The 141,937-nt window shown below is 50.1% G+C and overlaps 2 protein-coding genes across 5 annotated transcripts; one reads left to right on the forward strand and one right to left on the reverse strand.

Moving 5' to 3' along the window:
- The first annotated feature begins 284 nt into the window (after nucleotides 1–284).
- Nucleotides 285–35,445, forward strand: ASXL1 (ASXL transcriptional regulator 1). Of its 3 annotated transcripts, XM_054981868.1 has the most exons (13): nucleotides 285–803; nucleotides 12,779–12,861; nucleotides 20,361–20,469; nucleotides 20,916–21,036; nucleotides 21,113–21,210; nucleotides 23,627–23,720; nucleotides 24,619–24,759; nucleotides 26,104–26,267; nucleotides 26,363–26,459; nucleotides 28,306–28,411; nucleotides 29,221–29,806; nucleotides 30,781–33,616; nucleotides 34,509–35,445. In XM_054981868.1, the coding sequence occupies exons 1-13, from the start codon at nucleotides 744–746 to the stop codon at nucleotides 34,571–34,573; spliced, it is 4,560 nt and encodes a 1,519-aa protein (XP_054837843.1). In that variant the 5' UTR covers nucleotides 285–743; the 3' UTR covers nucleotides 34,574–35,445. The 3 variants fall into 3 exon arrangements, with proteins under 3 accessions (XP_054837843.1, XP_054837842.1, XP_054837844.1); XM_054981867.1 differs by lacking the exon at nucleotides 34,509–35,445 and having other exon boundaries at nucleotides 30,781–34,206; XM_054981869.1 differs by lacking the exons at nucleotides 285–803; nucleotides 12,779–12,861; nucleotides 34,509–35,445 and adding an exon at nucleotides 15,187–15,946 and having other exon boundaries at nucleotides 30,781–34,206.
- Nucleotides 35,446–37,055: 1,610 nt separating this feature from the next.
- On the reverse strand, nucleotides 37,056–102,470 carry NOL4L (nucleolar protein 4 like). 2 transcript variants are annotated; one of them, XM_054980009.1, is made up of 8 exons: nucleotides 102,417–102,470; nucleotides 83,801–83,945; nucleotides 52,916–53,187; nucleotides 49,930–50,115; nucleotides 49,644–49,835; nucleotides 47,979–48,101; nucleotides 46,235–46,433; nucleotides 37,056–41,273 (listed from the first exon to the last, which is right to left on the reverse strand). In XM_054980009.1, exons 2-8 carry the CDS (start codon nucleotides 83,910–83,912, stop codon nucleotides 41,071–41,073), a joined length of 1,287 nt encoding a protein of 428 aa, XP_054835984.1. In that variant the 5' UTR covers nucleotides 83,913–83,945; nucleotides 102,417–102,470; the 3' UTR covers nucleotides 37,056–41,070. The 2 variants fall into 2 exon arrangements, with proteins under 2 accessions (XP_054835984.1, XP_054835983.1); XM_054980008.1 differs by lacking the exon at nucleotides 102,417–102,470 and adding an exon at nucleotides 96,619–96,670.
- Between the last annotated feature and the right edge of the window lie 39,467 nt (nucleotides 102,471–141,937).

Here is a 141,937-nt window from a genome sequence, read left to right on the forward strand (position 1 = left end):
AAGCGTTGAAAGGCTGCGGCGCGGCCCGTCATGCACCGCGGCACTCTCTCCTCGGCCCATCGCCAGCGCTGGGTCACCTGGGGCGGCGCCACTCATTCGCCCCCCCCTCCCCGGCGCATTCTGGGAGTTGTGGATCCGACCTTCGACTCCAGAGTCGTCCTCCCCGGCCGCGCTTTCCGCCTCTTCCTTGGGAGACTACACTTCCCATCGCCCCCCGCGGTTTGTTTTCCTTCAAACCACGCAAGGCAGACGCTTCCCTCCTCCCCCTCCTTTCCTTCCTTCCTTCCTTGTTGTGTTGTCCGGGATTGTCCCTCCGCAGCCGCCGTCGGGGACACACATACACACACGCGCGCCCGCGCCTCCGTCACGGCCTGCGGCTCGCTCGCGCTCTCAACGCCTCCCTCTTCCGTCTTCTCCCCCCTTTCCCGCCCGCCCCTTCGCGGACCTTTGGCCCCCCCGGTTATGCCAGCCCTCGCCCGCCGCTGCGTCCCTTAGCGCGCACCGCCGCCCTCCTCTCCTCGCCGCCCTCCGGCGCCGCTCCCCGCTTTTCTCCTCCGCCACCGCCGCCGGCCCCCTCCCCCCTCCGGGCAGGCCCAGCCTCGCCTCAGGCGCCCGCCCCTCCCCCGCCCGCCGCGCCGGAGTCAAGTAACGGTCGGCCGCGCGCGCCCCCGCCGCCGCCCTCCTCCTCCTCCGCGCGCCCCCGCGCCAGCGCCCCTCCCCTCCCGCCGAGAGCCGCCGCCCCGATGAAGGAGATGAAGCAGCGGAGGAAGAAGGAGCGCACGTGGGCTGAGGCCGCCCGCCTGGTGAGGCCCGCTCGGGGGCGAGGGCGGCGCTCCTCCTGGGCCCGCGGCCTGCCGCACGGTCGGGGAGGGGGGGGCTGCGAGCCCAGGAGGAGCCGCGCGGTGTAGCCAGAGTAATGGTAGTGAGAAGCGTGCTTTAGTGCCCCGCTCAGAGCGGTGAGCAAGGCCCGTGTTGCTACTGTCCCCGCAATATAGCTGGGGAGCTGAAGGGACTCGAGGCCAGCTGCAGAGCTCATGGCAGCAGTGGGATTCAAACCAGCAGAGTGCTGGCTCACAGCCCCGCCACTTAACTGCTATGCTACTGCAGCTCTTCTAGACCAATTAGTGCCCACTCAGAGTGGTGAACAAAGTCAGTGTCATTATTATCCCCACAATACAGCTGGGGAGCTGGGCTGAGAGGAGGGGCTGACCCAAGGCCACCTGCAGTGCTCATAGCAGCAGTGGGATTCAGACCAGCAGAGTGCTCTCTCACAGCCCTGCCACTTAGCCACAGCAGCGCTTCTAGACAAATTAGTGCCCACTCAGAATGGTGAACAAAGTCAGTGTCTTATTATCCCCACAATACAGCTGGGGCTGAGAGGAGGGGCTGACCCAAGGCCACCAACTGAGCTCATGGCAGGAGTGGGAGCTGAGCTAGCAGAGTGCTGATTCGCAACCTAACCACTATGCTGTAGTAATAACCGTTTATATACAGCTCTTCTAGACAGATTAGCATCCCACTCAGAGCAGTGAACAAGGTCAGTACAGATGGGAAGCTGGGGCTGAGAGGAGGGACTGACCCAAGGCCATTTGCTGTGCTCAGGGCAGGAGTGGGAGTTGAACTAGGGTGTGCTGATTTGCAGCCCAGCCAGTTAACCTCTGTGCTACAGCTACTCCTTTATAATAATAGCTGCACTTACATACTGCTTTTCTGGACAGATCAGTGCCCCCATTCAGAGCAGTGAACAAGGTCAGGGTTTTTATTATCTCCGCAATACAGCTGAGAAGCTGGGGCTGACCCAAGGCCACCTGCTGAGCTCATGGCAGGAGTGGGAGTCAAACTTGCAGAGTGCTGATTCACAGTCCAACCACTTGACCAGTCTGCTCTTCTAGACAGATTAGTGCCCTGCTCAGAGTGGTGAACAAGGTCAATGTTATTATTATCCCCACAATACAGCTGAGGAGAGGCTTTCCCAAGGCCACCAACTGAACTCATGGCAGGATTTGAACCAGCAGTGTGCTAATCGCAACCCAACCACTTAACTACTATATTATAGCAGCTTCCTTATAGTAATAACTGTGCTTATATAGTGCTTTTCTAGACAGATGAGTGTCGCACTCAGAGCAATGAACAAAGAACAAAGTAGGTGCTATTATTATCCACCCAGTACAGCTGGGGCTGAGAGGAGCAGCTTCCCTAAGGCCACCTACCGAGCTCATGGCAGTGGCAGGATTTGAACCAGCAGAGTGCTGATGTGCAACCCAACCACTTAATGTACAGGGCTGCAAAAGTCCAGATCTCCAGCCTTTGGGAAACCAGACAGTATTTCTCTGCCTAGTGTCTTTAAATCCTGTCCTTACTCCAAAGAAAGGATGTGGTAACTCTCCTTCCCCTGTTTTATCTGCACAACAGCCCTGTGAGGTAGGCTAGGCTGGGAGGTGGTGACGTGGCATAAGGCCACTCCCTGAGGTGTGGCAGTGCGGGGTTTTCAACAGTGTGCCCCCCCCCCCCACTTCTTGGTCTAACACTTTATGCCACCATGCTGGGTCTTACTTTTACCCTTTAGGTCTATTCTGTTGCTAGGAGGAATTTATCTACTGCTGATAGTGAGGGAGGGAATTAACAAGCAAATCATTTTTCTTTTTCTTTTTTTTGCAAAACTCAGCTGGGGGAACTAAAAAAATAAAGTGTGAAAGTGCATTTATTTAACAAAGAAACTGTAAAGGAGTTTTTTTATAATCCGTTTTCCTCCTCTTAGGCCCCTAGGTGGCGGGAATTCAGAGCTTTTGCCTGAGTTACCCTAAATATTGTAGGATTTGAGTGCAGGGGCAACTTGGTGTCTGAAGGAGGGAGCTGTGACTCTCGAAAGCTGGCACCCTGAAAATCTTGTTGGTCTCTAAGGCGTCGCTGCAGTTCCACTGTAGAACAACACAGTTACATCCCTAAAACACGCAAAAAAAATGTCTCTGGCAAAGGACAGGGCTGTGTTCTTCACTCTAAAGGTACCATTTACCTTGTGTGAAAAGTGAGTTCTCTGAAGTGATACTGGAGAAACTTCTGTAACAGGCCAATCGCCAGACCCCAAGCTGGCTTAGGGATTGTTACACACATTTTTGTCTCATATGGTCACCCCTTCCCCCAGTAAATTCTTATTAGGAAAAGTATGCAAAGGACCTGAGTGTTGTGCACAGCGTTTGATCTTTTCATGTGCTTTTGTAGGACTAGGGAAGAAGCAGAGAAAAATTCATGTTGCCTTTCAGATGAGTACAGAGAGTTTTGAGCTCTTTCTGTTGACAACTAAATGCTCTGTCAGCTGTATCCACATGGTGAGGAGAGCAGAATCATAAGAGAATGGTCTCAGATTTCCACTTTTTCCTTTGTGAAAAGAAGTGCCTTCTAAACGTTCCAATACTTTCTCCCCAAAATGTGGGTAGGGTGAGTAGTTCTGCAAAAACTGAAGAATGGATTTCTCTTGGTGGTAAGAGCGAGAATTTTTTTTCCTACTGGTTCATGTGGCCTTTTTAACTGGAAGAGGCCCTGAGAGTGAATGCCCATAGTTTCTCTATTAGTTGCCATATTTTAAAACTCTTTGGGGGGAGAACTTTCCTTTCTGCAGTCATTCCCGTGTAGACTCTTTATTCTTACCACAGCCTCATTTTTCAATCTTCAGTTGTTTTCTCATTATTGCTACCACAAAACCTAATCCTAACCTCTTCATAGCAGGTGCCAGCCTGTACATGGGCGAAATCAACAGCAGGCCATACATGGGCTTTCTCTGTGGTGGCCCCTACCCTATGAAACGTCCTGCCTGAGGAGGTCAGGAGAGCCCCCACACTCCTGGCTTTCCGCAAACAATGCAAAACTGAATTATTCAAAAAGGCCTTTTTCTTAGCTAAGAGGGTGGTATTGTAGGAACGGGGTCCCAGATGTTTCGCTAATGAGTTAGGGACCGTAGATTTCACTATTATGTTGCCTTACATATTATCTGTTGCTTTAAATATGTCCTCCTATATACTACCTGTGCTTTATGTTGTTTAATGTAAGTCCTAGAATTGATTATGTTCTTTTCTAGCAATTCCTCAACCTCATACTGGATCCTTGCTAATACTATGTCTTTTAAAACTTACATTCATTTACCCTGTACATTGTTTATGGAAACGTTCTTGACACTGTATGGAAATGCCTGCCGTTATCCTTGCCACTGATTGTACTAATCTCACACTGTGTAATCCGCCTTGAGTCTCAGTGAGAAAGGCGGAATATAAATGACATAAATAAAATAGTTTCTTATAATTTTATTAAAACTATGTCAAAAGTGTTGTATATAAACAAACATAAGAATACCACTAGTTCTCATAGCTACAACAAAAAGCTAGCCCTTAACTCTAACTTAACCGTCCCCCTATTTATGGTAATCCCATTATTGCTTTAAAAGCTCTCTTTAATTGCATATTGGAGCCAGTATAGAAAGCAACTGGTTAAGAAATGAATTAATCCACCACCGTTAGATGGTGTGAAGTTAATGTATAAACAAGCAATGACAAGAACTTCACGCCCATGTATTTTTTTATGCCATATGATGCAGGATGATAAATGAACTTTGTTCTCATTGAGACACTACAATAAAATAATTGCTAAAATTCTGGGAACCACAGTGACATTTCTATGCACCGTTGTGACCTGGAATTTGTTACACCCTCTGTTATATTCAGTTCATACGTGAGAGCTAGAGTGCTGTAGCAATTAGAGTTTCGGACTAGAGAATGGGAGACCGAGGTTCGAATCCCCATTCTGCCATGGATGTTTGCTGGCTGACCTTGGGCCTGTCGCAATCGCAACCTAACCTACCTCCCAGGGTTGCTGTGAGGATAAAATGGAGTAGAGGAGAATTATGGAAGCCTCTTTTGGAGAAAAGTGAGGTGTAAAGGAAGTAAATAAATATTAGGCCTTCCAATTGTTGCCAGCTTATTCAGAGTGGCTTATACATTCTGGCTTTTATAAGGAAGAGACTTGTTTTTCTGGGCGGAAGGAATAGTTTCAGGAGAAAGCAGAGATTTAGATCTGTATCCTTTTCCATAGTACCAGGCAGGTGTGACGAGAAGATACAAAGATCATCATGTAACATCTGAGAGAAGAGACGTGTACTCTCTTAACAAAGGTGCATGTGTACAAACGTGCGTTTCCGTTTGCAGTGGTGAGAGAGAAGGCATTCACTCTGAATAAGCTGCCAACAGTTGGTAGGCGTTGATTGGATTTCTCAATATATGTTCTTAAAATATCTCCCCTAAAGGTACTGACATAATTTGTCTGCTTTGTCAGGATCTCGGGGATTGATTTTATGGGGAGTGCAGAGTGGCAGAATTAGGGGTGGACAGCTTAGTAATCTTTCACCCCCAAAGTAGAGCCATCGATTTAAATTTCGTAAGAATCTGAAGATTCTCTGCTTTTATTCGGTGCTACGGTGCTTCCTGAAATATTGACTTGTATTCTGAAAAATGTTTACCGCAGGAGTTTACTTAGTGATTACACAAGCAAAAGAGTTCAGCCTGTTATGTGAATTGTGTAAGCAGTTGGAGGCCTGCTTTTTTTGGTCTGTGTGGTTATTTAAAACAACAGCAACAGACCACGCTCCTCCACGAACACCATATCTTTATCTATATACCTATCAAGTGTGTGTGTGTGTGGGGGGGGGGGCGGTAGATATGAGGAGGAATATGGAGAGATGACAAGTGGTTAGGTTCGTTTGGAGGGTAAGTTCCCCATCTGAGTGTGCTAATACTTTTTCTCTGAACTCTTAACAACATTTCCAAGTTTATGCAAAGTAGAAATGAACACTGATGTAACAAATGACACACTCAGCTTCTTGCAGGCTTTGGATAGTTCACCTCTCTGCTTTTACTGCTTCTTCCAGAGACTGGGCTCTAGAAGTAATATTTCTTTTCCGTTTAAAAAAGATTCTCTGGGGCTATGCAAATTGCATAAACTGGATGATTTTTTTCTCTGTATGCTTGTCTGGGAACGGAAATTTTGTTTCATTTTAGCAGATGTCTTCCTTTCTGAACTGTGCATGCGTGGATTAACCAGCTAGTAAACACAGGGGTGTTTACTTGTTTGGTATGTTCATACAGCAATTTTTTTTCCTGTTTGTGGTGGCCGATGCTCAAGATTACCAGTTTGCCAGTCATAACCGTACACTCAATTCATGCAGCTACCACCTCTTCCTCCCACAGATGTCTAGAGCAAAGTGAGGGACCTCCCCCAAGTTTTCTGTTCACTGCAAGATATCAAAGGGGTCTCTCATTTTATGTCATGTGAGGGAGATTTCCTCTGCCTCCCCCCCCCCCCGCCCAACCATGTCCTCTGATATACACAAACAATGGAGGGGAGGGACGGCACTTCATATTTGGTTTTGCAGAAGGGTGGAAATGGCTCGGCTCAGGCGTGTTGCTTCCAGTCTTTCCCCTTGCTGGATCAAAGTGATTCTGTCTTTGTGCCAAGAGTTGGGGAAGTCAAAAGCAAGAAGAGATTCTCATGTTGCTTTTCTAAAGCAAGTGGAAATGAGAGATGAGCTTCCACCCTGCCCCAAGCTTTCTCTCTGAGGTGGAGAATGGTAGGGTGGCAACTACAAATAATTTATTTGCTCCCAGGCTCTAACTGAAATTGGACATTTGTTATCAGGCAACAGTATGCATTTCAGTTTGCTTTTAGAAGAAGGACCACATAGAATTGTGTATTGGACCTTTGAAATGTGCTTTACTTTCTTAGTGCCAGATACGATGATGATAGTGCAATAATATGTACTGGACCTTGTGTTGGCCCTGGATGGATGGAGACCTGGGTTCAAATCACCACTCAGCAGCGAAGCATACTTGCTTCTTCCCTTTCTCGCCCAATTGTGCCTCCTTGGGTTCTTCTGAGGATTAAGTGGGACAATCCCGTTGGTGCTGCTTTGTGCTCTTTGGAGGAAGGTCGGCAGACGGATCCTGACCATGCGCTCCTCCCCTGTCTCCAGTGCTCACCACGACTACATATAAGCCAGATCTGTCGCACTGTCACATTTTTATTCCACCTTCCTCCTGAGAAGCTCAGTGCAGCGTACGTCGTTCTCCCTGCCTCAGTTTTATTCTTTGCAACAGTCCTATAAGGTAGGTTAGACTGGCCCACAAATCTCCCAGCAAACCTCATGGCTGAGCGCAGATTTGAACCTCTCTCCCCGGTTCCAGTCTGACACCATAATTGCTACACAACGCAAGATCATACTCCTGTACCTTGTTTCAATTACTCAGTTAGCTCAGTAGGGTTCTCTAGGAAACTGTGGAATAAATAAAATTTTTGAAATAATACAAACAGTTCCAGCTATCTCTTGAAATTTCACATTTATGAACATTATATAAGGCGACTTAAATAGCAGCTCTTTACGATTAAATTTTCTTGACAGCAAGTTAGCAGTAATTGAAGCACTTCCTCCACCAATATTTTTTCTGGCCTGTAAATGTTTTCACAGATGCATGGACAAAAAGGTACAGAGTTAACCTATCGTAAGCAGAGCCCTGATGGATCAGACTAGTGGTTCCCCTTGGGGTGAATTCCCCATCTGGCATCCTGTTTCATGCAGTGGCCCAGCCACTCTTGAGGGCCCACGAAAGGGTGTAGGGGCTGAGGCCTTCCCCTGATGTTGACTGCCTCTGAATAGGGAGGTTCCCTTTAGCCACTATGGCCTGGAGCTGTGGATGGGTCTCTTCCCTATGACTGTAATTCCTTCGTAAAGCTATCTATGGTTGCGGCCACCACTCCCATCTAGCAGCAGTGATTTCCACAGTTCAATCACTCGTCGTGTAAAGAAGTATTTTCTTTTTGTCTGTTCAGAATCTACTGTACGTTAACTTCATTGGGAGCTTCCATTACAGTTAGCTGTACGCTTCATTGCATGATGGACCGGTGGTCTAATTCATTATAAGGAAATTTATTTATTTCATTTGTTGGATTTATATCTCGCCCTCCCCGCAAGTGGGCTCAGGGCAGGTTACAACATCATGTTTCACGTGTGTCCCAGAATTTGGACAGGAAAAGAGGAGAGGAAAAGTTATCTCTGTCTACTCTTTCTACCTTTTGCATAATTTTATAAACCTCGGTTGTCCCCCCTCCCCCAGTTGTCTCTTTTCTAAACTGAAATGTCCAAGACTCCACCCTTTCCTCATAACTGTGGCTGTCCTTCATTCCAGGGAGCAGCAGCGCATAAAGGTGATGCTCTGGCTGTTTTGGATCGATGGAGGCTGCCTCCCAGTCATGGAGCCTCTTCTCTCTCGAGTTTGTGTTGGAACTGAGCCCCATTCCAGGAGCAGTGGGCAAACTGCTTTTGTATCCAGAGGAGTTAGCTGTGTTAGTCTGTAGTTGCAAAATAGTTAAAAGAGTCTGGTAGCACTTTTAAGGTTAACCAGCTTTATTGTAGCATAAGCTTTTGAGAACCACAGCTCTCTTTGTTGGATGCATCTGTAGAAGAGAGCTGTGGTTCTCGAAACCTTATGCTACAATAATAATAACATAACAATAACATTCGATTTATATACCGCCCTTCAGGACAACTTAATGCCCACTCAGAGCGGTTTACAAAGTGTTATTATTACCCCACAACAATCACCCTGTGAGGTGGGTGGGGCTGAGAGAGCTCTGAGAGAGCTGTGACTGACCCAAGGTCACCCAGCTGGCTTTGTGAAGGAGTGGGGAATCAAACCCAGCTCTCCAGATTAGAGTCCCGTGCTCTTAACCACTACACCAAACTGGCTAAAGTTGGTTAGTCTTACAAAGGTGCAACTGGACTCTTTACTATTTTGCTTTTGTATCGAACCTTTTGCTTAGAACAAATCATTTGATCGGTGACATTCCAAAATTTGGAACACACATGAAGCTGCCTTATACTGAGCCAGACCCTCTGTCCATCAAAGTCTAGTCTTGTCGACTCCGACTGGCTGCAGCTCTCTGGGGTCTCAGGTAGAGGTCTTGCAGGTAGCTTGCTGCCTGGTCCTTTTGAACTGGGGATACTGGAGACTGAACCTGGGACCTTCTGTGTGCAAAGCGGAGGCTCTTCCACTGAGCCACAGCCTTCCCCCATCCAGAGCTCTGTGGACACAGTGTCTTCGAAATTCAAATAAATGTTTCTTCAAAGTTTTGTCTTGACTGGGAGGTACTGATATGACTGAACAGGGGAATTCAGTAAAGCTAGGTTATCAGCCCTCTGACAGCTTCTGTCTATACATGCAGGAAAAGTTTTGTGTGTGTGAAGAACCAGGCAGGCTTTCACATGGAGATAATTGTGTCTGCCCTGGATGCAGGCGTGCTAATTTCTGTGGCCCAGACATTTCACAGAGGCACCTGACATACTTTGCTCTGAACCTTTAGTGTTAGAAACGGCGTGCAAAGAGTTGTCAGATGATATCCAAGGGACAGGAGAAGGTTGCAGACGGTGGGTCATTGAAAGTGCTGAGCCTTAACGAATGATGCTTTGGTCACGGTGTGCCTCTCAGAATCCTTGAGCACATTCTGCCTTGTCTTGTGTGGCCCTCTTACAGTGCAATCCTAAGAAGAGTTACTCCAGTCTAAGCTCACTGAGGTCAGTGGGCTTAAACGCGAGTAACTCTCCTTAGGATATCACTGCGCATCTCAGCTGTTAGAATAGGCTTGGTGTTCCCTTTTCCGAGTAAAATAGTAAAAGAGTCCAGTAGAACCTTTAAAACTAATCAACTTTATTGTAGCATAAGCTTTCGAGAACCACAGCTCTCTTCGTCAGATGCAACTACAGACTTAACACGGCTAACTCTTCTGGACCTCTTCCAAGTGTGAGTGTTCTTGGGCATGCAGTTTTGCCTTGAATTCCTCCAGTCTCCAGGCTGCTTTGTGCTCTTGAAGCGTCTACATGCCAGGCTCGCTACTCTTTTAATTCTGCCTCAGACTTATACTACATTATTGTCTTAAACTCGGTTTGTGAGTTGTTTTTCTGTCTGCCGGTAAATCCATTGAAAAGAATTTTTTGCCTTTTTGTGCATTCTGTAATAATGGACTTCGAAGCATTGCTTTCTGAGTGCAGCTTCTGGATCCTCCGCTTGTCTGGCCGTTTGTAGCCCTGTAGGTTCTGCAGAGAGAATTTTAAACACTGTTGGGGTGATACTCAACACTTGTCAAGGACAAAGAGCGAATGTTGGTGAAGGGCTAACTGAAGGAGCAGCCCAGAATTCTGAGGCGTCAGGCCTGCATATAGAGCAGAAGTATGTTTAGTAAATTCATCCGGCTTGTTACTCTATTCTGGTTATTTCCCTTGGGCGCTGTTCAAAGAAATCTTGCAGAAGTTCCTAGTGGAGATAAAAACCTACAGAAGAGCTGGTGTGTACAGCATTCCTTGATATGGCCGTCTGGTATGAGGGGAAGAAGTCCCATGAAATACTTACTTTTGCTTCCTTTGTTAAAGTTGCTTCTAAGGAGAGTTTGGTGGAGCTGTTTCAGTTTTTTTTTCTCTTTTCAATAGGAAACGTGTGTTCACTTTTTGAGCTGGAGCAAAATACTATAATCTCTGCAGCTGAGCATTTGTTTTCGGTTTAATGTCTGCCAGAGCTCTGCAAATTGCTTCCTATGGTTTCTATACCCAGGAGTCTTGTTCACATATTATTAGGTATGGTATGCACATGCTCTTGAAAGTAGCAGTTGTAGTTTGTGGTTAGGTACGAACAAGCTGCTTGTCTGCAAAAAGAGTGCTCCTTAAGAACATGCATCCGTGACATTTTTGCAGTTTCATTTATCCTGGTGCATGCAGTGCTGTTAAGATTGTCTTTCAGCAGAAGTTTGAGTTTCATTTAATCTAGCGTGCAACTTTCTGACCCATGCAGTCCTGGGCATGTGTCTACCTGCTAAGTGCTATTTGGGTTCAGATTTTATTGTGACAAAACTGTGCCTTGTTATTTCTCAGGCACAAACTGCAGCTTTCAGGGCTGCTTATCAGGATCTGGTTTCTTTTGCGGCAGGGAAGGCTGGTTCTTGCATGTTCTTCTAGGAAACTGGATCACTCAAGTTGTCTTGCATGGAATTGGAATGAGTTACTCCGGCACCATTTGGTTAACACCTTTTTAAAGTCTCTTATATAGATTCCCTGGGAGCTTCCATCACAGTTAGCTGCGTGCTTCGTGATTTCTTGTTCTTGGTCCTTGCCGAAACTAAATTCACAACTCTTGGTATATCATTTTCTGAGGCTTGTAGCTCACTGTGAATATAAATTGCTTATGCATTTTTTTCCCCTAGGAAGTGTAGGCAGATTCTCAGCTGCAGCGTGACAGTGAGATTTGTCGTTCAGTTGGAGATTTTCCTTGTGTTGCCAAGGTGGTAGTGAAGGAGAGAATAGTGACTGGTATTCATTTGTAGCCAAGAATCTCCATTGATCCTGCGGTGCTTCTGACAAGGAGTCTGCAGTCTGTACTCCCTGACCCTTCTGTATGGCAGCTGTGTTGTCCGTTGTATCGGTGCTCCTGACACGCTATGCGCACACAACATTTTGACTGTTCCTTCTCAGGAGCAGGACTGAAAGTGACAGAAAGTTTTGTCGGTACTCAAATAAGGATTTTAGATCCAGTGTATGGAATATGGTAGGACAATATTTGTGTGTTTACTCGTTCAAAAATGTATTGTTTCCCACACTACTTTATTCAGGTAAATTCACAAGATATTTTCATGGGAACAGAAGTAGTCGTGTAATGCACCATCCACTGGAATTGCAGATCTACGTAGGTGTTGAAGTCACAGGTCTGAGGTCTCAACTGTGGGCTGGAACTGGCAACAGGCTCTTCTAGCCCTTCTGTGACAAAGAGAAGGATAAGGAATTTATACACATTTACTAGCAGTGTGCTGTGATGGCCAAAGAAACCGTGTTGCTCTTCTTCTTCTTCTTCTTCTCTCCCCCATGTTCCTGTCTGCTGAGCTAGGCTGCAGGGGGTCTCCGTGCCAGCAAGCTTAGCAGATCAGTCATATTCTGTAGCTTTTTTTCGTCCTCTTAACAAGAGCTTGAGCTTTCAGCGGAGGAGTCTCATTCTTCCTTGGACTTCCATGGATGCAAGAGGAACATCTGGCTTTACTTACTCTATGCCTTCAAGCCCTGGATTTGAAGTAGGGCAGTAAAAGTAGAAAATAGTTGTTCTCAATGAAAGCTTAGCAAGGGCGTTGTGAAGATGAAGATAAACAAATATTCCATTTTAAGTGGGGCGGGGGGGGGGGGGTTGGAATAAAAGCCCTGTTCTTTTTTTTTGTCCCGATGGCCTTGCCTGCTCTCCCCTTATACAAACAGACTAGAACTGGGAACGTCTTGCCTGGTGATTGTTCACCCCTCCTTATCAAGACCTCACTCATGTCACGAGGAGAAAGGATTCGTACCTGTTGCGCTAATGGCCTTTGGTGCTTTGAAAGTAAGGTGAAGAAGGAATCTCTTCTCCAGAGAGAGGCTGGTTTTGAATGATGATGATTTCTTGCTGCAGGGGAAGATACTGGCAGTTATATCTTGAAAGATTATAGCTGGTTTTCAGGTGCACTTCTTTACCCAACATACAATCAGCCACAATTTCAGTTAAGCAATGGATAAAAAAGCAGGTCAGCCCAATCCAATAATTTAAAATAGGAACAGGCACATTGCTGGCCTGCCTGGTAGGAAAGTTCAGGTTCTGGAGCCAGATCCTTACCTTGCAGTTCCTTGTTGTATTTAGTGGGCTTAGGTTTATAGACTAAATCCGGGGTATTGTTCTCTCCTCAGGTGCTGGAAAACTACTCTGATGGACCTATGACCCCAAAGCAGATCCTGCAGGTCATCGAATCTGAGGGCCTAAAGGAAATGAGGTCGGTGTTGATCTTCCTGTCCGTATTAATGGGGGGCGGGGGGTGGAAGGCGGCTTGAAGTTGATCTCTGAGTTTTCCCCTTTTTGCTGTTCAGTTTAATTTGAAAATGTAGCATATATGGTCCTTCATCGTCAGATGGGAGGTTTGCCTCCTCTTGGATAGAATGGTCCCCTCAGTTGAAGTTGGGCTTTAAAAAAATATATGCTGATTACCAGCTGCAGGCATGCTTGTGAGTGCGCGTGCGCGCGTGCATATTTAGGGAGGAGTTGCTGTGGCGGCTGCATCTAATGTGCCTGCAGAATTTGATGGAGCATTATGTCTTGCGGCTTCTGTTACAAGTACCTCATCATGAGAATCAGTGGCACTTGGCAGCAGTAAATACCACGCTTGAAACTGTGTGACTGTTTGCCCTTCTGCAGAAAAATATTTACTACGTTGAATGAACATTTCTCAACCCCTTCGGTATGTTAAGGTCAGTGTTGCACAGCCGCCACTGCCCCAGTTCCCACGATGGTGTTCTTAAAGGAAAAGGCAGGCAGAGAGCAGATCAGAGCACCTGCATGCCACAGTGTGAATGATACAGCGGTGTTTGAGCTGTATATATTATAGATGTGAATTTGGAGTTACCCTTGCTGAGCATCAGAACCAGGCATGAAGTGAAAACTGTCCTCTCCTCTTGTCAGTTCTCCTTGCAATACGGAGAACTTGAAGGGCTCTTCAAATTGATATGAGGTGCAAAGAGTCCAGGCCTCTCCTTCTGTGGCTCATGCAGAGAACTAAGGGAAGGAGCAGGTGCTCACACTGAATTTCATCCCATACTTTGCAAGAAGCAGACTACGTGTCCCGCTGTGTCCATCATTCCCACACCTCATAGTAGGTGATAGTTGCTTCCTGCTAAATGGGTTGTGTGTGGGGGGCGGGGGGAGAGGGTTCAGATTCACCCAGAGAGACCCAGAGTGCTGCTTTCTCCAAAGCCTTGCATGAGATGGCAACACCCCCCCCCCCTGGTTTTTATGCTTACTAGAGAGCCACAGGGAGTGGTGGAATTGATGTTGACTGAAAATAATGCTAAGCCATGCCAAAACGTGGTGGGTCCTTGTAGTGACATGGAGTCTTTGTTTGGAATCTTTGAGAGGGTTACAGATAAACCAGCTTTGTCAGATGTTCCCAATGGATAGCAATGTCTGTCTGCTGTAGCAAGATTACACCAAGAGTCTAGTATCACCTTAAAGACAAACGTTTGTTTCAGTATGAGATTTTGTGAGTCAGAGCTCAGTTTCTCAGATGCATAGAGGTGTACATCCATCAAGCTTGGTCAAAAGAATGGGGGCTGGAGAAATATTACAAAGAAATGCTGATGTAAAACAAGATCCAGTCAAAAGAGAGATCTGTTCATCTGAAATGGGTGAGCTGTCCTGCACCTTCTCTAGGCAAACTGATCTCTCTCTGGATTGCGTCTTGTTTTACACAAACCTTTCTTTGTAATCTCTCCCCCCCCCCCAAAAAAACCACATTTCTTTCGAGTGTTTAACCAAGCTTGATGGTTGTACACTTCTCTGAGTCTGAGGAAACAGGTTTGACTCATGAAAGTTCATGCTGAAATAAATTTTGCTTGTCTCTAAGGCGCTTCTGGAATCCTGTCTAACTCTGGCAAAGCTAGAGTTGAACCAGATAGAATAAACATGCTACTTAAAGTACAGCTGCAGACAAAATTAACAGTTTACATGGTGCATTCTGATGCTTGCTTGTGTCTTTTAAATTTTACATTTTAATCCTGCTTTTCCTTCACACAAGGGACTCAAAGCACTGTACAAAATAAAATGCACCAACAATGCAGATTGAAATGGGAATAAACAGCTCAGCAGGCCTCAATCGAACTTAGGGCATGTGAAGAGCGCAAAGGCGTTCCGGGCTGGCGCTGGCTCCACAGGCACAGCTTCTCACGCAGGACCGAGGCTGCCAGGCTCCCTTCCTCTCTTTCCTGGGGCCACAGCTCAGGCTTTCACTTCCCTGCAAAGGGAAACAATGACATGCTCACGCCAGGCTTTATTCAGCTGGCCCAGGTGTTCTCACGTCCCTCCATTCCTTGCACCTCTTTCGTCGAGGGCTGGAGAAAATTGATTTAAAATTCTTTAAATATTTATTTTTATTTATTTATTTCCCAAAGTTGCAGTTCACAAAGGCCACCAAGGCAAGTAACAAATTAAAATACCAATCATAAAACCACATTCTGAAACCATTAAAGAGAGCCAGTTTGGTGTAGTGGTTAAGAACAGCAGGGCTCTAATCTGGAGAGCCAGGTTTGAGTCCCCACTCCTCCGCTTGAAGCCAGCTGGGTGACCTTGGGTCAGTCACAGCTCTCTCAGAGCTCTCTGAGCCCCACCCACCTCACACGGTGATTATTGTTGTGGGGATAATAATAACATACTTTGTAAACTGCTCTGAGTAGGTGTTAAGTCATCCTGAAGGGTGGTATATAAATCAAACGTTACTATTATTTATTAATGTTATTGAAACCGAACAAAAAGAACAGCAGCGCATCATTAAAACCAAACTGAACTAAAAATGCAAAGACATTAAAACCTTGGACAGGAAGCGAGGATAACTGAGGGGACACCAGACCAAAAAGTATTCGTCTGCTGGGGATAGATGGCCACAGAAGGGGACGGATGAATTTCCCTGGGAAGAGAGTTCTAGAGTCTGGGTGCCATGACCAAGAAGGCCCTCTCCTGGGTTGCAACCCATCTGATCTCATTGGCAGCACCCAAAGCAGGGCCTCCAAAGTTGACTGTCGAGCCCATTGCAGTAATCCAGGCTAGGTGTACCCAAGGCAATGTACCAGAGTGACCAGATCTTTCATGCTGTTGAATTTGTACTTAGAAGGCAACGTGCCCATGTCTGGCTGTCTCCCCATTGCCCTCCTTCATCATGTCTTTGTCTGGAACAGCTTCTCTGCCATCTGAGGTTTAAACGCTTTTGTGTTAACGCTTTGTGTTAATTCCACTCTGTTTTCCCCATTTTTTTCCATGGACTCCTCTCCCCATGTCACCGGCATCACTGTGGGATCACTGCATACCTGCAGAAGGTAAATGACTTCTGAACAGGGACGGAGGCTCCGCAGTAAAGTCTCCTTCAGAGACATTTAAAAAAAAGGGTCTCCTTTGCCTGTCTGTGTGAGGTTTTCTTTCAAATGTGGAATATTATTTTTGCTTCATTTCAGAGCTTTGCGTGTACTCCCTGTCCTACCAAGTCTTTAGAAATAGTAGTAAGCCTTAGATCCAGAGGAGTTAGCCGTGTTAGTCTGTAGTAGCAAAATCAAAAAGAGTCCAGTAGCACCTTTAAGACTAACCAATTTTATTTTATTGTAGCATAAGCTTTCGAGAATCAAGTTCTCTTCATCAGTCATGGGGATATTTTGGAAGGCGGGACATCTCTGCAAACATGGCTCTTCAAACGGAATTGTTTCAGAAGGAAGAAGCCTCCCTTTGCCATGCTATGCAGTTTCACTTCTATTGTGTAATCCGCCTTGGATCTCAGTGAGAAAGACGGACTATAGATTAATTATAATTATAATTATAATAATAATTATTATTATTATTATTATTTCTCAGTGCTTTCTCTGGAAAAGGGTGCTCAAAAGAGTACATTCTGTGCCCTAATACCAAATTAATGAAGACAAAGCAGTATGGTGGCTGAGATTTAGTGTTACAGAATCTCATTTTGTTCTGGCCCCCATACAGCCTGGTCTAGGCTCCACCCCACTCCTTTCCCTCATCATTGTGAATTGAGTATCATTATAATGTTTCCATCACTTTGTCTCACTTGTAAAAAGCTGATTCCTTGGTTGTCGGGAGGACGACCAGGTGATCTTTTTTTCATCCACTGCTGCAGAAAAACTGACCACAGCCTGCCTTAGAAGGTGTATAAGATGACTCACTAGCGGTCTGCTTAAGGTAGCTCACAAAGTAAACGCAATGCAATAAAATCATTTTTTAAAAGATGATTTAATTTTAAAACACGCCAGGGGCTTAAAAACATCATAAAGCAACATCCACCAGACTAAAAAAAATATCCATAAAACACTCTTCAAGCTAGAAACAAATCATGAACACAGCGAAAAGAGGTGGAAGCCCTCCATCTCGGTCAACGGCAATGTTTTTGCTTGGTGTCTAAAAGACAGTCAGGGAGGAGCCAGGCACAAGTCTCAAGTGGGAGAACGTTCCAGAGACGAGGTGCCACCACTGAAGAGCTCTGCCTCTGGTTGCCACCCTCCTCATCTCTGCAGTTAGAGTGTAGAGAGTAGGACTAGGGAAGAGGATCTTGACGGGTGGGCTGGGCAGTACTGGCAGGGTCCTTCAAGTACCCTGGCCCCAAGCCATTTAGGGCCTTAAAGGCAAATGTCACTCCTCAAATTATGCCCTTGATGTGTTCATCTCTCAGAACAAATACGGTTGGGCTGACTTGTTGCTTTCCCTTTTTGTCTCTGTCTCTAGCAGCCCTCTAGTTCTAAGGCCCAGCTCTCATGATTAGAGATAAATGTGTGTCTGGCTGCAGGTCTGGAGCTTGTTGCTGTGCATGTAGTTCTGCCATCATGGCATTGCTTCATTGCCAGTTTGCTTCTGTTCAAAGTGCTGGTCATTGAAGCCCTTCACAATCTGGGACTTGCATTAGAGATAGGCATGAACCGGGGGGAAAATGAACAAAACGAACCAGCCTAAAGTTCGTGGTGGTTTGTCAGAAATGGGCTCTGACGAACCACTGGTTTGCTCTCCGTGAACTGGCCCAGTTCGTGCCAAACTCTGGTTCTTATTTCAGTTTGTGCTCATCTCTAATGGTAATGTGTAGTCTAGTTTTACCTTTTGCATATTGTGATTCTGTTTTAAGAGTTTCTGATTCTAGTTTTATTATACCCCATTTTGAGTCCTGTTTTATTCAGGAGAAAAGCAGAATAAAATATTAAAATAAATAAAATAAATGTTCCTTCATACCCCCCAAGCGCTATGCATAGAAAACTGTTTTTTTCCGGGAGAGGACCACGCTAGAACCTTTCTTCCTGGCATGCTAGTGTCCCGCGGAGGGGATGGTATTTTACATGGAGAATTCCATTGTGCAGGTTCATGCTTGCAGTCTGCAGCAGGGAACTCCAGGTACAGGTTTCCCTGTTCCACTGAAAACTCTGCCCAGGTCCAGGAGGGTGCAAGAGAGCAGCTAACGGCAGCCTTTCCCTCCCTCCTGCCTAGGAGCAGCAGAAGGAGGAAGAATGGGGCATGAATTGCGCTAGTGGGATCTTCCACTCAGTTTTTCCCTGTCGTCTGTGGGAGGCACGTGATGGTAGAGCACAGAAGGGCTAGGTTACGTTTCTGAAAGTACATTGCGTTGAAAGCAAAAACCAGCTTGTCATTTTTTGACGTAAGGTAAATTGGTTTGCGGCTGATCTTCTAATTTTGCTCCGCGAAAGCTCTGACCGGTCGTTTGTTCTAGAAGTTCAGCCCTGCAAATTGATCTTGCTACATATTATTGCGTGGTCACCTATGACTCCATTCTGCTGGCCTACGAAGCTGCTGCTGCCGCCGCCGCCGATGCAGAATTGTAGGATACTCACGGATAGTTGTTTGCAGAGCTCCAGTTACAGAAATAAGAAAATGGTGGGATGACATACTCTTCTGATTGTCGGTTAAGCATTTAACAGTTGTGTGCCTTATTTCTTCTGGGCTTAATTGTATCCCAACTGAAAAGCTTTAAGGGAACCGATCACCATGGATATTGATGTTGTACCTCCTGAAACACAAGGGCGTATGTGTGGGTCACTTCTGCACCAGGCCTCTCCTGGGGAAGCTGTGGCTTGTAATCTCCCTTCTGCATTCCCATTTAGACTTGGCGTGGGGGTGGGGAGTGTCCCATGACTAGTAAAAGAGGCAACTCTATTTCTAAAGAGTGTCTTGGGTCACCCAAAGGATTTTACAAAACTCATCTTGCGCACACAGAGATTGTATTGGAGGAGCCAACAGGAGTTGTTCCAGGCCTGCTTCCTTTTTGGACAAGTTGAAACTCAAAAACATCTTGATGGTTTTATTTCTGAGAATGAAAATCTGGCCTTAGAACAGCTTTCAGTTCTGTTTTTATTAACTGTGTCCTCTTGTAATGACATCTGCAATTGTGTAAAAAGACCCAAAAAGGGAAGAAAGGCAGAAGAAAGTGTGTCTGTAAAGCACAGCTAACTTGCAGTTTATGAATCAGTACACTTTGCAGATACAAAATGCATAGCCTATTGATTTTTGAAATAAATTCCCATTTGATACTCCTTTGGCTATCAGTCAATATCACCTTTAAAAGTCCTTCCAGAAGAATTACATTGCAATGCCTCATTTAGCAGACACAGCCATAGTATTATGGTTGTTGGGGGTTTTCCGGGCTGTATTGCCGTGGTCTTGGCATTGTAGTTCCTGACGTTTCGCCAGCAGCTGTGGCTGGCATCTTCAGAGGTGTAGCACCAAAAGACAGAGATCTCTCAGTGTCACAGTGTGGAAAAGATGTAGGTCATTTGTATCTACTCAGGAGGGGTGGGGTTGAGCTGAGTCATTCTGTAAGAGTTTCCCAGGGTGTGGAATGCTAATGGCGGGAGGCTTCACTGAATCCTGAGGAGGTTCTTTTGCATATGGATTGGTGCTTGATGTGCTAATCTTCTCTGCAGGGCTATTGTCGGGTGTGGAGTGTTTTGTTGTCCACACCCGACAATAGCCCTGCAGAGAAGATTAGCACATCAAGCACCAATCCATATGCAAAAGAACCTCCTCAGGATTCAGTGAAGCCTCCCGCCATTAGCATTCCACACCCTGGGAAACTCTTACAGAATGACTCAGCTCAACCCCACCCCTCCTGAGTAGATACAAATGACCTACATCTTTTCCACACTGTGACACTGAGAGATCTCTGTCTTTTGGTGCTACACCTCTGAAGATGCCAGCCACAGCTGCTGGCGAAACGTCAGGAACTACAATGCCAAGACCACGGCAATACAGCCCGGAAAACCCCCAACAACCATCGTTCTCCGGCCGTGAAAGCCTTCGACAATACAGCCATAGTATTGTTTGTGAAAACTTTTAGGATGACAGTATCATATTACTGCCTGAGAAAATAGTTCTAAAAGAGGCCTCCAGGCAAGTAAAAACTACTCGGTAGAATTCAGTAATAGATAAAAGGAATCTACATACCAAGCTGCAGCACTCCCAGAAAAAATCATCTTTGGCACCCGCTGCTGCCTATAGGAGCTGAGCCCAGAGTCTCCTCTTTGGGTGTTTGGTTTGGTTTGATAGTAATTATTTTCACTTGGGGATTTGATGAAGAGGATGTGGTGCTTGTCATCTAAATAGGACTGAAATCGCCTTGGCGATACTGTGCTCACATGTGCCAGGGCAGCATTAGGTTGGCATAGCTGGAATACCGAAACTTGGCATAATTCAAAGCTTTCTGTGTCTGAGCTCTGTTTCCTTTCTCTTCAGTGGCACCTCCCCCCTGGCCTGCTTGAACGCCATGCTCCACTCAAATTCAAGGAGCTGCGATGGACTTTTCTACAAGCTCCCTGGGCGCATTAGCCTGTTCAGCCTGAAGGTAAGACCAGATTTCCCTTCCTCCAGTCCAGGGGCTGCATGAAGGTTTAGCTGGCTGGTGAATATTGTATGAGCTCAGCATCCAGCTCATGATAGGGGTCGTATACAGCATGGCTCTAGGATTTCATTTGCACTGGACTTTGGGTGCATGGGCTTAGTGCAGTGAATTTGCCTAACTCTCTGATCATCCAGATAGGTTTTCCTTTCTCGCAGAGTATCATTAAGTGTTCCAAGTATCAGAGCAGTAAGACCTGCCAATCTGGCACGCGTACTGCTTTGCGAGGGTGCTTGTTGGTTTTATTTTCCTGTTCACCAGAGTGGCTAATGCGCTCACTTACCATAATTGCTAAAAACTGGCCCTTCTGGGTTCCTTTTGGTTCTTCAGTCGAACCGCATTAATCCCTGCTTTGCTAGTCCCTGAGAAAAGGGTGTGCTTGGCCCCTCTAGAAAGATGCTGTGCAGTGGTCTCGGAGCCTGTCTGCTCCGGAAGGAGAGGAGCTGGACGACGCCGTCGATGCTGAGAGCAGCGGCTCCAACGAAGCCAGCACTGTGAGCGGCGACAATGATGGTAAGTGTACGTCTGCCCACATTTTGAGTGGCTTGTGCGTTGCACGGATGTTAATTGGGTGGTTTTTCCTTTCCAGTATCCTTAGATGAAACCTCCTCAAATGCCTCTTGTTCCACTGAGCCCCAGAGCAAGAGCACACCTGCTTTACGGGAGAGCCACAGAGCAGTTTCACAGGTAGGAGCCTCGGGCGCTGTATGGGAAGAACTGCGTTAGGAACTTCATAGCGTGCGCACTCAAACAAAAGGAGAGCTGAGTACTAAATGTCTGACAAAGGAAAAGTGTGCCTTTTAATGTGGGTCCTAGGTAGTCTTTAGCAGTAGAAAAGAGCAAGAGTCCAGTAGCACCTGCAAGACTAACAAAATTTGTGGTAGGGTGTGAGCTTTCATGAGCTGTAGCTCACTTCTTCAGATACAGTTAGAATGTCAATTTCTCATGGACATCCAGGTAAGTCCTCAGGATACAGTGAAGCATTAGCATTCCACACCCTGGGAAACTCTTACAGGATGACTCAGCCCAAACCCACCTTCCTGAGTAGATATAAATTACCTGCCAGCATCTTCTCCACACTGTGACACTGAGAGATCTCCGTCTTTTGGTGCTACACCGCTGAAGATGCCAGTCACAGCTGCTGGCGAAACCTCAGGAACTACAATGCCAAGACCACGGCTGTACAGCCCGGAAAATCCACAACAACCATCGTTCTCTGGCCGTGAAAGCCTTCGTCAATATATAGCGTCTATTGTTCATTCTCACTTTTTCTAACATCCTTATAAAGATCTAACAGCTGTCAATACGTTGATCTTCTATCCCACCCCCACCCTACTCCAGTCCTGTAAGAATTGATTAGCCTAAATGTGCCCAGAATCTTTTCCTTACATGGTTTGCCTCTTGCATAACTTCAGTAATCTGTGTACCGCGTGTGCCATTGCATACCACTCCTGCCATTCACTTGGCCGTGCAGTGGTCCCTGTAAAACCTGCTTTCGATGGACAAGATGGAAATATGGCATGATAGGTCAGGGACTGGCAAATGAGGACTGGAGCTGCAGACAAATCAAGTCCTTGGGGGAAGTTGTACATAAGAGAGTGGCCTGAATCCTAAACTCAGGATTCTGGACAAGGTCTGGTGACTTCTGAGAAGAGTGCTTGCTGAATTTGTGTGTGGGAGGGAGGGGAGAGGATTGGTTGATTCTGGAAATGAAAAATAAATTACGTTGGCTTCTACTGCCATGACTAGATTTGATGTAGATTATCTATATTCTGTGCACAGCACTGTAACATTCAGAATGTAGTTTCTTGAGAAATGTAAAAGTGAAAAGGGGGATCTGCCTCCATTCTTGCGGTACCCAGTTCAACAAGACAGCTAGAGATTTTTTTAAAAACCTTGACTTCTTATAATGCAGATAGATAGTGGAATCTTGACACAGGAAGCCCCTCTTCCAGTCCTTAGCCAGAAGGCCTTCTGTTTAGGAGTGTGTGCATCGGGGTTCCGATTCGGAAAAAATGCCTGAATTGGACCCGATCTGTAAAGATTTGGGTTTTCCGAACTGGGGCCAGCATGGTCTGCGTGAACGGCGCATGGAGCCTTCTACCCATTAAGCTCCCCCCCCCCCAGCCATCAGCGAACAAAGTGGAGGAGGCCCTTCCTGCCCATCAAATGGCTGCTGTGACGGCCATTTGAGGGGCAGGAAGGGCCTTTTTGGCCTCCTCCGCCTCTGCACAGGCCTGCAGGGCGGTGGAGAAGGCCGGAGCCACTGCTGCTGGGTTGTGGCCTTCACCACCGCAGCAGCAGAGCCATGGGGGGCTGGGGGTTGTGGGGTTTGGGGTGTTTAAAGGGCACTGCCGCTTGCAAGTGGCAGGAAAGGGCCCTTTAAACTATCAGGTGGCAGGGGGGGGATCCTTTAAAGGGCCGTGTAAGAGGGTTCGAGGGAACTTGGGGGCTAAGTGGGAGGGTGAGGGGGTGGGTGGGGGTTCTGGGAGAAAACCCAGCCCCCTGAATTACGTTGGAATGCTCCGAATCTTTATGGAGCATTCCGAAGCGATTCAAATACCTGAATCCGAAGCGGCTTGCTGCTTTGAGTTTTGGGTATTTCCGAATGTTTTTCCTGCTTCGGCTAAACCCGAAGCAGGAAACCCAAATATTTTCGGAGTGCACACCCCTACTTCTAATACATATCTTAATGGTTTGTGACTTGATTGCTTTTAATGTTGTGGACATTTGATAAAAGTATATTTGTGTCCATTTGCTTGTTCACTGTTTGAAAAGTAACACAAAGGACTTAAGTAGTAGTAATGTGACCTCTGCAGCATCTGTAGTAGTCCTGCTGCTTGGTCAGCCGTTTTTCTGGTCCTTCTTATGTCCTTTCATGTAGCCACCAAGCTCAGATGTGATGCTTTCCAGAATTCACAAATGTTGGCTGTTCTGCAGTAACAAAGAATTATAGTAGCCCAAGGAGTTCAGGTGTCCCTTTCCCTGAGACTAGATGGCTGGGGGTGGGGTGGCTGAGTTTGGAGCTGTGCTCTGGAGCTGCTTGGCAGTGTCAATACTTAACCTGCCACCCCTGTGTCTCTGGGTCTTCTCTGCGCCACAGACAAGCAAACAGAAGAAGAAGACTGGCATGATGCTTCCTCGTGTAGTCTTGACTCCCCTGAAAGTAAATGGAGCTCACATGGAAACTTCATCAGGTAAGCAAGCCCCCCCCCCCCTCCCACCCCTGGGCTGATGAACCGGCATGGCTCCCCAGAGCCTGTCCTACAGGGTTGTGAAACCTACCCAGAATGTGTACTTCAAAGTTAAAGGGGGCATCTCCTGGCTTGGCAGCAGTAAAGGGGGGAAAAATCCTATTTTGCCTCAACTTAAGGATGCTTAATGGTGGGGGCGGGGAGAGGGGGATTAGGCCGATGTTAGAAGTCAGTTTTATCATCCAGGGAAAGGTGAGCAAAAAGGATGATCTTGTTGCACCTGCACTAACTTTAGAAAAGAGCACGAATCCAGTAGCACCTATAAGACTAAAAAAATTAGTGGTACGGTATGAGCTTTTCGTGAGCCACAGGTCACTACTTCTTGTGTCTGAAAAAGTGAGCTGTGGCTCATGAAAGCTCATGTCCTATCACTAATTTTATTAGTCTTATAGGTACAACTGGACTCTTGCTTTGTTCCACTGCTACAGACAGACTAACACAGCTACTCATCTTGATCTAACTTTAGAAAGTGATTCTTGTCCCCAGGTGCTGAAATCCCACTAGCTCCAGTTCTTCTCTTCGTGGGGAGGGGGAGGGGGTCTTCACACAGGAGGCTTATGTTAAAATCTCTTGTTCTGAGCAGCTTAAAATCTGGACAGCCTTTGTTTGACCTGTCCATTGGACCTGCCCTTCTTGGGCCTCTTCTGGCCCACCTCAGATCCTCCATCCCCTCCTTCTCCTCCTCAATATTCCTGGGATTGCAGCAGGACAGATGAGGAGCCTGAGGGAGCTGTGGTGCTCTGTATATATGCTCAGGAGCACTTGTCTCTCTTTTGGTTCCCTGGTGCAGCTCGTGCCCAGAAGAGCTTCTGCTTCTCACCCTGTTGTGCATTTCTTTTAGGGTTGACAGGAAGACAAGCAGGTGGCGAGAGCAGCAGCAGCAGCAGCTTGTCAGCCCCATGCAGCGCTGCTGTGCGCAGCAGGACAGAGATTGCCAGGGACCCTCCCCAGCTGCTCAGAGGATTCCGAAAACCCGCTGGCGGTAGGTGCACCCAGTGTCCTTAGCGGCATTGGTCCCAGAGCTAGAAAGCTGTCCAAGTTCCTCAAGTCATACCCCCATAATCCCACTCCTCCATGGTGCTGTAAGCAGATGCTGCTGCTGCCCTTAGATCGGGGTGGGGGAGAGGAGGACGGGCTTGTTGCCAGAAGCGAGGTCTCTCTTCCCTGCTGCTTGCATGAGACGGGGGGAGGCTCCACTGTCAGCACTCGTGAGTGGCTCTATTTGCACATTCTGGGGCAGGCAACATGAGCCCTGATGGATCAGGCAAAAACGCTCCATCTCATCTAGCATTCTGTTTCTCACGGCGGCAACCAGGTGTTTCCAGAAGACAAGAGCCTCCCCTGCTGCTTCCCCATAGCAGCTGGTCTTCAGAGAGAGGCTACTTAGGGTGACGGAGGTCTCATTTAGCCATCAGGGCTGTGATGTAGTAAAGAGTCCAGATGCACCTTTAAGACTAACCAACTTTATTGTAGCATCAGCTTTCAAGAACCACAGCTCTCTTTGTCAGATGCATTGCCCACTTTCGAGAACCACAGCTCTCCATCAGATGCATCTGACCAAAGTGGACGATGCATCTGATAAAGAGAGGTGTGGTTCTTGAAAGCTGACGATGCGTCTGACAATGAGAGGTGTGGTTATCAAAAGCGGGCGATGCATCTGACGAAGAGAGCTGTGGTTCTTGAAAGCTGATGCTACAATAAAGTTGGTTAGTCTTAAAGGTGCTACTGGACTCTTTACTATTTTGCGACTGCAGACTAACACGGCTAACTCCTCTGGATCTAAGGTTGTGATAGCCACTGATGAGCCCATCCTTCACGAATGTGCCTAAACCCCTTTTGAAGCCAGCCTGGTTAATGGCTGCCACTGCATGCTGTGATTGTCGGCTTCTGAAATTGTGGGTTTGTTGTGTGGGCAGGTGGATTGGATGTTTTGCAGTGAGGACCGTGCGCTTTCCAGCTATTCGGAAGCTATTCTGGCGCACCCTCTGTCTGCTTCTCAGGCTGGTGCGGATTGGCCGTTCTTTTTAGAGAAATCCTTCAACAGGCTGCATCTGTGTATGGCTATTTCCTCACCGCTCACCTTTATCTGGAACGAGGTGCACTGTCGCGAAAAAAAACGCGGAAGATAGTGTCTTCTCGTGCGAGTTTTGCATGACGTCGCACAAAACTTGCGCGAGAAGATGCTATCTTCCGTGGTTTTTTCGCGACGTTGCACCCCGTTCCGGATGAAGGTGAGTGGTGTGGAAAGGGCCTGTGTGCATATGTGGGGGGGGGGGCGTTTCTAGAGTGTTGGCTTGTAAATATTTCTGGTCTTTGGAAACTGCAGGACAAATGAAGAGGAACAGGGGAGATGATGTAGACTTTGAGACGCCGGGCTCCATTCTCGTCAACACAAACCTGCGGGCACTGATCAATTCCCGGACCTTCAACGCGTTGCCCCTGCCCTTCCAGCAGCAGCTCCTGCTCCTCCTCCCTGAAGTGGACAGGCAGGTATGGATCCCCACCTGCCACGCCTTCGGAGCGGCAGGCCTCTTCTCCAGAAGGGCCACGCCCACTGCCCGTTCCCTGTGCTCTGTTCATTGCAGGCTGGGACGGATGGGCTGATGCGGCTGAGCGGAAGCGCTCTGAACAACGAGTTCTTCACCCATGCTGCCCAGAGCTGGCGCGAGCGACTGGCGGACGGTGAGCGTGCGGGTTCTCCTTTTGTGGCGCCTGGGCTTCTGGAGCAGAGCGGGCTGCTTGGACTTGCCTTTGTGTTCTGCTTTGGTTGCTACGTGGAAATGTAATACGCCTGTCAGGAAATCCACTTGGGGTGGAACCACGTGAGCCCCGCTGGTGCTGGGGGGAGCCAGGTTCGAAAGCCACTGGACTTCAGGTCTTGCCTCAACGAGGTCTTCGGGCTGTCCTTTTATGCCACCGCCTGCGCCTGTGTTGTATTTCTGGTGCCTGCATCCTACTGCTTTTCCAAACTTCCTTTCCACAGCTGGAAGGAGACATCTGAAAGAGCGTATCTCAGTTTCTGGGAGTTTGGAGCCGGACTGCAGCTCCTCTGGTTTTCAGCAGCAATGTTTTTGGGTGCTGGAAACCAGAAGAGCTGCCACCAACTCAGAGCCTACCAAAGCAGGCAGGAGGCCAGAAAATCACAGAATCATAGGGGTTGCAGGGGACATCCAGGGTCATCTAGTCCAACCCCCTTCACATTGCAGGAAATTAACACCAAGGGGTGTGCAGCAAAACAAGATTTACAAATTGGGACAAAAGAGTCAGAAATAAGCGATTCCCGAAGCGACAAGCCACTTTAGAAATTGCTTATCGGCTCACTTCAATAAGCTCCGTAAAGATTTGGAGCACATGGAAGCTTCCCCGCCCCGCACAGATTCCTCTTCACATGATGCCGGGAAGAAGGGGGAATTCCCAAATCTCCCCTGGCAGCGGGTCAGTGAGCGGCGGTGTGGCAAGTTCAAACTTGCCCTGCCGCCGCTGCCTCCTCTTCACCCGATGCCAGGGAGACGGGGGAGATCCCCCTGTCTAGCCGGCAGCGGGCCAGTGAGCAGCGGCGCGGCAAGTTCAAACTTCCTGGGCCGCCGCCGCTTCCCTCACCCGACGGAGGGGGGACAGGGGAATTCCTCCCTCTCCCCTCCATTGGGTGAAGGACTAAGCCCCTCATCCACCCGATGCTGGGGAGAGGGAGGTATTTCCCCGTCTCCCCTCCGTCGGGTGGATGAGGCAGCGGCGGCCACAGCGTGTTTAAGCTTGCCGGGCCGCCACTTCCTCCTTGGCAGGCGTGGTGCTTGTTGCTGATGGTGGGCGCCTCTGCTTCTGGCTGCCTTTCCTTTCTTGGCCCTATAAAGCCAGACTTGAGCAAAGGCTCCTGGGAGAGGTTCTGGCTGTGACTTCTTTGGGGAGGGGGGGTGGGGAGGCACCCTTGAGCTACCAGCAGGCCATTCTTGGGTTGTGGACTGAGGAACCTGTGAACACTTGCCAAGCGGGGGGGGTTGGGGGGTACGGTATTATGTAACCTCTTGTAGGCTGCGACCTTGTTTGGCCTCTGCCTTATTCTGTGCAAACTGAGAGCATTCCTAAGAGGAGCCCCTGGGTTAAGGTGGCAAATACAATCAATAGAGCTTATGTTTGTGTGGAAATTTCTGACTCTTGGGGGGGCGGGGGGCTATATCTCATTGAAAGTCAGTCCAGCTTACTCAGGTCGGTATTAAAGCTTTGTTCTGTGTTGGTTCTCCTTCACTGATTGTATTAAGCAAATCTCCTCCGTTCTGTTGTTTGTACATATTTGGTGGTTTCCGTTTTTTCTGCAACTCTCCGAATGCAGTGTGGCCATTTTTGGACAGAGAGTGTCACAGTTGATACTGATCCTCTGCCAGCGTTGCCAAGGCTAAGGGGGAGGGTGAATCCACTTTTCCAGCCCACCGGATGGAGTGCAGAGGGTGGGTCGCTTTTGCCCTGGATTCCTCTGGTGAGGCCGCCTGCCTCCTTGTCTAGCAGCACGTTCAAGCCTGTTGGTTTTTTGTAGGTGAATTCACTCATGAAATGCAAGTTCGCCTAAGACAGGAAATGGAGAAGGAGAAGAAAATGGAACAGTGGAAGGAGAAGTTCTTTGAGGACTACTATGGGCAAAAGTAAGTGTGTGTTGAGGTCTTTCGTGCCCCGCTCGCTTCCACATCCAGGCAACGTTCCAGGATCCCTCTGTTTTCAGCTTGCATTTCAGCCACGCTCTCCTTTGCTTCGGAAGAGAAGGGGGGCGACACGCAGGCTAAGTTCCACCCAGTTGCTTAGTGAGGAGGGGACCTCCTGTCCCCCTGTGCTCCGGCCTGTGAGTGCAAAGGCACTGGGGTGCTTAAACGAGAGCGGGCAAGCGCTTTCGGGTTATATTTCATGTTGAAATGATCACATCTCTTCAACTGTGTCTGTGGCCGCAGCTGGTTGGGGGCATCTTGTTACCTAAGCAAGGTGCAGCCCTCGCTTCCTGGGCCAGGTCCAAGCAGAGAGCTCTTGTGGTGCTTGATTTGGACTTGCCAGTGACGATGGTGGCAGCCTCGGAAGGGGGTGCCAGTCTCCCCCCAGGCCACAGGTGGCTCGGTGTCAGCTAAGCCCTTGTGGCGCGTTGGCATCGCCTTCCTTGCCGTCCATATTGTGCCTTGAAAGATTAAGTTGACTGACTCTGTGGAGCACCCCCATGGCTGGTCTACACCCTGTTTGTTCTCTTATTTCTAATATATTCGTAGACCCAGAGGAATTATCTGTGTTAGTCTATAGCTACAAAATAGATGCATCAGACAAAGAGAGCTGTGGTTCTCGAAAGCTTATGCTACAGTAAAGTTGGTTAGTCTTAAAGGTGCTCCTGGGCTCTTTACTGTAAAGCATTCATGTTACTCACGTTCCTTCCTATGAAAACAGTCGCCTAACTCATTCTGTCACTGCTGCACAGGTTGGGCTTGACCAGAGAGGAACCTCTGGAGCAGAACTCGGCGCAACTCGAGGATACGAAGAATGGGAGTACCTCATCTGCCCCAGGTGGCCCCGTGAGGACTCAGCGTGGCCCCGTCACCCGGCAGCGGGACGGGCATTTCAAGAAGCGCTCGCTCCGAAGCAGAACCCGAAGGAGCCTGTATAAGCCGCGTGAGCAGGAGCAAGCGGAGAGTGCCAAAGAGGCGTCATCTGTGGAGCCTGAGCCCCCCAGTCCTAGAGAGGTGGAACCAGAGGTGGCTTTACGCGAAGGGGGCCAAGCCAGTCCGAAGCCGGAGAGTCCACCTGAGGCTGCTCGGCTTCCAAGTGAAGGAGATGATGTGGCGACAGCAACGGCAGCAAGCAGAATTCCCAGCTTGCCCCAGGAGTCGCAGGATCTGGAGTCCAAGGAGCAGAAGAGAAAGTGCTTTGAGCAGGCTGCCTCTGCCTCCTTCCCCGAGAAGAAGCCCCGGCTTGAAGATCGTCAGTCCTTTCGTAACACAATTGAAAGTGTTCACCCAGAAAAGCCACAGCCCACCAAAGAGGAGCCCAAAGTCCCACCCATCCGGGTAGGGAAGAGTCTTGTCTGTGATAGTTGGCGTTGGCGGGTGGGACCAGAGCCCTCCAGAGCAGCGTGTGGGGACCTCTGGCCCCCGGGTCCCAGAAGGGAGTGGGTGGCTTGCTCCTGCTAGTGGCCCTCAAAGGTTGCCCGTGCTTAGGTCACCGCTGAGGAGTGAGGTGCACGGAGGCAGCAGGGAGCAGCTTTGGCCATTGATTGTCTCAGGGGAGGCAAGTCAGGTTTCCCCCCAGTGAGCAGGCCTCAAGAATCCCCCTGGGCTTTCCCTGTAGTGCTGCAGCAATTTCCTTTGCTCTGCTGTAGCAGGAGCTCCCTTAATTGGTTAAAGTATTTGTACCCACCATTCATCTGGGCTCGGCTCAAGGCCAGCTGTGTTTGGGGCATAGATGGCACAGTCTCACTTCGCTGTTGTTGCTCCGTAAAATCTTCATGCCTGCTGCCTTCCTGCTCCTCTTCTCACCCTTTCTTGATGGGTATCTTTTGAGTTTCCTGTTAGCCCTGGCCACTGTGTCCCACACTTGGCAAGGTGTGAAAGGAGATGGCTTGAAAATCTTGTCCCTTGGCAATTACGTCATACACATTCACTTTCTCGAAGCATTGTAGACTTTCTCTCCAAAGTCTGAGGTAGTTCTCAAGAATAATTAAATCCATTAAAGCATAATAAAGTACAAAACTGGTTTAGCAGTTCTTTCCAGTGCTCTGGGGAACTGAAGGTCCGGGGTGAGGAATCAAAGGATCTCTAAAAGTGTGCAATTCTCAGAATTCTTTGTAGGAGGGCCACTGTAGGTAAGCTCAGTGGCATACAACAAAGGACGCAGATTCCCATCAAATGCCAGGGTGCCAAGATGGCCGTGAGCTGCCATAGCGTTAAAAGCGTGCGGCAGTTCTGAAACAAGGGTCCGGAGGGGCTTTCTGCGTGTGAGCACGCAGACGTTGAGTGAGACTTCTTGTCTGCTTGTCTTTCAGATTCAACTTTCCCGCATCAAACCCCCCTGGGTGGTTAAAGGTCAGCCAGCCTACCAGATATGTCCTCGGATTATCCCCAATCCAGAGCCCTCCAGCCAGGACGGGGCCGGGGCCACGGCCTCTGCTGACTGTAAGGCCTGTGCTCTGCAAGGCAGGATCCAGCGAGAGGCTGCTGCTCCTGCCTCCGCCATTGGAGGTGGGGGTGGGCCAGGAGGAGGTGGAGGCAGCAGCCCGGACAAAGGCGGCGGCGGCGGCAGCAGCGGTGGTGGTGGTGGCGGCAGCACCGGTGGCAGAGGCCGGCAATCCAGTAACCGCCCAAAGCACTGGAGGGTCAAGAGAGCTCGCGGGAAGTGTCTGTCAAATTTACAGCGAACACAGCTATTGCCGCCTTCCCACCTAGAGCTGCCTGTCTCTGAGCTGGTGAGCACAAACTCTCCCACCTACGGGAAAGAGGCCTCCCCTCCCAGAGCGGAGGGTGCCACACCATTGAGACAGACGGCTGACCTGCCCTCGCTTGCAGCTGAAGGCGCTGTTTGCCTTGCCGAGGCTTCTGGAAGCAGCTGCTCGGATGGCACTCTGGCCAAGCTGCCCCTCGATTGTATAGCCATGGTGGCACTAGACAGCCACTTTAGACATCTCCCGAGTGACACGAGCGGTGGGCAGTGTCCAGGTGCTGCTTCTCAGGGGGCTCCTCATCAGCAGGAAGGAACAGAACTTCGTCCAGGGATCCATCGCAGTGGCCCTTGGCTAGAGGACTTGCCAGTCAATGCCTTTGGAGATAACCTGAGAGCAGAAGGGTGTGGAAATGCTCATCCCGTCGTCCTGACCTGCAAGGAAAACTCCTCTGGTGGTTTCAGCCCTGTGGCAGCTTCAGCACCTGAGAGCCAAGAGCCGGGGGCAGCCGATGTGGAGGAGAGACCCGCAACTGGACTTCCAGCGGGGCAGCATCGCCCTGACCCAGGGCATTCGGGCGCTATTGGGATGGAGGACGCAGCACCACAGTTTCACGTGGCCCCGCTTCAGGTGACACGGCAGTGGCATGGGGAAGAGAGACCGAGTGGTGGTGATGAGGACGAAGCTTCTCAGACAAAACCCGTTCCACCGCCGGGTGGCTTAACTGCTTCTTCTGGTGCAGGGCCCCCCCGCAGCAGCCCTCCTCAGTGGGGGACTCTGGCAGCCGGAAGGGAGATGGGTGTGCGAGAGCTGGAAGTGATGCAAAACACCAGCCCCGCCAGCGACGAGGAAACCAGGAGCATGCTGAGTGAGACGACGGAGACAGCGTCCGACTTGGAAGCTGAGCTGACTGATGAGAATGCAGAGCTGGACCAGGCTAAAGGAGACGGGGCTGCTCCCAGCAAGAGCGGCCTGGAGGATTATGCCAGGATCAAAGCTGATGGTTCTGCAAGATCGGACTTCTGCACGCCCATGGGAGACTTGCCTTCAGCAGCGGGGCCTGTTGATCCCTGTCGGCCAGAAAAGTGGGGGCCACAGCGGTCTCTTCCCCAGCAGTCTGCAGGATCTTCTTCCTGTGTTGACGTGGAAAGCCAAGAGCCGCAGCCACCCTTGAGGACTTCCAGGCCTCTGTCTGTAGAAGCGAACAGCCCCCTTGTGGTGCAGTTGCTCAAGGCGAGTCTGCCTCTGCAGGCTGTTCTCCCAGGGGCTCTAAACAACTCAAAGGTGGGCCCGGCAGAACACTGCAGCCCCCAGTCGGGGAGCAGGAGGGCCAGCTCCTGTGCCCAGGGGCCCCCTCAGGCTGAGCCGCTGGGCACGACGGAGGCAACCCGAAATGGACACCCTGCTCCCCTGAGGGACTCCCCCAAAAGGCATTGCGCTCCTGGCCTAGCAGCCTTACCCAGAGAGAGCCAGGAAAAACAACCCGACAGCCTAGAGACGTGCCCCGACTTCAGTCCCAGCTCAGGCGCCGCAGGCCGAATGGCGCGTGTCACCCAGAAGCCGGAGAAGCTGGGCTTGAGGGGTGGGCTGTTCTCTCCCTGCATTTGTGAAGGTCAAAAAGAGCCTGCAGCTGCCCCTGACTTGCTGCAAAAGACATCTGCAGCATCTACCCTGGGTGGGAATCCCCAAGAGAAGCTAAAGCCAACTAGATTTTTTCCTCCCAGCAGCGCCGCTCTGGGTCCAGATCAGTTCAGTGGAGATTCCGTTCCTAAGAACCACGGCGTTCACGGGAAGAAGGTCTTTGGTTCCAGCTTCCCCTGCAGCATCACTTCTAGGGCGCAGCCCCCCAAAGGGCTGGAGCCCTGTCCCGTTACGGGCACACGGCCCAGCAAGCCATTGCCTCTTCCAAAGAGTGTCGCGCCAGGAGTTGACGTGCAAGCCGTCAGGGAGGACTGGCCTCCTAAGCAGCGCACGCATGTTGGCAGCGGCGGGGTTGAGAACAAGCATATTCTGGCATGTTCTGGTCCTGCCAAGAGGAATGTGGAGAAAAGGAAGGAGGCGCCGCCCAGCCCTGCGGATCTGATGGAGCATCTCCAGAGTTCCCCCTCGGTGAAGGACCTTCCTTTCTTTAAGTTGCCGAAAGAGCTGGGAAAGGGAGTCCCCCAGCCCCTGGAACCTTCTTCCATCCCTTCGCAGCTGAACATCAAGCAGGCGTTCTATGGGAAGCTTTCCAAGCTGCAGCTGAATTCTCCTGGCTTTAATTGTGCCTCCAACACGCCAGTCTTTCCCAGAAGCCTTGCAGAGAGCATGATGCAGCTAAGCCACAAGGCAAACTTTGTAGCCTCCCATGGTGTCTCTCTCTCCGCGCAGATGTTCGCCGACAGCAGCGGCATGGAAGAAATTTCACTCAAGTGTTCGTGCCGCCTTAAAGCCATGATCATGTGTAAGGGCTGTGGGGCATTCTGCCATGACGACTGTATCGGCCCCTCCAAGCTGTGTGTGTTGTGCCTTGTGGTGAGATGATGAATTAAGGCCCTGGGAGGAGGAGGTGTATATTCAGTGTGTTTTGCTAATGAGGATCCTGGAACCTGTACACACCGTATCATTCTGGTCATATTACAGGCAATGTTAACGCTGTGTGTTTTGGTTTGCCTGCTAGAATTGGCAGTGGGTCACGGGGACCATCCAGTGTTGGAGGATTTGTTTCCATGTTAATGCCCTCATGTCCCATGAGCCCCTTGGGAGGTGGGAGGGAGGATTTCTATCCCTAGGAAAGTGGAGCCGGCATAATCCATTTTTTTTTTTAGAAGGGACTTAAAGCAGTTCCAGCTTTGCTCGAGTGGAGCAAAAACAGTGTCTTCCATTCTTCCCTTCTGCCATTTCTTCCCCCTGGTTTGGGGGGTGGGGGTGGGGAACCACATTTTTGAGAGCTCTTTTCATCCAAGGAGCAAGGAAAGGGTTGCAGCCATCGTAGCTGGAAGGCAGAGGAGGAGCAGTTTCTGCTGGAATGGTGGGCTGTGGTGTGTGGGGGGGAGGGGGCGGAGTTCTGGGTCTCGGCTGTCGCAGGCAGACTGTGTACAACTTTTTATATATATATATATATTTATATATATTTATATATATATATATATATATATATATATATATATATATATATATATATATATATATATAAAAATTTTGTTCTTCAGTGTAAAAAGTGAAACGTTTAGCTCCTCTGTACCCTCTATGCATCGGTTGGATCATGTATTTATATGTTGTACACAGTACTGGCCAGTTTCTGTAAATGAGTGTTCTGTACATAAAGCATTTTTAAAGATTCCTTTATTTTTCAGGCTGTGGCCGTGTTGCATCCAAGTGCTGTCAGTTCCTCGTTGCTATTCGGAGTCCAAGCGGCTGAGCTCTGCCTTGCCTGGCCTGAGGCTGGTCCTGCCTCATGCCAGTGTGCCAGGTGGGGGATGGCGGTGGGCCGTGTTCGTCGTGCCCACCCAATGCCTCCTGCTCAGAAGTATGGGCCTGGATCTGTTCTGCTAGCGCTGGTGCTTAAGTCCGGTGCCGGGAGCCTTCCCGATGCAAGAGGCTGAAAAAAAAGGCTTCTTGTGCTGCTGCTGCCGGCAGAATTGATCCAAGGGGTTCCCCAACCCTTTGCTTTGTGGAAGCCGAAGAGTGTTGTAGAGGCAAATGCCCTGGGGGGGTGTCTCTGGCTAGTGAGTGTGAGCAGGCAGCTCATCCTGCCCTGGGAAGCTCCTAGAAAATGACGGGTTTTCGGAGGGGGGGGGGGAGGCGTTGAGGGAGGAAGCCAATTTTCTGTTCTTAATAATGCGAATGGATAGCGAGGGTTCGTCCTCTTCCTCCTCCTGTCTTGAGTTCCTACCTACCTCTTCCTTGACCGGGCTCCTCTTTTTCTTTAACTGTAGACCTCCTTGCTTAAGAGCTGTAGAAGTGTTAAAAATTGGGGCTTCGTCATCTCCAAAACGTTTACTCTCTTAACCAACGTGGCAGCTTTTTTAGTAGGATATGTGGGGGGGGGGGCGGGGGCGGGGGAGAGATTACAGTGAAACAAATTGTGGTATTAAGGGCAACTAAGCTGATGGCCTGAAACCTGCTTACCAAAGATGGGGGCAGAATGGGGCCTCCTTGCTCTGCATCCTCCAGGGCCGCTGTTGTGTACAGACTCATGCCGGTCTGGTGGGGGGGGGGGAGGGTGTCCTCTCTGACAACCCCTCGTGTTGTATGTCCCTTGTGGTATTGGAAAAATAAACATTTTGAAAACCTGAACTTGTCTTTTGGATCTTCCTTGCCTTCGCTTCCCCCCTGGTGGGGAGGAGAGAAGAAAAAGGTCCCAAAAGGCTGTTACCAAAACGTGTTGCTTATTCGAAGCCATCGAAACCAGGGCTGAGCATCAGTGAAGGTGGCTTGCAACGGGCGGGGAGGTGGCTGCCCCCTTTTGCTGAAGTGTTTCACTTGCAGCCGGGTGTGACTCTTTCACCCTGGCCGCCTCCTGTGGCAGTGCCGTCTTCTGCGGGGTGCGATCTGGGAAGGGGTGGTGGTGGTGCCTGATGGCAAGAGCAGTAGAGGCCTGGCTCATCACCTTGCCCCAGTGACGCCACCGGGTCCCTGGTTCCCAGTCCTAATCCAAGGGTCCCTGGCTGCTCTGCTTGCCCCGTGTTTCTTGCAGAAGCTTCTGTGGCACTGCCTGTTGCATCTCCGGTTCTGCAGTCACTGGACGGATGCTGGGCAGCTGCTTCACTTGGTACCCCTCAAGCTCATTGCTTGCACAGCTGGACTAGCAGCATGTAAGTCAGGGTGAGCGTGGCCCACCACGCATTACCTCCATGGGTTGCTTTCCCAGGGGCTTTAGTATGAGGCATCCACTCTGTCTTTGGAAAGAAATCAGGCGGTTTCTACTTTGGCCACAGAAAGCCACTGGAGCAATGAAAAATATTTGTAGGTTGCTGCACGGGCAGGTGGGGTATGGCTCTGATTACACCCAAGAGCAAATCATTTCCAGTTAAGGTTTTCTTATTTCAGCCAGTTTGCTGTGGCTGAGGTGAGGTTGATCCCGTCAGGCAAGGAGAAGGGTGTGGGGAAGAAGGTAGTAAGATTTCAAATTGGTCATTGGGTAGGAGACCTGGTTTAGATGACACGCTTGGGAGTTGCTGTCATCTCTGACTTGTCAGGCAGGGAAATTTAAAGGCACAGTACCAAAGTCTAACCTTAAATATACAGCCTTTATATAAGTAGTGGCAGTAACACAACACAGTCCTCAGTACTCAAGTCAGTTCAAATTAAATGGGAAGGTCTTCCAGAAGTCTCAAGTTGGACTCCCATAAACAGGTAAGCGACCTCTTTGCTTACCTGTTTATGGGAGTCCAACTTGAGACTTCTGGAACACCTTCCTATTTAATTTGAACTGACTTGAGTACTGAGGACTGTGTTGTGTTATTGCCACCTACTTTAAGTGTTGTGTGTCACTACTCCTTATATAAAGGTTGTATATTTAAGGTTAGACTTCGGTACCGCAGGAGGTTGATTTTCAGTTCTGGTTTACTACGCAGTGCCCTTGTGCTTATTCCTCAGGCAGGGAATGAGCCCAGTAGCAGCTATAAGACAAATAAAATTTGTGGTAGGAGCTTTTGTGAGTCACAGCTCCCTTCTCCAGATACACCTACTGGATTCTTGCTCTTTGCTGCTGCTACAGACTCTTATGGCTACCCATCTTGATCTGTCTCCATGGAGGGTTGTATGTGGTACCTTTTATATGCAAAGCAGGTATACAACCATTGAGCCCTGCACCCACCCCTCCACCCCCACTTATGGTTGGGGGCTGGAGGCAGAGCAGCCCTGCAGTGATGGAAGACACGTGCTTTGTTATACAGTGTTTATTAAGTAGATTCAGTCTTATAATATGATATACAGACTCAAAAATTTTTTCACGTACTTATGAAATCAGTGCATTTAGCAAGTAATACCATGGATGGAAAGAGCGGCTGGGTTGAAACAGCTCGTTGGTCTTTTAAGTAAGTGAAGGGGGGCGAGGAGGTTGGCCTGTGCTACTCATTCCACAAACAGAACAGAATTAAGTTGCATCACATAGAACAAACACACGTTCTAAGAATTAAAATATTAAGCCACATTTACTGGGGAAAGATCCACTGTATAGAACACAAGAATTTCTGTAGCGCATGGAGGAGGAAGCGCCATCTGCTTAAGAGAGCCACATCGAGTTGCATAGGTGCCTGACAGGAAGGCCTTTTCCAGCAATAAAGTGTCGCCTTCTCAAGCTGGTTTTTAAGTGCCATTTGCTTCTTCTATAGGGTCTTGTGGAAAGAATATGGGCCTCTTGGGACTCGGAACGCGCTGAGCTGGCGTCGCTTGTCTTAGCTGAGCTGGTTGGTGGCCTTACTTCCTTGGTCTCCCCCCGCCCCCCAGAACTGCTTCCCTGTCTTGGGCCGTGGCCACTGGGGACCAAATAGTAGTGCCACTGTACGGCTTGAGTTGGGGGTCCTGGCTGATCGCTTTCACGTTATCCCGTCCTGGCCACTTGAAGGAAACGTGGGGTGGCTTTTGTGCAAACCACAATTTCTTGCAGCGCCTCCCAGGCGGCGCATGGAAGGAAGGAATTTGGAGAAGAGTCTGTGGCTGTGCTAAGCAGATGAGCGAGGTGAGGTGGCGCATCTTCCTCACCCAGAGCAGGTCTGGCAGGGGGTGGGGGTGGGGGAAGGGGTGGCGGCACTGGGAGTTCTGTACATGTAAACAGTACACTTTCACTGAGTCCAAAGTCGGGAGCAAAAAAGTACAAAGGTTCACATTGGTCTTAGGTAGATACAGGCGAAGAACTGAGCGGCTCGCGCAGCTCCGAAACCACCACCAAACCAAACGTTCTAAAAGCACCACTAAATGATATAAAAATCAGACCAGGGACAGATTGCAAGTTGGTATTGTGGTGAAATTGCTAGGCTATCTTGTAAAAAGTTTTACAAAAAGTTACAAATCAAAAATTATATTTAACCCTCTGAGTTCAAAGCAGCATTTCTTTGTAAATGAACTGGTACTAAATGGTACAGCCCCCCAGGGAGGAAAATGGCCCTTAGGCGGAGGAAGGGATAGGCAGCTCTGCTCGGAGGCCCGGGAACTCCTTCCCCTGGGCGTAGGGTGCTGCTGGGGGCAGGAGAGGAGGAGCAAGCCAGGGCGCAGATTTCTTCCTCTGTGCTCATTTTCCAAGGAGATCTGCCAACCCGCCACTCTCCTTCCTTTCCAAATGCGGGAGGCTGGTGGGCTCCATCTTCCCGTGGCAGAAAGGCAGGCCCCTACCTACCAGCAGAGAGGGTCTCTGCACATCAGAGCGCCTAGAGGGTACAAAAATGGCTTCCATCACCTAACAAGGGAGTTAGCAAGAAGAGGCGACACTGCCAAACTCCACCCAGCCTGGTGGCCGGCCAGGAGCTCCGCGTGGCTTCCTGCTGGTCTCTCTGCAGCTGCTTGCCAGCCTCGAAAGGTTTTCCCAGCGGCTTAAGCAACAAGAGCAGCAACTGGTCCACGTGAAGCCAAGTTCCAAACTGGTCGAGCCTCAAAAAGGCTCTACCCACAGAGCTTTGCCGCCGCCGCCGCCTCCGTCCCAAGCCTCTGGGTAAGCAGCCCCCTCTCTCATGGCTATGCGCTCCTGGGGGTGGGAGATCCTCGGGTAAGCCGAAGGCAGCCCTCAAGGAGTCGGACACTGGGGGGATCCGGACAGCGATTGTCTCTGCCACGCTTAATGCTAAGGGGGTTGGGTGTGGGTGTGTGGCTAAGGGTTTGCACTAGGTCTGTTGCGCACACAACAACAAATATTTACACAAAATCGAAGCTGGGAGGAGGAAGAGCAGGCCCAGCACAGACTGGTTTTGCACTGCTGGGGAGAAACTGGGAAGCCGGGGTGGGGGAGGACCCCTAGTTAAAAAAGACGGACCCACCCCCAGCTGGCACCGAGCCCTCCGCTTGTCGCTCCCAATGGAGAAACGCTGCAAACGTGGGCTTGCAACGGGCCGGGTTCTTGCAGGGGAGAGGAGAGCAGCAACGATCAACACGTCAGAGGCTTGGCAGGAGTTTGTTCCTGAGAACTTCTTGGGGGCATAGGAAGGGTTTAAACAGCCTGATCTAGAGCTCTCTTCCAGGGAAGGAGACCCCGCACGTGGCCACAAGCACACGAAACTGGCCTCCAAATCAGTGAGGTTTAGGAATGTGCTGCTTCCTTGCCTCGCATTAAGGTGGCAAAACATCAGTGCTCCTAAGAAAAGGCACTCGAGCCAGAGGAGGTCTGGCAAACGGGCCTGCTGAGGCCACCAGCCCTGTGGCTCCCTACTTCTTGGGTGGGGTGGGTGGTGGGTGAGGCTGTGCAAGCGGCCCAGGAGCCAAGGGACAACGGTGAGCCTTTGCCTGCCAGCAGCCCCGGCAGCGCTTGCTCCTGCCCCCGGTGCCCCCCCCCTCCCAGGGCAGTGGCTCAGCAGCGACTTTCTCAGTAAGTTGGAAAGGGAGGCGGAGGAGGGCAGGGAAGTCGCCTGGCTCTGCTTCTGGGCTCTGGAGGAGCTCCGCGTGGCTTCCTGCTGTCCTCAGTCCTGTTTTAGCAGCACAGGTAAGTATTGCACCAAGTGAGGCAAGAGCATCCTGTGGGAGGGGGGGAGGAAGAGGCTCAGTCTCTTTCCACACATCAGGCACCCCTGGGGGAGGGTGTGCGCGTGCGCGCGCTTCTCAGGGGACTACTTTGCCCGTTTCTTCTTCACAATGTTCTGTGAAACAAGATTGGAATGGCCTGAAGATTGGTTTTGCTTTCTTTTTGCCTTCTGCTTTGTTCTTCCCATTGATAATGGGGCTCTGCCTTGCGCAAGCCCCACACAAGGAGCACTGAGACATGGCTGGTGTCTGCGGCAAGGAACAAACCGGAGTGGTTGACCTGCTAAGCCCCTGGAGGGTTATGGATTGGACTCTCCCCTGCGGCTGCACCAGTGAGAGCCAGTTCTGGAAAAAACCCACAATGCAAGGTGAGGTAGTGTGTGGAAGAGGAAGGCAGGCAGGGCCCCCCCCCCGCCTTTGGAGGGGTCTTCCCCAGAGGCTTTTCCTTTTCCATGAAAGTGGCCACAGCAAGTCCTCCTACCTCAAAGCAGCTGAGGTCCAGACGGGGGCTCATCTCTGACCCAGGAGGGAGCCCAGGGCAGGTGTCAGCTGGGTAGAGGAAAGAAAGAGCGTGCCAAGGCCTGGGGTTGGTTTCGTTTGGTGGCAGCCATCCATTCGCTGCCAGCTGAACTGCCAGGAGAGCAACATCTGCCCTGGCTGAGCCCGCTGGGGGCGGACCAGTGGGCTGGACGGAATGTGCGACTTTCTGAGCTCCAGCCTCCTCCTCCTCCTCCAACAGACACACAAATAGTAAATCTGTACAAACTCAAGAATTCGTTCTCAGAAAAATAAATTATGGGAGGGGACAGGGGAAAGAGAGATTAGGGAACGGGGAAGGGTCCATTTCTCAATAAATATGCAATTCCTAAGACTTGAAAGAAACCTGGGGGGTGGGGGTGGGGGTGGGGAGTGTTGAAAAGGTTCCTATCATTGCTGGACTCCACAAAGGAAATTCCAAATATGCCTGTAGCTCCATCCCCCCCCACCCCCCAACAGTCCAATATCCCTGCAGGGTTGGCTCCTTCTCGACGGTGGAGTTGCTGTGGTGCAGAAGGGTTCCAAAGGCCCCCGGTTGGAGGAGAGACCTGGCTCTTTTTGGATTCCACCCTGGGACAAGCAACAACCTGTGCCGGGTTGGTGGTGGTCAGCGGGCAGGGGCATGGCCAGTCCTGAGCAGATTATCAAAGGGAGCCTCATACAAGAGGTGGACAGCGTCCTCTGGCACAGGAGCCGCAGGGAGGCGAGCAGTCAGTTCTGCTGCAAAATGAGGTTCTCCAGTTCGTCTGCAGAGCGGAGGAGGAAGGCCGCGGATTCCCGGTAGCCAGCGATCAGCTGCCGCACCGCGCTGATCTCAGTTGGGCTGAGCTGGGCGGCTGGCACCCCCCTGTTCGTGCTGTTCGCTGGGGCGGTGGTGCTGGAGGCACCGCTCTTCATGCTGAGGTCAGTTGGGCCTGCGTGCAAAGAGCAAGAGGTGGGTCAGAAGACGCCCTGCACACTGGTGGGCGCCCGCTGCGAGCGGCAGCTCTCAGGAGCCAAGTCAAAGGCAAGGTTTTCTCGGCGATACCAAGGGAGGGCTCGCTCCTCGGCCCCTGTGCTGCGCAGAGTGTATGGCCCGGATCTACCGTGCTTGCAAAATGGGGCCTTCCCTTTCTGTTGCATCCCTTTGGGCACACCCCGAAGCCACTCCAGGATGTCGGGAGGGGGTGGGGGGTGGGATTGGCAGAAACCGCCTCCTCGTTTGAGTGGAAGGGCATCTTGGCTTTGATGTCAGGTTGTTCATGGTTTTTAATATAAATACCCGAAGCCACTTTGAACCGAGGTAGCCAAAAGGACACACATTTCTACACACACTCAGGCAGCTGCAGGGGAGATGTTGGCCGGGATAGCTAAACAGACCCTCGGGGTTCAGGGGCAAGTACGCCTCTGAAGGCTGGCGGCTGAGGGGAGGAAAAAGCAGGAGAGGGCTAGTGGCTTCACGACCTGCTTGTGGACTGACTGCTGTTGGAACGAGGCTGCTCCGGGGCCGAGCAAGCAAGCTGCACGTTCTGAAGGATGCAAGTCAAGCCCCCCCCCACCCCCGCGTGAAACCCCAGGGGTCCCTCTGAGCCTCCCTTGAGCGCCTTTGTGGCGCCTTCTGGCTCTGGAATGCTGAAGGGGCTGTGCAGAGCTCTGATTGGCGGGGGGCCTGTGACATCACAAAGTAAGCTCCGATTTCGCCATTTCATGTTGGTTTACAGACGAAGGCAAATGCTTGGTTTAAAGGGAGGGGGGCACATTAAAACGTCATGACTGCAGAAGTATATTATCATGCAAACCAGGACTCTGAAACAGGCACCCAGCCAGAAAGGGCGAGGGAGTGGGGGAAAGGGGCAAGATCAATGAAGGAATCATGAGGTTCACTGCAGGGGCAAGAGCAGGTGGCTGTGGTGGAAGAATCCCCAGCTGCTCGAGTGATCGAAGGGGCACGGTGGTGGTCAAGACCCCCTCCCCAGGTGAGACGAAGATCAAGCAGCCCTGGCTGATGGGGAGGGGTGGGCTCAAAGAGGCCAGCGGTTAGGGAGGAGATGGCAGGCTCTTTCAGAGAGGGTGTGGGGCTGGCTCCTCAGCAGGGCCTATAATAATAATAATAAATAATAATAATAAATAATAATAGCAACAACAACATTAGATTTAGATACTGCCCTTCAGGACAACTTAACACCAGCTCAGAACGGTTTACAAAGTGTGTTGTTATTATCCTCACAACAATCACCCTGTGAGGTGGGTGGATTTGACAGAGCTGTGACTGACCCAAGGTCACCCAGCTGGCTTCAAGCAGAGGAGTGGGGAATCAAACCTGGCTCTCCAGATTAGACTCCTGCCGCTCTTAAGTGACTGACCCAAGGTCACCCAGCTGGCTTCAAGCGGAGGAGTGGGGAATCAAACCTGGCTCTCCAGATTAGAGTCCTGCCGCTCTTAAGTGACTGACCCAAGGTCACCCAGCTGGCTTCAAGCGGAGGAGTGGGGAATCAAACCTGGCTCTCCAGATTAGACTCCTGCCGCTCTCAGCCACTATTCCAAACTGGCTTTCTTGTTTCAGGTGTAGAAGATGAGAGGAAAAGCTAAGCTCAGGCAGCAAAAGTGGGAAGAGTTCCTTCCCCGTACCTCTAGACTGAGTTTATTAAGTGCCCTTCTGTGCAGGGAGGTTGAATAAACAGGGGCATATGAGGGCCTGTCATGTTCAGAAAGGACACGGCACACACACCCCTCCCAGGGATTAAGCTCCAATCCTCAAACAGCTGGAGCTAAGGGTGGGCTCTTCCTCCAGGTCTAAGAGGTATTAGGAAGGGATGAGAAGGGTTAATCCCAGAGCGGCATCTTTCAGGGCTCCAGAAATTACACCGGTCCAAATGAGGGCAAAGCAGGAGGCAGAGGGAGGGGAACCTGGGCTGACCAGATGAGTGCCGCTTTCTGAGAGAGCCTCAAGTACAAGCAAAGTGGGAAATGAAAGAGGAGACAGCCCCCTCCCCCTAGTCCCTGTGAGCCCAATCCTCCCATTCTTGAGGACAGCAGGGCAAGAAGCTGTGGCACACAAGCTCAGGTATTGCCGGCTGCACCATGTGGATCTGGGGCAGGGCAGCTGGGAGATCCACTTCAGTTCTTTTCCACAAAGACCCTGCAGCCCACTGCAGTGTTGAAAATAAGGAGAGCATTAGGACCGAGCTGCAGCCTTCCACGGACAGTTCTAGCAGTCTCCATAGCTGGACACTGAAATCTTGGATTTAAACTCCAGACCTTTCCTCAGCTCATCCACACAAGCACCCCCCCCCCAACTGCAAGGCACAGAGTGTTGGCCATGGATACTTAAGAACCCCAGCTCTCAACGTCCTTTTCTTTTCAAAAAGATCAGGTTTCTAGTCCTCTCGGCTACAGAAGTGACGTGCTTATAAACATGCTGGATAGGGTTTGCAGAGAGGACCCCGTGCCTTTGGGAAAAGGCTGTTCTCCTTCCCACGGCTCCTCAGAGTCATCCTTCACCCTCTGCCGAACCACCAGGGAGGGCCCTTTGGCTGTAGAGGGATGTGCGGGGCTTTCTTCCACTCCCAGGATACAAAATGGACTTTGGGCCACACAAAAGCAAAGCTGAGCATCGCTCTGGTCCCACAAGCCTCGTCCAATGCCCCGGCCCGACCACCTTGCAAGGCCAGCGCCTCTTTCCCTCCTGCTCTTTCCCTAACCACTGCCCAGTCGTGGCCTCTTGCTCACTGTGGCGGCTGCATCTAGTTTTCTTGGGAGTCTGAAAAGCAACAGGTGAAGTGCAAGGGGCGACAGCTCACTTAGGGCACTACATCGTGTAGCAGATTAAGAATCAAAACACATAGCTAAATAGTTATAATCAGGGCTCATCTGAAGGGGGAACGTGCCGGAACAGCGTTCCAGTATAGTGGGTTTTGGCCCCGCCCACGTGATTCCTTTTCCTCCCCTCTGCCTCCCCTCCAAAGGAGGGTGAGCTGCTTCAGTTCATTCTGCTGCTTTATTTTCATCCGTGAGAGAGTGAGTGTGAGTGAGTGAGTGCAAGCTGGGCTGCTGGGCTGGGATCTCCAAAGGAGGGTAAGCTGCTTCAGTTCATTCTGCTGCTTTATTTTCATCCGTGAGAGAGTGAGTGTGAGTGAGTGAGTGCAAGCTGGGCTGCTGGGCCGGGATCTCCAAAGGAGGGTGAGCTGCTTCAGTTCATTCTGCTGCTTTATTTTCATCCGTGAGAGAGTGAGTGTGAGTGAGTGAGTGCAAGCTGGGCTGCTGGGCCGGGATCTCCAAAGGAGGGTGAGCTGCTTCAGTTCATTCTGCTGCTTTATTTTCATCCGTGAGAGAGTGAGTGTGAGTGAGTGAGTGCAAGCTGGGCTGCTGGGCTGGGATCTCCAAAGGAGGGTGAGCTGCTTCAGTTCATTCTGCTGCTTTATTTTCATTCGTGAGAGAGTGAGTGTGAGTGAGTGAGTGAGTGCAAGCTGGGCTGCTGGGCTGGGATCTCCAAAGGAGGGTGAGCTGCTTCAGTTCATTCTGCTGCTTTATTTTCATCCGTGAGAGAGTGAGTGTGAGTGAGTGAGTGCAAGCTGGGCTGCTGGGCCGGGATCTCCAAAGGAGGGTGAGCTGCTTCAGTTCATTCTGCTGCTTTATTTTCATCCGTGAGAGAGTGAGTGTGAGTGAGTGAGTGCAAGCTGGGCTGCTGGGCTGGGATCTCCAAAGGAGGGTGAGCTGCTTCAGTTCATTCTGCTGCTTTATTTTCATTCGTGAGAGAGTGAGTGTGAGTGAGTGAGTGAGTGCAAGCTGGGCTGCTGGGCTGGGATCTCCAAAGGAGGGTGAACTGCTTCAGTTCATTCTGCTGCTTTATTTTCATCCGTGAGAGAGTGAGTGTGAGTGAGTGAGTGCAAGCTGGGCTGCTGGGCCGGGATCTCCAAAGGAGGGTGAGCTGCTTCAGTTCATTCTGCTGCTTTATTTTCATTCGTGAGAGAGTGAGTGTGAGTGAGTGAGTGCAAGCTGGGCTGCTGGGCCGGGATCTCCAAAGGAGGGTGAGCTGCTTCAGTTCATTCTGCTGCTTTATTTTCATCCGTGAGAGAGTGAGTGTGAGTGAGTGAGTGCAAGCTGGGCTGCTGGGCCGGGATCTCCAAAGGAGGGTGAGCTGCTTCAGTTCATTCTGCTGCTTTATTTTCAGGAAATACCTGGAGATTTTTGGGGAAAGGGGCCTGAGGGGTGGGTGTTGCCTTCTGACACACTTACATTTATTGTTCGAAGCACTTTAAACATTATCTCAGTAATCCGTACAACAGCCCTGTAAGGAAGATCAATGCCACCAACCCCCATATTCAGATCAAAGCTGTTCAGGGGACAGCTGAGGATGGAACCAGCAAGGCTCCTGACTGCTGCTGCTCCTCGCTGGGCTGCCAAGAGAAAAGGCCCAGTAGGGGAAGAAGCAATGCTGGAAGTCCACAGCTGTCCTCGAGCTCAGGGTGTCTGGTGGGCTTCTGGCCCTTTGCTTCAGCTCCTTCCAAGACTGGGGCTCTTTCTGACTCTGAACCCTCACTGGTGGAATTCTCTTTCAAGTGCGTTTTGGATCAGGCGCTTCCTTGACTCCATTGTTGTCTTTTTTTAGACTTCTGGGATAAGGCCCCTTCCTGTGTTTGCTTCTGCCCAGCACTACACATGGGCACCCACAAATGCTTGCAGAATCCAAAGGGGTGGCAGTGCCCAAAATGGCCATGGTACAAGCCAGCAGGAGGGACACGTGCTCGGGACCACAAAGACCCAGGTGGGGGGGAATAGTTCATTACCGTTGATCTCTTAGACCCGAGGAGATCGATGGAGCAAGCTTTGGTGGTCAGGGACTGGCTAGATTTGGCTAGGCGAAGCTAGGCTAAGCAAGCGTCTGCCCTCTTCTTACCGTTACTGTGATTCCCTGTCTGGAGCGAAGAGGCGGGTTGCAGGCTGCCCCCGAGGTTCCCGTAGCTGCGGTAACTGTAGTTCAGGCTCCCGTTGATATAGACCGGGTCTTGAGAGAAGGAGGCTGGCAGTGAGTAGGACGAGTGCGTGACGGTGGCCGAGTCCCGGGAGTGTTGCTTGTCCAGGGCAACTGGCTCGTCCTGCAGCGAATGAGAAGACTGAACGGTTACACCCGCCAGGACAAGAAAGACGGTGAAAGGAGAACCTCTTGGCAGGCCGGGAAGCAAATCCTTTTAGCCCATCAGGACCAAGGAAGTGGCCGGGCTGTCTACGACACAGTGCCACGGCCCTCGTCTTTTCCTACAGATTAGTCCCCCCCACACACACACACACCAAATTACGCCAATGCCCGCTGTAATATCGAGTCCACACACTGGCCTTGGAAACAGGCGACCCACTAGCTAAAGAATTCTTTGGTGACTAATCACCGGGTCCTTAGGGATTTAAATCTACCCAGTTGAAATTAATTATGTATTACTAAAACTGAGCTCTTTTCTTTTCTTTAAGATGAGGCAGAAAGCCAGAGAGAAATGTCATGTGCAACGCCCCCCCCCCCCCCCCCCGGCCCAAAAAAAGCCTTGTGCCGTGAGCAGAAAAGCTCGTGACTCCTGACTTTTCTTTTCTTGAACCGTGACACCAGAACAGCTTCCCCAAGTGCACCAGCAAGCCCAGCCAGGCTGCTTTAAATGTGCCCTCGGTAATGAACTCGAGTTGGGACCACGCGGCCGATTAAGCCCACGGAAATGTAAAACCCTGCTTGGAAATGGATCTGTGGGAGGGGGGAGCGGGGCTGCTACTCAATTAACCACTTGGGTCAACACAGGTAAGGAAAGGTTTGGCTCATGCCTAGCGGTTGGAAACCGGAGGAAGAGACCGTGCTTCACTTGGCCTGGCCCTGCAGCTGGGCAGGGCCAGGAGGGGAGGGGGATACTTTGCTTGGGACAATAAAACACCTTCAGCCAGCCCCATGAGGGTGTGGGCGGGGCGGGGGGAGAGAAGGAAGGAGAGAATCCACCTCTTTGTTCGAAGAAAAGAGTTTTTACAACTGGAATATAGATTTCCATAACTTTGTTTGTCTTTGCTTCTGGCAGACATGTGACTGGGCCCTGAACACCAGGAGTCACAGTTAACCCTGCCCGCAAGATTTCCCACAAGCTTCTGAGCAAATTTTCAAGCTGTTTTCTATCCATGGCTAGAAAACGAAGGGAACATAACCACCAATTCCTCCAACACCTACAAACATTCATAGGGCTGGAAGGGATCTCCAGGGTCATCTAGTCCAACCCCCTGCACCATGCAGGAAATTCACAACTACCTCCCCTTCCCCCCCCCACACACCACCAGTGACCCCCTGCTCCATGCCCAGAAGAGGGCAAAACACCTCCAGGATCCCTGGTCAAACTGGCCTGGGAATCAAATTAGAAATGCGATTTGGCGGCAGACAGGTGTTCAGAGAGCTGAAAGTGGCATGACAACAAGGGGGGGCACGCCTGCCTGTTTGCAGGTTCCAGCTGTTTTTCAGGCTCCACAAACAGCTGCACAGGCCACAGCAGCAGTGCTGGAGGGACAAATGTGCAAAGGAGCGGCCAACAACCTCTCCCAAGGTGCATCCACTCTGCCTGCAGCTGCAGGACCCCCCGATTCTGCACCCCTCTCCAAAGCTCTGCTGGCTCCGGGGCCTGTACCTGGGATGTCTGGTAGATCTCCAGCCGCATTCTCTTGGCTGCTTTCCGCGTCTCACTTTCGCAGGCGGCTGCCAGGATGTTCTCGGCCATGGCTGAGGTCAGATGGGGTGGGGTGGGTCTGGTCTGGGGAGACGCACCACCAGGAATGTCAGTTTAGAAAACAGGGGTGGGGGGGAGAGACAGAACAAAGAGGATCTGCGTGTGTGCCAGCCCACAAGGAGAACAGGCAGAGAGAGTGCTTGGAAGAGGCGGGTAATGTTCAAACGGCATTAAGCAAACTATTCCCAGTCCATGCACATGGAGGAGCAAGAGAGCCCGTGGGAAGAGTTCTGGGGGGGTGGGGTGGGGTATCATTGCTGGGGAACAGAATAGGACTTGGAGACCTTTTCCGTTACATGTGACAGCAGCAAGAGTATTATTTGCAATAAAATGGAAAACAGGTATTTGTCTTAATGTGTTAGAGTGGAGAGATAAGATTCACGAATATGCAACAATGGCAAAACTGACTACCTATCTACATAACAGCCGAATTTTGGGGGAAATGGAAGGACCTTTTTCATTACTTAGGCAGAAATTAACTTTAATTAAGGCAACTTAGACAAGAATTAAAGGGGGGGAAGCTGATACTGTAGTCTGTATAGGTAAAACTAACCAAGGAGAGGGAATAATACTAATAATGTTCGATTTATATACCTCCCTTCAGGACAACTTAATGCCCACTCAGAGTGGTTTACAAAGTATGTTATCATTATCCCCACAACAAAACACCCTGTGAGGTGGGCAGGGCTGAGAGAGCTCCAGAGAACTGTGACTGGGCCAAGGTCCCCCAGCTGGCTTCAAGCGGAGGAGTGGGGAATCAAACCTGGCTCTCCAGATTAGAATCCTGCCGCTCTTAAGTGACTGATTCAAGGTCACCCAGCTGGCTTCAAGCGGAGGAGTGGGGAATCAAACCTGGCTCTCCAGATTAGAATCCTGCCGCTCTTAAGTGACTGATTCAAGGTCACCCAGCTGGCTTCAAGCGGAGGAGTGGGGAATCAAACCTGGCTCTCCAGATTAGAATCCTGCCGCTCTTAAGTGACTGAGCCAAGGTCACCCAGCTGGCTTCAAGCGGAGGAGTGGGGAATCAAACCCGGCTCTCCAGATTAGAGTCCCGCGCTCATAACCACTGTACCAAACTGGCTCTCGGAGAAGGAGAACTATGGTGCATCTATGCTTAGGTACGGCAAATGTTGAATGTATTTTTTTACTAGCTCAATGTAAGTTTAAATGTTGTGCTGTACAATTCTCAAAACTATTCTATATGTACTGTATATGCAGGACTGTATAAGTCTCAACTTAATTTCTAATTTAGTATTTGTATAATCTTTTATTAAGCACTTTCTATTTTCACATCTTTTTTCTTTTAAATAAAATCTTGAATTAAAAAAAAGAAATTGGACTTGGGATTCTTGGCAGATCAAATTCCACCTTTGCCCTGGAGTCACTGAATGGGCCAGGCACTCTTACCCATCAGAGGGAATACCGAAATTGCCCCCCTTACAGAGCCACTACAGCAATGAAATACAGGGAGGATGGTACTTCGACACATGAGAAATGGTGCTGGGAGCTGGCTGCGAAAAGACATTGGGGCCTGAAGGCCTCTGCGGCAAGGGCGGGGATATTCACCATTTCCATGCCGTTCTTCTTCATTCGGCGACAGGATTTGAGGTAAGTGCGGATGCGTTTGCGAGCTCGTTCCTGGAACTCGGGGAACTGCCTGCTGCACGATTCGATGATGGCCTGGATTTTCTCTTTGGGCTGCTTGGAGATGGGAACCATCCGGTCCAAGTTCTCATCCACAAAGAGGCGGACGAACATCTGCCAAAAGAGGAGGAGAAGGGGGAAGAGATGAGGCGGTGCTGCCGAGCCACCCCCTCCTCCCCCATAAACATGGAAAGGTTTCCCTCCGTACATTGAAGGCTTTCAGCCGTTCCGGGTCCATCCCTTCTGAGTCGTTCATCTTATCGTTGTCCTCGTGGTCCTCGTGGTCGTCGTCGTCATCGTCTGCGGCGGGGGCTCTGCCGACGGTCAGGTCTTCGGGACAGCCGCTGACCTCGGTCTTGACGGAGTCGTAACTGCCAGAGCTGTACGGAGGGGACTGCGGGAGGAAACAGCAGAGCCCTCACTTTGTAGGATAGGCTGAGAAATTGTGATGGGCCCAGGGTCACCCAGCAAGATTCCATGGCAGAGCGGGGACTCGAACTTAGTCCTGGTCCAACGCTAAACACTATATCACAAAACAGTAAAGAGTCCAGTAGCACCTTTAAGACTAATCAACTTTATAGTAGCATAAGCTTTCGAGAGCCACAGCTCTCTTCATCAGATGCATCTGTAGCATAAGTTTTTGAGAACCACAGCTCTCTTCGTCAGATGCATCTGTAGCATAAGCTTTCGAGAGCCACAGCTCTCTTCATCAGATGCATCTGTAGCCTAAGTTTTTGAGAACCACAGCTCTCTTCGTCAGATGCATCTGTAGCATAAGCTTTCGAGAGCCACAGCTCTCTTCATCAGATGCATCTGTAGCCTAAGTTTTTGAGAACCACAGCTCTCTTCGTCAGATGCATCTGTAGCATAAGCTTTCGAGAGCCACAGCTCTCTTCGTCAGATGCATCTGTAGCATAAGCTTTTGAGAGCCACAGCTCTCTTCATCAGATGCATCTGTAGCATACGTTTTTGAGAACCACAGCTCTCTTCGTCAGATGCATCTGTAGCATAAGCTTTCGAGAGCCACAGCTCTCTTCGTCAGATGCATCTGTAGCATAAACTTTCGAGAGCCACAGCTCTCTTCATCAGATGCATCTGTAGCCCAAGTTTTTGAGAACCACAGCTCTCTTCGTCAGATGCATCTGTAGCATAAGTTTTTGAGAACCACAGCTCTCTTCATCAGATGCATCTGACGAAGAGAGCTGTGGCTCTCGAAAGCTTCTGCTACAATAAAGTTGGTGAGTCTTAAAGGTGCTACTGGACTCTTTGCTGTTTTGCAGCTACAGACCAACACAGCTAACTCCTCTGATGCTGTATCACAATGGCGCTCGCGAATACTTTTCGTCTCTGCAGACCCATTAGATCTACGGAGGAACTGAGCTCATCCAATTGTGCATGTGCCATAAATGGGCGCTCCTGATGCCAAAACAGCTTCAGGGACCTCCTGGGAGAGGCAGAGCTGGATATCCTTTGGTGCTGTGCAACCCTTCCTCAAGGTACCCTACCGTCCTCCATCACCCTGAAAATGCAACCAGCATCTCTTCCTCACCCCCCCCCCCTGGAATTCTAAGCCACAAGACCAGACCAGCTTCTCTCTGTTACCTTTGCACAGAGTAGCCAAGATCTTGACTCACTTAATTGTCAGACAACTTTTTAAAAAACTGTGTATGTTCATCAGGGTACTTTTGGATCCACAGGCATTTCCCCGTTCCTTCTTATTTTCCCACCCATATTAAGCCACCCAAGACATGCGGTTGGCTCAGGCCGCCTGCCCCTGGGAACCAGCCCTGGCAGAGGTTTGGCTGGTGGGAATCCAGGAAAGGGGCGTTCTGATTGCTGCTCCCGGACTCGGGAACTCCTTCCCACAGGAGCTGAGGACGGCCACTTCCGTAAAGGTGTTTTGGGTGGGCTTTGAAGAACTGCCTTTTCTGGAGGGCCTTTGAGGTAGATAGCTAAGAGCCTTGCTACAAGTGACATTTTACATGTGAAGGATAAAGGATCATTTTCGCAAGTCATTCTGGGAACTGAAGTTCCTCTCCCCCACCCCTTTTCCTTCTGTTCCTTCCCCTCGCTGCCTGAAGAGACAGAGAGAGCCTACGGCAACATCAGCTTTTGCAAATCGTCTTGCTGGGGCGGGCGGGGGGGATGCTCCAGAGAAAGCTGAGACAGTTGCAGCTGCCTGCCCCAAAGATCATTGAGAGCAGGCTTGTGACTGGAGGAACCATTTGCAAAAGTTGCTGTTGCCGCCGGCTTTCTCTGTCTCTTCAGGCAGCGAGGGGAAGGAACAAAAGGAAACTTCAGTTCCCAGAAAGCCTTGCGAAAATGATCCTTTATCCTTCACGTGTAAAATGTCACTTGTAGCAAGGCTCTAAGAAGTGGGCTGGACTGGGGAATGGCGCTACTGGGAAAGTGACTTTTATTGGTATTTACTATACTGGATTGATTTTTCCTTTTAACAGAATTTTTATTGTATCTTACTGCTTTTTTAAAATGATTTTTATTGTATTGTAAATCACCTCAGGGACTTCTTAATTGAAGGGCAAATCTATAAATAAACTAAGCTAACATCAACCGCTGTGTTTTATGATGTGTTAAAATAAGTCAAACGCATTGTTCAGCTTACTTTTAAAAAGTTGTGCCTTTGCTTTGGGATTGGGAATTGTAGCCCAACAACGCATCTCCGGCAGCGAGTCCTTCATAGCCCTACATATCCTACAAGCTTCCTGGGAGAAAATGAAATCCTGCCCTCAAGTCAAAGTTGACTTATGGCGACCCCCCTGGTGGGGTTTTCCAGAGGTGGCTTGCCATTGCCTGCCTCTGCAACCCTGGTCTTCGTTGGAGGCTTCCCATCCAATTACTAACCAAGGCCGACCCTGCTTAGCTTCTGAGATCTGACGAGATCAGGCTCACCTGGGCTATCCAGGTCAGGGAACTTCATGGGAGAAGGAGAGGCAATTGACTCTAGTCTCTTGACCCAGAAAATACCCTTGCATTGATGGGACGACCATTGGGTAGAGGGGGCCAAACACACATGACTGGATTCCTTGCCAAGCAAGGCCCTCTGTCCTCCCCACTCATGGCTCATTGGCACTGCCCATAAGACTGTCACCACAGCCAGCAGAGGCCAGGCGACCAGTTCCTGCCCAGGACATCCGACTGATCTCATGGCCGTACCTGCCCTTCCAGACACCCACCTCGGCTGTGCTTTTGGCTCCGTACTTCGTGCGGCTCCGCAGGCCATCGGCACTGCAGCTGTCTGACTGGTAGGAGGGGGTGACGTGGACGGGGGTCAGCTTGTCGCACAGGTTGATGGGCTGGTCCTCAGAAGAGGCGCTGAAGTCCATGGGGGCTGCGGCTCCATTCCCGTTCATCTCAGGATAGGTGGCATCTCCCTGCGTGCTGCTCGAGGTGGAGGGATTCAAGGTGGAGGAGCCGTTGCCGCTGCAGCTCTCCGAAGAGGAGTCGTCTGGGGGAAAGAAAGCCTCGTTACCTCCGAGCCCACGGAACAGCAGCTGTGACAGGCCCAGTCCTCCGAAAGGAAAGGCAGGCTCGCGTCGCCCGGAATGCCTGTTTTCCATGGGGATTGATACCCGCCATCCTTACAGGTTGGTTGGAAAAAACTGCAGCGTGCCCCCCCCCCCCCCGCGTGGCCAAATTTGCAGCACACCCTGCTAGTCACGGCTGCCCCCTCCCCACACCAGATCGGGCCAGCTGTTTTTTTTTTTTTTGGCTGTTGGCAGAAGGGCTGGCTCCAAGCGAATCAGGAGATCTCTGGATTCCCCAAATCAAACTGGAAACTACAGGCCCACACGCGTTTCTGCCTCTGCTCATTTCCACCCAAACCCTGCCCCAGACCTCAAAAGCCATTGCTCAGGGGTGGCACCTAGGCGTGAAAACCTTCGAAGATGATGCGCCCCTCTTTTTTCCTGGCAACGTGTTTGCTCAGCGATGCAGAGGAAAATATTCTGCAGCACGGACAACTTAAGCAGTTGCTCAGTGCCTAAGGTAAAGATTCACGTACAAAAAAAATACTTCCTAAAGTGCTGCTACACGGAGCGTTGGACTGGAGTGGATGCTTTCTGGCACGGGTGGCATTTCCCAAGAAAGGCAGCTGTGTCCATACACCCATCTAAACTCCTCGGGCTCTGTCTAATCAACCTCTTTCTTGGGAACAGCATAAGCCAGTGGCTCATGCCGGGGTGGGGAGAATTCCGTTTCGGGAATTTTCCACAGGCTTTAAGCAAAGAAAGAAAACGAATCATCACAAGGCAAAGGACGGCAGAGGACAAAATCCGTACAAGATGACACTGTGAAGGGGGGCAGGGGGCCGTGCCTGAGCTCTTCATGCAGGTGCCGTCTTCCAGGGTAGTTGTGCCTCCGCTGGTGAGAAGTAACCTTGGACACAACACAGCAGTTTTTCAGAGACTCCGAGCCAACGGAAGAGGGCACACGCATCCCAATCTGCCTCTGATAAACAAGTTTAGCAGGTTTCCAGTATTGCCATCCCCCTCCCCCACCAAAAAACCTGCTTGACCAGAGATGACAGCAAAACAAGAGTGACCTGTGTGTCCATCACCAGGAGCAGCCCTTCTCACCGAATCCATTCAGAGCTCTCCAAAACAACTGCTTCCCGTCTCTGCTCTGGCCTAGACGATGGATTGCCATAACCCCGTGCTGCTCTTCAGCCCCACCCACTCCCGTCGCAGTCCTCTTGCTTCTTGGGACAGAACATGGAATCCAAGCCTCGTCTGTCTGGGGAATGCATGTGAGGGCTTAGCAAGAGGGCAGCTCTCCAGTGCTCGTGCAGTGGAGGAGGGTGTGGCCTGGGGCTTTCTCTGGAAAGGACAGGCCCGCTCCTGGGCCCTTTTGCTCTCTGGAAGGTCTTTCCCCTGGGGAGGGGGACCCAAACACTGTGGCCCAGGAAGCAGCGCTCTGGGCCCCAAGATTTGGCTTTGAAATCAGGAACCCGCAGCGTGGTCTTGGGCCACCCGCCCCCTGTCGGGAGTCTGCTTGAGAAGCCAGGAGACGGTGACCTTCACCTGACAAAGGTCTCCCACCCTTCCACAGTTCCAGCTGCCTCTCTACCCACCCCACCCCGCCCCGCCTGTGGATGTACCACCTCCTCCCTCTCCCCGCTGCTGCCAGGCTCGGCTGCTCCCCGGTTCCCATGGTGATGGTCCACGTGCTGTGCCTTGTCTTCCCCCCTCTCAGACACATTCATTCCAGCCCTGGCATCCATCACATGGAGCAGGCTCTCCCGCACTCACAAGGGTCTTGCACACAGCCGGCTCTGCCTCCATGTGCACGCCTCCCAGCGCACAGCAACACCCTGCACAGCTATGACGGGCGAGCTCTTCCAACCCGCATGTGTGTGGGGGCGCATGTGCGTGTTCTGAGGACACATCACACAGTGGGGTGCATTAGGGGTATGCAACACCCCCTCTCTGGGATGCAGAAGAGATGCATTCCTGGCCTTTTATGCTCATCTGCCCCTCTAAGGGAGATGCAATCCTCCTTATGCGCATGTCAGCCCCAAGATCCCAAATCCAGTGCTGTGGAGCCCCTTTGGATGGGTGCAGCAGTTGTGGGGCCTCTTCTGCATGCCACAGATGCACAGGGCAGGGCGTCCCGTGGCCCAGCAATCAAGAGACATTTCGACACACTCTCTTTCACGGGAGCATCTCCCCCCACCCGGAAGGCAGTAAATCCTCAGCCTCATGAGGTGCAGTCCTGGGAGAGGGGAAAGGGCGAAGGGCTTGCCGAAAGCTGCTTCCTGCACAGAGGGGAGCGCTGGGTGCCAAACAAAGGAGCTGCAGATGGCGGCCCCCGGCTTCCTGTTGCCTGCTTCCTCACAATTGGGGTCAAGCTGCTGGAGAAAGCCCCGTGGCCTTGCAACAGACGGGAGAGAGCGGATGGAAAAGAAAGGAGGGAGAAGAGGCTCCGGCACTCTCTGCCCCTCCCCTTCTGTAGGGAAAGGACCAAGACCTTCCTAACCCTTCAAGCAGCAGCCCTCCCCCTGCCCAAGCAGTTGGCAACCATCCACCTCTCCCTCCTGCCAGCTCCTGTATCACCTCACACATGGCACCTTTGTGCAGGTGGCCCCATGCCCCATGCCCGTGCAGGATGGCACTCTTGGGCTCTACAGAAATTCCTAAGCCCAGAAACACCCTCAAGGTTGTGTGTGTTATGTGCCGTCAAGTTGCCTCCGATCTATGGCGATTCTATGAGAGACCTCCAAAATGTCCCATCGTTAACAGACTTGCTCAGATCCTGCAAACTGGAGGGCGTGGCTTCTTTGACTGAGTCCAGCCATCTCCTTTTAGGTCTTCCTCTTTTCCTGCTGCCATTTTTCCCAGCATTATTGACTTTTCCAGAGAATCTTGTCTTCTCATGACGTGACCAAAGTACGATAGCTTCAATTTTGTCATTTTAGCTTCTAGGGAGAATTCAGGCTTGATGTGATCTAGTACCCACTTATTTGTCTTTTTGGCTGTCCATGGTATCCGCAAAACTCTCCTCCAGCACCCCATTTCAAATGAATCCATTTTCTTCCTGTCAGCTTTCTTCACTGTCCAACTTTCACATCCATACATGGCAATGGGGAATACCATAGTTTGGATTATCTCGATCTTGGTTCCCAGAGAGACTTCTTTATCTTTAAGGGTCTTCTCTAGCTCCCTCACAGCTGCTGCTCTTCCGAGTCTCCATCTCCTTCTGATTTCTTCCTTGCAGTCTCCCTATTGGTTGATGATTGAGCCAAGGAATAGAAAATCTAGGACAATTCCAATTTCCTCATTGAGACAGGGTCCTCAAGGGTAAGAATCTCCATTTCTTCCATCAGCCATTGCAAGTATGGGTTTGCGGGGGGGGGGGGGGGGACCATCATTTTTCCAGCCTGACTGTGAATAAGACAATTCAAAGAGAATTCAAAGGGAATCCAAGGTGGACAATGAAAGGGAGGAGACAGATCCAGAGGTGCTCTGCAAGTCTCTTCCTTCCCTCCCAGCCCCTGCACAGGGGAGGGGAGGGGCTCGAGCAGGCAGGAAGTGGGAGGGGAGGGGGGCGCAGCGTCATGTCCGAGAGGGGAAGAGCAGGCAACATTTGGCTGCTGTGCTGGAAGACAAAGATGAAGAAAGAAACAATTAGTGCAAAGGAAAGGAATCTTTAACATTGGTACAAAGATTCCTTTCCTTTGCGCCAATTGGTCCTTCGTTTTGCCTTTGTGCAGCCCCTTTTCCTCTTTGCTGCGCTGGAAGAACTGAGTGTGCGTGTGTGTATAATACACACACGCACATTCAAAAAGATCAAGAGGGTAGCCGTGTTTGTCTGTAGTAGAGAGCAAGAGCCTAGTAGCACCTATAAGACTAACAAAACTGGTGGTAGGGGATGAGCTTTCGTGAGCCACAGCTCACTTCTTCAGGTATCTGAAGAAGTGAGCCATGGCTCACAAAATCTCGTCTCCTACCACCAGTTTTGTTAGACTTATAGGTGCTACTGGGCTCTTGCTCTTTTCCACTGCACATTCAAAAGACAGTCCAAGGAAGAAACTTTCCTCTAATAGGTTCAGGGTAAGACATCTAGCCGTATTCTATCTGAGCCTGAAAGGAACCTTAGGCAGAGAGACTGTCTAGGCCTAAGCTCCATGCCAGAAGAGAGATTTTGCCACTGCCCCTGACCATACCCCATAAGAACATCAGAAGAGGCCTGCTGGATCAGACCAGGGGTCTAACTAGCCCTGTATCCTGCCCTACACAGTGGCCAAGCAGTTCCCTCGAAGAGCTGGCAAAAAAAAAAGCCACAGAAGCTGCCTCCCAGCACTGGGACTCGCAAGTTTGCTGCCTCTAATCACAGAGGGTCCCTTTCATCACCAAGGCTAGTAGCAACCGAGGGGCCGATTCATCCATGCTCGTGGCCCTCACCACATCCTCTGGCAGCAAATGCCACATTTGTCGGGGAAAGAAGTATTTCCTTTCTGTCCGTCCTGAATCTTCTGCCCATCATTGGATGCCCTCAAGTTCTAGTACTCTGGAAGAGAGAGACGTTCTCTGAGAGCACTCTCTCGATCCCACACATAATTTTATAAACCTCTATCATGTGCCCCCCCTCCCCCCCAAGTCATCTCTTTTGCAAACTGAACAGTCCTGGACACTCAAGTCTGTTCTCATAGGAAAAGTGCTCCAACCAGCTAATCTTCTTGGTGGTCTTCCTTCGTACTCTGGCTCAGGCCATCAGTCCTGGGGAGGGCGAAGGGCTAGGAAAAACACACTGAGCCCCCCCCCCCCCGAACCTCCTGCCCGGATGATTCAGGAAAGCGAGTGGAGCCCCAGGTCAAAAGCACTCCTGCTTGGGAGGTTTCAATGTCCACTGGGAATCCGTCTATTTCTGCTGCCTTTCCTCAAACCAACCGTGCCAGGTCAGCACCACAGCTGCCTCCACCAGACTGCGAGAGATCCCAGCGCGCACTTCTCTTGATTTGCTGGCATGTCTGAAAAGCCACCGCCCCTATTGGATCATGGGGCTGGTTGTATTCTGGTCTTCTCTCGCTCCCAAAGCCTCTTGGGAGGTCCTGGCCACAGCCCATAAGGAGTTAGGGCCCCTGATTTACAGTGTTGCCGAAGACTGGCTTGAACGTGATGGCGGGTGCGCTCCGTTTTGTGTCCAGCATCTGGTCGAAGTTGCACTGCTAGGCGTGCAAAGTCAAGCAGACTCACAGTGTTTAAAACAATCAACTACAAACCCCCCCCCCCAAATAATTACAATACAGTGAAATTTATTCGTATCCAATGTTGTGTGTATTATTGTAAGAATCCAGTCCACAAAGCCAGCATGACGCCTGCTAGAGGTCTGGATCACCAGCCCGAGAAAGCTGGAGATTGCCCGGTTAAGGGCCTTTGCACCTGCCAGCCAGGTGTTTAAATCAGGGGAGGCCACGGAAAGTGAAAGAGAGCCAGCACAACTGAGGAATTCACCTCGCTGAGGAGAGCCCGGCCTCAGACCCCTCTGCAGCAAGGAAACTCCGTTTATAATGCGCTTTCCAAGTCTTGCCTCAATGTGCGCATGAGAGGATTTCTAGACAGACAGACAGACAAGAGTCTGCACCAGGCACACTTTATCTTCAACCTTCAAATCTGGGTGTACGTGAAATGGTGGTCGGTGCCTGCTGAGCTAGGCAGGGGACCCTCCCCTGAGGCGAGGGGGTGGGTGGGACACGGAGCAGCAGGAAGAGAGCTGACAGTTTGAAAGCCTGCCCCTCCCCTGGCTGGGCTCCTTCCCAGAGGGAGGCTCCCGGCCTTATCCAATGATGCCTCTCCGAAGGATTAAGGAGAATTATTCCTGGCCGCGGAGGCACAGCACGCCAGGCACTGTGCGGTGAGCCCAGGCATTGCCACAGCAACAGAGCCTCGCCTTGGTGAGTGGCCAATGGCGAGGCTCCCCGTAGGCCAATGGGAGAAAGCGTGGGCTGCCTCGGGACCATTCCTTGCTCCTTGGCTCCTCCGTGGATTAGCAGTCCGAGCGCACAGTGCACCCGGTTGGTGGCCAGGGCAGCGCCAGCCCAGCTAAGTGCTTGCTGTCTGCGGTGCAGGCTGACAGAGGGGAGAAGGGCCAACTGGCACCTTTCCCTGGGAAACCGGCTTCAGGCCACCCCCAGCAGGAACGGGAGTTTGCCAGAGGTGGCCAGTTACGAATCACAAGGAAACAAGCCGACAAGAATGTAACAAGGACACGTCGATGGCAGATGTCCCCAGCGCAAACTTCACACACAAGCCACCCTCCAAGTGGAGATGGGGCGCCTGGAATTTCCCAGCTCTTCTCCAGGAACACTGAACTGGGGATGTTAAGCCACAGTTAGGATTGCAGAGCGACAGAAGTTCTCTAGACTGACTAACACGGGTTTGTTGGTTGAGGATCAATACGCAGGACCTCAGCAGTCACACTGGCCTTTGCCACAGTCTCACTCAAGTGTCCTTGATGCAGACTGAGCCATCAGTCACGAGGTGGAGTTTTACAGAGCACTAGAAACAAAAGACAGGACCCTGCCCCAAGGAGCATGCAATCTAGACTGGGGGGGGAGGATAACAAGAACAACGGTGGTGTCCCATTCCTTCTTCCTAGCCCCTGATGAAGTCAACCCCTGTCATGGGGTGGGGCAGGACAGGAGAGAGATGCTCAGCATGAACCAGGGGTTACTGGGGGGGGGGAAGGTAGTTGTGCATTTCCTGCACTGTGCAGGGGGTTGGACTAGATGACGCTGGAGGTCCCTTCCAACCCTATGATTTAAAAGGAAAACTAAGCTCCCCTCCCCCAGGTTGGTCCATCAAGAAAAAAACTGGGTTGTCTTACATTAGCATACAAGTTACAAATATATACAATGCTAAAACGTTTTCATATATACCATTTTCAGGTATACCATATTATCTCCCTACCTGTTCAACCCTCTCTGCAGAACATATCATAAGCAAATCTGGATTAGATCTGGAAGAAGCTGGGAGTAAAAACTGGTGGAAGGAAAAGTAACCATTTGAGATACGTAGATGACACAACGTTACTGGCAGAAAATAGTGAAGACTTGAAACAACTACTGATGAACGTTAAAGGAGAAAGCGCCAAAGCAGGATTACAGCTGAACATCAAGGAGACAAAAGTAATGACTACTGAGGAGTCACACAATTTTAAAGTCGACAATGAGGAAATTGAAGTTGTTCAAGATTTTCTATTCCTTGGCTCAATCATCAACCAACAGGGAGACTGCAATGAAGAAATCAGAAGAAGATTGAGACTTGGAAGAGCCGCTGTGAGGGAGCTAGATAAGATCCTTAAAGATAAAGACGTCTCTCTGGGTACCAAGATTAATATAATCCAAACTATGGCATTCCCCACTGCTATGTATGGATGCGAAAGTTGGACAGTGAAGAAAGCGGACAGGAAGAAAATGGATTCATTTGAAATGTGGTGCTGGAGGAGAGTTTTGTGGACACCATGGACAGCCAAAAAGACTAATAAGTGGGCACTAGAGCAAATCAAGCCTGAATTCCCCCTAAAAGCTAAAATGACAAAACTGAGGCTATCCTATTTTGGTCACACCATGAGAAGACAAAATTCTCTGGAAAAGTCAATAATGCTAGGAAAAGTGGAAGACCTAAAAGGAGATGGATGGACTCAATAAAAGAAGCCACGTCCTCCAGTTTGCAGGATCGGAGCAAGTCTGTTAATGATAGGACATTTTGGAGGTCTTTCCTTCATAGGGTCGCCATAGGTCGGAGGCGAATTGATGGCACATAACACACACACACACACACAACTTTTTCATGTATACCATTTTTAGGAGAAGCCATCTTACATTCAGATCCATTGTCCTTGTGGGTAAATACGGCAATACCACAACAAACTATTCCACTTGCTTACTTTTAAATGTTTTTCGAATCTAGAGTCTGAGCTCTCCGGATTGAGAATGGTTCCCCCCTCTACACTGAACATCTAGCACAGATGTTTGCACATCGTCTCTAGGACACAAAGGTCTGTTGGCTGATGATCAATATACAAGAGCTTGTGTGTGTTTATTGAGTATCTGAAGTGGACTTCCACAATGAAAGCAGATCCAGAGGAGTTAGCCGTGTTAGTCTGTAGTCACAAAATAGCGAAGAGTCCAGTAGCACCTTTAAGCAACTATTTTGCAACTACAGACTAACACGGCTAATTCTTCTGGACCTATTCCGAGTGTGACGATGCATCTGTCAAAGAGAGCTGTGGTTCTCGAAAGCTGACAATGCATCTGCCAAAGACAGCTGTGGTTCTCGAAAGCTGACAATGCATCTGACAAAGAGAGCTGTGGTTCTCGAAAGCTTATGTGACAATAAAGTTGGTTAGTCTTAAAGGTGCTGCTGGACTCTTTACAATGAAAGCAACCTCAGCTTTCCTATTTTTAAAACAAACTACGTTTCTGAACCTTAAAGCCACGGAGACAAGCACAAAAACAAGGAGGCGGAAAGATTGGGGCAGGGAGCGGGGAGAGGAAAGGGAGGCAGGCCTGGCAGTAGTTATGGGATGTGGCCTTAAAGCATTCATTTGCAATAGGACTGACTTGTCCATACAGGATACTCCAGTTGCAAATGACTGCGACAGATTTATTTCTTTTACTCTGTTTATACTCAGTTTGCTCCCCAGTGGAGACCCGCTACTGCTTATGTTGTTCCTTCTTTTTACCTTCACGAGGACCTTGTGAGGTAAGCTAGGCAGAGAGTGTGTGACTGGACCACGGTCACCCAGCAAGCTTACGTAGCAAAGATCCCAGATTGACACTGACCGCTACACCACACTGCCTCAATAGCCAGCGATGTGACCTTGTAGCCTAGATTAAAAACTCCATTTGCAAATCTGCTCGGTTTACTTATCAAGCAGCGCAATCCCTTCGGAGACCAAGGACATCAGCGGGGACTGGAGGGCAACTCTGTTTTGGATTGCACTCTGGAGAGTTCGGCATTCAGTGCATCTTAAGCTGGGGTGCCCAGAGCGGAGCACAAACCAGAACTGCAGAGGAAGTCTTATCACCGCTTCTTCTGGACTTCTCCCCTCCCCTCTTCCCACCCTTTGGACTCCACAGCCCTTCCCCTCCCACACTTCCTCCATCCAACCTTAGGAAACAAGACGGAACACAATGCCCTACAGGAAGCCCCGCCCACTATGACACACACGCACACACATCAGGCGCTTTGCAAGCTCTGCAGAAGTAGGAATCAAGTGACCCAGCCCTGCTGGATCGGGCCCCAAAGGTCTTTCCAGTCCATTTTCCAACAGTGGCCAGAGCATGAAGGCTTTAACCCTCCCCTCTGATATTCAGGTATACTCCCTCCGAACATGGGAGCTCCGTTCAGCTAATGCTGATCGGGTTTATCTCACTAATCGTCCCACTGCATTTTTTAAACCTTCTCAGTGGCCGACACTACATCTCGTGGCAGTGGTTTCCGTAAGTCATGTGTGCAAATAAGTACGATTTAATTTTGTCAGTTCTGAACCTACGGTGCATCGATTTCATTGGGAGATACTAGAGAAGCAAAAGGCACTCCTTTCAACTGGGATGCTCCCGGGTGCGTGCTTAGCTAGCGAGCCGGGAGGAGTCAGCTCTAGTGAGTCAGCTCTAGTGAGGAGTCAGCTCTAGTGATCAGGAGAGGGGGGGAAATCGCACTTTTGTGAGCTGTGCACTGCAGGGCTCGGGTGAGGAAGGGCCACCAGCACAACTGGACGAAAACTGATCCAACCTGATCCGTCAGGGTTTCAAGAAAGGAGAAGTTTGCACAAGGCCACTGCTAACCCCCTGGGGCAGCCGGTCCTCCTCTCGGGACTGGATACAGCAGTGGAGCGAGCAGAGGGGGGAAGGGGCTTCGTCTCGCAGGCGCATCTCCTCTGCACCTGCAGGGCCCTGATGACGTGTAGCGGGGAGGGGGGGGGAGAAAGGGAGGTTGAACGTGAGGTGGGCGGGAGCATCACTCTTTTGTTCAAGACTCACTGTACAAATTGCTGCAAAGTCCGGGCAGTCTTGGCTGAGGGGTGTGTGTGTGTGTGTGTGTGTACGTGTGGGTGTGAGAGAGAGCTGGCAGAGACCTCTTTACTGCAGGCGGCATTCCTAGAAGAAAACCTTGAGAAGGCACAACAAAATGGCTCTTGGATGTGTGCGACAGGGCTTGGGGGGTGGCGGGGGGGTGTGTACGTGGAGAGGGAATGAGTCCTTTATTTTACCCCCTAATCAGGGCTGGGCGTTTGCCTCTGGAAGAGGCAGCTGGCTTAGCCTCATTTCAGTGGGGCAGGATTTGCAGAGATCAGGGAGGCGAGGGGTGATCCCAGCACCTGCTCCCGTACAGCGAGGCCAGGAGGGAAGCCGGCTGGCTTGAGCTGAAGAGGAGAGGAGAAGGGAGGAAAATTAAATGCAAGGGGGTGGTGATGGGGGGTGAAACTGTCCCGCCTCCTGTCCCACCGCCAGCATGCAGACAAAACCCTCTTGTGACACCAAAGAACAATGAGCTCATGGAAGGAAGGACGGGAGCAACCCACGGAAAGCCAGGCAGGAGGCCACAGGGCCCTCCCTCTGTGGCAGCCCTGCCAATCGCCTCCCAGGTGCACGAAGGGCTCTAGAATAACACACCAATTGCCACTTAAGAGCATTCTCGGGGGGGGGGGGGTTATTCCTGATGCTTTCTTCCTCCTCCCCGCAATCCTCGAGGACTGCAGGGTTGGTGGTCTGGGCTGGCGGGCAGACACCCCCAAAGGGGATGAGTCACAGTTTATGGCTCAGACTCCTCGGCGGGAGCCGCTCTGTCAAGTCCTCCCCTTCCAAAGAAAAAGGAAGTTGCTGTTGCCACAGAGAAATGTCCCGTTTCCCCCACGCCGCTTCCTCACCCAGCGTGGTTCAGAACTTTGGCTGGCTGGAAACGGAATGTCAGGAGCCTTCAAAGCATCCCAGAGCTGCCTCGCTGTAACAACATCCGGCAAGATGCAGAAGCACCATCAATTATTCACTGGCAGAAGAGAGGAGAGGGAGGGGGTGGGGGTGGCCAGAGGCAGGAGAGGAAATCCAGGGACCCAAGTATGGGGCGGGGGGGGGAGGGGGGAGCCATGAGCCTTAACCGGGAGAACAACGCAAGAGAGTTTTTGTGGCTCACACTGGGCCTGCTCTAACCACTAGTCTGCTGCCCCAAGGGAGCCCTGCAATGGCAGCTAGGAAGGGCCATTCCCTTAAATTTCTAACAAGACTGCCTCCTTTCGGGATGGCCCTGCAGGCAGCAGAGCTGGCTACCATCCACCTAAAGCTGGGACAGGCCAGCTTCTTGCGAACCACGGGACACGTGAAGAGCCAGTGACCGACTTGAAGCCCAGAACTGGCCTTCTCTCTCACTCCGCTGCTCTGTTATTTTTTTTTTTTGCGGGGGGAGCATCGGCTCCTGCCAACACACTTGACAACCTGTGAAGCAGCCAGAGGGACAAGAGAGGGGCTCCCACGGCGGGCTCGGATGGGGTGTCCCAGGGGCTGGAATGTGCCCAAGGTTCTTTTCAGACATCCTTTGCAGTCCCGGCCTTCTCCCACTTCTCCTCTGGCTGAATTCAGCGGGCGTCCTCAGCTGGCAACGTGGCACCCAATGTGTCTAAGTGGGGACAAAGGAACACTGTCGGGGATGTGAAAGGTATCTCTTCGTGCCGGCCGCCTGCTGGCCCTTCCCTGCCTTCCTCTGCTGCTGCTAGCCTGGTAGCCAATGAGGCCAGCTTTGCTGTGCCTGCAGGAGGAATGGCGGACAGAGAGGAGCCTCACACCCGGAGCTCCAGCGCAGCTCCTCGAGGTCCCTTTGGCTCCCTCCGTTGTGCAGTTTGCCTCCAGCATCTGCACAGCAACAGGGACACATTTTAGTTTCTGCCAACAACAGGTTCTGGGGCCCAAGCTGGCCTGGGAGGCCTCTGCTCAGGATCTCGCCATCTTGCTTCTTCCCTGCCGCTACTCCGTGGTGCCAGGAGTGAGTTCTGCACTTGCTCAGAGCTGCTTGTTACTGTCTGTATCCCAAACTCCGAGGCTGAGGCCCAGGCCTCCACACCGGCTGTTTAAGCGGCCAAATGCTGCCAGCTGCCTTCGCTTCTCTGCTGCAAACGTTAAGCTGAAAGAGCTTTCCCAGTTCTGTACAGTGCCTAGCACGCGCTTGCTGCAAATGAAGGTTGGACCAAGAAGAAGGGCTCTGTTTCCCCCAGAAAACTGAAACTGCTGTTGCTGTCCGCTGTGCACATCCCCTTCTTGATGCAATCTCTGGGCAAAAGCAGGTCACGTCAGGTTTTGCAGCATGACACTCCGATCCGAGGCAAGGGAGCGCGGGGCAAAAGGAAGGTACAGGAACGGCAGCCGTTCTTATCCTGGCATTTTTTTTTTTTTAGTATTTTAAACCAACCAAGGTTCCATGAAGCTCAGCATTTTGCTTCCCACTTTGGCTGGCCAGATATCCTGGGAAGCTCCCAGGCAGGACAAGAAAGCAACAGGCCTCCCCCCCCCGCATTGCTACCCTAGAAGCTGGTGTCCAGAGGTACAGTGCCCCTGGACATGGAGGCCCCACCTATACAACTGTCTACATTTGTTTAGTCACTGCTGCTCCATCAAAAGAAAAATCAGTATGACAGCAGAAATGGATTAAAATACAAAAGCAAAGATCCTATCAATACAACCATGAATAAAGACCTGTCCTCCTCTACGAAAAGAAGGTACAGTTTGTCTCCAGCCTCCATGTCACAGGACCGATTCTGCACTCACCCGTAGCACTAAGTCCCGACGCAGTGTCAGCCCTGTTCCCCCACCATAGAATCATAGGGTTGGAAGGGACCGTTAGGGTCATCTAGTCCAACCCCCTGCACAATGCAGGAAATGCACAAATACCTCCACCCGTACACACCCAGTGACCCCTGCTCCATGCCCAGAAGATGGCAAAATACCATCTCAAAAGCCACCGTTTTCAATCCCTCGTGGAGTTTCTTTTGCTTACTCAACTCACACAATACTCCAGCATATGGGCTTGAGAGAGAAAAACCCGTCTGATTGCAGATTGGGGGGGAGGGGCTTTGACCCTGCAGGACGTTCCTGCAAACAGGATTTTTTTTTGCCAACCTGCCCCTGCTGCTCACCTTCAGCTCCCCCAGGCTGTTCCCCTGTCCCATAGCAGCATCGTTCTGGGAAGCATTTCAGGGCCGTTTCCAGACGGCTTACCTGCACCCGGAACGTCGTGCCACGTTTCGGATCGTGCCAAGGAAAATGCGAAATATCGCGTTTTCCCCGGCACGATCCGAAACGTGGTGCAACATCCCGGGTGCAGGTAAGCCGTCTGGAAACGGCCCAGGTCGCAGCAGGTAGTAGGGTAGCAAAGGGCACATATTACACCAATACTGCGCAAACTGCATTGGTTGCCAGTGGAGTATCGGATCAGGTTCAAGGTCTTGGTAATGACCTGTAAGGCCCTGTGCGGACTGGGGCCAGTGTACTTGAAGAACTGTCTCTCCCTGTCTATTCCCCAGAGGACACTCTGATCGGGAGGAAAGAAATTGTTATCAGTCCCTGGCTCCAAGGAAGCCCGCCTGGCCTCGACTACAGCCACGGCTTTCTCAGTCCTGGCTCCTACCTGGTGGAATGCTCTGTCTACTGAGACCAGGGCCCGGCAGGATCTACTATCTTTCCACCGGCTGGAGGATACAACACCTACCCCGCTCCCTACGAGAGCTGCCCACCACTGTTCTTAAGCTGCTGCTATGTTCAATTGTATTGTTGCATTATTTGTTAGTAACTGTATTGCTGCCATCAGGAAAAAGAGTGCTGCTATTTTTTAGATTCTTGTATGATGCTTTTAAATGTTTTATATGGAATGTTTTAAATGTTCTCAATGCTGCTATCCGCCCTGAGCCTGCTCGCGGGGAGGGCGGAATACAAATACGATAAAATAAAAATAAAAATAAAGTAGTTTCATCCCACCGATAGAAATCCCTTTCGTCAGCAGAGATTTACAGCAGGATCCGAGGCCAGAATTCACCTGGGTACAGAATTTGCATGTCTGCAGACAAAATACAAGGAGGGCGGCTGGTTGCGTTTCAGAAAGAACCAGAGAGGCCTTGGCCCAGCTGGAGCAAAACACCCAGAGCTGCTCCTCTGAAGCAGCAGGAAGTGGAAGAGCGGAAGAGCCCCCCTCCCCCCCCCATGCAGTTGGGGGATCCAAGCATTTTTTCCCTCGGTGGAAAAGAGAGAACACTCACGCCCAGGAGTGCGGGGAGAGGGGAAGACAGGCCGACAAGCACAGCACATTCACACACCCACAGAATCTACAGCTGCACCGGCACGTGGTGGGATAGTGCATCACTGCGCCCTGGCAATTATTTGCAACTGGATATTCTTGGGTGGACATGACAGTCCTAGTGCAAATGGCTGCTAACACGCAAAAAGAGTATAATACCTAAAAATGTGTGGATGCGGCTTTGGTAGGGCATGCACACCAATGAAGGAATCCCATAATTACACTTCCACTTGACAAGAAACTGGGCGGGGGGGGGGGGGGGCTTGGTACAGCAGCTGCCCACCGGGAAATTCCTTTCCTCCAGACAGGTCGTTGTTCCTTTGCGCTAGTACATTTGCCCTGCACAATGGTGCAATGACACAGCCTTTCCTCTGTCTCCCACCCCCTTGCCCACCTCCCTGGTTTACGCTCTGGTCTTCTCCCACCTCAACTGCTGCAACTTTCTCTTCTTTGATCTCATGCTTGGCCCTCTTGCCAGCATCTAGCACTCCGCTACTCAAAGCTTTCATTGCTCCACTTGCTCAGAGCTAAGCTACAAGAGACGAATTACGCGAGGACAGGCATGTAAAGGGAGCCACAATGTTAGCCGGGAAGCTGAGTTTTAAAAGAGATCGGAAGGCTTTGTCAATGTTCCTTCTCTACAGAGCCAGGGAGATCTGCAAAGAGGGTTTGTTATTTTCCTCTTCGCCTCTTAGAAGGGGAGGCGAAACTGACAGAGCCTTCCAGAGGCAAAGAGGAAATGAACAAACCGTCTTTGCAGCCATCTCGTTGGCTCTGTTGAGAGGGGCAATTGACAAAGCCTTTGGATCTCTTTTAAAACTCAGCTTCCCGGCTAACATTGCGACTCCCTTCACGTGCTCCTCCTTGTGTAAGTCGTCTCTTGTAGCTTGGCTCTCAGACTGTACAGCACCCCTCCTGGATCAGATACATTCCCCCCCTCCCTGTTCAAATTCTGGTCCATCTGGGCACTCACTCTGCCAGCCCACAACTCTCTCTCTGGCCCTTCAAAACCCTCCTCAAAACTAACTTCTCTTGGAGGGGGGGGGGGGGAGGAGAGCCCGAGAAATGATTATTTATAGCCTCTGGGCTCTCTGGACACCTTCTTAGTCCTCATCCCCTACTGAAACAACGCCCAAGTAAATGCCACAGCCCCATGGAATTCTTTCCCCATTGCCCTCCCCTCCATGTTCTCCCCATCGATTTGTGACTTCCTTCTCTATCAAATTTTAGATTGTAAAGTCCTCGGGACAGGAACCTGTCGTCTTGTTTGTTCCTCTGTCAAAATCCCACAAAACCTCTGAAGGTCTCCAGGAGCTTTTCAAAGTATGCCTGCTAAGAACATCCCTTGATGGACCCCTCTAAAGAGTCCATCGGGCAACTCAGAGGTATACTGTCTCTGAACAGGGAGGTTCTGCTCAAGATACAGCTGACTAGAGCAGGGCCGAAAGAGAGATGTATGCCGGGGACAGTGTTTTAATGCCACTTTCAGTTCTTTGAAAAGCTATTGTCGGTACACAGCTTTAGTGACCCAGACCGCCCTCCCCCAACCACCCACGCCATAAGCCACCTGATCGTGCCACTGCCTGGAAGCTCTTGGCGGAGCGTGTCATCCTCCTGCCACACATTTGTAAACCTTTGGAACAGCACGGGGAAGCCAATTAGTGTTAATGGGTTTGGCACTGAAGGGGAAAAAGACAGTGGAAGCAATCTTCCGAATCAGCAGGGCCGCTGGAGGTCGCGTCAGGTGACGCAGGGCTTGGGATGAGGGTATGACAGTGCGCAGCCAATGGTCAGCAACCTTAGGATTTGGGTCCAGTGGCACCTTAGAGACCAACAAGATCTTCAGAGTGCAAGCTTACGGGCTTTCTTCAGACACGTTCTTCAGCTCAGCAACTTTTGTGTGTGTATGTATGAGTTTATTCTGTATAGCCATAGGCCGTCACAGGATTACAAAGACCTCATTAAGTAAAATAAAAATTAAGTAAAATACAATTAAGTGTATAATACAGATTTACTGAAACAGAGGGAGAACGCCACTCAAACAGAAGTCAATTAAAACCAGAAATCTGTAGATTAACAGTGAGTTCAGGTAACCGCCCTCTTCCTTTGCCGTGTTAGACCTTATCTTTCTAGCAGCAAAGGCAGAATGTGAAACTCTCTATGAAACGTACGCATCAATATCAGAGAGCAAAAATGAGATTTTTTTCCTGCGTCTGTCTGTAAGTTTAGACTGGATAAAATTCCCACCAAAAATGTAGATCTTTGTGTCAGGGAGGCTGGTTGTCCTACACGGAGAATCTCACCCCATTTATTGTTCTAGGCCTCTCTCTGCTCAGTGCCTCCCTGTTTCCTCTCCTCCTTCTGTAATTTTCAGTAAAAATGAGGAAAAGTTATTTTCTTTATTTCCATTGTATCTGAGGAAGTGAGCTCTGATTCATAATAGCTCACACTGGAAAAAAATTGTTAGTCTTTAAGGTGCCACTGGCGTTCTGTTTTGTGTCGCTGCAGAGGAGGTCTCTGCTCCTCTAGGGAGGGTGCTACTCACAACAAAACTTGACCAGGAACAAGAAAAAGCAGTTGAGCAGAACCTTGGCAAACATCTGTGGGACCCCTGAGATGCCTGTCTGCTTTCCCTTGCATGCTCTTGGCTGTACAAGTCCTTTTCCTGCCCCAGAATCTCACAGTTGGGACATACCAATGACATCTCTTTTTGGGGGGGAGGGGGGGGGAAGCAAGAATGAACTATTTCATTACAATTCCTGTTTTGACTTATATGGGGCCCAATGGTTCTGTGCAAAATGCACAAAAGTCAAAATATATTTCTAAAGGAATTTAGAAAATATATAAAGGGAAGCAAGAGAGGCTGTGTACCTCTGAATATCAGCAAGTGGGGGGGGGGGAGAGGGTGTTCCTAGTTCACCTTGCTTGCTGGCTTTCAGGGCAGGGCGGGGAGGTAAATGGGTGAAGTTGCCACACTGCTTTTCAAGTCAGCTCCGACAGTATAGGTTGAACACTGTAATGGGCTAGATCAGGGGTGGGCAAACTGTGGCAGGGGGGCACATTCAACCTACAGGAGTTGATGCTCCTGGAAAACTGTTAAACTGTTCAAGCTCCCAAGTGTTATTAACAGCCTCAGCATGGGAGGGAGGGCAGCCTTTGGGCCCTGTCTGTGCTGGCTCTTTTTGTTTCCAGCACCGACACAGGCACCGCTTTTGCTAGGACTCATGTGTGCCCACAGGTCACGTGTGCTCTTTCCACCACCCCAGAGCAGTTTTTAAAGTTATTTCCTCCTCTGGCAACATCAGCTCCAGTTCACGCAGGTGGCTTTTGGAGAAGAGGAAGAGGAGAAGCCGGCAAGGAGGGCAAAAGCCTGCCTCCTTCGTTGAGCAACGCTCTGCGATCTAAGAGCAATTTCTTTCCATCTTGCTTTGTTTCCTTTAGGTCAAAAAGCAAGACAGACACCTCCAAGGTAGGCAGCGTCAATCTCTCTGGTCTCTGGCCCAGAGGCTTTGCTTCAGCAATTAGGACTGGAAGTGGTAGGCAAAGCTTCCATTAGCAGAGGTCCTGCTACAAACTGAAGAGGCAGAGAGCATAATTAAACACACACACAGTTGCAAAGTTGCTCCCACGATACTATGGGTGTATTAGTAGCATCACAGGTGCTAGCCAAAGCAGCCCATCAAAGGGAGCTTGAGGGAACTTTTTCCCCCCAGGAGTAGAAAGAGGTACATTAAGGGCAATAACGTGCTCACCACTCTGTCCCATTTATAACTATTTTTACCCCAAGCAAATACACACCTATTGAAGATCGCTGTTCCCAGCACTATTGCCACAAAAAGCTTCCAATATCCCAGGGAGAGTCCATCATTCCTTTTGTTCAAGGCTAGCCCAACACCACGAGCAAAGCCCCTTGCTTTGTGCTAGCAACGAACTTTCGGGTGCCTGCGCAATCAGAGGGTGTAACTCAAGGAATACATCCCAACATTGCAACACCTCTGCTGGCCAAAGGAGACATGACAGCACCCTAATGGGCACCAGGAACATGCCAACACCATTTAAAAATGCTGCAAGGAAGCAATCCCGGTCAGGCCTGCCGTGCGGCACTCTTGTTCCCTGCCACGCCTTTTCAAGTTCCGAAACAGCCACGGGAGGGGTGCATGCATGCTAGCCCCACTCCTACCAATGTGCGATCCCTGATGGTGAGCATGCAGCCTGTTCATTTATTTATTTATTTTTATTTGCATAATTTATAGTCCGCCTTTCTCACTATTGCTAATCTCACCCTATGTCACCCAGGGGGATGACATAGGGTAAGATTAGCATCGTCACAGTCAATATCAAGGACACTGCCATAAACAATGCCACAGAGCAGATAAATGCAAGTTTACGAAGAGATAACATTAGCAAGAGCCCAATACGGAGCGGGAAACGTGCTGAAACAGGGCATAAGCAATTCTAGGACTGACATCAGACAACACAGAAGGACCCGGTAGGGTCATACTTGAAGCAGGCAGGAGCACACACTTAAAGCAGCCGCTAGGACATAAGGCAACACAGTGGCGAAGTCTATGGTCCCTAACTCATTAGTACACAAGTGTGTGCACATAAGCAAGAATGCTCCCCCTGTAATGCTGTGTACAGAGGGCCAGCGTGCCTGGGAATTGAGAGGGGAGGGGAGGAGAAGCTCCTGACGGCGTTCCCTGGCCCGACACTCACTTCTCTTCCAGACCCCACAGCTCCTGCCTTCTACTCCTTGATCCAGATGGCATTTCTCCTCAAGCTGATAAGGCTGCTGCTCATTCAGGATTTAAGTATTGTCCTGCAAACGTAAATCAGTGCCGGGCCGGGGTGGGGGCTGTGGCTCAGTCCGTTAGCATCTGGCTTTGCATGCAGAAGGTCTGAGGTTCAATTCTTGGCAACTCCAGTTTAAGAAACGCAGGAAGCAGGTGATGCGAAAAACCTCCACTGGAGCCCCTGGCTAGTCAGAGTGGAGAAGACCAACCTTGAGAAACCAAGAGATTGAATCCCCTCTCGTTAACCCACGCTGGGCTCCCAAAGCAGCTCACATCAAATCGAATATAGACGATTAGGAAGAAAGGAGCTTTGACTCTTAGAATCAGAGGGCTGGGAGGGACCTCCAGGGTCATCTAGTCCAACCCCCTGCACAGTGCAGGAGATTCACCACTACCTCCCCTCCCCCACCCCCAGTGGCTCCTGGGGCAAAACACCGTCAGGATCCCCAGCCAAACTGGCCTGGGGAAAACTGCTTCCAAAGTGGGGTCTGGAAAGCTTATACCCTGAAAATGTTGTTGGTCTCTAAGGTGCCGCTGCAGGAAAATCCAAAGCAGATTTAATTCACAACAATACACGACCAGCGACTTGCGACTACCAGCTCTTTTAATTAGGTTTCACAACTCAGAGGTGGTGAGCGCAGTTTGCCAGCGGCACAAACCTTGTGCCATGACAGAGGCAGAATTTGAACTGAGAGTGAGATCTAACTCTCTACTCAGTACCTCAAAGCATCATTAAGCTGCCAGGTCTCCGAAAGATTCTCAAGACACCAGAGCCGCTCTCCTTCCCAATTAATTTCTGCAACTCAGAGAACTACACTTTGCATCGGCCAATCCTGCAGCTGACCAGAGGATAGCCAGCCCTGGACGTGGTCCTCAGAGATGCTCAGACCTGATGTGAGACGCAAGGCCTGTCGATCCAGCTGCGGGGAACAGGGACCACAGGCTTAATAAGCTAAGCATTTCTGTGAACGGATGATTATACAAAAAGTCCAACATGGCCCTGCTCGGTATCAGCAGAGGGAACTTCTCAAAATTAAGAGATTCACCAGAAGGAAGCTAAAGGGCACAGCAGAGAGGGTCAAATCTCTTTAGGAGACTTGGAAATTATTTAACTGCACTACAAAGGAATCTTAGAACGCATGCATGCAGCACGTTAAGAAAGGTACCACCAAATCTAAGAGGAGAGATCAAAGTCTACAAGGTGGGAAGGGTTCCTTTTAAGAGGACTGGGAAGAGACAAACATAATGCCGGTTTTTAAAAAGGGATTTAGGAGTGAGCCAGGAAACTACAAGCCAGTAAACTTAATGTCTATTCCAGGTAACCTGTCATCAAAGACAGAAATATTAAAGATATAGAAGAAAAGGCCTGAGGAAATATCAGCATGTCTTCTTTCAAGGGAAAGATTCTTTCAAGGGAAAGAAGACATGCTTCACTGATCTTTTGGAGTTTTTAGAATCATAAAATCATAGGGCTGGAAGGGACCTCTAGGGTCATCTAGTCCAACCCCCTGCACAATGCAGGAAATTCACAGTCCCCCCCCCCACACACACACAGTGACCCCTGATGCACGCCCAAAAGATGACAAACCACCATCAGGATCCCTAGCCAAACTGGCCTGGGGAAAATTGCTACCTGACCCCAAGGTGGTGATTGGCCTTACCCTGGGCATGTAAGAAGGGGCCACGAGAACTAAGCCCTGATGCAACCCTTCCTGCCCTCCTTCTCATGATCTGCCTCCGTTCATAGAATCAGCATTGCTGTCAGACATCAAGAACGTTTACAAACAGGTGGACGGTGATTCAGTAAAACATCATATACTTCCAAAATCTTTCTGACAACGTCCGTCAGTCAGATGGCCTTTAGAAGATGACGCCAAATAATTCAGGATGGTGACAACCAAAGCAAATTGTGAGATGCCCCAAAAGGAACTCTCCAGACCAAGACAGTGGGTGTCAATGCAGCAAATGAAATGTACTGTGAGGGTTAAATGAAACACATTTGGACAAAAAAAAATCTAATATTCAATATATGCTGATAGGGCTTGAACTGATGGTAACTGGCCAGGAAGAAGATCTTGGGGTACTGGTGGATAACGCCATGGACAGGAGTAAAAAGGTAAATTCTACGCTGGGAGCTCTTAGGAAGACTATAGAAAACAAGACGGCCAGTATCAAAATGGGTGTCGTCAATATGCCGATGACACCCAATTATATCTGATGTTGGACGGACGGCCCAACTCTGCCCCGGATGTCTTGGAGCGTGCCTTCGAAGCTGGGACTGGCTGGTTGAAACAGAGTCGGTTGAAACTAAATCCCACAAAGACGGAGGTCCTGCATGTGGGTCTGGGGTCCGTGGGTACGTGACTCCGGCTCCCCGCCCTTGATGGAGCGCCGCTTGTGCCGTTTGCAAGAGTGAGGAGCCTGGGGGTGATCCTGGATGCCTCCTTGCAACAGTTACCTCTAGATTAGACTACAGCAACTCGCTCTATGCAGGGCTTCCCTTGGGCTTGATCCAGAGATTACAGCTGGTTCAAAATGCAGCTGCGCGGGTGATTGCAAGAGTCCCGATAGGGGAACATGTAACACCTATATTACGCCAGCTGCATTGGCTACCAGTTGAGTACTGGGTCCGGTTCAAGGTTTTGGTGCTGACCTAAAAAGCCCTATGCGGACTGGGTCCAGCATATCCGTGGGACTGCCTCTCCCTATATATACCCCAGAGGACACTTTGTTCTACACACAAAAAACTTTTGGTGGTCCCTGGTCCTAGGGAGGCTCGCCTGTCTGATGAAACCAGGGCCCAGTGGGATTTATTATCCTTCTGCCAGGCCTACAAAACAGAGATGTTCCGCCAGGCATATGGCGGAGGCTAGGCTGGGCCCCCGCCAGCCGTACTTAACTTGACTTGAAAAGATCTGTCCATTACCCTATATATCTCTATAGATACGGATATATGGGCCATGTCTGAAATGAAGTAATCATTGCCATCTGAGAAGTTTTTATTGTATGTAGTGTTTTAAATTTTATTGTAATGTTTTATCTGCTTTTATGTGTTTTTATGTAAATTAAAATGTTGTGCTGGGCCCTGAGCCCGCTCGGTAGGGAGGGCAGACTAAAAATCTAGTCTAATAAATAAATAAATAAAATAACAATGCCCCTATATAGATCTACAGCACAGTCTCCTTGGAATATTGTGAACAGTTCTAGTTGCAGAGCTAGAAAAAGTACACAAACGTACAGAAAAATATAAGACCAAAATGATTAAAGACTGGGGTATCTTTTCCATGAAGAAAGGCAGGCTGAACCCCCTGGGACCTTTCAGTTTTACAAAAAAGATGACTCAGGGGGGAATTGACTGAGGTTTGTAAAATTATACATGGAGCAGAAAAAGTAATTTTTCTCCACAACTGCTAGAACTCAAAGGCACCTAATAAAGTTGCTTGGCAGTTGATTCAAAACAGACAAATGAAAGTGCTTCTTCACACAAACAGAGAGGTAAAAACCCATGGGGAAAAGCTGGGAAAATTCAAGGTCCCAAAATTCCCTCTTCCCTCCCCCTCCAAAAACAGGATAAAATGGAAATTTTGAGAGCAGTGAAAACCCTCCTGTGACATTTTTTTTTCTTAAGGAATAGGTGAAATGTTTTTCAGGACTTGCTCGAAATATATACAGGACGATGATTTTTATGTAAGACAATCGATAGCGTTAGCCAGTACGCCATTTATGTAATAACTACACACACCATTTATATAAAGCAGGCTAAAAGAAAGAGGCAGAGGGGGGGGGAAGCAAGGTAAAGCCTCCAGTCCCAGGTCAACATTTCAAGCAGCGACTGCCTTCAGGCAGCAGGGCTGAAAAAGAGGTTCTATGGCTGGAAAGGCAGCGCACCACTACAAACAACTGATCGCAGCTTTCTAGGCAGACCTAGATGGGGTGGGGAAAGCGGAACGTTATTGGATAGGCTTGGTGGCCTGGGATGGAAGGAACGATAATGGTTCAGAACATTGCCAAGCTGACTGAGTTAAAATAATTCCTAAATTGGGGGGGGGGGGAGGGGCCCAGATGAGAAAGGTGTACCAGGTAGTGGCCATTCCAAAGAGTCATAGAATCATAGAGTTGGAAGGGGCCATACAGACCATCTAGTCCAACCCCCTGCCCAGTGCAGGATCAGCCTAAAGCATCTCTGACAAGTATTCATCCAGCCTCTTCTTGAAAACTGCCAGTGAGGGGGAGCTCACCACCTCCCTAGGCAGCTGATTCCACTTTTGAACTACTCTGACCGTGAAAAAGTTTTCCCTAATATCCAGCCGGTACCTTTGTGCATGTAGTTTTAGCCCATTGCTTCGTGTCCTACCCTCTGCTGCCAACTGGAACAGCTCCTTGCCCTCCTCCAAATGACAGCCTTGCAAATATTTAAAGAGCATCAAAGGGATGCAAGTGCCCAGAACACTTCTCCATGGGAGATGCTTAGGAACAACACTCCCTACCAACCAATGGACACATTCTCCCATGTTGCTCCACGTGGTGTCATTCATTGCATTGCACTTTAAAGACTGCGTTCTATTTTGTCCTGTGGTGGAGGTGGGTGGGGGTTGTGTGTGAGAGAGCAGATTTGCACACAAAGCTAACGTTCAAAGAAAAGTACTGCAGGATACACTAAAAATATGATAAACAAATTGGTCCGTAGTCGTAGCAAGCAAAAAGAGATATTGGGGGAATAACAAGAGGATGAGAAGAAGAAGAACCCTTCTGGATCAGATACGACGTCAGATGCATTTGGCGAAGAGAGTTGTGGTTCTCGAAAGCTTCTGCTACAATAAAGCCGCTTAGTCTTAAAGGTGCGACTGGACTCTTTACTACTGCTGGAAGTGATGTCACCGCACCCAGCAGCGGACATGTTCCTGCGCTGGGGCCCCTGTGAAGGGTGGGCGCTTGCCCGCTGCTGGGCATGACGACGTCACTTAAGGAGATGACGTTACTGAGCCTGGCAGGAGCGCTCCTGCTGGGAGCTGACCAGGAGGTTTCCCCCTCTCAGGCCTTTTCCCCTCACTGGCCAGGTGAGTGGCGGGGGTGGGGGGATGGGGACAGAGGCTGGGAACAAGGGATTCCCTGCCCTGACCGGGGGACTTGGCAGCCCTGATTACAAAAGCTGAAGGCAGTGCAGTAAGGGCAGGATAATACACACAACAACAAAGAGCAGAGCAGAGTAGACTTAGATCCAGTCCCCTTTACAAAAAGCACCCCTCTTGCACAATCCATGGAGCAACGGTCAGGTACTCCACCTTGTGGAACTCCTCAAGCCGTTCCGCAAGGTGGCAACACAACGGAGAACGCTCTGTTACAGAGAACTGCTGACCTCGCTCGTTCGCAGGGTGGAGCCTGCAGAAGGCCCTTCCTCGGAGAGGCAAAGCACAGCAGGAAAGGCAGTCCTGCAGGTATGTGGTTCTAAGGCCATAAAGGGCTTTCCAGGTGATAACCGGTGCCTTAACTGACCGGCGACCAATGGAATGACTACAGAACTAGGTATAATACGCATGCGCCGCGGAGCTCCCAGTAGAAACTGACCTGTAGCATTCTGTCCAACCTGGAGTTTCTGAGCTGACTTCAAGGGCAGACCCACGTAGAGAGCATTACGGTAGTCTAGTTTTGAGGTTACCGTGGTCAGCTAGGGAGAGGTTGATTAGGTGACCAGGTGTTTGCCTTCAAACTTCCAGCCACTTTCAGGGGGTCCTCCTGACTAAGAGCTCACCTGAGGTCATGCTCCCCCCCACCTTTTGCAAATGCAGCCTCCTGGGAGAAACGAACACTAGCCCTTCGCTCTCCTGTTGTTTTCTCACTGGAAACAGTCCCCTGTATCAGCTGCTTACTCCTGCGGGAGATTCAGAGGCACCAATTTCTTCCCCTTCTGTGGATGGCTTTTTCCCAGTGAGAAGGAAGTATAAAGCTGCCCGCCCCCCAACACACTTCTGATAAAGCAATCCCAGAGGATGTAACTGCAAAAGAAGTCATTTAATCATCTTGGGGGTAGGGGTAGGCACGCTGAGGGAGGGGCACTTCTCTTTCTTTGTTCCTTCACAATGAAGCATTCCAATCTGGTGCTTCTCGACTCTCTCCCCCCCCCCGATCCCCCCCGGAACTCTTTTGCTTGACGCCAGGCCTGTACTCTTCGCCACCTCCACTGAGCTGAGTGCAGCCAAGACCCCGGAGGCTCTGGAGCAAACCACCTCCAGCCTGGGGGCTGCAAGCTGGGCAGCCGTGCTGGAAACTCCAACACCTCCCAAGTGCCAGAGGTGCTGAGGGCCACCTTCTGCAGCAGGGGCCGTTTGCAAGGAGCCCCCAGGCCTGCGGAGGCAGAAGAGGCTAAGGCCCCTTGCGCCCTCCCTGCTGCGTTCCCTGCCGGGGAACCGTGCGGGGACAATGGCCTTTTCTTGCGTTAGACATAGCCCGTTTTCTTCCTCCCGCCCCCCGCCCCCACCCCAGCACTCCCTGGGCCCAGGCATTTCGTCCTGGGCTCCCCCAGCTGCCTCTGGGGACAATGAGGGATTCAAGCACTCCAGGAAACCAGAACAAGAGTCAGTCCGCGGGCTCTGCCCAAACGTCATGGAGATGAACTTTGACCCAAACTCCTCAACTTCCACCCCCTTATTTACTCTCCAAAGTGAACAGGTTTTTGCCGAGTTAACACAACACCTCCCTTTCCCAGCCAGCACAGGGTTCACCTTTAACCCCTTCTTAATTACCTGCACTCCCCCTCCATTAAGCACACGCTTCCCTCCTGCAAGCCACACCCAGGGATGCCGCCCCTGCCTGGACAGGGGAACTGCGGCATCTCTCCAGAAACAGCTCCTGCAAATCAGCACCCGTTTGGAGGAAGTGCTGAGTCCCACACGCTCAAGACCCCGCAAGTCCTGCCTCTGTCTTGAGTCTTCCCCAGGCCAGCTTGGCTAGGGAACCTGACTCTAGGCATGGAGCAGGGATCACTGGGCGTTTGTGTGTGTGGGAAGTAGTTGTGAATTCCCTGCATTGTGCAGGGGGTTGGACTAGATGACCCTGCAGGTCCCTTCCAATCCTATGGTTCTCCGATTCTTCCAGAGCAGCCTGCCATGAACCACAGGCTCCCATGCTCAGCAACCTCCTCCATTTCAGTAGGGGACAGAAGGGGTCTTTGAGGTATTTTTACCTTAGCTAGACACCTTGCAACAGAACTGGGGCACAGGGACTTTTGTTTTGAGAATGAAGTTTCTAGTCCTTGTGACATCAGAATGTACCTTACTGTGAAGCCTGTTCAGAAACTGAACAGAGAGGAAAAAAATCACCTTGCTTTTAAAAAACATTTTATCATCTCACCCCTTGTAACTAAATCTCAAGATGGTGTGTGTCACTTATTAGTCTTGTAAATAATAGTGGTTAAGAACGGTGGGATTCTAATCTGGAGAGCCGGGTTCAATTCCCCACTCCTCCACTTGGAGCCAGCTGGTGGACCTTGGGTCAGTCACAGCTTCTCGGAGCTCTCTCAGCCCCACCCACCTCACAGGGTGTTTTGTTGTGGGGATAATAATGATATACTCTGTAAACCACTCTGAGTGGGTGTTAAGTCATCCTGAAGGGCGGTATATGAATCAAATGTTTGTTGTTGTTGTTGTTGTTGTTGTTGTTGTTGTTGTTGTTGTTATAACGCGAGTTTCAGAGCCAGCAGCAAAATCCCAGCTCGCAGGTGGCAACTCCTTCCTACAGGCTGGCCGTTTAGTTCACAAGACCCTGAAACTGGCCAGGCTGGGCTCCGAGGGTCAGCCCCCTCCCTGCCCAGGCAGGTCCTGGTTCAATCTGGGATACCATGAGAGTATCACCAAGCTCAGCCAATTCACTTTTCGATCCTGCCTAATTTTTGTCAATTGTTGCCCGTGACTGGCAAATTTTATCACAGGTGCCGTTTGGAAATGCCCGTTGTCCACTAGCAGGCTTCCCAAAGGACACCAAGGAGACAGCCTATTACGTTGGGGAGGGAACAGAGATGATACAAGAGACACAAAGCCAGTGCTCCATCTCAGCTCCCTCCCTTCCTAAATAAAATGGATGCTGGACGCCACATGCGATTTGGTGCACTGGGCACCATTACAGCGGCAGCACCTTGCTTCCTTGGCAGTATCTTGTTGCACCCTCCTGAAACAACAAGTGCCAGAGAGACACTGGGAGAAGGACTCGGTGGCTCATTAGCTCCTCACCTGGCCTTCTCAGCAGGGCTGGATCTCTCACGCCGCCCCCAGCAACGAGGAGGGCACCGATACGCCAGAGGGGCCTGGCTCATTCCCAGCCACCAGGAACTTGTGGAGTGTCCATGCCCCAGGGACCTGCCTTGGGCCTGATGGGCAGCAGCACGAGCCCAGGAGGGGAAGGCATCCCTTGCCCGGGGTGGCAGAATGCACTGAACATGCAGCTTGTCCATGAAATTGGCTACGGTATAAAGAACTGCCCGCTATGGAATCAGACCAATGATCTCCGTCAAGCCTAGTCATGCCTATCTTGGCTTTTAAAGTACAGAGTGTTTTTATCTGGGTTTACTGGGTATTAATAGAAAAAAGCAAGAGTCCGGTAGCACCTATAAGACTAACAAAACTTGTGGTAGGGTATGAGATTTCGTGAGTCACAGCTCATGGTATCTGAAGAAGTGAGTGTGACTCGGGAGAGACAGTATGGTGTAGTGGTTAAGAGCGCGGGACTCTAATCTGGAGAGCTAGGTTTGATTCCCCACTCCTCCACTTGAAGCCAGCTAGGTGACCTTGGGCCAGTCACAGCTCTTTCAGGGCTCTCTCAGCCCTACCCACTTTACAGGGTGTTTGTTGTAGGGATAATAATAGCATACTTTGTAAACCGTTCCGAGTGGGTGTTAAGTTGTCCTGAAGGGCGGTATATAAATCGAATGTTATTATTATTATTCAGGAAAGCTCATACCCTGCCACAAATTTTGTTAGTCTTATAGGTGCTACTGGACTCTTGCTCTTTCCTACTGTTACAGACAGACTAACGTGGCTACCCATCTTGGGCTGTTTCCACACATCCTTAAAAGGGCGCAAGACTCACTGAACACTGGCGGCTTCATAGCGCAATTTCTGTTGTCACCCGATGCACTACAGGTATGCATTAATATAGGATAATAAACACATCAGAGGGATAATATATGTTGGAATAATTGTAGTATGAATCGATGTGGTTTGCAGTTTGCTTTATTCTAGCACGTTTGTGAATTCATGAAATACATATAAGAGAGATTCTTTGCTTTGACACAGAAGTCTTGTTGAATGACTAAATTTCGTTTTAAGTTGCTTTCTAGTAAGTTCTCACAATTGTATCTTTGTTGCGCTACTTGTCATATTGTGATACTCTCTGTCTGTACAATCACCTGGATGCAGGGAGTTTACAAAGGTGCCACGAAAACGGCATCATGACAGCGTGACATCAGAAATCACGCGACGAAGCCGCCAGCATTCGGTGAGTCTTGCGCTATTATAAAGACACGTGGAAACGGCCTTGATCTCTCTCTGCTGGTATTAAATGAGCTTCCAGAGCATGTTATCTGCTCCAGGGCTGTGGGTTCCCTACCACTGTGTGGCAACACCGCTGGCTCACCCTTTGTGGCACGGCAATCCCTCAAGAAGGCTCCCAACCAGCCCGTGTTTTGAAATGTCCCCGAGATGCTAACAAACCAAGATCACATTCCAGAATCTGTAAGCCCTCGCAACTGTCAAGCATCCAACATACGGCAGCCTTGTCACTCGACAGCGTAATTTAAAATATGATGATACAAATCAGCATTAAGCCGTCTTCAGTGTCATATCCCTGAGGCGGGGGGAGGGGAGGTGGCTGACACAACCGAAGAATCAGAGGTTGTGGTTGCCGGGATGTCACAACCACCCCATCTGCACAAACAAGGAATTCTCAAGAACTGCAACCACTAGTCTTTAATGACTGCCTGAGTACATTCAAGGGTCCGTTTCACTTTCTTTCTGGAACAGTACACTCCAGCCACCAGAGACCCTGAACATCCTACGGCTGTATCCTGGGAGGCCGTGCCAGTCTGGGGATGCAGGACTGGGACCACCAATAATCCTAGCCCCTCACACGCGGCCAGATGCCACCTGCTAGCAGGCTCTCCCTGGATCCGGGGACTATGAGCCCAGATGGCAGAAGGGCACCGGTGGAGGAGGAAGCACTGGGGGCTAGGAACGCATGCGCTTCCCGGAGGATCCCACGAGCAGGCGGATTAGCAGCAGCTCTTTACCTTTCCAGGAATATGCAGAAAATGACAACGTCTACACGAAATGCACACATGGTCTCTTGTCGTTCTTTTCCACTAACAAGCAAAACTGCAAGCAAAAGCTTCTTTACCAATTCACCTCCTCCTGGCCAAAATCTGGCAGGCCCACAGGGGCCAAGCGGAGCTTCAAAGCCACACGCCGGGCAGGAGGGACTCCCGGTTGGGCCTCCCCCAGCTTGCGTGTTCACTTGCACCTGGATCACACACGCTGCAGCGGAATGAAGCAGCACAGAGGCAGTATAAAGGGCTGTACCAATTCAGGCTGCAGGAGCGGGGGAGGCAGAAAAATCACAATCCTAATTCTCCCCACATTAAACTCCTCGCAAACAGAAAAGGAGCCGAACAGGGAGCAAACTGGGTTGGAACCTAATATACTAGCTTTTAGAGGGCAGGGAGTTTGTTTTTTGAAAACCACAGGAGGGCATTCAAAAGCCTGAAGTGGTACAGTCCCCACTACGTTTTCCCGCCATGCAGGTAGACTAGAGCCTTTTTTTTGCACGGGTGATTTTTGCAGAGTTTGGCTCCGTACCTCTTCGGGTTTTCTTCTGAATTCCAGATGCCGAACTCTCAGATTTCAATGAAGTGTTTCAAAGGTTCTCTTCTGAGTTTTCTCCCCGTGGTTTTTCTGCACGGGGAGCAAACACGGAAGAGAACCCTTGAAACGCCGCACTGAAATCTGAAGGGGGAGTTAAATCGTCCTGAATTTGGGAGAGAACCCAATGAGGTATGGGGTCAAATGCGGCAAAAATTGCCTGTGCAGAACGGAACAAGGTGTTGTCACAATGGTGGCAAGGTTGGGGCAGCGGCCTCTCTTCCGATGCTCGCCAGCCTCCGGTTGGCTCCTTGCGCAGCGTAAACCGAACAGTCTTCTGAAGCAGGTTCGGCGGCTGCCAACCCAGGGCAAGAGCTACAGAACTATCCTTGGAGAAGGATTCAAGCTAAAAAGACGCCGCAGGAAGGAGCGTCTCCAAGTTATCGCCTGTGTGTGACCAAAGGGCACTAACCGTGTCACGAGAGGCAGAATCTACACATGCTACACTGATGCCCAAAGAGAGCGAGGGCGGAAGGAGCCAAGCCTGCCCCAAATGCCCACAGCGCCACACGCGAGGGACAAGGGCTCCTGATCGAACGGGTGATGTGCGTACACGGCGAGGCCCCCCCACCCCCCCCGCCGCTCACCGTCCTCCTGGCTGTGGAGGTTCTGGGGGCTCCGCATGCCTTCCTCCTCCTGGCTGGGGCTCAAGCTGGCGTTCAGATGCTGGTCAGCTGACATCCATGTGGCGTCGTTCATGTCAAAGTCCTCGCTGCTCACTGACGTCTCATCCTAGGAGGCAAGCAAGGAAGGGTTAACAGCTGCAGGTAAAGCAAGGGGTGGCAGTAAGCCTTTGCCTTCTTCCCAGCCTCTCTTCCCCCCCCCCCCGCCCCCCACACCCCCAGTCCTGGCTCCAGCCTTTCCCAGAGCAGCCAGTTTCCTGCAGGGGTTTTTCCTGTTGGAGGAACGGCAGGCAGGGTTCATAATTAAGGACCAAGACACACGGCCTCCCTCCAGGGACAGATGGCTTCAGCCCTGCCTGGCATTCACCCTTTCCTCTCCACCGCAAAGGGAGGCCCGTGCCAGCCACGCCGCCAAGGCGACTCACTCATCTTCCTTAAGACTGGCTGACTGAAGCATTTGGGCAGGAAGCAGGCAAGGGGAGGCCTGGGGGAAGTCCGTGCAGAAAGGCAAGCTTTTATCACAAAGCCCTCTGAACAACACAGCAGAACCAGGAGAATCTGGGCTTTGGCTAAAATGCACGTAGAGGCCGCCTGCTCCGGTGTGTGCGCTCCCTAGTCCAGCCTTATCTTGTTTATTCTCCCAGGAATCCCCAGACGATGTTCAGAAAGTCCCACACACAACCTCCAGCTGCCCCACCACTGTGTTCAGCATCAGGGTGTCAGAAGTGATCCTGCCAAAGAAACCTACCATAGGCACTATGCTCTCTCCCCACCAGCCCACTTCTTTTGAGTATAGATGAGGCCAAAGTGGCAGCATTCACATTTGAAAAAATAAAGACCGACGAGGCCGGGACAACTGAGAGACCATTTGGGTAAAAGCAAAGGAGACACAGGTAAAGTGAAAGGTGAGCAGTCCGCATGCGCGGCATTTCATATTCCAGTCTGGGGGGAGACACAATCTTCCGCAAAACGAAGAGGCTGCTCTTGGTTACATCCAGGATTAAACAAAAAACCCTCTGTGCATCTTAAGAGCATTTGTTGCGACGTCTTTATTATATTGTGCAATAACTGCAGCCCTGTTTTCAAACCGAGACGAACTGCTTTCCACCCCACACTTCTTTTCTTTTAAAGAGACAAAGGGATTTTTGCATGCACGCATACAACACGGGCCGACTGTGACAGTGTGAATTCCAGTTGCTCAGAGAGCGGTGTCACAGAATTAGAACTAAAAAGAAATCACACCAGGCTCAATGGAGGGGGGGGGGGGACACCAGCCCCCTGCTCTAACTCGAGCCCCAAGAAGCGGGCCTTAGGGACAGATAAGAAGAGAGTGGTTCTCCCAGGCACAGACAGCACTCTCAAGAGGAAGAGGCAGAAAAGGAGCCAGCTCCTTGCCCCTCTGTCTTGGGAAACGCATCTTTGGCCTCCCTGTGCTAAGGCTGTACATTCGGTGTAGACGATAAAGTTGCCCCTAATGCGGCTGACACTGCAGGGTCGTTGCATACAATACATTCAGAAATCAAACACATCCCTCCTGTTGCTGGAAACAAAACACCTTGGACAATGATTGGGAAACCACAGACATAAGGGGGAAACCCCATGCAGGAAAGCAGCTATGGGTAGAAAATGCATGTCCCTCATTAAATTCCCTCGTTAAAATGCTATTAAAATTCAATTAAATTATTACCATCGATGATCATAAATAGCTATACAAATAGTGTTATATTATTTCCAGTTCCTCCAGTCTCAGTAATCTCACAACTCTGTAAGTGAGGCCAGTACGATTATCCCAACATAATCCTACTGGGCGTGGACTGCCCAGGGAAACCGAGCAAGTTAATGACCGAGGGACTGGCTGAAGCAAGGCCTTCGGACTCATCCTCTTAACTACAATGGCGGGGCAGCCACAGAGCAACCAAAAACGGCAGCCCTAAGCAGTCACTTCTGGTTGAACTTGGATCTCTCTTGCTACCGTGGCTCAAGCCCCACAAGACAAGGAAACCCGAGGGCTCTTCAGCTAAATAAATGAGAGAATTCTACGAACTGGACACTGAACTAAAAAAGGGGAACGGACTTCTTTTTGTGTGATGCCAAAGTTAGACTCCATTGCACAGATCGCAACAACTTGTATTTTGAAAGTGCAATTTCCCCCCACAGAGAGCCCACAGCTGGCCTGTGGAACTTCCTGCCACTAGAAGGAATGATGGCTAACAACAGAGTTCAGTTCACAGAAACAAGCAGACAGAAAGGCAGTCTCACTCTGTACCTTGTATGCAGAGTTGCCTCAAGTCCAAAATATTCTAAACATGGCAAGAAGCACCGCACATGAGAAACAAACTGCAGGGGTGTGTGTGTATTTCTTTGAAAGTTTGCTCATCCGGTGGCAGGATTCCTCTGAGGCCCAAGAGTAGGCGATGCCCTTGTGAGAGCTGATTGACACTTAGGGTGGCAACTGTCTGCTAGGAGAAAACACCGAACGTGCATCGTATAATGCTAAAACTCTTCCCACTGGATCGGACCAAAGGCCTGTCAAGTCTGGTGGTCCAACTTCCCGTGAGGCACAGCCAGAAGCTCCCAGAAAACTCCTTTGTGTGCTATACAAAGTCAGGTTTTTTTAAAAAAAACCTGGGACAGACTAGCATTTGGTGAGGCAAACGTGTGGGGCATCCATCCATCCATCGTTACGCCTGTGTGCCCACAGCCTCCCAGTCAGAATGGGCACTGGCTTTTGTCATTCTCACGTTTGCATGTTCCTCGATCTTAATGTAGGTAGAGTCTAGAAGCAGCAAACGGCACGCAGCCAAGGATTTTGCGTAGCTGCTAAAGAGTCCTAAGACATCTGGATCTGTTGGGAACAAGAGAATAAAGTTTCCTCGCACCCGTCCCAGGTGCCCCTTGCAAAGTCAGGAAACGAAACCCCTCCAGCCAGGTCTCGGGCACAAACCCCACCAAAATGAACAAGAGGTGTGTTTATTTCAACAAGCCTTGTGCAGCTGCAACCAGATTTGTGGTTCTGGAGGTGTGCCTCTTGCCCTCTCTGGCAGGTGGCTGGCTGTGGGTGCCCCTGCAGGCCTTCCAGTTCAATGATATCCAGTTTATGGATTCTTATTTGCTGGAAAGCGAACAAACACGCCCTCTCAAAGGTCGCCGAGAACCTCGCCTGGCATCTCTGTGGCACTTCCTATGGCATTGATCGCATTCCTGTCTCCCACTCCCGCGCCTGGGAGGACATTTCTCATGGCTTTCTCCCTCGCCCCCCACCTCCTTCCAAACTTTCACTGTGCTTTAAGATGCAGGACTTGGATGGCTCCCAGCACCGGAAAGGTCAGCCACTGAGATTTCCAAATCATCAGCGGGTTGCCATAAAGGCAGTCATTAAGTGGGGGGATGAATGGGAAAGAAGAAGGACCCCACCCCAGAAGGCCCGTGCAGCAAGGGCTGGCAAAGGAGGAGCTCAGCACAAATGCTGATGGGTTGTCCATCTCCCAAAATGACTGACAGACCACATCCCCTAAACCGTGGGCTGCAGCCCCCACGCAGGCGACCTGAGACCCGCTTGGCTTCGCCTTTGATTCAGAAAAGCCTTTCAAAGGCAGCTGGAAACCACAGCCAGGAAGACCACCAGCCAGCGATGAGGAGGTCTCCTTAACACCATGACTTAAAAGAACCCTGACGTTTTTCCTCTTTTCAAATTCTGAAACATCTAGCCCGATGAAGAGTACTGGAGAACGCGCAAGCTTGCCCACCGTGATGTGACACTAATTTGGTCCCAATCAGAGCTACTACATGGGTTGTGTTTCCACCGAATTCAGCCAGCTGAGCTCCAGCAGTGGCCTCTCATATCGTACAGAGAGGCCTCAGGCCGGGCCATCCCTCATTGCGAGTCCACGGCAACGTTGCTAGTCCTATGCTCCTCCATGGCCGCTTCGCTCACCTGAACAGGGTCTCCTGCAGGTGTTATCCTGCACACGGGCGAAATCGACAGCAGCCCATACACAGGCTTCTTTGTGGTGGCCCCTACCCTGTGGAACAGCCTGCCTGAGGAAGTTAGAAAAGCTTTCTACAAACAATGCAAAAATGAAATATTCAAAAAGGCTTTTTAGTCAGATAGGAGGGCTGCATTGTAGGGAGGGGATCTCAGATGATCCGCTAATGAGTTAGGAACCAGAGACCTCAATGTTACGTTGCATTGGACTCCTGCTAATGCTCCGTCTTTGTGAACTTGTATCTATTTACCCTATGGCATTCTTTATGGAAATGTTCCTGATATTGACTGTACTAATCTCACACTGTGTAATCCGCCTTGAGGCTCAATGAGAAAGGCGGACCATAAATGACATAAATAAGATAAACAAATTAATACTAAATAGTCCTCAGCATCTAGCAAACAGAAGTACTCAGTCTCTGAGGTTTGGCTGCCAGGACCGCTGATGAACCAATCCTCCATTTTTTGATCCAATCTTACTTATTAAAAAAAAAAAGCAGCTTAAGCCACTGGCCACTCCAGCCATGTGGCAATGAGTTTCCCAGGCGAACTCCAAGCTCCAGCTTGCTAAGGTGTTGACAGATGTCCATTTTTAGCACTTACACATTTAACACTTTCCAGTCCTCTGCAAGGCTGGCGCATATAAGCCTGACACCACGTCCCGAGGAACTAAGCGCTGTTTCGTTTGCTTGGCGAAATCTGTCCAGGCTATTTCAAGGCACAGCATTGACGAGTGGCAAGCGCATCATTCTAAGCCCTGTTTGTACTCTTCACGCTTTCCTAACTTTGTGTGAGCATTTGAGAGTCAAAGTCCTCTTCATCAAAAGGAGTCTGAAGAAGAGAGCTTTGACTCTCGGAAGCTGCCAACCTGGAAATCTAGTTGGCCTTTAAGGTGCTACTGGACCTGAATATCTCACTCTTCTACTACAGACCAACACGGCTACCCACCTGAAACTATCTCCAACGTGTGCCACTCTTCAATTAATCCTTCCTTCTACACTGGAAAGTCTGGCTTTAAGTCCTTCAAAAGGAAATATTATATGCATGCACACAAACATTTTCACTGCCGCCTTCTGCGTCTTTTTAGCTTTGCTCTCTGCAGAGAGGCAACAGGAACTGTGCACAATAGTCTAACTGCAGACTGGTTTTCACCACCAGCCCCTGCTCAGACAAACCCCTTCCCTTCCAAAAGGCCGCCCGGAGCCTTCCCCAGGCGGGGCTTTGCCTTGTTAAAGCTTTCCTGTAACTCCCCCCCCCAGCCCCGCCAACGTATTTTTATTGCGGACAAACATCTTCAGAACAGGCCCAAACACTCTTCCTGTCCTGCTGGCTGCAGACGGATCTGCTCACGCAGGGCAGGAAGTGCCGGCTTCATCCTGCCTCCTTCCCCCACCCCAAATCCCCACCGAGATGGGCCTTGCAGGGAGTTTCCTGGAATTTATGGCCCTTGAACAGCCTCCAGCCTGCCTTGATTAGGGAACTGGCTACAGGACACAACCCCCTAAACACTGCCCCCTCCCACACACACACTCATGATGACCCACAGGCGTCAACACGCACAGATTTCCATGAAAGAACTGGCCCATCACAAATGCCATGCATGCACACTTTTGCAAACCTGCAACGGAGAGAGGTCAAGAAGGAAGAGAGAGGGGCCTCGGGAAAGATGCTCGGAACCTTCCTTGGTAGCGCAGGAGAAGAAGGTCCAAATCCCCACACAGTCACGAGCTTATGGGGTTGTTTTGGACTAAGTTAAAAACCCATCGGCCTCATTTCCTCGTTTGTAAAAATGGAAAGAAAGAGACCATCAGGGTGGAGTGCCTGCTGCAACTCCACAGAAGTGGAAGGGAGGAAGTGAAAAAGTGTGGCACCGAATTCAGCCTCCCAAATATCTCTGCTTCATTTGAAGGAAAAAAAAAAAGCAAGCATCTAGCTATTATGGCTTGAGAGATGTGCTTATAAAAGTGTGGGGCCATGCTAGCTGAATTCTCAGAAACCAGAAGGGAATGGCCAAAGATTTCCTGTGGGCTTCTCCTCATGAAGACCACAACTAGAATACATTATGCACAATAGGAGAAAATACGTAAATATGCCGGTTTATATAATTCTATAGAAGCGGAAAGTGCCCGATGCCTGCCTCACGAAAGGGTTCTGCACATGTACGCAGTGCAGATGGCAGAGAGGTCTGCAGGCTGAAACTGGAGATGCGCCTAAAACACGAGGCCAGGGCCCTTTTCAAGCCACGCCCAACAATCCCATCCCAGCTGCACCCTTAGAGTTACCAACCTCCAGGGGGTCCTGGAGTTTTCATAGAATTACAAGCGATCTCCAGACTACAGAGAACAGCTCCGCTGGAGAAAATGGCTGCTTTGGAGGGCATCACATCTCCGCTGAGCTCCTTCCTCCCTCAAACTCTGCCCTGTACAGGCACGACCTCCAAATCTCCAGGAAATTCCCAAACTGGAGTTGGCAACAGCGCACCTTGCCATCTGCTTTTTTGCCATACCGTATACACTTGAACTGCAACTGTTTAACCTCACGGGCGCTCTGATAGGTAGGTGAAGCCATTAGAGAGTGGCCGTCTCAAAGTCTCCCAGTGAGCTTCATAGCAAAGTGGAACTTTGAATGAAGTCCAAGACAGGCTCTATGGGGCACACCCACCAGTTGACTTTCCCCAATCACTGTAGATGCTCCCTAGGGAAGAAGGATCCCTCTCTTTCCACAAGGCAACCGTCCCTTACAGGCAAGAACAGATTTCTGACACAGCCCTCCATCTCAAAGTTGCCTTCTGGGAGGCAGGACACTATACCCCTAAAAGTTGGCACTGTTCTGTACCCAAATGGTCACGTTCAATTAGAAACTAGAAAAACCTCATAAACTACACGGAACTGGGGGCCCTTGACTCTATCTCCCCATCTCTAAATTATGTACTTGAATAACAACGACAACATTTGATTTATATATCTCCCTACAGCTTAACGCTCACTCAGAGCGGTTTACAAAGTATGTCATTATTATCCCCACAACAATCACGTGCAATGGGGTGGAGCTGAGAGAGCTCTGAGAGAGCTGTGACTGACCCAAGGCCACCCAACTGGCTTCAAGTGGAGCAGAGGGGAATCAAACCTGGCTCTCCAGATTAGAGTCCTGCCGCTCTTGCCCTTGGTCACAGCAAGTGAGCTGATGGAAACCCACTGGGGTTCCCCCTGGGGAGACAGCGAGGTATAAATAAAATAAACAAGAGGCCACGCACCTTCACCCCTCACCCTTACACCTTACCTTCACCCCTCACCCTTACGCCTTACCTTTACCCCTTACCCTTACACCTTACCTTCACCCTTTACGCCTTACCTTTACCCTTTACCCTTATCTTTACCCTTTACCCCTTACTCCTTACTCCTTACCTTTACCGCTTAACTTACCCTTACACGTCCCCCTTACCATTATCCCTACCCTTACCCTTAAAAAAACAAGAGGCCATGCACCTTCACCCCTCACCCTTACGCCTTACCTTCACCCCTCACCCTTAAGCCTTACCTTTACCCCTTACCCTTACGCCTTACCTGCACCCTTTACCCTTTACGCCTTACCTTTACCCTTTACCCTTATCTTTACCCTTTACCCCTTACTCCTTACTCCTTACCTTTACCGCTTAACTTACCCTTACACGTCCCCCTTACCATTATCCCTACCCTTACCCTTAAAAAAACAAGAGGCCACGCACCTTCACCCCTCACCCTTACGCCTTACCTTCACCCCTCACCCTTACGCCTTACCTTCACCCTTTACCCTTTATGCCTTACCTTCACCCTTTACCCCTTACTCCTTACCTTTACCGCTTAACTTACCCTTACACATCCCCCTTACCATTATCCCTACCCTTACCCTTAAAAAAACAAGAGGCCATGCACCTCTCAGTCCCTCCCGCTTGCCCCAGCTAGCGCAGGGGACTGCAGACCTTTGGGGGGGGGGAAGGATTCATCCCATAGCTCCTCCCTCAACTACTTTCACATAGCTGCTTCTGCAGTCAATAATCAGAAGCATTTAACTGGTCTTCGAGTGTTCATAGCGTTCGGCGTGTATAAGACAAAAAAGGTGGGCAAGAAAGGGAGCCACGTCTGCCAGCTTGACCTCCTTGGAGGAAAGCAGATGCAAACACAGAACGCTTCGTGCGGAGAGCTCACTTGGAAGTCAAGCCCTTCACAGACACGACCCTTTTGTACAAGCGCACATCACCTGGACGCACCGTTCTGATAAAAATCTGAGTCCAGCAGCAGCTTGGAAACCAAGAAATCGACCAAGGTATACGCTTTTGTGAGTCAAAGCTCGTTCCACCAGATGTCTCTCTCATGAAGTGAGCTTTGAAACTGGGAGCCAAGCTACAAGTGAGATGACACAGGTTGGACCCTTGTCGGCTTCCCTCAAGTTTTGATGGGAAATGTAGGCAGCTTGGCGGAATGTTGGACGAGTGACAGTTGGAAAGTCCACTGGACAGCAGTCAGAGAGCGAAGCTGCAAGACCAGGACGCCTACATTTCCCATCAAAACTTGAGGGAAGCTGACAAGTGTCCAACCGGTGTCAGGCGTCACTTGTAGCTTGGCTCACAGAGTCTTATATACCTTGGAGCATTCTGCTGGTCTTTAAGCAGCTGCTGGATTCGAATTTTGTTCTCTCGCCACAGACTTACACAGCTACCTCCTGAATCCAAAAAGGAACTTTGGGCTCAGCCACCTGGTGAGTTCACAGATCAGGTGGGGAGTTGAAAGAGAGGCTTCCTGAGTCAGCAACGGGTCTCTACGATCCAACGTTTATTTTTTCTATTTAATTGGATTTATATTCCACTTGCCCTGCAAGTGGGCTCAGAGCAGATTACAACCAGAGGATATAAAATCAAACAGGGTAGCCTAAATATATAAAAAACATCAGTATAAAATTCATTTAAACAACAGCGCACATCTTGCACCGCCCTCCAGTATCAACGAATCTGTGGGGAACTCCTCCCCATACCCCACCAAAGGAAAATCAGAGTTGCAAGATAAGATACACACTATCAGGGAGTGCAGAAAGCAAAGCTGTCGATGGGCAGAAACCCATATGGGTTTGCTTGTGTGTCCCCGCAAGGATCAAATTAATTCCAAACCCACAGCCTCTTCCCAAAGGCAGACTTAGTATCAAGGTACCTCACAAAGAAATTATTTATTTACAAGAGTCATGCTGGGTATCGTTTCTAACTTTACACGAAGAAGAGAGCAAGGGTCCAGTAGCACCTATAAGACTAACAACATCTGTGGCAGGGTGGGAGCTTTCGTAAGTCACAGCTCGCATACCCTACCACAAATTTTGTTACAGATGTTACGGGACTCTTGTTCTTAAGCACATCCCCTACCACAATTTTTGTGAGTCTTATAGGTGCTTCTGGACTCTTGCTCTTTTCTGCTGCTAGACAAACTAACACGGCTGCCCGTCTTCATCTGATTCTACTTGAAGGCATGGCAACAATTTGAGGTGCGGGATGTTTGTTACAAGCTTCATTAAACTTTACCTATCTGGCTAGAAAAATTGCTACCAGAGCTTGTTGAATTTGCTCTCAGAGACCTGTAGCTGTTAGACTGTCAGAACCAAGATCTGGGAGGCCCAGGTTCGAATCCCTGTTCTTACCCGGAAGCTGACTGGGTGACCTTTGCCAGTCACACACTCTCAGCCTAACCTACCTCACAGGGCAAGAGTCCAGTGGCACCGCTAAGACTAACAACATCTGTGGTAGGGTATGAGCTTTTGTGAGCCATAGCTCACTTCTTCAGATACCCTACCGCAAATGTTGTTAGTCTTAGAGCTGCTACTGGACTCTTGCTCTTTTCTACAGCTACAGACAGGCTAACACGGCTACCCATCTTGATCTACCTCACAGGGTTGTTGTGGGGACAAAATGGAGAAGGGGAGAATGATGTCAGCCACCCTGGGTCCCCCGCTGGTAAGAAAGATAGGGGAATAAGATCAGGTAAATGCTGGGGGGGGGGCACAGAGAGGCTGCAGTGGCATCTTACAAACTCTTCCATGTGGATGTCTGCCGTTCACAGGTGAAGAATCGTATCACTGAAACTGCAGCAGCCACAGAGCAGACAAGGCGTGTAGGGTGGGCCTCCGATGGGTCTCAAGCCCAGCCAGGCAGGCCCCACCTCTCACCCTCCTCACCACGTGTCGCCTCTGAACATTTCTGCTGCTTTGCTTCAGGTACATTCCTGCATCTTGAAGTGCGGCGACTGGCACCCCCGCAAAAGTGTCGCCCTTGTCGAATGGACTGGGGAGATGCCTCCCGTGGCACGCTCATCCCCTCCTTTGCCAAAGTCACATTGCCTTTCTTGGCAATGGCAGGACTTTGCCACTTGCTGAAGCTTTTATCAGCTGTGTTGGCAGCCCTGCCTTTTGTGCAGGTAGTGTGCGTTGCACATAAACTTTTCAGCCTCTGCAATCAACTTTACTCCTCCTTCCTCACTTTGGCTGCTTTTGCCCGTGTGTGTGCGTAGGGGGGGACTGCACTGATCATTAACATATCGCCCTGCTTTACTTCTGATCACCTGTTCCCAGCGTGCTGGGGTCATTTTCCTTACGAACCTCATCTGCTCCCAACCTGCCACCTTCTCCAAAAAAAACCTGATGGTGGGACCCAGAAGTCAAATGTCTTTCCAGCTTCCTATGTATGATCTTAACACTTTTGTTCATTCCACGATTTTTAACCTTGGAAAGACAAAATGCAAAAGGATAAGAAGAAAAAGCAGAACAGAACACCGGCTATAATCCAATCACCTCTTGGCTAAATCCATCCATCTTGGCATGAACCCAACAACGACTGACAGTTGACTCAAGCAACATGGGCACGCAAAGCCCCCAGAAAATGCTGTGGTGGAGGGGGGCTTAAATGACTGACCACCAGCCGCCTCTGAGGGTTTCTCTGCTATTTCTCTGCTCTCCCAGTGCATCCTCTCCTGTCACTGCAGTCTCACCAAGAGCAGCCTGTCCCAGGGAACGAGACGCCAGCTGAGAGGAGATCTGAGGAATCCCTGTCTGGGCCAGTCACAACATTAGGATTTCCTCCCTTCCAGCTACTAGAGGCCCATCCAGGCAGGTAGGTGCCAACCACAGGCGGATCTCCAGCAGAAGCGCTGGACAAGTCCTGAACTGGGGCTAAAGCAGAAGCGCAACAAGTCAGCCAAGCGACCGGCCGTCTTGTCTCCCAGGCTCGCCATTCACTCCTCCTGTGCAGAAAACAGTTCTGTGTTTGCAACTGCAGCCATCACCAAGGACCCGTGTGAGATGGAGCCACAAGGACACACGGACCACAGTGGCTGGAAATGCACCAGCCACATACATCCAAGCCCCTTCAACCCCCCCCCCCCGAGGATCTTCCCTAAAGGCTATAGAGTTACTCTGTATGCAGGCAGCCGCACAGGCAGGCTCGTCCATTCTCAAGGGGCCTAAAAGAAACAAAAAGACCAGCCTTCTTCCTGGTTTTCTTGCCTGGTTGTCTGGAGAACTCTCCTATTCACCCCAGGTAACCAGACGAGCGGCTGTTCAGAAGCCTGCTTAAAACCTTTGCTCCTTATCTTATCCTCAGTAGATAAGCTAACATCTGTCTCTTCCCCCTCTACACACACACACGAAGAAGATCCTTTTTAATATCTGGAAACAGCCAGTGTGTCTCCCTCGCATACACTTACATGCGAAATAGCAACTGGATTATTTGAGATTCCAAACATGCTGCTTTTGACAGTCCTCCCCAAAGGAAAAAAAACTAAATTCCCCACCACGTTGTGACAGGTTTTTTTTTTTTAATCTTGCTGAGTTTTGCTCCAAGCCGGTGCCTAGAACTACGCAATGACCAAGGAGAGTTCAGCATTTTCCATTCCACAACATGGGGGAGGAGAGGAATCGGTCAGCCACCCCCCAAATCGGGCCTCGCCAGCCCCAAAGGCTGCACCAACTCATCTGTCGCTTTGCTTCCTTCCAGCCCGAGAGCCAAGCAGCTCTTCCTCCCTCCTCCCCGAGTTCTCGGGAGATTTCTGTCTGCTAATGTCTTCTTTCCTGTAAACAAACTCCGAATGAAACTTTCATTGTCAAATAGAGCACAAATCCATTACCGTGGTGGTCCGTCTTGGGCTTGGCCGCCTCGGCAACCACACGGTGCCAGGGATGACACAGATGGAAAAGGACAGCAGTGGCACAATCTCTCCCAGCCAAAGCCTTCTTCCTCCCTCCCTCCCTCTCCTGGCGCTCCCTCCCCCTTCCAGCTCTCCGGAGAGATCCTTTCACCCTGCAGTAAAGTTCCACCATGCACCAAGGAACTGAATGAATAGGGTCACCGAATATTTACCCAGCTCCCTTTCTGAAAGTGCAACCAAATGCCTGCCAGGTACGTTTGCAAGGCAACACCCAAAGCGTGGAGCGGGTGCTCCAGGTACAACCCCGCCCCCTTTCCCCTCGCACCTGCTCCGCCACTTCTCGCCAGCCTGAAAGCCTCATGTCACCCCGCCCCCCCCCACCCTCTGAAGGAAAGAAAAGGCCAGCCATGTCACCTTTCTGCTGACACCTCTTTATAAACATTGGCTTGGCCTTTCGGGTCCCTGGGAGCAAGGAAGTTGCATTCTTTAAAAATGGAGCTCTGGGCAATGAGATGCCAGGTACCCCTGGAGCCACCGACTGGGAATGTTTGAAGGACCCAGAAGCGAGGACTCGCACGCCTGCGTTTTTGAGCCTTTGAGACCCACCTCCCCCAGGGAGACAAATCCCTCTCAAACCTCACCTTTTGTGGCTTTGCCTTTGCCAGGTCAGACAGCCCTCGCTGTAACCTTGCCTGGGAAGGCAATGCTATCAGTAACCTGCTTCTTTTACAGCCAGGGTCAGTTTCTCTGGAACTGGGCTGACGTGTGGCTCCAAAGTTACTGACGCTCTGCCCATCACCCTCTTTTGGATCAGGCCTGGCAGCACCCTGCCTTCCTCATTTAGATGCTCAGCTTCCTTTTAATGCAAACAATGGCACCACAGTCCTGTTTCAATAGATAGGGTAAAGAAATCAAAATCAAGGAAGACTCTTTTGCCCTTTGACGGAACTAAGACAACCTTTGGGAAGGGAAAGCACAGCCACCTCTTGAAAAGTTTTAAACTGGAAGGGGGGGGGGGGCGCGGCGGCTGATTTTTACAACTTGCTTTTCTGTGGCTGGCTTTACCTGTAGAGGTCAATAGCACCCATTCCTCACAGAGGCTGGGCTCAGGCTGTGTCGGCACTGGCGCACCTCCATTAGGAAAACATTCTGGCCAGGATCCAGGCAGTTACTTTAGGCACGCCCAAGGGCACAGCCAAGCCTAGTGGGATTTTGGCTTTTTGGCACTGAAGAGCAGATACACACACACACACACAGATGCCAGATCACAAACAGCTTTCAGATGTCTCTCCGATTTCCAGAGCAATTTGCTATGTGGCTGCAGGTGGGTGGGGGAGACATGCTTTGAGAATTGCGAGCCACGCCCCTCCCCCCCTACATGGGATGAGTTGCGCAGCTCCAGACCCCACCTTTTGCTTTGAATGCCTTTGCCACGCAGCAGTCCTCTCTGTTTACAGTCAGCGCCGCCACCTTCTGTGTCCTCCACCCACCTCAAGATTTTGCTGTGTTTACTACCAGCAGAAGTCCCGTTCGGCTGAGAGGTGTGTGTGCGCATTAGGGATAGAAAGGGAGGAGAGGGGCTTGTTTTTCCAGACCGGGGCCCTGTTGATTCAAAGCATCCCATCACCCCAACCAAAGGAAACCCATCCCCTCACAGACCGGGCCCACACCACCACCATCCAGGTCCAAGCCAAACCCCTGGCACCCGGCTGGCAGCACAGCAGACCCAGGCAGGCTGCCGGTCCCCTCCCGTGCCAGGGGTGTCCTGGAGTGAGCTGAGCCCTGGAGTCGCATCTGCAGGACTTCTCAGGGAAGAGCTCCTGTCTGTCTCCATTCCAGACATGGCCTCCAAGCCTCAAGGAGTTGACGAACAGCCGAGGGAGCAGCATTTCCTCCTCACATCTTCTGAACATGTTGGCAGGGGGTGGAGGACACTTGAAAGGAGTGGTCAGAAAAAAATTCCTCCCCTCCCATCCTGGAAGTCCATCCAGAAAGGAAAGGAGGGGGGCAGTGCTACGGGGGTGCCCGTCAGTAGAGGAAGGGCCACATGCTCTTGGCAGGCAGTGACCAGAATTTGCCCCCACTGCAAAATCTGCTCCAAACGCATTAGGAAAACGGCAGTCACTCACTTGTTTGCAAAAAGAGGTGCAGGCAGGGAGAGCCTTTTGAGGGGTGGGTGGGCAAAGGGGGCTAACTCAGCTGCAGACCGACAAGCACGGAAGACCTCAAGTCAGCTCCTCCCTGCAGAGTCCCAATCTGGGTTTTGTTTTTTGATCACTCAAGGAGGTATGTAAGGCATCATTTTTATTTCTAAAACCTTTGTCACCTTTCCTAAAACAAGAACAAGGCAAAAACCCCAACATTTACAGTGCAATCCTGGGCAGAGTTAGTCCCGTCTCAGCCCACTGATTTCAACAGGCTTAGACTGGAGTAACTCCGCTTAGGACTACACTGTTAAAAATGCAGAAAACAAGTTACCAATGTGCCCACATACGTGGGTGGTTTACTAGGGGGCATAGCTAGTCTCAGGGGAATGGGCTGGGACTTGTGAAAATGAGCGGACAGGAACGCTTGAGCAGAAGCCGAAAAGCTGTTTTAAACCCATGGAGAAGGAGAGATGGGATGCTACAGTATTTATTTACTTCATTTACATTCCAATGTGTTTGCTTATTTCATATTCATTTACGTGTTTATTATTACGTATTTATTTACTTCATTTATAACGGAGACCCAAAGAGGCGGACATTGTTTCCCACTCCTCTTTTTTATCTTTGCAATAACCATGTGAGGTAAGCTGATTGCGTGACTGGCTCAAAGTCACTCAGCGAGTTTCCGTGGCATAACAGGGATTCGAACCTGGGTCTCCCAGATCCCGGCCTGACAACGTAACCGCTCTGCTGCACTAACTCCCCAGCCAGTCCACACTGCCATAACTCATTCTAGTCTCTTCTAGGGGCACTCCAGTTATAGCCAAGCACAGCCTCCTGAGCATTCCTAGAAGATAATGAGGGACATTTAAGGAAAATTCTTCCATCCGGGTAAGCACCAAGCGCTGGAGGGCGTTTCACCAACCAAGCACTGCAGCTAGGAGCCCAGGTAAAGTCACAAAACCCAGCAGCACAGAAACCAAGTGGCACATCAAAGGACAAAAGGCACGCCTCTGCTTTTAGACTTTACACTGGGGCAAAGCAAAGGCCATTGGTAGGGCGGCAAATGGGCACTCCCTTCCTAGAAAAACATCATTACCCACTGGATGAAACTGTTCCCCTCTTGGGTGTCAAAAACTGTTCAGGAGTGGAGTACTGGTAAGGATATTCAAATAAAAGAGAAAGAAGCACTATTTGATTCATCAATTATAACACATTAGCTGCAAGTGCATTCCCATTGCAGCTGTCAGGTCTAAAATAATTTCAGCGCTGACAGAGATCCAGAGGAGTTAGCCGTGTTATTCTGTAGTTGCAAAATAGTAAAGAGTCCAGTAGCACCTTTAGGACTAACCAACTTTATTGTAGTATAAAGCTTTTGAGAACCACAGCTCTCTTCATCAGATGCATCTGACGAAGAGAGCAGTGGTTCTTGAAAGCTTATGCTACAATAAAGTTGGTTAGTCTTAAAATGCTACTGGACTCTTTCCTTTATGCACAACACTGTTACTTGGGAAAGAGACCCCGTTCATTATTTATGGATAAAACATTCTTTTGGCAACGCTTGGAGGGTATTGCTCTTAAGGCCGATATGCTGCAAAGACACAAACAGGTTTCACAGCCTGCAATGAGAATACTCACACTCGCGTACACAAACTCCTGGGCAGTTGTTTTATTTTTTTAAGGGGGAAAAAATCTTAAGTACACCAACTTTGCACAAAATTGGAAAGTCCTTAACAGGCTAGCAGACTCTCTGCCAGTCGCAATTCCTTGCTGCTTTCAGGCTCTGAAAGGGTTGCTTAAACACGGGAGCGTATTCCATATGTCACTGCTCAAGGCAAGGAAAAGGAGAGAGCTCTACCAACAAAGGGTTTCCCAATTTCCGCCTCCAGGCCCCATTTAAAGAGGATGCAGTGGGAGGGAAAACACGAATTGCTGTCAGGTAGGCTTTGAAAAACACCTTTCTTGGCAGTTGCCAGGGTTCACTCAGGCTTCAGAGGAAGACACTGGCATCCAGTTCCAAAGTCCATCGAAGCCAACCGAGCAGGAGGGCATGTTTCTCTGGATGGTTCAGCCTTTTATGTCCCTTGGGCTCTGGGATGGTCAAAGGATTTTTTAAAAAGTGGGCCAAATCAGCCAGGTCTTAAACCCCACGCCCTATTTAATGCTTGGCCAAACGTTCAGCTCTAGAGCACTTTGGACTCCTAAAATATTCTAAGGATTGAACTAAAAAAAAAATCACACCCCAAAGTGGGGCAGACTTCTGTGAATCTCCACGGGAGGCTTCCAGGAAAAGTCCTCCTTATGTGCCCAGACTTGGTTCCTAGGAGGAATTGTCAAAGGGCTGGTTTGGCTGGATCTCAGAGAATAAGTTTGGCTGTCTACAGACCTCACTGCTGCCCAGCTAGCCTGAGATCTAGCCCCACCTCTGCCATGGACTCTCTTGGGCCACTCACCACCCTTCAGCCTTACCCACTGGGACATCGGGAGGAACAGAGGTCTCACTTAACAGGCTTCATGTGAAGGGCTCCAATGGAGTCTGTGACTCCAAGCGGACTACGCCAGGGTCAAAGAGGCAACTTGCCACCCAACAGACCTGCACATTTGAACAGAACCACTACCAACAGCAAAAGTGCTAGTTGCACTGCGGGCAGGGATGGGGAAGAGATCAAAGTCAGGGCCCAGGTTTAATAAGGCAGGGAAAAGAGATGTGATACACCTGCAACATTTTCTTTTTGGTGGGGGCACATCTGGTCAGGCAATTCCTTTCTCCGGCACTGCCAGGCGGCTGAAACTCTCCCTGCCCATCTGGGTCTCCTTTGCAATCTGCCCCAGCCAGGCCATTCACTCCACCAAATTCTCAGGGAAGCGTCCCTGCCTCCAGGCCAGGGACGCCGCAGGCGCCATTGTTCACCAGCCCCGCAACCCAAAAAGAAAAGCAGAAGTCAACAGCCAGCCCGAGACACAAAGGTGGCTTTGGAGAGCAGGGGAGAGAGTGCCAGCAGCCTGGGGGCAAGGCAGGGCACCGGCAAGGCTGGGTTTTCGGGAAGCCCTTCCTTGCCCACAATGATGCCCGCTCCGGTCGGGCAGGCTGTCTGCGGGGGCATCAGTTCGGGCAAATCTGAACAGAGCGGGTTGGCTGCGAGCTGATGCGCCTGGAGGTGGCTGCCTGAAGCAGGGATTGACCCCTAAAGCCGGGCTTTACCTCCCTCGTCCGGGGAGAGATCTATTTCCAGCCCAGGCCTCCCACGCCCACCCCAAAGCGGAGGCCGAGCCGGAGCAGCAGCAGCAGCGACCGCCATGGCAGAGCCGGAGAAGCGGCGCGGGCGCCCCAGCCCATCTCCAGGTGGAAGGAGCCAGGCGGAGAAGCGGGCGGGCGGGGGGGGGGGATCGATGCCGGCCAGCCGCGAGCCGGGCCGGAGCCCCCCCCCCGATCCGCCCCCTGCCCTGCCCCCCCCCCCACTTTCTTCTTTCTGCGCTTTTGTGCTCTTCCGGGGAGGGGAAGCGCCGCCGCCGCTGCTGGCGAGGGAAGGAGGGACGGGGAGGGGAGGAAGGACGCGCTAACCTTAACCTTTCTCCAGGCATCGGGCTCATTAGGGACGCTAACGAGGAGGCGCTCCGCGGGGGGCTGGGCCGGGCGGCCCGGGGGGCGGCCTGGAACCCGAACGCGCGAGGGCCCCTCCGGAACAACGGCCGCGTCCCGGCCCGGCCGGCCCCGATCCGCGCGCCCCCCGGCCGGCCGGCCGGCCGGCCCCGCAACGCTCCTGCCGGGAAGGCAGCCCGGCGGCGCGCGCCTCCTTCGCCCGGACGCAGCCCGTTCAGGCCAGCCGCGCGCCCCCCGCCCCCCGGCAAGCGCCGGACACGAGTCCCGCCGCGCGTCTGAACGCGCCCCGCCTGCCCGCCCGCCCGCCCGCCCGTAAAGTCCGCGCAACTTCCTCGCCCGCCGCGCGCGCCCCCGCCCCGAAGCAACCTGTCAACCCGCCCGCCGCCCGGGCCCCTCCTGGCCGGCGGCAGCGGCAGGACGAGACCGTTGCGCGCCCCGCATTCCACGCGCCCGGGCAGGGCCGGCGGCCCGTTGGCCAACTCCAAACCGACACCCGCCCCGCGGCAGACAAAAGGCGGCCCCTCCCTCCCCGCTCCCCGGGCGCCCCAGCCCGCCGGGCTCGCCCCGGCCCCGAGCCGCCCCCTCCGCCGCCGCGCCGGCCCCGCGCCCGGGGATGAGGCGGAGCGGCGAGGGCGCCGGGAGCGCCGGGCCCTGCCTCTCCGCCGCGCTGCCCTGCCGGCCTCCCGCCTACCTGCTGCGGGGCCCGGCCGCGGGAGAAGGAAGGCAGGCAGGCAGGAAGGGCCGCTCCGGAGGAGGCTGACAGCCAGCTGCTGCTGCCCGAGGACGAGCGCCCCGCCGGCAGCGGCGGCAGGAGGAGGCGGCGGCGGCCGGCGAGGAGGGCTGGCGCTGCCGAGCGCGTCACTCCCGGCTCCGGCGGGGGAGGGCGCGGGCGGGCGGGCGAGCCGCGCGGGAGGGAGGCGGGCGCCCCCCCCCCCCACGGAGAGCCGGGCGCGCGCCGAGAGGGGGCGCGCAAGGGGGGCGGCGGCGGCGGCGGCGCTCGTCTCCCGTGCGCCCGGAGCCCTGGCCCGGCAGGAGGATGCCTGCCAAGCCAGCCTCCCCGGGAGGGAAGGGAAGGGAAGGGGCCAGCCCCGAGGCCACTGGGGGGCCGGGGCCAGAAAAGGCAGGGCCCTCCCCCGCTGCTGCCACCTACACGCTGGCCAACCTGGGCACCTCTGCCAACCTCCACCCTGCCTGAGGCTTGGAGCCCGATGGGCATTTGAACGTCCAAGCAGCCCCTTCGCCGGAAAAGAAAGCCATTCCCCGCGGGTCTGGCCTGGCCTGGCAGCGCATCGGAGATCAAGGGTTGCCAGCTCCAAGTTGGGAAATTCCTGGAGATCGGGGGGGGGGGGGGTGAAACCTGGAGAAAGTGGGGTTTGGGGAAGGACCTTGGCATGGCATAATTCCATACAGTCCACCCCCCAAAGTAGCCATTTTCTCCAGGTGAACGGATCTCGGTGGCCTGGAGACCAGTTGTAATTCTGGGAGATCTCCAGCCACTACTCTGGAGGTTGGCAACCCTAAGGGGGACCCAGCCCCTTCTCTGGCAATATCTGGCTTCTGTCTTGTAAGGTGCCGTCCTTCCAGAGCCATGCCAGCTTCCACCAAGGGTAGACAAAGCCTTTGGAAGCCCAGCCTGGGGATTTACTCCAAATGCAATGCTAGGTTGCGCTGCTCACCCCGCTTTTCCCAGGAACACACAATTTCCTATAAGCAGGCTTCCCTGTTCTTTATTCCTTCAGAGTTCCTCCACAAATGAAAGCTCAAATAGATTATAGCTGCACTGGCCGGTTGCCAATTTGAGACTAAATGAACTAAATCGCAGAACTTTTTATAAAACTGTGTTAAATGGTTATTACAATACAATGCTGCATGGAATGTAAACATGACTAGGAAGAAAGTTTTATCCCCCCCCCCCCATCCCAACAGACCTGGAGTTAACAGCCAAGTCTGCAGCTGACACCAAATTATTCAAGATAGATAAATGCCCTATCACTGCTCACTGAGAGGCTGGATCAAGCCGTCTCCAGAAGTATCCTGAAGCTATTTAATGGAGCCACCTTGACGAAACGACACAAGTCTAGGACTGGCCAGTGCCATGGTGCGAGGGAGGCCACCAGAGAACCCTATGGAAAGCTCCTTGAACCCCATCAAAGGAAGAATGGGGTTGAAAAAAAAAAGGGTAACAGAATGCTAGCCAGAGCAAGAGTCAGGTCCAGTAGCACCTTAAAGACCAACTAGATTTCCAGGACATGAGTTTTTGAGAATCAAGGGAGCTTTGATTCTTGAAAACTCATGCCCTGGGAATCTGGCTGGCCTTTAAGGTGCTACTGGACCAGAATTTTGTTGTTCTACTGCAGACCAACATGGCTACCCCCTTGAAAGAATGATAGTTTCAGGCGGGTAGCCCTGTTGGTCTCCAGCAGAAGAACAAGATTTGAGTCCAGTAGTGCCTTGAAGACCAACAGAATTTCCAGGATGCAAGCTTTTGAGAGCCCTGACCTGGAGAGCCCAGGTGAGCCTGATCTCATAGGATCTCAGAAGCTAAACAGGGTCAGCCTTGGTTAGTCATTGGATGGAAGACCTCCGACGATGACCAGGGTCACAGAAGCAGGCGATGGCAAGCCACCTCTGCAAGTCTCTTGCCATGAAAATCCCACCAGGGTTCGCCACCCATCAGCTATGACTTGAGGGCACTTTCCAGCACTAAGCTTTGGAGAGTCAAAGATCTCGGTCTTTCAGGTGGCATTGGACTCAAACGACAGATGGAATTCAACACCAATGTAAAGTGGTAAATGCTGAGCCAACGAGCCATGACGTTGGCCACAAAATTGCAGCTGTCCTTGGAGGGCATGGGGGCTAAACACTCTCACAGAAAGTACTTGATAGTGCATAGAAAAAAAGGGTGTACCGTTACAGCTTTTGAACTACATATTTTTAATAATTTCTCTACAGCAGAGGACAGGTGTGGAGACATCTAAGAATAAACATCTTTACTGCTAAGTTTTTTGTGTCTTTGGGCTGGCAGGAAAAAACCCGGTGCTAAATATATGGCAATAGCCCAGGCCACAGTGGGGGGAGAGCAAACCTGACGGGGTGGCATAGCCAGAGAACCAGCCCTGAGGCTCGGTGGAAGGGGGAGACAGGAGAGGGCCTGATGCAGAGATGGGGGTAAGAAAGAGTCAGATGGAGCATGGATTAGTGGGTCAGTTGAGGCCAAGGTGGCTCAAGGCAGACCGCAACACCCTGCACGGGAGCAGAGTGGGGGAGGAGGAGAGCCACGTCGCAATTCTAGGGGTATCAGTGCAAGAGCCGATGTGGCAGAAGGGCTGCCTGATGCGTCCCAACAAACTGGTCAGTAGTTTTAGGGCCAGGTGAAAAACGACAATGGGCCAGAAGTGGCCTCTGGGCAGTACCGTGCCCCCCACCCCACCCCGTTCCACACCTTTACTTTCAGCTTAGAGTTTCAGAGACGGGAAGGGGATCCCCTCTCTCAAGCTCTTTTGTTTTATTCTATTTTTATTTATTTATTTATTGCGTTTCTAATCCGCTCTCCTCGCAAACGGGCTCAGAGCACAGCACAACATGTTTAGCCTGGAGAGGACACGGCCGAGAGGTGATATGATAACCATCGTCAAGTACTCGAAGGGCTGCCATATAGAGGACGGCATGGACTTGTTTTCCATTGCCTCTGAAGGTCGGACCAGAATCAATGGGATGAAATTAAATTGAAAAGTTTCCGGCTAAACATTAGGAAGAACTTCCTGACAGAACGGTCCCTCAGTGGAACAGGCTTCCTCGGGAGGTGGTGGGCTCTCCTTCTTTGGAGGTTTTTAAGCAGAGGCTTGATGGCCATCTCACAGCAATGCTGATTCTGTGAACCTGGGCAGATCGTGAGAGGGAGGGCAGGAAGGGTTGCATCAGTGCTTAGTTCTCACAGCCCCTTCTTACGTGCCCAGGGTAAGGCCGATCGCCACCTTGGGGTCAGAGAGCAATTTCCCCCAGTCTGGTTTGGCCAGGGATCCTGATGGTGTTTTGCCATCTACTGGGGGTGTGGGGAGGGGAGGTAGTTGTGAATGTCTTGCATTGTGCAAGGGGTTGGACTAGATGACCCTGGGGGTCCCTTCCAGCCCTATGATTCTATTATTCTACTATAACAAACAATTTAAAAGCAGACAAAACATCAGTAAAACCAAGAATACGATTTTTGAAAGGCAGCAGCACATCTATTGTATGACCCAACAATAACAATAATCCACTGGACTGGGAGGCCAACTGCTAGATGTTAGCACAACGGCAGGGAAGTGAGCCCCCACCCATGGCAGGAGGCCTGTTCCATGGCCTCCCACCTCAACCATCACATGTCTGGTGGAACATCTCTATCTTACAGGCCTGGCGGAAGGGTAACAATTCCCGTTGGGCCCTGGTCTCCACAGACAGAGAGTTCCACCAGGTTTATTTACATTATAGTTATTATTTATAGTTCACCTTTTCCACAAGGACTCAAGACAGGTTACACAGAGTAACAAAGAGATACAAAGTCAGAATAAGGCCCCTTCATACTTTCAGTAGCACCTCAAAGATCAACAAGGTTTCCAGGGTATAAGCTTTTGAGAGTCAAAGCTCCCTGGAAATCGGTCTTTAAAGTGCTACTGGAATCTTGTTCTTCTACGCTAGACCAACATGACCACACACCTGAAACAATCTTCCTATGTTCAGGCATCAGAAAGATCGCTCCATGTCAGATCCTTTCAGGAAGGATATTAATTAAAACCGTTGTAATGAAAGCTCGAATGGAATACATATCATAGATTAGAGAAGGTACAAACAAGGGCACAAAGATGCCAGCATGGCTGAATAGTGGGAGCAAGGAAAGACAATGTAATGCACTGGTAGCACACCTGCCTTGCATGCAGGTTCAGTCCCCACAGCCTCCAGTTTAAATAGGTCTGGAAAAGACCCTTCTGTGCTTGAAAACCTACACAGCCACTGCCAGTCTGACTAAGTACATATTTTGGCAGCTGGTTTCCTGGACTGTCTTGGCATGAGGCTGCTCTATACATTCACAAAGAAGCAGAAGTCTTCCTTTAAAAAGTGAAAGTCTTGCCCATATGGGGAAAATAAGAAGGGGTGGGGCTCAAGTTTTAAAAAAAGTAAACTGACAATTAAAAAAAAGAGTTTGAGGAACCACAAGTTTTCCAAGAACATTAAAAGACACAATACAAATTTGCCTGACTACATCAACAGATGCCTGATTGCATTTGACGAAGAGAGCTGTGGTTCTCAAAAGCTTACCATGCGTCTGACGAAGAGAGCTGTGGTTCTCGAAAGCTTACAATGCATCTGACGAAGAGAGCTGTGGTTCTCGAAAGCTTACAATGCATCTGACGAAGAGAGCTGTGGTTCTCGAAAGCTTACAATGCGTCTGACAAAGAGAGCTGTGGTTCTCGAAAGCTTACAATGCGTCTGACGAAGAGAGCTGTGGTTCTCGAAAGCTTATGCCTCAATAAAGTTGGTTAGTCTTAAAGGTGCTACTGGACTTTTTACTATTTTGCAACTATAGACTAACACGGCTAACTTCTCTGGATCAACAGCAGGAGGACCACTGAATGGGAAAGGACCACTGAGGAAGGGGAGATGGCGGAGAAGGTCCGTAGCAGTGCTCTGTATCCGTCTGCACTGTGGAAGGACTAGGAGAGATACCTGCTCCCTTTTGGGAGGAGGAAGGGTGGCCAGGCCCCTTTTCCCTCCCAGTTTGAGATGGGAGACCGGACACTTACTCTCCAGTGCTGCAGTGCGCGCGCATGTGCTCCCGACCCATGCAATAACATCACTTTCAAGAAGTGACATCATCGTGTGGCCCATGTGCCGGCCTTGAGAGTGCTCCTGCGCTCCACAGGTGGCTGAATCAGGCCTGATTTGCCCCGAATCAGGCCCAAATCATGGCATGCCGTGCCGTCTGGGAGTGCGCCCCAGGAGGCGTGTCTCCCCCCCCCCTGCTGGCCAGGTAAGCTGGGGTGGGGACTGGACGGTGGGAGCAGGGGAACCGGGTGTGATTCCCCACTCCTCCGCTTGAAGCCAGCTGGGTGACCTTGGGTCAGTCACAGCTCTCTCAGAGCTCTCTCAGCCCCACCCACCTCACAGGGTGATTGTTGTGGGGATAATAATGACATACTTTGTAAACTGCTCTGAGTGGGTGTTAAGTCATCCTGAAGGGCGGTATATAAATCAAACGTTTTATTATTATTCGACTTATCCGAAACACAATCAATAATAAGCAGAGGTCACATGTTATTATTGATTGGCCTTGCTAAGCTGATACAATTTTCCGCCGGAGACCTAAGTATCAACCAGATATCGGCGTAATATGTACGCTGTTCCAAGCAGAGCCGTCTTTTGCAGTTCTGTAGGCGTTATGTCAGAAAGCTGCAGGTTTTCCATATGAATTGCAAAGTTTTTCGAGATGGTTCCAAGTGCCCCGATGACAATGGGGACTACTGTTGCATTCTTCTTCCATAGTCGGGTGCTTTCTATTGCCAGATCTCTATATCATTTAATCATTTTTTCTTGTTCTTTTTCTTCGACTCTGGCACCCCCAGGAATTGCAATGTCGATTATCCAGACTTTTTGATTTTCCACAACTGTTATGTCTGGTGTATTATGTTCAAGGTGCCGATCAGTTTGAATTCTGAAATCCCACAAGATCTTGACTTGTTCATTTTCTAGCAATTATTATCATCGTCATCATCGTCGTCATCATCATCACTGACATCCCCAGCCAAGGGGGACATGTAACATGATGCTAACCTAGCCCACAAACATTGGTGTCTTTCGGCAGACTTTGCCCTTCTCACAGCAACGTTTCCCCCACTGGCGGAGGGGGTAGACGGCTAGAGGTCAACCCGCAGGGGAGGGCAGTCCCAGAGTCCCTCCAGTGACGGCAAGGGTCCCAGACCTTATCTCCATCAGCTCTTTTTCCCGCATCTTCAGGGAGTTTGCAATAAAACATTACGCTCAGTTTCCACCCTATTTTTTCCTATTTCTTCAAGGCAAAAATTGTGTGCAGGAAATTCACGAAATGCAAAGGAAAGCGAGAAAAAGAAACAACGGTGCACACCATTATAGCGGCTTCCTTCAGCAGCGACAGCAAAGGGAGGCCTCAGTGGCGAAATCAAGAAAGCCCCAGAGATGTTGATTCCTCAGGGGAGCCGCTGACTCACAGGAAGAATATATGCAAGTCATCTGATGCCCTTGCACCTCTGGAGGAAAACGTTAGATAAATATCTGGACATTCCTGAGTTAGCCTTCACATCAGCCACCAGCTGTCCTAACTAATGCACTTTAAAAATGCTAGCCTGGTAGGAGAGCAGACAGGAAAGGGGGGGGGGGAATGAAGCCCAGGTGGAACTTTTGTATCCCAGCACCCAAGGTGAAATATTTTATTTATCTGTTTATCTAAAATGTTCATATCTTGGCCTTCCGGTAGGCTCAAGGTAGCTAACAGCAGACATTAAAACAATAAATCTAGGCAGACTGCTCATTTGCTAAATTACCCCCACAAAACCAAATCGAACCGCTCACCATTCTAATTTAACAGTATCAGAAATAAAAACAAAAAAACTGGCCATTCCCAAATCCAGGAATCCATATGTTCAGAATTCCTATCTACGTACATATGAATGTGTACATGGTGGTGGAGAATGCCCTCAAGTCAGAGTTGACTTATGGCGACCTCTGGTGGGGTTTTCAAGGCAAGAGACTAACAGAGGTGGTTTGCCATTGCCTGGCTCTGCAGCCCTCGTCTTTGTTGGCGGTCTCCCATCCAATTACTGACCAAGGCCGACCCTGCTTAGCTTCTGAGCTCTGATGAGATCAGACTCACCTGGGCTATCCAGATAAGGGCAAAAACATCCATGTGAAGCTGCTAGGTCAGGACTGTCTACTCCAGACTGGCTGGGGCTCCCCAGGGTTTCCGGTGGAGGTATTTCACATGACCTGCTACCTGATCCTTTCTGCTGCAGATGCAGAGAACTGAATCTGGGACCTTCTGCATACAAAACCGATGCTCAGCCACTTAGCCACAGTCCCTGACTGTTTCTTAAGAAAACTCCCTCTTGTTTTCCTGAAGGCTCTAAGAGACAGACTCAGATGGACAGCATCAGGGAAATAGTTTCACAAAATTGTGGCCAGCACTGGAGAAGTCCGGGTTCTAACCACAGCCAGCCAGATTCCCTGAGATGAAGAAACGGTTCAAAGAAAACAGAACTCAGCACATTCAAGGCCAAGGGATCCTTAAGGCAGGGTTTTTAAAGGCAAGGACCAGCATCTTGAACTGAACCCAGTAGCAAACAGGTAGCCACTGTAACTGGTTCCATATTGGTGTTATACGATCCCATTAGCTTCTCTGGGTCAGCAGATGGGTAACCACATTTTGCACCCACTGAAACTTCTCAGTTGCCTTCAAGGGCAGCCCAATGCCCAGTGTGTTACAGTTATCCAGCCTAAAGGTTATGCTTGTAAGTTGTAATCGTAGCAACGGATCTGAGTCTCTTCCCTGCTCAGTTAGTGAAAATGTCAGACAGTCCAAGACAGGGAGGTCAATCCTTTCTAGAACATCAGCTCTACGGACCTGCTTCGCCTCCATCTTGTCTTGTTCCAGCTTCTTCTTCCCCATCTACTCAGCCACATAATCGAGTCACTGACTCAGGACAGAGAAAGCTGCATCTGGGGGGTTAGTTAACGAAAGGTGGAGCTGGGTGTCATCCAGCACCCAGCACCCAGGAGCAGACAGAGAGCTGCTCTGGTTTAGGGCCGGCAAGCCCTATTTACCAATTATCCCCATGGCACAGAAAAAGAGGAATTCCAGGAAACTTTGGGTCTTTTCAAGCATCTCCAAAAGACAAGCTTTTCTCCCAGTGCTGATGCCAGACACGGCACCCGTGTACTACAGCCAGTCCTGTCCCCTGCCCCAGCCCCATGTTCATGTGATATGTGCCATCACGTCACCTCCGACCTATGGCGACCCTATGAAGGAAAGATCTCCAAACATCCAATCAATGACATGCTCAGATCCTACAAACTGGAGGATGTGCTTCTTTTATTGAGTACCTACAGAGAAAAACCCTTCCTGAAGATATCCCCCAAATTCTCCAACAGCCAAACCCTCATTTCTCAAGCACCCCAATTCCCTACAGGATGGACAAGGATGCAAAGGACGGGATCCGGCTCTGCCTCTTAAAAGAGGTCCAGTGGCCCTTGCAGATTCATAGCAATGGACGGGAAACCTGCAACAGTCAAGCAATAGTTAAGTTCCCAATTGCAGCAACTGCCATGTGTTGATGCTAAGGTTGTCAGTTCTCGGCTGGGAAATTCCCGGAGATTTGGGGGTGGAGCCTGGAGAGGGTGTGGTTTGGGAAGGGGGCAGGACCTCAGTGAAATATAATGCCATAGAGTCCACCCTCCAAAGCAACCATTTTCTCCAGGGAAACTCAGGACTCATTTCGAGGGGGAACGCACAGGAACGCAGTTCCGGCAGTCCCCCAAAGAGGTCACATGTCAGGTGGCCCCGCCCACCTGACTCTCGGCCATTTTGGGCCCGTTTCAGCCCGGATTGGGGCCGAAACAGCCTGGATTGGGCCTCTTGATGCATGGTGGATCATTTTCCCGCTTATCAGCGGCCCGATCCTGACCATTTTGGGCCCCTTTTCAGCCATTTTCAGCCCCTTTTTGCCATTTTGGGCCCAATTTTGGCCCTGAATGGCCAGGATTGGGTCCAAAGCAGCCAGGATAGATGATAACAGGGGGTGTGGCATATGCAAATCAGTTATACTAATGACACACTTCCGGTGATGGCAAGAGGTGTGGCATATGTTAATGACTTATGCTAATGAGGTGTGCCAATGAGTTCCTCCAGCTCTTTTTCTACGAAATGACTCCTGTGGAAACTGATCTTTGTTGTCTAGAGATCAGTTGTAATTTTGGGAGATCTCCACCTGGATGTTAGCAATCCTACCTGACTCTTCGGGGCTACTGCGGAAAGTAGTTTTGAAAATGCTCCACTGTTCACTGAACGTCGGGCCACCAGGTCCTCCCAGACAGGACTGCTGCTGACATGCATAGAGAGCAATAACAGGCCCAAACCTGGCAAGCCCCACAGAAATGAACTGTACATGACCAAGGCAGATCATGAGAGGGAGGGCAGGAAGGGGGTTGCATCAGTGCTTATTTCTCGTGGCCCCTTCTGACATGCCCAGGGTAAGGCCAATTGCCATTTTGGGGTCAGGAAGCAATTTTCCCCAGGCAAGTTTGGCTAGGGATCCTGACGGTGTTTTGCCACCTTCTGGGCATGCAATAAGATGGTCCTTCCACCTGCACCCTTTGTGCTGTACCTGGCATTTCTCCTATGAACTTCATGCTTGGAATTGCTGCTGAATATGCCTTATCTTGCCTTGTTAGCACTTTAATGATTGTTCATAGGACTTTATGTTTATGTATGCACTAGCACTTTTTGTACAGCCATTGTGGTGGGAAGTTTTCAAGTAACAATATACATTGAAGGCAGTTTGTGTGTATAAGAAAATATTTCTTAAAAATAATAAGACATTTATATTGGAAAATTGATTTATTGTTTAGTTAGTACGTCAGGATATATCTCTTGGCTATATCTTCTGGGCATAGAGCAGGGTCACTCAGTGTGCGTGTGGAGGAGGTAGTTGTGACCCTGAAGATCTCTTCCAACCCTATGATTCTAAGGTCGCTTGTTTGCTTTTCATGGACACAAAGAACGAAGAGACTAAAAGGTCATCTAATCTCCACTGCCACACACCCAGGGCTTTTTTTCAGCTGGAACGCAGCGGAATGGAGTTCCGGCACCTCTTGAAAATGGTCACATGGCCGGTGGCCCCGCCCCCTTATCTCCGACGGAGGACAATCTAAACTCCCCTCTGTCTGGAGATCAGGGGGAGGGGCCACTGGCCATGTGACCATTTTCGCCGAGGGCGATTTAAACTTTAAAAAACTCCCCCCTTGTTCCAGCTGACCCAAAGTGACGTCATTGTGCGGTCCTGAGTTCCACTACCTCTTTTCCCAGAAAAAAAAGCCCTGCACACACTCCACGGTAAGGCATCCCCCCTCCCACCCCTCCCGATGCCTTGTAGTGCTTCAGGCAAAGGTGAGGGTGCACTGACCACAGAACAAGCCACTTCTACTGATTTTGAGCAGGTACTCTACAAACCCCCCCTCCCCGGCTTACTAGCAGAAAATTCCTTTGCCACCCAAATATGGTATTCTATTTAAATTCCGAACAGACGCAAAACATTATACCTGTTCTGACTCCATCGGTTACCAAATAGTTTCCAGATTTAATTCAAGGTACTTGTTACCGCCTACAAAGCCCTTCATGATTTAGGACAGACCACCTCTGTTGATATGCTCCTCTAATCAACCTTGGCCTATCTGGCCACATGGATCCACGCCATGGCAACTGAGGCTAGACTGCTGTAATGCTCTCTACATGGGTCTGTCCTTGAAGTCAATTCAGAAACTCCAGCTGATATAGAGAGCAAAGTGGAGCAGGCGCATTATATCAATTCTGCAATCACCGTATGGGTTACTGGTCATTTACTGTGTTTAATTCAAGGTTTTGGTTATAGAACCATAGGGCTGGAAGGTACCTCTAGGGTCATCTAGTCCAACTCCCTGCACAATGCAGGAAATTCATAGTTACCCCCCACCCCCACCCCCACCCCACACACACTCCCAGTGACCCCTGCTCCATGCCCAGAAGATGGCAAAACACCATCAGGATTTCCAAGCCAAACTGGCCTGGGGAAAATTGCTACCTGACCCCAAGATTGTGATTGGCCTTACCCTGGGCATGTAAGAAGGGGCCATGAGAAATAATCACTGATGTGACCCTTTGCGCTCTCCCTCTCATGACCTGCCTACAAAGCCCATCTGGGCCTTGGTGCCGCATACCACACCTTCTGTGATGCTTCCCCCATGACAGCTCTGCTCACCTGAGCAAAAACTCCTGAGCGCGCCACTCTGCAAACGAGTAAAATCAGCAATGGCCTGTATTTGTGCATTCTCTGTGGCGGCTCCCATCTTCTGGAATGGCCTACATGAGGAGGTCAGGAAGGCTTCCGTGCTTCCATCTAGTTTAGCATCCCGTTTCCAGCAAATGGTCTAGGCGATGCTGAATGCTCTCTTTCTCCAGGGGAAAGAAACAAGGTGCCAGAAAGCAGTTCTGACTCCCCCGTCACACAGGGAGCTTCTAAAGGTTTCCAGTGCTTTGCTAACCCCCACCATCCACCCCCCACCCCAGAATAAGCAACTGTTTTCAAGGCCGGAAATACAAACTCAGTTGGGCTGGGTTACCAACTGGAGATTAACATTCCAGCGACAGCGAGTTACAGCATTTGGGTGAATCCCAGGCCAAAGCGATTGAGGGGGATTAGTCCATTTTAACAGATTACCCCTCTGACACTTGTTCTGCATCCTAAACATAATGATCCTCTTTAAGCCTGGCGGGGCGGATTCTGTGCTTTGGCAGAGAAAAGGTGAAAGTTCTCTTTCTGCAGACAAGCACCGAGTCTCCTGGAAAGAGAAGCAAGACTCCTTAAAATCTCCACGGCTCGAGGCAGCACATGGGAGAGGCTGCCAATGAGGCAGAGCTGGGGTTCAGATTCCTCTCAGACGTCAGCAGCAGGGCAGGAGCCTTGCTTCTCCTTGTGGGCTCACACTACCACTCGGCAGGGCTTTTTTTCAGCTAGAACGTAGTGGAATGGAGTTCCAGCACCTCTTGAAAATGGTCATATGGCTGGTGGCCCCGACCCCTGATCTCCAGACAGAGGGGAGTTTAGATTGCCCTCCGCGCCGTTCCAGCGGCGCGGAGGGCAATCTAAACACCCCTCTGTCTGGAGATCAGGGGGCGAGGCCACCAGCCATATGACCATTTTCGCCGAGGGCAATTTAAACTTTAAAAAACTCCCCCCTTGTTCCAGCTGACCCCAAGTGACGTCATTGTGCGGTCCTGGGAGCGTGCGTGCACTTTGCGCACGTGCATGTGGTACCAGGGGCACCAGCTCCCGCCAAGACTTGCCTCCTGTGCTGGAAACCCACTGAGTTCCACCACCTCTTTTCCCAGAAAAAAAGCCCTGCCACTTGGTAAGCCCAGGAGGTGATAGGTGTACCTTTTGGGGGGGGGGGGGTGACAATACCCTGAACAGTCGAGCTTGTCATCTCCACCAGGTACAACTGGAACCATTCCCTGATGGTTCTTCCTCTCCCTAGACAAATCTCTCTCTTGTTCTATACTTTGTTAGTCTTCCAAGTGCCGCAAGACTCACAGTCATTTTCCCAGAAACCGATAATAACGGCAACAGTTTTAAAATTCATTCCCTCTCACCACGCTCGTCTTCAGGGAACTGGCCTTGAGTGTGTTTGGACCTAAAGTGAACTCAGAGAGGGATTGGGAATGGATTTGAAACAAAGCTGCTTCCATATGGAGACAATTCTCTGTGTAGCTCTTGCTGCTGCAAATGCAGAGACATTTGCAGTGGCAACAGAGCAGAAATATCCCCTGCACTTTGCTTGCCTCAGCACCCCCCTCCTGTGGCTGCCATTTCCCTACAATACCAGAGGGTCTTTTGGGGCTCTTTAAAAATAACTGGTAACTGACAGATGGCAATAGCATTATAGTGTTATAAGGAACTACTGCCATAATCTATTAGTTTCCAACTTCCCTTTCAAAAAAGGGGAGTCTCTAGCCTTTTTTGCATGCTTGCGCCTTTCCCCTTATAACTCCATAAGGAAAAGAGCTAGGTACTTACCTTGGTTTCAAATGAAAGCTGGGAAGAACGAGATGATGGCTATAGACCATTATAATGTCATAATGCTATGGCAATGTGCCAACTATTGATTTTTTTTTAAAAAAAAGCCCTCCAGTGAGGGGAAATGGTGGCTGTGGAACTAAACTAAGGAAAATGGTGTCGACAGCTTCAGCCAGATAAGGGCGGTTGTGCGCTGCTGGTTTTATTAGAACTGTTGGCAGCATTTAACACAGTTGACCTTTTGGTCCTGGTCGACCGCCTAGCCTCACTAGGGTAAGAGCTACCGCTTTACAAAGGTTTGCCTCTTTCCTCCAGGGTTGCTCAATGAGGACGGTCTTGGGGGATGAGGGTTCATCCCGATGGGAACTACACTATGGGGTCCTGCATCCTCTAGCAGATGTTGTTAGGAGGTTTGGGGTTGGATGCCACCAGAACGCTGATGACACCCAACTCTACCTTCTCCTTGATGCCTGGATGCCGTAGTGGAGCGGCTGAGGGGCAGCTGGTGGAAGTTAAATCCTTTGACTACTGAGATCCTTTGACTACTGAGATTCTGTGAAGAGTTTGGGAGTTGGCTTGATTCCAAGCTTTCCACGGGCAAGCAGGTGTCCATGGTGGCTAGAACAGCAATCCATCTTCACCAGGCCCAACAACTTTCCCCATATCTATCTCAATCTGACATTGCCATATTGATCCATGCGATGGTCCCCTCTCATTTAGACTACTGCAACCTGCTCTGTGTAGGGCTACCCTTGAAGACGCTTCAGGCGGTGCAGAATGCAGCTGCTAGGCTGCTGACGTCACCATGGTCAGCTCATATAACACCTCTATTGAAGCAGCTGCACTGGTTACCCATTAGCCTCCGTGTCCAATTCAAGGTGGTGGTCCTCACCTTTAAAGCCCTTCACGGTCTGGGACCCTCATACCTTCGGGTCCACCGGTCTCATTATGAACCCTCCTGCCTGCTTCGTTCATCTTTGCAGGGCTTGCCTTTGCTATCTAATATTCTTTTGCGAGGCAGAACAAATGGCTGGGCATTTTTATCTACCTGCAATTTTTATGTAATTCACAGGGTTTCATAGGCTGTGGTTGGGACTAGAGTGGTTTTTAATTATTGTATTATGCTGTTTTTATTGTGATTTGATTAAGTATTATATTTTTGCATTGTTTTTAACCATTGTAATTGTTGTGAACAGCTTCACAATCTTAACTGAATGAATGAATGAATGAATGAATGAATGAATGAATGAATGAATGAATGAAATATGGGTCCATCCAGCCTCCAAAAGTTTCTGTATTAAATATGGTTTGGGAAAGATCACAGCAAAGCCGAAGAAATCACAGAAAAAAACTTACTGCAGTAAGGAAGCCAAGGTGAAGCAAAATGTCCATACAGAAACAGACTGAGAAATGGAGAAGTATTTTCTGGCTCGTAAAAGGGAGCTACTTTACGTGGCCAATGGACCAGCAGGGCAGACGGTTTCACTCATGGAAAGACCTGAAGGAACTACGAAAGAGGAAAATCCTAGGTATATAAGAGGCCTGCTGGATCCAATCTGCTTCCAGGTTCCAGCAGCAGCCGCTATTAAACACTTTTGGATAGTCCACAAGCAGAGCTTGAGTGCAAGAGGCCTGCCCTATTATCGGCACCCAGCGCTTCCAAACTATGCAGCGTTTGCATCTGTCAAAGTTATTTGCCACCAAGAGACCTAGCCGCCATTAATTTATCTAATCTCTTTTTCAGGCCATCTAAGACAGTCGCCACCTCCACATCTCGTGACTGTTAATTCCGAAGAAATCCTTCCTTTTGCCCGTCGTGAATCAACTGATCATCAGTTTCAGGGAGTACACAAGTACGATTGTGGAAAGGGAGACAAACGTCTCTCTGTCATGTCTTCCTCCCCACTCCACCCCCTTTTCTTTCAAAATGAAAAAGACCCGAACCCTTTAGCTTCTGCTCACAGGAAAAGTTCTCCTATCCCTCGATCCCCTTGGCTGCCTTTTCCTGCACCTTTTCTAATTCTACCAACTCCTTTTTGAGACGAGGTGACCAGAAGAGTCCACAATATTCCAAAGGCGGCTTCACTGCAGATTTATACAAATGCCGTACTGGGCATGTCCCTTGCAATCCCCTTCTAATGATCCGCCACACGGACAATTCCATTTTCATCACTGCTACACACAACTGGTACGTCCAAGTTTTCATTGAGCTGCCCGCTCTGACCCCAAGGTTCCTTTACATGATTGCCATTTTGTGTCACTCAAACTACACAGATCTCTTCGGAGAACTTTGCAGTCTATTTGCGTTCTATCCTGCAGACCTTACTGCCTTGCTGACACTCTTGGCTCCTAATAATTTCTGAACGTCCAGTAGCATCAGTCCCGAGATCGATCCTTGGAAGAGTCACTGCTGCCTTCTCTCCACTGTGGTAAAGAGTCCAGTAGCACCTTTAAGACTAATCAAGTTTATTGCTGTATAAGCTTTCAAGAGCCACAGCTCTCTTTGTCAGATACATGGAGGGTATGAAGAAACTAGCCAGAGATATATAGGTGGTGAGGGGGGAGAGGGTGCAGGGAGTGAGGACCATGTAAATGTAAGTCAGTTGCAAAAGTCATGAAAGAAGTGGAGTGCACAATCCAGGCAGGGTGTGACCCCCCCTCCCCTCCATGACAGAATCTAAATAGACTGCCTGAAGGCACCTATATATCTCTGGCCAGCTTCTTCATACCTTTCATGCATCTGACGAAGAGAGCTGTGGTTCCCGAAAGCTTATGCTACAATAAAGCTGGTTAGTCTTAAAGGTGCTACTGGATTCTACTATTTTGCTACTACAGACTAACACGGCTAACTCCTCTGGATCTCTCCATTGTGAAAAATCTACGTTTATTCCTGTCTTCTTCCTGCTCTTTAACTAGTTACAGATCGGTAACAGGGCATGTTTTATCCCACGTCTGCCAAGCCCAATCAGGAGACTTTAGCAAGAGACTGTCAAAAACTTTTCAAGTCCAAATGCTAGTTCACCCTTTCGGAGATTTCTAAAACGCAGGTGAAGCAAGGCTTCTCTTTACAAAAGCCATCCTGATTCTTCCTCACCATTGCCGAAAGTTTAATCATACCAGCTTAAATAACATTGTCCACCATTTTACCCGGAACAGAACTGGTTCTCCCCCTCCACCTCTAACCTCTTTTTAAAAATTACATCGGATAACTTAGGGCCAAACGACATGTTATGCTTTGTAATGAATTGGGTCCAGATCCCAGACCTAATTCGCTTTTCCCGCAACCACGCAGCAGCTGTGAGGAACCGTACTTTAAAGATCAGCGGAGGCTCAATTCAGCTTGGGACTGCAGGGCAGGGGAGGAGTGGCTCCTGCCTTCCCACCCACATTATTTTCCTGAGACAAAATGGCCCCAGGAAGGAATTATTTACACTATTTTGGAGATGCACGTGTTTGCCCTTACAATCCTCTTGTACGGAGGCCAGTTTTAGTGACGAGGTATATATTTTTGTTCAACAATCAGTGATTTTCTCTTGGAGACATGCTTTCTGGAACTGATGATTTGTTTATTCTTCCACAACAAGAGTAGAAGTTATTCTGCATACAGCATAACTCTGTAGCTCCGACATAACTATTTAAAATAGCAGCCAGGGCTGAACACCAAAACACAGAAATGTATTTCCTAATTTATTCATTGCATCCGAGAAGAGTGCTGTGCCACCTGAAAGTCTGCGCGCTGCTTTGTGAAAACCCGTTGGTCCCCATGAAGGTATTCTTTCATTGTGACTGAACGTTTTGCACATGGTAGCTGTGGGAGAAGAGGCTTACCTGTTCTTGGGAGTTCATGACACGGAGCTTCATCTGCTTTAAGTAGGTGGAGGTGAGCGGCATGTTGTAGTCAATGATTCCGGAGACCAAAGAAGAAGGGGGGTCGCTTTCTACAGGTAAACGAGAAAAACGTTCTCAGAAAGCCAGGAAGACTGAGCCGTTCTGCAGCAACACCATTTCCCCCACATAGCTAGCAGGATGGAGGGATTGGATGTGGAAAATTCGTTTCACAGCCAAACCCACAAAAACTGTATTAAATATAAGGCATATATATATATATATATATATATATATATTAACATATAAAAAGGTTGAAGACTTGCAAGCAAAGCAGGACTTTGGCCCTTTCCACACGTCCTTAAAGGAACAGCCCACTTACGGAACGCCGGCGGCTTTCCCCCTTGACTCCAGACGTCTCCGTTTTCAAAACGGTTGCGGGCTGTTTGGCTTCTGTTTTTTTGGCGCCCCACGGGAAACTGAGCTCTCAGGAAAGGCGCTGAAAAAAAATGGAAGCCAAACAACCTGCAACTGCCTTGAAAACAGAGACATCTGGAGTCAAGGGGGAAACCCGCCAGTGTTCAGTGATTGGGCCATCTCTTTACGGACGTGTGGAAAGGGTCTTTGTCTCGGACAGAAGGGAGAGGGTTCCACAGCGTCTAGTTTCCAGTCTCCTCCTCCCAGGGCCCAGCTTCCAGGCCTCAGCCCAGTTCTAAAGGGAGTCACTCCTCCATGGATTGGGTGCTACCTACTATCTCCAGCCAACACACACGTCCTAAGAACATATGAAGAGCCCTGTCGGATCAGACCTGTGTTCCATCGAGTCCAGCATCCGGTTTTGCACAGCGGCCAGCCAGTTGCTCTGAAGTGCCAAACAAAGGGGCATAGAGGCCAAGACTTTCCCCTGGTATTGCCTCCTACCATGGGCACTAAGAGGTAGACTGCCTCTGAACAGGGAGGCTTCCCTCAGTCTGATCCCTTTCAAAGCCTTCTATGCTCAGGGCCATCGCTACACCCTCCAGCAGCAAATTCTACAGTTCTGTCTACTCTCTCTACCCTGTGTATAATTTTATAAACCTCTATCATATCCCCCACTTAGTCATCGCTTTCTAAACTGAAAAGTCCCAGGCTCTTCAGCCTTTCCTCAAAGGAAAGGTGCCCTGACCTGTTAATGATGTTGGTTGCCCTCTTCAGTACTTTTTCCCAGCCCTGCAATGTTGTTTTTGAGAGATGGTGACCGGAACGGCACACAGTATTCCAAATTAGGCCATGCCACAGATCTATAAAAGAGCATGATAATATTGGCTGTTTTATTCTTAGTCCCTTCCTAATAAATCCCAGCACAAAGTTTGCCTTCTTCTCGGCTGTGGCACACTGAGTTGACACTTTCATCGAGCTATTCACTATGACTCCAAGGTCTCTTTCCCTGTCAGTTTCAACAGGGCACTTCTTGCCACCTGAGAACTGCAAAATAACATCTGATAAATAACGGCCGTATACAATCAACCCTAGTTCAATGCAAATCCAATTTAAAGGCAAAGTGATCTTTTTCTTCCAGGAAGGATATCCGTGTTAAAGGTAAGTCTCTAATGTTGTCAACTCTATAACTCCATATTCTTCTTCTTTACAGGTGGAGCCGAAAACAACATGGATATTCTTCCCGGAGCTTCCCTCTTCAGCACATCATTTTACCTTTAAAGTAAAGATCACTTTACTATCACTTTACTGCTATTTATCAGATGTTGTTTATGAATTGAACATATACGTATCACTGACTATTTCACTTTGGTCTTGAATTCTGGAATGCTCATTAGATCTTTGTATGAACTCTTAGAACATTTATGAATATTTATAGAAGCACTACGTCATTTTACATTTCTGACTGAGAGCATTTATAAACTTTTGACTTTGATCAGCTGGTGATGGGCAGGCAGAGGCATGACTGATCAGGAGTCTGCCCACCACTGGTGGGCACCTGGCACGCCTAATCCCGTCAATACCCTTTCCCTGCACAGCACAACATTGGAAAGTAAAAGCTTTCGAAACACAAAGGTCATCGCCACTTTCTCCTGTCCCTCCCGGCAAAGCAGCAAGCACGTGCATTCTCTGGATGGGTTTGTTTTCATTTCTGGCTTGGGCAAGTGCATTTTCACAGCCTCCTATTATGCCGCTTTCACTCTTTTTTAAATCATTTGTTCTCGTTTTGCCGGTATGGAGGAGCACAGACAAGGAGCTCTGCAGCTTACTGGAGCGCCCCTCCCCTCTCCCGTCTCCCTTCTGAGAGTTCCACCCACGAACCTGGAAGCCTGGCAGAGCAGCCACGAAGGCTAGTGTTTTCTTGCTCTTTTCCTATTTTTAAATAATGTATGATAGCCTGGATTCTCAAGACTGCTGAACCCTGCACCACTCTGTGCCTTTTCTGTGCAGCTGCAGAATAGCAGCACACACACCTGACTGTAGGAACCTGACATCATGGTTGAATGAGTGGTTGAGGCAAAGGCACCTTCATTCCCTTCTTTTAACACAGGAAGGAAAGGACAGGAGACAGTAGAGGAAAGGTTTGGGTTCAATCAGAGCAGGGCTTTTTTTTTAACCCGGAATGCGGTGGAACAGCGTTCCAGCACCTCTCCAAAATGATCACGTGCTTCAGGAAACCCGAAGGAGAAAAAAAGCTGGCGTTTAAATGCCTCTTTCCATGCCGCTGCACAGCAGCATGGAAAGGGGCATTTAAACCTCACTGGCTCACCTCAGCTGCCTGGCGGGGAAGTCCCGTGGTTTAAATGCCCCTTTCTATGCTTGTGTGCAGCGGCACAGAAAGGGGCATTTAAACCCTGCCAAGCAGCTGAAGCGTGGGGTTTAAAATTTAAAGAGCCCCCTGCAGTGGAGCCCTGTGCGATGGTGTCACTTCCCGGAAGTGACATCATCACATGGTCCTGGGAGCATATAGTGGCAGGGTAGCCACCTCCTGCGGGGAGTTGCCCCAGGTGCTGGCAACCACTACCCTGAGATCCACCACCTGTTTCCCCAGAAAAAAAACCCCTGAATCCAAGGGTTGTTTACTGACAATCTATCACTTCTGCTTGTCAAGGTGGGATAAATGTTGCTGATTTCCTTAATAACAATAACAACAACAACATTCGATTTATATACCGCCCTTCAGGATGACTTAGCACCCACTCAGAGCGGTTTACAAAGTATGCTATTTTTATTCCCACAACGAACACCCTGTGAGGTGGGTGGGACTGAGAGAGCTCTGAGAGAGCTGTGACTGATCCAAGGTCACCCAGCTGGCTTCACGTGGAGGAGTGGGGAATCAAACCTGGTTCTCCAAATTAGAGTCCCGTGCTCTTAACCAAACTGGCTGGAGTACCCCCCTGAGCAACAGGAATGGCTGTGAGAATGTACTCTGAATAGCACGGCAGCACCTGGGCACACCGGCGCACGAGAGCTCACCTTTGGGCTCCAGTCCGTTGGAATTAAAATGCATCCTTTTCTGGCACTCGGTGCAGCTCATCAGGAACCTGGTCACAGCTTCTCTTGGGAGGAAGGCGTATGTTTCAGCAATCTGAGGGAAGAACAAGAGACTTGTGTGTGTTGCACATCAGAGAGACAGCAAAGACCCTTGCCCAGGCCCTAGAGGCAGAACATGCCCATTAAAATGCTTTTCAGAAGTTTCTAGATGTTTGCAGAGCACATGATTTTGACTTATCAACTTAAGACACACACAATACTGCAATGTCCTTTTATATGTTTGCTGCAGTTTTAAATTCATTTCTGAGTGTTTTCATATTTGAAGATGTTTGCCATTCTGATCGTTTATTTATTTTCAGGTGGGTAGCCCCGTGTGGGTCTGTACTAGAAGAGCAAGGTTCAGGTCCAGTAGCGCCTTAGAGACTAACTAGATTTCCAGGATGGGAGTTTAAGGGAGCTCTGACTCTCCAAAGCTCACACCCTGGAAATCTAGTTGGTCTCTAAGGCGCTACTGGACCTGAATCTTCCTCTTCATTTATTTGTAAGCCACCTGGAGAACAAGCTGCTGCTGAGAGACTGCAGGCTATAAATGTCGAAAATAAATAAATTGGAATATTAAGTTGACAGACATGTGCTAGGCGGATTCCTGCAAGGGAATCTGCTAATCTGTTTACTTATTTACTTATCACTCTGGCTAGTAGCAAACTGGCTGGCTCCTATATGGATGAAGAATACCACGAAATCAGGCCCACCCGCAGGTAAAGTAGGGAGCGACCACCAATATATACAGAAAAATATGACCCTGTAAATTAACCACCTAAAAAACCCTCCAACCTGATGAGAATTGAAAGTGCTCCAGAAAGGAGGGAATGTTGAGGACAGCTGAATGTAGGAAGGAGGGAATGGGCGGAAGAGAACATTGGCTTCTTGAAGCCCCAAAGAGCTGAGAGAATCCTGCAAGGTGAAAGTTTGTGAGGGCTGGAGTAGGATTTGTACATTGTTCTTGCCTCCTGTGATTCTTCTCAGGCCCCTCAAGATATTTACTATCATTTTGTCTTCATTTATTTCACATCTTTCTCTCCAATTTCCATCCTGCCTCAGTGAAACGACAGATTCTTGGATCACTTCACCTCACAACAAGATAGAAAAACACCCCTCAAAGCTGCGATATTCCAAAAAGTTCTAATCTTTAACATTATTAATATTTGCCTCCCTACTTTCTGCTAAAGATGACCTATATGGAGTAATTTTTTTTACTTCCTTACAACAGCTTTGTGAAGCAGACGATGCGAAGAGAGAGAGAGCAAAGAGCCCTTGGATGCTCGGTAAATGCCACAGACGAGCAAGGATTAAAACCCTCAGGCCTGACCCCTCGGCATTTTTAGGCTAGGACGAGGGGATATTCATTGCCAATATATAGCCTGCTCATACACTACAAGAGCAATCCTAAGTATGTCTGCTCAAAAGCACGTTTCATTTTATTCAATGGGGTTTACTCCCAGAAAAACGTTCTTAGGATTGCACTGTATATTTATTTATTACTTTATTTATTTATTTATAGTCCTTGCCAGGGGTCATTTCGTAGAAAAAGAGCTGGAGGAACTCATTAGCATAAGCTATGCCTCTTGCCATCGCCGGAAGTGTGTCATTAGTATAACTGATTTGCATATGTCGCACCCCCTGACATCACCTATCCTGGCTGTTTTGGACCCAATCCTGGCCACTCAGGGCCAAAATTGGACCCCAAATGGCAAAAAGGGGCTGAAAAGGGCTGAAAAGGGGCCCAAAATGGTCAGGATCGGGCCGCTGCTGAGTGGGAGAGTGATCCACCAACCGTCAGAGGCCTGATCCGGGCCGTTTCGGCCCCAATCCAAGCCGAAACGGGCCCAAAATGGCCGAGGGTCAGGTGGGTGGGGCCTCCTGACATGTGACCTCTTTGGGGCACTACCGGAACTGCATTCCTGTGCGTTCCCCCTCAAAATGAGCCCTGGTCCGTGACCTTGTCCTTGCTACTGATTGTACTAATCTCACACTATGTAATCCACCTTGAGTCCCAGTGAGAAAGGCAGAATATAAACAAACAAACAAATAAATAAATAAAATTCTCCTCCAGACTGTGTATAATGAAATGCATGAGAAACTGTAGCTTAGCACAGAATTGGTCCTAGACTGTTTTTTCCCTAGCTTTGGAGAACCACGGCTGAGCAAGCCTGAAACGTTTGCCACAGAATCACCTCATGGAAACCCTTAGACAGGCCACACTGATTCCTCCGCCGCCACTACCAGGGGTGCTGCTACTATTTTTTGGGGTCTAGTGTAAGATCGCATGAGCTCTGGGGGAATAGCAGGCTGGCAACAGCACCTCGTACATAGCCTTCAGTACCAGCTGCCTACATGAGCAGTTGTGAAAACCTCCCGTGGTTCTGATTTGCCATCACAAGATGGCTGACAACCGCTTCCTCCCTCAGAATGCTCACAGGAGGCCACTGATACTTCGGTCGGCTAGTTCAAGAGGCAGAAAAGCGGGGCCAAAGAGACAGTAACTTGCTCCCAAGGGCCGTAACGGGAATTTATTGCTGAGCTGAATCACGCCTTCACGCCTTCTGCCGAGCCAGAGCCAGGGTCCATTTAACCCGGGTCTCTCTATGCCAGCTGACAGCCGCAGCCCTCCAGTCCCTCAGGTATGGAGGTCTTTCTCACACTAGACCGGACCAAGGGCCATCTAGCGTCGCAGGCCAGACACGGGCTGGGAATTCTGTTTCTGGAGCTTCCACTGATTTTTTAAAAACACCGTTCTCAAATGTGCCTGAATGCTATGATCAGGTAGCAGAGGGGAAACATGCGGAGGATAAATCCAGGCAAGACAGTTGGGATGCTGGTTCGTAAAGCTGAGGCCCCCAAGGGAATTGCGCTGCCCGTTTGGGATGAGGTGAACTTTAACGGGCTCGATAAAAATCTTAGATATCCTGTTGGATCTAATCCTCACATTTGATGAACAGGTACCAATGGAAGCTAAACGTGCGTATAGCACAGAAACCGGCACCTCCTGTGAAAACACCTTCCCGTTTTTTTTTTTCAGAAAAGCACTCCCAGCTTTTTAGAAAATTCTGCAAGGCTGAGCTTTTTAAAAGGGCCTTTGAGTGCATTTAACGGTTTTAAGGTTAACTGCTTTGGATGGCCAGTTTTTTGAACTGTGATTCTTTTCGATCTTTTTTTTTTTACTGTTTTATGTATTATATTATGAGTTGGATTTAACTTTTGTATAAGCCTCCTTGGATTCCTGTTGGGAGAATGGCAGGATAAACATTTTTATATTTAAGTTTTAAAAATTGCTTTTCCTTTTTTAAAAAAACCCCTAAACCCTATGGCTATTAACCATGCATCTCAATGGAACCTCCATGTTCAGAGGCAATATACCCCTGAATACCATCAAGTTGGGGGGCAACAGTTGATTCTCTGAGGCCTTCCTTGTGGACTTTGTGGAAGCACCTATCTGGCCACAGTGAGAAAAGGGATACTGACTTACACTGTTTTCTGCCTGACCCAGCAGGACACTTCTGTTGCGCTTATGTCCCCTCTTCAGACATTGGTGTAGTAGTTAAGAGTGCAGGACTCTAATCTGGAGATCCGGGTTTGTTTCCCCACATCTCAACTTGAAGCCAGCTGGGTGACCTTATGTCAGTCACAGCTTTTAGGAGATCTCTCTCAGCAGTAATTGTTGTGAGGATAATAACACACTTTGTAAGTTGAGTGGGCGTTAAGTTTTCCTGAAGGACGGTGTATAAATAGAACATTGTTGTTGTTGTTGTTATATTATGTATGTTTTATGTAAAGTAACACTTTTTCTTATCAGTCCTAGCTCTAACAGTGCTTACAATTTTCTCTGAACAGTCACAGAAGACATGGCGTTGTTCTCTGGTTTGCACAATGACATCGCACCAAGCTTTATCAGCCATGCAAGCACGCTCAGGTTTTCCAAGACTGACATCTTGCTCTGAAATGTATTCACCCAGAAGTTGGCCCTGGCCTGGTGTTCAAGGATGTCATACCAGCACCCAAAGTTTGTGCACAAAATGGCAGCCTGTAAGAAGAAGAGAGGCTGTCTTCTTATTAGGAAGATGCCATCGCTAGAAGGCAGAACATCTCAGGAAGCAAAGAATTAGCTGGGACACTGGAGATTTGCTGCCAACCACAGCAGACCACACCTGGTTAGAAGGCAGTTTCGTATGCCAAGTCATTCAGTTTTGGACATGGCATACTGGGGAAAGGACACACCTCCAGAGAGAAACTCACCCTTATTCACTCCTCCACTTGAAGCCAGCTGGGTGACCTTGGGTCAGTCACAGCTCTCTCAGAGCTCTCTCAGCCTCACCCGCCTCACAGGGTGTTTTGTTGTGGGGATAATAACAACATACTTTGTAAACCGCTCTGAGTGGGTGTTAAGTTGTCCTAAAGGGCAGTATAGAAACCTATTATTATTATTATTATTATTATTATTATTATTATTATTATTATTATTATTATTATTATTATTCAAATCCAATGGCCACACTGGAGGAACTCAGGTAAGCACTTGGAGTTTCATATCCAGGGCTCCCAGCAACTTTCAAAACTCAGCTCTCAAGATTTTGCAGTTCTGCGTATCTGAGAACTAAATCACGGGAGCTCCAGAGACGGCGCTCCAGCATTTATCTGGTTCTCCTCTCACTCAAATAAAGAATGGCCTGGTTCCCATGACATACAGCATAACCAGGTTAAGTAACTTAAAAGGGAAGGCGCGGAGTGGGGTGGGGAGAAGATCTGTCTTGGAGATCAAACAACATTCTTAGCCACATTTGAGGAATGCCCCCTCTCTGCTTCCTGCTTCTCTTGAGGAGCGCAGTCCTGAGGAAAATGTTTACCAGGAAAAACCCAAAGCATTCATTGCCATCAAAAGGCAAAGCAGTACAGAAATCACATGAGAAAGCTCTTAAAAGTCAAACCAAAAAACCCTTATGAGATCATTTGAGGAGGGAGAATGCCGGAAAGAGAGGGATTTTCAGAGAAGGGAATTCTGCAAGCAAGACACAAACCGGCTGTATTTTTTAAAAAAAGATGTGTATCTCCACTAAGTGGCAGCATAATCCAATTTTTTGCCAGCAAGCAAAGTGCACGTGGGCAAATGACACCGAGGGGGGGGGGACTGGTTCAACGCCCTGGAAAATGCCAAGATGGTTCCATGGGAACTGTCCTCCCTGCACCACGCACCTTTTGGACTGCCTCCTTCTCTCCAGGAACCCACAAGGGATACCTTAGAGGTTTCCTTCTAGGAGCTGCCCAAAGACGGGCTGCAATTCAGAAGACAGGAAGAAGCAGCTTGGCGGATCAGAAAAGGAGCTGAAGGCGGCATCCGAGGCCTGCCTCGTCCTTCTGCTTTCAGTTTCGCAGCTCGTAGCAACGCCAAAGCTCAAGAGAAATTCCTCTTGATCTCAAAGGTGGTAGTCAAGTAGAGGCGGGAAGCAAATGCTTTCTATGGCCTCTATCTTCTTGTTTTCCCCTCACCCGTGGGGTCTACTCGTGACAAGAGAGAGAGATCTAGTGGATTCCTGCAGTGGTAGCTTCCACGCTCAGCGAAAACCACAAAAATGCATTTAACAGACCACAAAAGAAGCTGCACCTGAAATTCTTTGAATAGGTTCCCAAGTCACTCATGCCCTATTCTTGCTGCGAGTAGACAGCCAGGGCAAGAACGAAGCCTTAGAGACCAATAGGATTTTCAGGGCATGAATTTTCAAGAATCAGTAGTGGGAGCAATGACGGGAAATTTAGTTGGTCTCTAAGGTGCTACTGGACCCAAATCGCTAGAATCGCGCTAGAAAGACGCTACACTTCCGGGTGTTTAGCGAACATTTAGTGCAACACCGGGACGCTCTGTGGGTGTGTGGAATCAGTCTTGCTCTTCTACTATAAGCCAACAAGCAAGGCTATCGACCTGAAATAAGTTTTCTTTTATTATCCTGCTGATCAACGTATTTTTTAAAAATATATATATTTGGACTTTTAAGTAATAATTTCTGGGAAATGTCTTCTTCTCACCCTGCCTCTGCCAGCTCAGAGAAGCTTATGCAGGCTTACTTGCTACACATTTAGCCTCACAACAATGCTACAAGGTAGACCAAATTGAGAGCGGGACCACAAGTGACGCCTGACACAGGTTGGACACTTGCCAGCTTCCCTCAAGTTTTGATGGGAAATGAAGGCAGCTTGGCGGAATGTTGGACAAGCGACAGTTGAAAAGTCCATTGGACAGCAGTCGGAGAGCCAAGCTGCGAGACCAGGATGCCTACATTTCCCATCAAAACTTGAGGGAAGCTGACAAGTGTCCAACCTGTGTCAGGCGTCACTTGTGGTCCCGCTCTCAGAGAATGACTGGTGCAATGGATCTGAAACCTAATCTCTCTGGTCCAAGTCCAGTACGTCAATCGTTGTCCCACCATGGCTCAATGAAACCCCACCTAGAAGGGGGTGGAAGGAATCTCTAACACCTGAGGTGATGGTGGGGAGAGAAGATTCCAGAAGAAGTTTTGCTTCATGAACGTAAGGTGGTTTCTGCTGCATCTGCTGTGGCCCTAAAATATCTGCCAGATGGTGGATGGGTGGGAGAGGGCCTTAGTCCAGGATGGATCTCAGAACGACACTGGGCCAACCGATATGTTACATTATTAACATTAACATTTTTAACATTCGATTTACATACCGCCCTTCAGGACAACTTAACATCCACTCAGAGCAGTTTACAATGGCCGTTTTCACACGTCTTTACAGAGTGCAAAACTCACAGAATGAGAGCATCTTCATGGCGCAATTTCTGACGTCATCATGCCACGATTCCAAAATCGTGGCGTGATGGCGTCAGAAATCACCCCATGAAGACATCCTCGTTCCGTGCGTTTTACATTATGTAAAGACGTGTGAAAATGATCAAAGTATGTTGTTATTATCCCCACAACCATCACCCTGTGAGGTGGGTGCGGCTGAGAGAGCTCCAAGAAGCTGCGACTGACCCAAGGCACCCAGCTGGTTTCAAGGGGAGGAATGGGGAATCAAACCCGATTCTTCAGATTAGACATGGGCAAAATCAACAGCAGCCCATACATGAGCTTTCTCTGTGGTGGCCCCTACCCTGTGGAACGGCCTGCCTGAGGAGGTCAGGAGAGCCCCCACACTCCTGGCTTTCTGCAAACAATGCAAAACCAAACTATTCAAAAAAGCTTTTGTATTGTAGGGAGGGGTTCTCAGATGCTTCGCTAATGAGTTAGAGACTGTAGACTTCACTGCTATGTTGCCTTATGTACTATCTGTTGCTTTAAATATGTGCTCCTATGAGCTACCTGTGCTTCATGTTGGCTAATGTCAACCCTAGAATTGCTTATGTTGTGTTTCAGCATTTCTTCCACTCTGTATTGGCTTCTTGCTCGTGCTACGTCTTTCTAAATAAACTTGTGTTTATTTACCCTATGGCATTATTTATGGGAATGTCCTTCATACCGATTGTACTAATCTCACACTGTGTAATCCGCCTTGAGTCCCAGTGAGAAAGGTGGACTACAAATGACATAAATAAAAGAAATAAGCAGAATCCCACTGCTCTTAACCACTACACCAAACAGACTTCCTTGTGTTCCCCTTTTCCCCACATATTCGCTAATGAGTTGGGAACGATGAGGTCCACCGTTATGTTGCTTTACATATTATCTGTTGCTTTGAATATGTACTCGTATATACTGCTTGTGCTTCATGTTGCCTAATCATGTCAATCCTAGAATGGATTATGTTCTGTTTCAGCAATCCTTCAACCCTTTATTGGATCCTTGCTAATGCTCTGTCTTTGTAAACTTATATTCATTTACCCCATGACATTGTTTATGGAAATGTCCTTGACACTGTGTGGAATGCCGGCCCTTGTCCTTGCTACTGATTGTACTGATCTCACACTTGAGTCCCAGTGAGAAAGGCAGACTATAAATGACATAAATAACTCACTTCAAAAAGGATGTGGACAAAATCGAGAGGGTGCAGAGGAGAGCGACAAGAATGATCAGGGGTCTGGAGACTGAGCCCTACGAGGAAAGGCTGAGGGCCTTGGGAATGTTTAGTTTGGAGAAGAGGAGGTTGAGGGGGGACATGATTGCTCTCTTTAAATATTTGCAAGGCTGTCATTTGGAGGAGGGCAGGGAGCTGTTCCAGTTGGTAGCAGAGGGTAGGACCCGAAACAATGGAATTAAATTACATGCACAAAGGTACCGACTGGATATTAGGGAAAACTTTTTCACGGTCAGAGTAGTTCAAAGGTGGAATCAGCTGCCTAGGGAGGTGGTGAGCTCCCCCTCACTGGCAGTTTTCAAGAAGAGGCTGGATGAATACTTGTCAGAGATGCTTTAGGCTGATCCTGCACTGGGCAGGGGGTTGGACTAGATGGTCTGTATGGCCCCTTCCAACTCTATGATTCTATGAAATAAAAATAAAATAAATAAATATTCCCTGATCTTGCTGAGCAGATGCACACTGGGAACTTAATGTCCAATCTGATCCTGACTCAATAATAATAATAATAATAATAATAATAATAATAATAATAATAATAATAATAATAATAATAGAGCTCTGGCCTATAAGTAGACGGGGCTTCCCTCCCCATTATTTTCCCAACTGAAATGGCCACAGGGAGCCACTGGTTACCCCATGGGGGACATTTACATCAAGGCAGCATGGTGGAGGATATAAGGCTTAAGCCCACTTTCCACACCCTCAGAATTAGGTTCTAAGCACAGAACTCCCGGCACACACCAAGTTCAACAGGACCGGGCCAAACACTGGGGCTGGGCTGGGGGAACAGAATATGAAGTAGCCCTTCAAGCACCCCACCTGTTTTGCACTCTAGGGAACACACGGCTGCGCGCTGCAAAAAATAAACAGGAGGTTTGTGGCATTTCAAAGACCAGCACAATTTATTTTCAGCAGACGCTTCTGTGGACAAGAACTCGTGGGCTTAGATCAAAGAAAGCATCAGCTGGAGACAAATCTGGAACATATATTCCAGCTTAGTCCTATATTGATTATATTTATTAATTATTATTGTATCGTCTGGAGTGTAAGAACTACGCTTGACCAACGAAAGGCCACGTGGCCAAAATGTGTCTGGTTATATGAGGTTCTAGTCTGACCTTTTTATAAGATTTTTATAAGATTTTAATCTGTACTGAGGCTATATTTGGGCCTGCTAGAGTTTTTATATTATTCTGTAATAAATACGTGTGTATTGAGATAGAGTTATGATCTGTATTTAGTAATTTTAATATTTGGCCCTGTGATTGGGATTTCTTTGACCTTCTTGGGTCTTAATACAATTTTGTTTGGGTTAAGTTCCCCCCCCTTTTTTGTCCTTTTTTGGGGAAATCTTGTTATTCTTTGAGGTGCCACTTTCACTGCAATGGACTAACACAGCACCTATCCCTGGAAACAGCAGAGTGCAGACAGTTTTGTAAAGGCAGCTAGCCCCCACATATCTGAAACCACGAAGGAGGTACAAAAATCTATCGTGTTTACACCCCTACTCTTTATCCAAAAAGCTTAAGGCAATATGCAAGGCTTCTGTTCTTTTTCCCCCCCTCACAGCAACAGGGAGTGATTCCGCACACGTTGGATAATGCACTTCCAATCCTCTTTACAGATCATTTGGAACGGATTTTCGTGTGCGGAACACAGGATTGATAATGTGCATTATCCAACGTGTGCGGAATCAGCCAGTGGCTGATTCCGCACATGTTGGATAATGCACTTTCAATGCACTTTAGCTGTCGTTTGGAAGTGGATTTTTTGTTTCACACTCAAAAAATTTAGTTCCAAATGATCTCTAAATAGGATTGGAAGTGCATTATCCAACGTGTGCGGAATCAGCCTGTGAGAGGGAAGCCAGGCGGCAAAAGAGTGACCGACTGCCTACTGAAGAAGGGAGCTTTGGCTCTCGAAAGCTCCTACCCTGAAAATCTTGCCAGCCACTAAAGTGCCACTGGACTCAAATCCCGCTGTTCTACCACAGACCGATAGGGCTACCTACCTGAAACGGGTTCCCTACTAAGCTTCAAGGCTGGCCATTCTGGGTAACCAACACTTTAGACACTATATACACTGCCCTCCCTTGGGGATTGGAGAGCACCCGCCCCCCCCCCTCCAGGCAGCCTTTTAGCTCCAGCATGTCTCTTGTTAGAAATCAGGGCAGCTGTCGCCTCACCTGTGGGGAGCTGGGCCACTCACTGTCTTGACCCCGTCCTGCCTGCGCCCAACTCAGTGGCGCTCGCTCAAGGTACCTGCCCAGAGCCCTTCTCAGCCCCTCTCCCCGCTGAGATCCTTGCAGCAGGAGAGGGGAAGAAGCATGCCTGGAGCCTTTTGAACACGACGCAGGTGCTCTGAGCATTGCCCCTCCAACAGGCGACTGGATTGCCCCAGGAGGGAGGGGGCTCCCCCTTGCCCCTACAGCACGTCTGAAACAGGCCTTCTCATTGATTCTTTTAAAAACAGGAAGTCACGTGCCACCACTGCATGTTCCTCACACCCCCCTATAGGAGGGAAACCAGAGCGGGAAGCTTTTCTGCATTGGCTCCCGCCTCCAGCAGCTTCGCCGCCACCCCTTACCCCGCCAAGGCACCTGCTTGCATGCCTGATGTTTTGCAGAGCAGGCAGTGAATGCTTGTCCCTTTCCCGTCCTCCATCTGATGCCCTGGGGGGGAAAGAGAAGGGCACAGCCCCGCCCCGCTCTGGCCTCCTTCTCACTAGAATGGTGGCCCTGAATTTAGGCTGGAGCTCTCCAGGTTCACACAAAACAGGGCCTGGCCCATAGAAAAGCAGAACAGCAGGGAGAAATCGAGGCTGGGGCCCTCCTCGGCATGCGGGGAATTATTCCAGGGACTCTGTGTGGCTGAGCAGTCCATCTTGTGGGCTGCAGTCCGAAGTGCGGCACCCCAGTTCCGGCTTTACTGACTCCGCAATGTCTCTTGGATTAGGGAGGGTCACGGTGAAAGGGTGGGGTGGCCGGCACCAGAAGCCCTCCCACCTAAACAGGATTCGCTTTGGTGCATGGCACTGCGTGCCCCTCAAACCACACTGTAACACCTGGCATTGCCTCTCCCAAATTCTGGGCATTGCTAGGGGCACCATGGAGGGAAGATGGTTAAGAGCAGCCTTGCCAGGTCAGGAGGGGACCCTGGCTTGCTCACAGCGAAGGAGGGGAGGAGCGGCAGCGTGCACAACAGCTCTGCTCACCCGCGTGGAGGCCTGGGCAGTGCAGCCATCCTCACACTCCCGAATCTCCATCCTCTGCTGCTGCGAGGAACCAGAGAGCTCTCTGCTCCCCGGGAAGGATGCCAGAGGCAAACAGAGCCCAGCTGGGGAAGGGACGGGCAGGCCGGCGCTGCAGGAAGCCAGGCCGCCCCTGGCCTCCAGGGCAGAGAGGCGGCCCTCCCCACATACCCCCTGCCAGGCAGAGTCTGCAGCTGCACAGACACAGCAGCCAGGTTGCTCACAGAGGGGGCCTGGGGAGTGTTGTGGTTTTGCAAGCAGAAACCGAACAGATGATACAGGAAGCCGGCACAAAAGCGGAACGCTGACCCGGCCGAGGAACGAGAGCCCCCCTTCCCCCCCCCCCCGGCCGCCATCCAGCTCCTTGGAGCCTCAAGAAGAATCAGAGCAGCAAATAACGAGGGAAGCCATTCCAGGCCCCGAGATAAAAAGCCCTGGAAGGGGACGGCGAGGCAGTTGAAGTGCAACCCTTCTGCGGCTGGCAAGCCCTTGGGGTCCAATCCATCTCTGGCCCGTCTAATGTGACTGAAATAAGGACAGATGAAGAGAGACAGGGGAGATATGGGGGCAGGGGGGGGCTGGAAAGCACTTGTTGTTATTGTCAAGAATACATTATGTCTGTTTCAAGAGCCTCTTGTATCTCCAGGGCTTGGGGCCGGTAGCAATGAAAATTTGGACACATTCTCATTCAAATTCAAAGGGAAATCCAGTTTAGCCACGTAAACGTGACGAGTGGGAAGTCCCCACATGTGGCGTCTTAGGTTGCAATTTTTACCCATGGCACGGCTGCAGGGCCGTCAAGGCACCCAGCTCCAGAAGGTCCAGGGGGCTGCGATCAGGGACAGATCTCTGACTGTATCAGATCCGTGGCTGCTTGGGGTGGCACAAGGAGGGAGAGGAGAGGGCTGCATCCGTGGCTGCCGGACATCACCATTATGGGAGGCGCCTGGCACTCTTTCTGGGTCTGTACCCCGATGGCCAGCTCCAGCACAAGCAACCCAGTCAACACGAGCCCAGGGGAAGATGGGGCAGCAACGTATCTTTAATGTGAACTTGCCCTGGTCGGCACTGTTAGCAGCCAACCCATGAACTTTGGACGACAAGAGACTGCTGCGCATCTGTAGCAGGAATTCAAGACCCTTTGCAGGATTTTAATTTGTCTCGCTCACAACCTCGCCACCTGTTTGTTCAGGTCAACATTCCACCAGAGACAGAGGCCGCTGGGAAGCCGCACAAGCTACGGAAGGTGGCAAAACCCAGAGCTCCGGGTCCACTGTGAACCACGGCAACCTAGAAAAACTGCAACCTGCAAAATTAATGCAAATTAAGCACATCTGTACACATCTCCTTATTCTGCAGAATGTGGTCTGCTTGTAAAGAGGATGTGGGGAGGAAGGGGGCTCTGACCCTTAACTGCTGGGAGTCTGCATGGGCGATCCCCACGGCCGATATGGCCCACATTTTTTATTTATCCTACCGCTTTTCAAAACTATGTATGCTGCTGGACAATGCAATGCCTAAGCCACCAAAGTGGCATACATCAGTGCCTAGTTCTTGTGGCCCTTTCCCACATACCCAGGGTAATGCCGATTACCACCTTGGGATCTGGTAGCAATTTTCCCCAGGCCAATTTGGCTAGGGATCATGATGGTGTTTTGCCATCTTCTGGGCATGGAGCAAGGGTCATTGGGGGTGTGTGAGGGGTGGGGAGGTAGTTGTGAATTTCCTGTATTGTGCAGGGGGTTGGATTAGATGACCCTAGACGTCCCTTCCAAACCTATGGTTCTGTGAAAGTTAGCATAGTGGCAAAAAATGGAGAAGAATCCCATTCAAATTATATTAATGGTATATAAACCCCATAGGTGACCTTTGGCAAGCATCTGCCCTCTGTGCCACCCTTCACCTGCAAACTGGAGATAATCATGTCATTGGCCTACCATGCAGGTACAACTTACTGTTGCAGATTATCACTTGAACTCTCAAAAAACGTGACATAAATTCCAAGCACTGATCTACAGTGACAATATGTTCCACAGGCGAATTATGCATTGTATGAAGTTCTTCCTTTGTGTGTCTTATGGAGCAAGCCTTTCTTTTGTGCTCTAATTTGGGCCCTGCTCCTGCTGCCTGGCCCCTCCCTTCCCACAGCCCATCTGCCAATGGCCTTCTACCCTTTCACTCATCCCGCCCCCCCCCCCATCCTCCTAGACAGCTTTTGCTCTCCTCCTACACGCAGGAGACCGTTTCTTGTTTCTCCTGCCTCTGGGTGACGTTAAAACAGAGCCTCACCGCCCGGTAGGTCTTCTTCTGCCCGGCGTGCTTCGGTGCTTTGCCTGGTTCGGTCGAGCTCTCCACATGCATTGAGTAGATGATGTCAAAGAAATCTTCCACCACAGCCACACGCTTGAGAGAGACGCCCTCCGGCTCCGACAGGCCATCTGCCCCCTACAAGAACACACACAAGTCATGTTAGCCTCCGTGATGGAGGGGGGTGGGGAGTGAAGACGAGGGCCACGGGACGACATGAGAGGGCAGTTGGGTAGGAGGGAGGGGAAAGGAAGGAGGGCAGCATCCTAGCCCTGCCGTGGCTTGGGAGGAGGAAGGGGCACTCCAAACTACAAGTGACGTCTTACACAGGTTGGACACTAGTCGGCTTCCCTCAAGTTTTGATGGGAAATGTAGGCGCCCTGGTTTTACAGCTTGGCTCTCCATTACAGCTGCAAGACCAGGATGCCTACATTTCCCATCAAAACTTGAGGGAAGCCGACTAGTGTCCAACCTGTGTAAGACGTCACTTGTAGTTTGGCTCTCAGAGAGGCATTCCTATGAGGTTGCTGCTGCTGCTGCTGCTGCCGCCACCGAGAACCGAAGTCAAAAGGGAGGTCAGAGAAGTGCGATCAACCCAAAACCCTCATCTGCAACATGTACAGAAGCTTCAGCTACAGATTGTGACGATATCGTGGGACACCCTCCCTCCCGGCTCCTGTCCTTCGGGCTGCCTTTCCCCTCAATTTAAGAATCGCACAAACTTTTGTTAATGGGCTACAGAAGGAAATGTCAAACGGTAGGCAGTTTCCTGCACAAGAATGCACCGCTCACGAGGCCCTCTGCTACGAGCGAGCGACACAAATCTGGCCAAAATAATGCTGAGAAATACAATTCGCAGCCTCGCCGATTAAAAAAAAAGGCCCCATAAATTCAAACTAGAACCAGCAATTAAGCTAGCAAAGCTTTTGTTGGTTAAGCTTTAACCAACAATATATATATAAAATAAATATACTCGTAGAATAAATAACATAAATATAAAATAAATATACTTATGGAAATGGTTAAATGCACGTAAAAATTGAACGCGAAATTCAATGGAAGTTCGGTGGGTGCCCTGGGACCAGGCCCACATTCTCAGCCTCATCTATTTCACAGCATTGTTATGAGGATTGAACAGCGGAGAGGAGAACAGTATAACCAGTTTTGGGCTCCCTCTGTCTGTCTGTCTGTCTGTCTGTCTGTCTAAATCATTTAATGCCACCTTTCCACCCAAATAGAGTCCCCAAGACAGTGAACATAAAAACATTCAAACAATTGAACATTAAAACAGCATTTAAAATAACATATAAAACAATTCAATAAAAACATATAAATCATAGAATCATAGGGCTGGAAGGGACCTCCAGGGTCATCCAGTCCAACCCCCTGCACAATGTAGGAAATTCATAGTTACCCCTGCACACACACCCAGTGACCCCTGCTCCATGCCCAGAAGATGGCAACACACCGTCAGGATCCCTAGCCAAAGTGGCCTGGGGGAAATTGCTTCCTGACCCCAAAGTGGCGATTGGCATTTCCCTGGGCATGTAAGAAGGGGCCACGAGAACTAAGCCCTGATGTAACCCTTCCTGCCCTCCTTCTCATGATCTGCCCAGGTTCACAGAATCAGCATTGCTGTCAGATGGCCATCTAGCCTCTGCTTAAAAACCTCCAAAGGAGAGCCCAAATGAAGTAAGTAAAATTAAAAAACATAAACTACAGGTGCCATGTTGCTAAGGTCTGTGTGGGTGTGTACACTCTACAACCTAGAAACTGTATAGCAACTGCCAGGCAGACCCAGGAGAGGAACTGTAAGATAAACGGCAACATCCTGTCTCCCCTCCCTCAAATAAGCATATCATGTGACCCCCCCCCCCAATTCCTTCTCCGGCCTTTGCCTTCATTGCCCAGAACACTGAAATGCACCAGGTTTACTTGGTGCTAAGCAACCGGCTAGAATACTGCAAGTGTATTTTTGCCTTTTATCTGATAGAAAGGGACTTCTTAGAAAATGAAAGCTGAAAATTCAAGGAAGGGGCCTGGGTGCATCTCCAAGGATATAGCCCCGATCTCCACCCACCGGCCTTTCGGACTGGTTGGGGTTGGGCGTGCAGCTATTCGCAATACCCTTGCCCAGAAGAAGTACCTCTTGGTTTGCAAACCGGACCAGGATACAGCAACATTGGCAGGGCAGACGCGCACGTGTGTGTGTGTGTGAGGGAGGTGCATCCCCCCCCTCTGCAGACCCTCCCCAATCTAGAAGAAAAAGCAGGGCACATTTTCACCTTGAGGCCCAGCTCCATGACGGAACAGCACTCTGCTGTCCTTCTCCCTGGCTCTGGCCTTTTCCGGACCTCACATCTTCTCTCTGTCCCTCTCTCTCAGACACGCAGCAGAGCACTAATGGGACAGCAAGAACTGGACGCTCCGAGTCCGCCACACGGCAGCTGGCAAACGGGGGCTGAACGCTGCCAAGACTCTTATCTGGCTGGCACAAACGGTGCTGGTTCATCCTGACAAGGCATGCCAAGGGAAGAGAGGCATCCCTCGGTCCTCTTATGCCTCGTCCACAGGAGTCCGTAAGGATGAGGCACGGGCTCCGTTTTCAGAGAAGGCACCGGGGTGGAAATCACGGGCACGGCTTTTCAGAAAGTCCAACGCGGATGCTGATGAGCTCCGAGTGCACATACAATTAAGGTGACGGGCGGTGACACCTGCAGCTGCCACACAGCTACAACTGCTGCTAGATCCTGCCAGCTTTTTCACTCATCTTGCCCAAATCCCCTTTTTACTACAGCCCCTGCCCCACCTGGCTTTTGTATCCACAGGTTCCATGATCTCCAGCATAACATTTTTGGGTAGCCAAAGGAGACCCCTCTTCCCTTTTTTTTAAACAGCAGAAAATGTTGTTGGATCCGACCCATTATTTTCTGCCGTGAGATCCGGAATAATAGAATCACGGAAACATAAATCTGGAAGAGACGCCCAATGGTTATCTAGTCCAACCCCCTGCACAATGCAGGCAATTCACAGCTATCCCCCGCCCCCTACATTCCTCCAGTGACCCTTGCTGTATGCCCAGAGGAAGGCAAAAGATCTGCATTATCCCTGGCCACTCTAATGATGTCGACTGAGAGCTTAGATGACTCAAAAAGACAAAAAGGTGTTATTTCATACAATTCATCCATTTTTACAGCAAAATGAAACCACCAGGTTCTGAGGCAGTGTACCTCTGAATACAAGTTGCTTGGAGCTCTCAAGCAAAGAGGGATAGTTGTCACCTGAGAGTGACTGAGCCAAGTGTCCTCCCCCCGACCCCGAGTTAGGATTAGACCCTAGGTGTCGCCAGCCCAACACTCTAACCACTAGCCTACACTGCACGATAGATGGAACACAGTCAAAAGAACAAAACGAGGCCAGACATGTTTTTTTAAAAAGATATGTTAGAGTTCGGTGTGTTGGAAAGTTCGAAGCAATTTATGTAACTGCCACAATGATCCATAAGATAGGCCAGTATTTTTGTGCAGGTGGTGTCTAGCCCAAATCCCTAGATGAATTCAGGGCAGGAAAAGGGATTTCTTTATTTATTTGCTTTATTAATAGCCCGCTTTTGTTGCTGAGACTCAAGGAGGATCACATGACGCAAAACAATGTAATCAGACAGCACAGGGCATCCATCAATCCAAGAGCCAGTTTGGTGTAGTGGTTAAGAGCGGCAGGACTCTAATCTGGAGAGCCAGGTTTGAATCCCCACTCCTCCGCTTGAAGCCAGCTGGGTGACCTTGGGCCAGTCACTGCTCTTTCAGGGCTCTCTCAGCCCCACCCACCTTGCAGGGTGATTGTTGTGGGGATAATAGTAACATACTTTGTAAACCGCTCTGAGTGGGTGTTAAGTTGCCCTGAAGAGCGGTATATAAATCAAATGTTGTTGTTATTGTTATTAATAAATAAAAAAATAATCTGCCCTGAGCCTGCTTGCGGGGAGGGCCGAATACAAATACGATAAAATAAAATAAATAAATAAAAATTAACAATGCAACTGGACTAGGATTAGAGAAGTTAGAGAAATGAAAGAAAATGGAATTAACGACTGTGAAGTAAGTGTAGGACAATACACACAATAAACATCTGATTGGGCTACAATCCTATTCTTTTTTTATAAAAAGCATTCTCTGGATGCGGACCATGGACTCTTTCGGCCACTGCCGGGGAAGGGGTGAGAAAGTTGAATAGACACATGGCCAGTTCAAGTGGCCAAACTCCTGCTGGACCCTCAGGGGCTGCCTTAAAGCTTCCGACGTGTCTGGAGTTGTGTGCCTGCACCTCCTCCGTTGCCAAAGTCTGCTTCTTTCTACACCCCCCTGCACACTAGGGTCGCCAGCCTCCAGGTGGAGGCTGGAGATCCCCCGGAATTACAACTGATCTCCAGGTGAAAGGGATCAGTTTCCCTGGAGAAAATGGAAGATGGAATTTTTGATAGTACAGACAGCTGAAGTCCCTCCCCTCCCCAAACCCCGCCCTCTCCAGTCTCCACCCTCTAAATCTCCAGGAATGTCCCAATTAGGAGCTGGCAACCCCGCCGCACACAGTTATTTTGCTGTAAACATCAAACTGGAGGTAACCCAGGACATTCTGCTTAGAATTTCTAGCTGGGATTGGAAAAGGCAGGGGCCTGGGCATCGGGCAAAAGGGTAAAGCCCTCCCTATCCCAGTACTATGGCCCTGATCTAAATGCTCCCCTCCCCAGAACCACAAAAGATCCTTAGTGTGCATCTCAGGAGGTGGTGGCAGCTTCAAGCAGAGACTGCTTCAAGAGGGGGTTGGATAACCATATGGAGCAGAGGTCCATCAGTGGCTATTGGCCACAAGGTATAGATGGAGCTCTCTGTCTAGGGCAGTGAGGCTCTGTATTCTTGGTGTTTGGGGAGGGCAATCAGTGGGAGGGCTTCTAGAGTCCCTTCCCCACTGGCAGACCTCCTGAAGACACCTGGGTTTTTGGGCCACTGTGTGACACAGAGTGTTGGACTGGATGGGCCATTGGCCTGATCCAACATGGCTTCTCTTATGTCCTTATCTCCCAAGTCACCTAGTCTGGTCCTAAGAGGCCTGGAGAAGTATTCTTTGCTCCAAACTGCAGGTTCAAAAGGAAGCCTCTTGGCCTCTGCTCCTTGTACATAGCAGAAATATGTCAGAAGGCGGCAGATGGGTGTTGCCCAGAGGCCGAGGTCTGCCAGCTCAAGAATCCCACTGCAAGGGGGTGATCAGTACCGAATTAACGAATCTTCCCCAGGGATAGCCTTTGTTTGTCGACTCTAAGCTCCTTGGAGCAGGAATCCATTTCCTTCTTTTGCTTCACTTCTTTTGTACAGTGACAGCCAGAAAGAGACACTCAGAGCCAAGCTACAAGTGACGCCTTACACAGGTTGGACGCTTATCAGCTTCCCTC

Source organism: Eublepharis macularius, chromosome 5, assembly GCF_028583425.1.
Source record: "Eublepharis macularius isolate TG4126 chromosome 5, MPM_Emac_v1.0, whole genome shotgun sequence".
Classification (NCBI taxonomy): Eukaryota; Metazoa; Chordata; class Lepidosauria; order Squamata; family Eublepharidae; genus Eublepharis; species Eublepharis macularius.

Coding starts and splice junctions, on each gene's coding strand:
- ASXL1 (XM_054981867.1), top strand. CDS start 744: ATGAAGGAGATGAAGCAGCGGAGGAAGAAGGAGCGCACGTGGGCTGAG. Junction 23,721..24,618: donor TCACATGGAAACTTCATCAG/GTAAGCAAGCCC, acceptor CATTTCTTTTAG/GGTTGACAGGAAGACAAGCA. Junction 26,268..26,362: donor TCCCTGAAGTGGACAGGCAG/GTATGGATCCCC, acceptor TGTTCATTGCAG/GCTGGGACGGATGGGCTGAT.
- NOL4L (XM_054980009.1), bottom strand. CDS start 83,912: ATGAACGACGCCACATGGATGTCAGCTGACCAGCATCTGAACGCCAGC. Junction 53,188..83,800: donor CCTCCACAGCCAGGAGGACG/GTGAGCGGCGGG, acceptor TCTTTCCCCCAG/ACGACTCCTCTTCGGAGAGC. Junction 50,116..52,915: donor GAGCCAAAAGCACAGCCGAG/GTGGGTGTCTGG, acceptor TTCCTCCCGCAG/TCCCCTCCGTACAGCTCTGG.